Source organism: Plecotus auritus (assembly GCF_963455305.1).
Source record: "Plecotus auritus genome assembly, chromosome: 2".
NCBI lineage: Eukaryota > Metazoa > Chordata > Mammalia > Chiroptera > Vespertilionidae > Plecotus > Plecotus auritus.
In genome coordinates this window covers 65,043,418-65,146,586 of record NC_137771.1, presented here as the reverse complement: position 1 = coordinate 65,146,586, position 103,169 = coordinate 65,043,418, and the positions used below count along the sequence as shown (strand labels likewise).

Below are 103,169 nucleotides of genomic sequence, written 5' to 3'. Positions count from 1 at the left end.
TGATGGGAATTGAACCTGGGACCTTTCAGTCTGCAGGCCGACACTCTATCCACTGAGCCAAACCGGTTAGGGCCTTTCTTTGTCTTTAATACACTGAGATTTTTAAAAAATACTGGTCATTATTTTGCATAGAGCTCCTTAATTTGAATGTGTTGATCTTTCCTCGTGATTAGATTCAGGTTATGCATTTTTTACTTGAACACCACAGAAACATTGCCATGTGCTCTTCAGTCAATATTTGATTGCTCAGTCATGATGTTGTGTGGTTTCTCCATCACTGTGGTGGCCATAAAAGTGCACCGCCCGGGTCTCCTGCAGCGAGAAGCAGGACCGATGGCTGCTGGCTGCCTCAGCTGCTGCAAGGAGACCGCACTTCCCGTTGGCGGCTCATAGCCAGTGGGTGATGCACCAGGCGGGGTCCTGCCAGTAGGAGGACCCCTCTGATGGACTCCCCATCAACCTGGCTGATTCCCTCTTAGAACTGTGCTGTATGTAAGACTCCTATCCAGCGCTTCATCTTTCACTCCCCTCCTCCCAAATTCTCTTGCATTTCCAATCCTGTCTTGTCGTCTGCCTCTTGAAGGGTCTGAACTAACGCAGAGGTCGGAGAACACGAGCGGTAAAACGGAGACTCGGGACTGGTTTACTCGTTGCTGGAGGGTGAAGCGGATGCTGTCCTGGGTGATAGGAACAAATACAAGGTGATGGCCCAGTTGCCAATGATTTTCCTGGTGGCGACCTGGGAAAGAAAGGGTCCTGTGGTAGAGAGTGCCATTACAGCTGCGATGATTCTGGGCGATCCCGGCGTTTAGGAGGTGTGATAAAGGGGTGCATACAAAGACAGTAGAGGTAGCTGATTGCTTGTAAGTTGATTGACACTCTGCAGAGGGATGAGAACTGAGAGCTGAGAACAAGTAGTTAAAGGTGAAGAAGGAGAACCAGCAGCTCAGCGGTAGCTTGCAGGGAGGCCCTGGTCGCCTGCAGTGTAAGAGCAGACCTCCTGAGCAGCAGACTGAAGCTCTGTGAGACTTTCTTGCCCGTGTTTTATAGATGAGAAGATGGAGGCTCCGAGAGATGAAGTAACTTGCCTTATTCATTCCGCTTTTTGACAGGTCTGCCTACCTTCAGAGCCCTTACTCCTTCTGCAGATACGTTTGTGTGGGGCCCTGGCTTCTCCAGGGCAAGAAAGCCATGGCCGTAGGAGAGAACATTGCTGTACCATAGTCACTGTGTATTCTATCTCATCCCCTTCTCACTGCAATTTTGACTCTTTTTTTGTGTGTATCTGATTCATGTTCTCCACCTCAAGAATTCAGGGTTACCTTAAATAGAGTGAAAGGATCAAACTGTGGAAAAGTACAGCAAGACATTCTAGCCATGCTTACAAGAGTTAAGCCCGGCCGGCGTGGCTCAGTGGTTGAGCATCGACCTATAAACCAGGAGGTCATGGTTCGATTCCTGGTCAGGGCACATGCCCGGGTTGCGGGCTCAATCCCCAGTGTGGGGTGTGCGGGAGGCAGCCAATCAATGATTCTCTCTTATCATTGATGTTTCTATCTTTCTTTCTCCATCTCCCTTCCTCTCTGAAAACAAACAAAAAGAAGAAGAATTAGAAAACCCATTGCTAAGAAAATACATTCCTTTAAACTAAACACTGAAATGAGTTCCCTTATCTTTGGGTGTACACATAGCTTTAACTGTGTGTGTGTCCAGTGAAAGGTGAATGGTGAAGCTGTTTTACTGGTCCATGATTTGCTAATATTTGTGTAAATATATAAATGGGAGTAGTTTTACTTTGAAGATTAGATAAAGCACAATAATTAGGTAATTGAGATTTTGCAGGCTTGTTCAAGAAATGGCGGGGAAAGCTTTTTAATACTAACAATCCATCATAGGGTCATGGATGCATAATAGTACCTTACATTTGCATGGTACTAAAAAGTTTGCAAAGGGCTTTCACATGTATTATTTAGTTTTATTCTGACAATAATCCTGCACTGGGGAGGGCAAGTTTTATTAGCCCTATTTTATATACACTATAGTAAAATGATATTCTTTCCCAAAAAGATAAACTAAATAAAGTTCATTGAAATGTCCATGCATTATAAGAAATGTATCTGAAACCTGGCATAAGATGAATGCAATTTCTGAAAAGCAACCTGCTATTCTGCCTGGAAACATCCATTTGTTTTATAATATTTAATATTTAATATAATTGCTAATACACTGGAGTCAGTGTTCCCAACCTGCAAACAACCCTCACTTAAATCTATAATTCCTTTTGCTGCTCTTTGCAGTCAGAATTTAATAAATAAAATAACACTAGCACTCAACATAAATCATTTTCCTTTGATATTATTAACATTTTCAAGTGTCCTTAAACCCTTTAGATTGCCATGGGGTTCATTAAAAAGGAGAGAGAAAAGAGCCAAACCTAGTATTTCTAGATATGATCTATTTGGGAGGTGGGATAGGAAGGTGTTATTATCTTTTTCCCACTTCTCTGAAGGGTCCAATCAAAGTTTTGAGAAAAGTTTTATAGACAAAACTCTGCTTTTTAGCAAGTAGCTTCTTGGAGAATGATTTCTTTTATATATGTGGTGAGTCTCTTTATCCCAAATAGTACTTTTTGCCTTACGGGCTCTTTCATTTGATATTAATAGTTACACAGGCTTTCTATTGGTATTTGCTTACTCTATATTTCTTCTCATTATGACGGAACTGTGTCTCATTCACATGATTTGTAGCTGGATTGGTTGGTTCAATTACAGTACAATATCCCTCTTTGAATAGAATCATTTAGTTTGTTTATATTGTTGTGATAACAGATATTTGGACTTATTTCTATACTCCTAATTTGTGTTTTCCATATATCATGTTTTTTTTCTTGTTTCTTTCCCTCCTTTCTTCTGTTGGATTAATGGAGTTTTTCTTTATTCCCTTTTATTTCTTTTATTTTAGTACTAGGGGCCCAGTGCACGAATTCGTGCACCTTGGAAGGAACTGTGGGCTGAGAGGCTGCAGTAGACACAGGGGCAGGTCTCGGCCCATCCTCTAGGTCCCTGCCCAGCCCCTCCTGCCGTGACTTCTGGTCCCCTGTCTGCCAGCAGCCCCGCTCCCACCGCCACCACTCCCATGTGCTGAAGGTGCCAGCACTCCTTGCACCAGCTGATGGTGCGGAGCGATTGGGGTAGGTGCCAGTAACCGGTGCGAGCAGGGCCAGAGCCAACAGTGGGTGTGAGCAGTGGCTGCTGCCCCAATTGCCCCTCAGGAGCAGGGGCAGGTGGAGAAGCCCTCAGGGGCAATCGGGGCCAGCAGCCACTGATCGCACCTGCTGATGGTGCCGAGCGATTGGGCACCAACAGTGGCTGTGAGTGGCAGCTCTGGCGCGGGCTGTGGGTGCAAGCAGGGCCATTGCTGGCAGTGGTGCGAGTGGCGGCTCCGGTGCCAGCAGCGGGTGTGAGCAGGCCTGACGCTGGCAGCAGGTATGAGCGCCGGGTGGGACCGTGGTGCTCAGGAGCAAAGAATTTTCAGTAACCACCAGAGGCTCGCCCCAATGACAGCAACTGGTGCCCCTCCTTGGTCTGGCATCCCCCACTCACCTGCTCCACCATCCTGCTGCAGACAACGCCCGCCTATTGGTCTATTTGCATATTAGCCTTTTGTTATATAGGATATACTTTTTACATAAATTATAAAAATCTAAAGTTAGTAAAAGCTCAGGGCACCCTCATTCTCCATTTACTCCCTATCTTACATGGTTTTCTTGTGTCATAATTAGTTCCTTTTTCCATCTCCTTTCCCCACAAATTGTTATTTTTACTTATTGTCTGGCCTGGGCAATGCTTATTCAGATTTACTCATGTCTTTACCACTTACCTTAGTCAAAATGCTTTTTGCAAACCACTTCTTCTTTCTGGGTTCAATTTCCTTCTTTCTTTAGTCACTTTTTTATTGAGCCTCAGTCTTCATCTGAAAAATATCTTTATTTCACCCTCAGTTTTCAGTAATTCTTTAGCTGAAAATGAAATCCTGGGTTGCCCACTATTTTCCTTCCACACTTAGGCAATGGTACTGCATTTCTCTTGGTCTCTGTTGTTGCTGGGAAGTGTTATCAGTCCTAGTGATCTGCCTGTTCTTGCTGGTTGCATATAAGAGTTACTCATTTTTAAAACACTTCATTGTGTGTATTTGTGTGCATTTAAAAAATGCAATCATTTGAGGTAACTATAGTTCTTGAATCAAAAAATGCATGTCTTTCTTCAATTCTGAAAAAAAAGTAAGTCATCTGTTTTTAAAACATACTATTTCTTCTGACCATGCTCTTGTCTTAATTTCTGGAACTGATTAAAAACATGTTAAACCATCTTACTCTTTTCCCTATCTCTTACTCTCTTTCCTATTTGCAATCCCTTTTTCCACTCTGCTACAGTTTAATGAATTTCTTTAGATTATATCTTTCAGCTCATTGATTTTCTCTTCAGCTGTTTTTACATTTTTGTTTAAGAGGTTCCTTGGGGGTATTTATTTATTTATTTATTTCCAGGACTCAATTTTTCATTTCTAGAAGTTCTTTTTGGTTCTTTTTTAATGCTCATCTCTTTCCCTTTTAAAGTGTCTTATATTTTCAATATTTTTTTGCATAGGCTGGACTCATTAAATGTAAACAGGATATAAATTTAATTTTTTTCCCCAATTGCCCATTTAAACTTGATATATGATTGGCCTTTTTCCTGACTTTTTCATGAAAGCTTAGCCAAGTCTCATAAATGTTCTAGCTTTTATTAGATAATTAGGTATCTTGTGATTACTTTTAGATAGAGAAACGGTTCTGTTTCTGTCATTATAATTTCCAACCTGGTATATTAATTACATTTCTGAATGTCATTTGAAGTTAAAGTTTTTCTCCTTCCAAGGCTTGTTTTTTTCCAGCTGGAAAATCCGAAGTGGGAGAGGGGAGCCTGGTTGTCATTGGTGCTATTTTTCCTTTCTGCGGCCCTCTTTGTAGTTGTCTTAGGTTCCAGCCTCAGGATCTAGCCCAAGAGGTTGGAGGAATAGGAGAAGGAGCACACTCTCCTATGGCTGGTACTATCTTCATCTTGCTTTGGGACTCTCTGGATAGCAAATGTTTAATAGCAATCTCTTTCACAGGATGCTTTTCTGGGTTTTTCAGAGATTACCCACTCCCCCACCCCCAAACACCTTTAGGAAAATATAGCTGTAGCTACCATGAATGAGCAAAGCCTCACTTGTAGCCAGTTCTTCCTTGTCCAGTCTTGGCCCTGGTTTTCATAACATTTTAGTACTTGTGTGGTTATTCCAACACAAATGGGCCATTATCCTTTCTATTTTTTTTTTTAAATATATTTTATTGATATTTCGCAGAGAGGAAGGGAGAGGGATAGAAAGCCAGAAACGTCGATGAGAGAGAAACATCGATCAGCTGCCTCCTGCACACCTCCCACTGGGGATGTGCCCGCAACCAAGGTACATGCCCTTGACCGGAATCGAACCTGGGACCTTTCAGTCCGCAGGCCGACGCTCTATCCACTGAGCCAAACCGGTTTCGGCTATCCTTTCTATTGATACTCATACCTTTTCCCCCTCATTGTTATTTGCCTCCACAATATCTGTCCCACCAAAACAAAATCAAAGTAAGCTATGTCCCAGTAAACTCATAGATTTGAGTTTCCTAGAAAATCTTCTATTGTAGCAAGATAATTTATTATGACATGTTTTCTTGCTTGTAAGCAAAATATTTATTAACTAGAGGCCTGGTGCATGAATTCGTGCACAGGTGGAACTGCCAGGGGGAGGGGCCTTGGCCAGTTAGCTGGCTTGCCATGCCCCCTGGTCAAACTCCCGGTTGAACTCCCAGTCGAGAGGACAATTTGCATATTAGCCTATTATTATATAGGATGTTTGCAATACATTTAAAATTATGCAATGTGATTACTAAAATATGATTCTCTCATAAAATTATAGAATCCTATTTTATTTTTGTTTCAAATTTTAGTACATTAAAAAACAAGGCTAAAAATTCAACTCTTGATCTTTCATTTCAAATGAATCAACTTTCTCTTTTACATGGACTAAAGATTAATAGCTCAGATTGGTTTTTATACAGCATTTATGTTTTAGTCTATTGTGTTAGTATCCAAAATACAAAACCATTAAATATTAATCTGGCTAGTAGTCATAAAATCCAATTGGAAAAAAATCAATCCAGGAGATGGGATCTTAGTGTCATATTACAGCTTTCTTTCACAAAACAAGGAAAAAAGCTTAGTGCATAGAATGCAGAAAATTCTAACAAGATTTATTTACAGCTATTTTCTTTTTCTTTATCAGGATTACTAGAATAAATATTTGTACAGCTGAAAGTGTTGCTAGTAGCGGGTTGTTGGTGGCTGTCTCAGGCAAGGCAAATATCTGGAGCATCAGGTTTGGGAGAAGGTAACCTTTTTTTTAATTAAAAAAAAATCTTTATTGTTGAAAGTATTACATAGTCCCCTCTCCCCCACCCCCCATTGACCTCTTCCAGCCTGCCCCAGGCCCTCACCACCCTAACGTCTGTGTTCATGGGTCATGCATATATGCATACAAGAACTTTGGTTGATTTCTTCCCATCTATAGAAGTTAACCTATTATATAATGTGTTACTACACGTGGCTTCAGCTTTGCCTGAGGAAACCCTCAGCACCCACATGTTGACTATATGCAACCTTCTTGATGCTCTCTTACTTAAAGTATCTTGGTGTAGTATGTACACATTTCTCAGGCTGCAAACTTTGCTGCCAAACATATAACTATTTATCTAAATATAAACCTAAATTCTATCTTGAACCTCCTTATTTCTATCACTGACCAAAAATTTACTTGTCTTACTTTCCAGGTAAATGGATGCAAATTCAGCAGTCTTGGTCATTTGATGTATATACTATGCTCCTGCCCCTCACGTTTTCTTCGTTGTGAGATACGAGTTCTGAATGGACCTCATAGTGTTCAGGTGTTGGGGTGGGGTTTGTAGGTAATGCACGCCTGGTTCACTACATCTTTTAGAGAAGTGAGTCCCCCTCCTAATCATGCTGGCCTCTGTGCCTGCTGCATCCACAGCCAATGTGTCCCTTTAGGTACTTTTCCACAAGGAACTGACTTTAATGCTGTTTTCATCATGCTGGGGCCCAAAGAAAACTCAGGATTCAGTTCCTCTTATGTCTAGCTATATGTTTTGTCACCACTTCAATATTGCTGTTCCCATATCATCATGGCATGGAGCACTTATGCATGAATGTTTCCTATCCAAGTCTCAGATGGACAGTCAGGTATAGTACATTTTCGTTTGTTTATGTGTTTGTTTTTTGTTAATCCTCACCAGAGGATATGTTTTTCCATTGATTTTTGGAGAGAGTGGAAGGGAGGGTGGGAGAGAGAGAGCTAGAGAGAGAAACATCAATGTGAGAGAGACACATCTATTAGTCTCACCCGTGCACAAATTCATGCACCAGGCCTCTAGTTAATAAATATTTTGCTTACAAGCAAGAAAACATGTCATGATAAATTATCATACTACAGTAGAAGATTTTCTAGGAAACTCAAATCTCTGAGTTTACTGGGACATAGCTTACTTTGATTATATTTTGGTGGGAATATATATTGTAGAGGCAAATAACAACGAGGGGGAAAAGGTATGAGTATCAGTAGAAAGGATAATGGCCCATGTGTGTAGGAATAAACCATACAAGTACTAACCCCAGGTACATGCTCTTGACTGGGAATCAAAACTGACATCCTTTGGTGCATGGGGTGATGCTCTAACTCTGATCAACACCGTCCAGGGCTATAGTACATTTTTGTGTTAGTTAGAATAGGCTAGGTTCTGTTGTGGTGACTAATGCTCCTTAAATCTCAGTGGCTTCAAAAGACAAAGGTCTACTTGCCACTTGTATGTCACTCCTGAGTCAGCCATGGTGCTGCTCCGTGCCCTCTGGATCCAGGCTGCTGGAGCTGCCTCTATCTGGGACACTGCTGATATCAGGGTAGAGGAAAGGAGAACACAGTGAACTCTGAGCTGGCTGATTCAGCTCACACTTTATTGGCCAACGTAAGTCAAACGGACAAGCAGAGAAGTATCACTCTCCCTGAGGGAGGGGCAGCTTGTATTTTCAAATAATACAATCTACCAACTATTTCTGGGTTTCTAGCCTAAGGGAAAATGTATGTTTCTCTAGTAACTTAGCCTGAGGAGTGGTGAGGGGTCAGAAACCTCATGCCCATGTCTTTTGTTGTTTTTCCTCTAGATCAAATTCTTCTCTCTGGTTGGGAAACTTTATCTAGTCTTCAGGAAGGGTGGTCTGGTTCTTCTTCTGTTTTCTTCTGATTGATTGTTTATGGGAAAATAATGTTTGTGTTCAGCTTTTTTTCAGCGCTTAGCCCTTTGAAGCTCCAGAGAACCCACCTTTTGCAAATCACAAAGCTTGCTGTTTAGATAGTTTTATTTTTTTTTTTTTTTACTGCTATGAGCTTCAGAAAATCTATTTAGGAACCCAAGAGCTAAAAACTCTTTTCTTCTTTGGGGCTTTTCTCTTAAAGATTTGTTGTTTGTTTTGTGTCCTCCTTTATTAAATGCTCCCAAAAACAATGGATGCTGAGGGGTCAGAGGGGCAAAATAAGAAAAGGTAGTAAAAGAAAACCTCAATTATTATCTCCAAATGCAGTTTATCACAGTTGTAAGAAAGTGAAACAGTTGCTAAAATGAAGCCTGCTTGCGGGAGGAGAGATTGAGGGCGTTATTATCTTCAGAGAGTATTTCCTTGGTCGTGGGGGATTACCATTTCCCACCCCCTGATCTCCAAGGCTCACTGTAAAGGATGTTTGTAAACAACATCTAGCTTTTGCTTGGGACCATTCTTCTGAGAGGTACAAATGTTTGCCTGTGGTAGGAAGCTAATCCTCTGCACTCGGAATCTGGTTTCTCGGACCATATAAAATTGAACAACCCCTCAAATCTCAATTTGACTGTATACACATTTCTTTATAATTATTTGTTTGAAAAATCATGTGATCCAATATTAAAAGTATTATTTTTAGAAAATTTAGGCTATAAATGTTATACATGTTCACTGCAAAAAAAAATCTTGAAATTATGGAAAAGTATATAAAAATAAAAATATGATAATTCCATCTTCTCATGCTATCTACAGTTAACATATGGGGGTATTTATTTGTGGTAATTTTTCTTTTATAAAAAGACATGTTTGTTTGTTTTTAAAGGGAAACAGATTTAGTTACATAATTTTGTATTCTACTTTATATAAAAATTTAATATGAAATGATGAGTATGTTCCTGTCATTATATATTCTTTGAAGGCATGATTTTTTGTTTGCCTGTTTATTTTTTGTTAATCCTCACCTGAGGATATTTTTCCCATTGATTTTTAGAAAGGGTGGGAGGGGGAGAGACAGAAAGAGAGAAACATCTATGTGAGAGAGACACATCGATTGGCTGCCTCCTGCACGTGCCCCAACCAGGACCAGGGATCAAGCCTGCAACTGAGCTACATGCCCTTGACTGGAATTGAACCTGGGACCCTTTAGTCCAAAGGCCAATAGCTCTACCCACTGAGCAAAACTGGCTAGGGCTGAGGCATGATTTTTAAGGCTGCATAATATTCAATCCTATAGATGCATAATGATTTATTTGATCAATTTCCTATTGGATTTTTAGGTTATACTTATAGGTTGTTTTTAATATGTCAATTGTATAAATAATACTGAAATATTGATATTTGTATTAAAACCTTTGTGTGCCTTCAATGGCATCTTTAGGATAGTGAATTTACTGAGTCAAATGGTATGAACATTTTTAAGGTTCTAGATATATCATTATGCCCAAGATCTCATAAATTGTAAGGTATACCAATATTTTATGTAACACAAAGAAAGAAAATGATGCCAATTAAACATAATGCTATCTTATCACATATACCTTTTATTTTATAATCATTGAAAGAGTTTTTTGGACTTATTTAAACATACAATTAGCTTATATTTTATTTTTGTATACCCATAAAGGAGAAGCAAAATGGATGGCTACGGTATCTGCTCCTAAACTTTCTCATTTTTGTTTTTTTGTTTTTTGTTTTTTGTTTTTAATATATTTTATTGATATTTTACAGAGAGGAAGGGAGAGAGATAGAGAGCTAGAAACATCGATGAGAGAGAAACATCGATCAGCTGCCTCCTGCACACCTCCCACTGGGAATGTGCCCGCAACCATGGTACATGCCCTTGACCGGAACCGAACCTGGGACCCTTGAGTCCGCAGGCCGACGCTCTATCCACCGAGCCAAACCGGTTTTGGCAACTTTCTCATTTTTGGGGGTCACTTTCTGACTCTGTGTAGTCCTTGACCTGAATGCCATCAGAGTATTTGGAGGCAGCTTTTTTAAAAAAATATATGTTTTATTGATTTTTTCCAGAGAGGAAGGGAGAGGGATAGAGAGTTAGAAACATAGATGAGAGAGAAACATCGATCTGCTGCCTCCTGCACACCTCCTACTGGGGATATGCCCATAACCAAGGTACATGCCCTTGACCAGAATCGAACCTCGAACCTGGGACCTTTCAGTCTGCAGGTTGATGCTCTATCCAATGAGCCAAACCGGTTTCAGCTTTTTTTTTTTTTTTTTTTTTTTAAGTGCTCTATTGCTTTGCTCCAGGATTTTCTTCCAAAAGCCGATATCCATTCTTTAAGTATTGGTATGTATGGGCAGGCAATGACAACTAAATCACAACTGCTGCCTGTCTGACAGTGATCGTAAACCTCATCTCAACTTAGAGATATTAGCATGTGAAAAAAAGTACTTCTGAGCATGAATGAAAGCTGCTATACTGCAAATTGCCCACCAGAAAACTTTTACCCATGTGTATGCCCAGCAGCACCACATGAAGTTACCCATTTCATTTAAACTTTAGTCAATTTGGGGAATTTCTATAATCAAAAACCTTTACCAATTTGATAGGTGACAAGTAGTAATTTATACTTGTTTTACTACTTTACACTTGTTGACATTTATTTTTTTTGTCATTTGTATTTCTCCTTTTACTCATTCTTCATACACTTGACTTATTTTTCTGTTTCCACATTAATCTTTTAAATATTAAGAGTTCTCTACATGCCCCTCAGTAAGTAATGTAGGACAGGTATTCACCTTTTACCGATTGTATGCTGCAAATAGTTTTCTCCCCTAGTTTTTAGTTTTATTTTTAAACTTACAGGATTATTTTTATTATGTGCAGAAGTATCTAATTTGCATACAGTCAATAAATTAATATTTACTTCCTTTGCTTAAAAACATTCACCCCAAACTTCAAATCAAATAAATATTAATCTTCATTTTCTTCAAATTGTTTTATGGTTCTTTCTCTTTTTTAAGAAATTAACTCTTTACTGCATATGAAAGTCACTTTAGTAAGAATCTAACCTTATTTCTCCACAAAAGTAAATACATTGGACTGAATAAGCTTCCCTGTCTTATTGATTTAAGATGCCAACTTCTTTAAATATAGACATTTTTATCCTTACTAGGATCTGTATATGGGATAGCTATTCTGGTCAGATGTTTTTCTCTCTAGTTTTTGCACCACCATCATATTGTTTTAATTATTAATTAAATTCACTATATAATTTGTCAACCAAACTAGGATGCTTTTGCAAGTGAATTATGTCTGGGTGACAGGCACAAATCTGGGCCTCGGGGCACCCTAGTCATTATGGCTTTATAATAAATTTTCATATCTCATAGAATAAGAGTTCCACCATGACTTTTATTCTCAACATTGGTCACTCTTTTCTCAAGCACAAAAATTAAGTAGTGATGGGATGAATATCTAAGAAGTATTTTTGAATGATTCATGCATGTCATATGAGATGGTTTGTTCAAATTAAATGAAATTAAGTTGATTTTTATCTTTGATTTTTTTGGTTTTTTTTTTTTTTTTTGGCTCTTTTTGTGACTTCCAGTTGCTTCCCACTTGAAGTTACATGCAATTGAAAGATACTTTACAGGCCATCACCTGGCTTACTGCCATCTCCTTTTCTTTGATTTCTATGGTTAACCTTTTGCTCCGTCTTCCCTCAGAACCTTCTAGCTAAGGGATTTTCAACCTTTTTCATTTCATGGCACACATAAACTAATTACTAAAATTCTGTTGCACACCAAAAAATATATTTTTTTGCCAATCTGACAAAAAAATAGGTATAATTTTGAAATCATTCACACCAGACGGCTATTGTTGTGTTGGCTATTGTCATTTTTTCATTTGACAATCTAAGGAAAAGGGACCAGTGCCCCTGATTAATACTCAGTTATTGCATGTTTTACAAATTTTTGTGGCTCCCGGCCTGCAGGCATGGTTCACCATTACCTATGAACCAGGCGGTCATGGTTCAATTCCTGATCAGGGCACGTGCCTGGGTTTCGGGCTAGATCCCCAGTGTGGGGAGAGCAGGAAGCAGCCAATCAATGATTCTCTATCATCATTGATGTTTCTATCTCTCTCTCCCTTTCCCTTCCTCTCTGAAATCAATAAAAAATATATTTAAAAAAATTCTTGCAGCACACTGGTTGAAAATCGCTGTTCTAGCTAACTGTTATTTCAAGTACCAGTTATATCTCTTGCTTAATAGCTGCCATTCCCTTTCTCATTCTGTAGGCATCCTAATTGCTAATTAGTATAGATTAACAAAATATAACAGTTTTGTTACATTTGAGTTGAGATATTTCAGTTCAGTTATTTCCCAAAGTTAAGAATGCAAAATCTATGAATTCCTGTCCATATGATCAGAGGTCCAAGCCAAATTGGGGGGCAGAGGAACATGGGCCTCTTTCCATAAACCCAGAAAGGAAGAAGTTTGCCTGAGTCCTACACTGCTTCTCACTGGGCAGGAGGCAGTCTTATTTTTAATTTAATTTGTTTATTTATTTTGCAGCATTTGTGCCCTGCCAAGTAAAATGCTGGCCAACACAGGGTCTCCAAGGCTATCACATCTCTTTTCCATCAAGCACTGTGGAACGCCCCTTTTCCCCTTATAGAAACAATGTTATAAATCTCCGTGTCTCCAGGAACACAAAACACGGCCTTATACAGGGAGCTGATCCACAAATGAAAAAGTTTTGAATGACTTTCCAGCCAGTGATGTTTAAGGCAAAGTATACCCTCAGGCTTTGTGTTTGCCATTTTTTATATTGGTTTTAACGCGTTTTACTAAGAAAAACATTCCGGTAGAGACACCACAGACCCTACAAGGATTTAAAGAAGGTTCTGGTGGTTTAATCCTTGAGCTTCTTTCTAAAAACTAGGATTTGGGGCAACACCTTTATTTGTACTATCCTTTGCATCTTGTCCCTTTTCTCCTGTCCTTGTGTGTAGGTCTGTCTATATGTAAGCTGGGTGTTCTTCCCTGCCCTCTTCCTTCGGCTTCTATTCTTTGCCTTCTGCTCAGATTTTAACCACATTTGTTAAAAAAAAAAAAAAAAGTCTAGCTAAAATGGCTGTCTTTTTGCAGCACAGCTCACGGTATTCCCTTCTCCTTTCTCCTCTTTTTAGGATTCATTTGTGAAAGGCAATTCCATCTGGCTTTACCAACCCTCTGTTCTGCTTTGCAATGCTCAGGTTCAGGAATTTCCAAGTTACAATAATGTGTTTCCAAACTGCCTTTGCTAATGAGTTGTTTGGAACTTGGAACAAATTTATCCAGCAAAAGTAGTCTCTAACTGGTGTTTACAGTTCCCAGTTCAGCCTGCAACAACTTACTCGACATGCTGCACATTTGCTGAGTCAAGCGTTTGCTAAGTGCTTGCTGGCGGTGGGGAATTTTTTTGTGTTCACCAGGTTGCCCTTCAGCATTGTGCTATTTGTTGAGCTGTTCACTCCCCTGACCTCGTTCTCATATGTCATCTGCAAGGTTTTTGCTTGTTCTGGTAAACAGATCTTTCTTTAGCACTAGCTTTGCAAGTTGTAGCCCTCTGTACACAGTTCATCTGTAAGACACCACTGTAACTTTCTGAACACTCGGGTGAGGCAACAATAATTTGTACATGTTGATCAAAATTTAGCCACATGGCTGGGAAGGTTTGAGGCACACCAGGCTGTCATGGCCTTTGGGATGAGGTGCACTGCATAAGGAATAAAACATTATTAAGACATGATCCTCAGAGAGAGCAGAATTTCTTTGGTGGTAGGGGACAGGTTGTTTCTTGGAATATGGTTCTTAGTTGGATACAGAAGCGGAATGAAGAATGAATGAATGAATGAATGAATGAATGAATGGCAAAGGGTTACAGGCAGTCCCCTGGGCACATGCACTCAGTGTTGTACATGGTTTTGAAGCATGGATACGAAGGGCCTCACATTACAGTATTTCCCTTCTGTGAGGTCACCAGGAAGGCCCAACTTTTAGCCGGTCTGTGATTTTTATTTTGCTTTTCAGAGTTCAGAAAGAACAAAGGCTTCATGACATTGTTTTACTTTGCATCTTTCTTCTTTAGCAAAGGTAGGTCAGTGGAGGCTTTATATTTCATATTTCAAGAACAAAGTATCCAGGACTATTTACCCCAGGAGGCCAAGAAGCCTCTCTCATAACTTTAAATCTTTTTTATTTCCTGTTTCAATCAAAAGGTGCCTAGGAAAGGCTCCCAAACCAGATATACGGGACCATCCTTGGACTCTGGGGCTGCCTGCACCCTCGGGTTGGAGTTTTAGAACAAGTGTTCCTCTGACAGTGAGCCTGCTTCCCACAGAGGTTGGGGGAGGATGGGTGCGGCTGCACTTGCCCGCAGCCTCTTCAAACAAATCCGAGGGACAAAGCACTTAACACGGAACTCTGTAAGAGGTATGGCTCTGTAAGCCCTGAGGATGGTAGCTGTCCTCTGGCTCCTTCTCCAGTCTGGCCACCCTCCTGGGGACCAGTTCCAGGCAGGAGAGCATCTGCATTAGAACCCGATCCGTGCCTCGCCGGTGGGGGGCGCTCTCCCGTGGGAGCGGTCGGGCTCCTTGGGCAGGGCGAGGCAGGGCGGGGACGCGGCCCCTCCGCCCCCTCGGCGCCACCCCTTGCTCCGCCAAACTTTCCTTGGGCTCGGGACGCGTCGCAGCCGCAGTTGGCAAAGAGGCGCGCCGCCGCCACCACCGAGTCCTCCGCAGCTCCTCGCGCCCGGCGGAAGTCCAGCGCCCGGCCGCCCCGTCGCGCACGGCCCGAGGGCATGCGGCAGCCGCAGGGGCCCCCCGCTCCCGGGCTCGGCGGCGCGGGCGAGCGTGAGCGGTGAGTGGGGCGCCGGGCACGGGAGGGTTCTGGGGCGTGCGTGGGGAGGCCGGCTTGCGGGGGCCTCCGCCGGGCCCAGCTTTTCGGGATTGCCAGCTCGGGACCCAGATCCACTCCAAGCGCCTGGGACAGGACCCTCCTGGCGGTGTGTGGCGCACCTAGCCCTTTCTCACTCCCCCCCCCCCCCCCCCGAGGAGTGAAAAACCATCGGAACGCCGAAGCCGCGTTGCTTCGCTCTGGCTGTGGACTGGTGGGCTGGGCGCACGGCTCCGCTTTGCACAGGTGCTGCTTTTCCAAACTCGGTCTTACCGCCGGAGGTGGGGACGGAGGTTCTCCCGCGGAGCCCGGGGATATAACATTTTTCAGTCTCCAGTTACTCCCCATACGGTGGAACCATGCGAGTCATCTAAACATTCGGGAAGTAATTATTAACTAGTAACACTGTCAGGGGGGTGTGCTTTGTAAGTGAAGGTCCCAGTGGCAGACAAATGGGCTTTGTTCTGTAGCAATGTTACTTTATTGCTTTCCCTCAGCAAGCGGCGAATACCCAAAATTGTTTAGAAATTTCTCAAGCATGTAATTTGAGGAGTGACAGTGAATAATGGAAACAATTTAATCTAATAAGGTAATCATTAAAACGGTTCCCCAAAGCATTTGTAGGTCAACTTTTAAGCGAATAATTTCCACGAAATACCTCCACCCCCCAACACTCCCGTAATTTGTTGTTGTCATTCTAACACGTTTACCTCCTTACTCCTTTGCCACCCAGAGTAATACCTGGTCTTGGAATGTTACTTTAGAAGTCAAGGGCCACCTAGCTTCTCACGGTTCCTACTTGCTTTTATAAATTGGAAAATAAAGTGAATGTTGGCCAGATAGATGATTCCTTTATAAATAGGTTGTTACTCCATGCACGCACCGCATTTCATTAATGCATAAACTTTTGTATTGCTAAGGTTTTGCAGTGAACTGTCTGTAGTTGCTTAGCCTGCTTCCCATGAGACATTGGATCCACTTTTGTGTGGTCCGTCCAGTGAGTAGAATTTTCCTCACCGCCCCTCCTCCACCCCCACAGAAGTGATACAGTTAGAAACATACAACCTTGGCTCTGCTAACACCATGCTTGTCTAAACAAACTGGGTTATTCTTAAACACACACACACACAGCAAGTAAGCCCTGCCAGTGAGGCTGATGTATTTGAGATAAGCTTCCAGAGTTGTCTTTTGTGCCTTGAGTATCATGTCCCAATATCTGGACATCTAACCACCTGGACATAACTTACATTGATTGTCACTACCATATAACTAGAAAAATAGATCCTTTAGGCCAGGGGTGGGCAAACTTTTTGACTCGAGGGCCACAATGGGTTCTTAAACTGGACCGGAGGGCCAGAACAAAAGCATGGATGAAGTGTTGGTGTGAACTAATATAAATTCAAAGTAAAGGAGCGGAGGGGAGAGCAAGAGAACCCTCCGCTCTTTCGGCTCCACGGGCCGGATAGAACAGCCGAACGGGCCGGATCCGGCCCGCGGGCCGTAGTTTGCCCACGGCTGCTTTAGGCACATTTTTTTTCTTGTTTTATTTTTATTTTTTGTCTTTAGAACTTTATAACTTTGATTTAACTACAAATGATACAACTTCTTTTTTAATTCTGACAAATGCATAAATCAACTACCACACGCTATCAGATCAGGTCTCTTTTAGGTATCTGGCTGTTTTACAAGATGTTTGATAGAACAGATCTGTGTATGTTTTCTATGAATGAAGACTGAAATGAGAACACTGAACTACGTGATCGTTTTCCATGTACGTTCATCAGAACCTGTTCGAAAATCTACAACATGTTCATTCTCATTTTTCCAGAACACCCGTGCTCACAGGAACAAGTGCGCACACAGCATTGCGGCCAGGCACAACCAAGGCACACACTCTCAAAGCCATGTCCACATGCCTAGGGCTGGCTGGGTGTCTCCCAGGTTTTCCATGTTCCTGCTGAGGAGCAGAAATCCTCCACAACTTAAGCCCAAGCTCTTATTTCTTTGGGCTGGAGCAAGGGGGAGTCACTCCAACTCCAGTGGGAATTGCAGTGGCTCAAATGACCTATTAGCCATTCTCCTGGGAGTGTACATTAGTTCAGAATGCCTTCTGGCCTGTGATTATATCCATCAGCGTGGTTAAGGCTGATTGCAAGCTTCTACATGGCAGAGCCCAGGCCCAGGGCATGATGCATGTGGTGGAAAGGGAAGAGAAGGGCTTTGCAGCCAGACCAGCCTTGGTTCCAGGCCGGGCTTTGTAACCTGGGATACATGGCTGTGCCTCTCTACGCCTTCATTTCCTCGTTTGGAAAAACGAAGATGACATCCACCTCCCGAGATTCAAAGAGAAAAGCACTCAGCAGGGTACCTGATACACAGGAAGTACTCATTAAATGTCCGAGCCTTCTTTTCCTTCTAGATGAACATTAAAGTATTGATATTTCTGGAAACATGGGTGCAAACCTACCTTTTTTCTGGCTAAGATGGATCCCTGAGATGTTCCGCGTACTTTCCTCACTTGTTTCCCCCCTTCCTGGCTCTGGTCCTTTTGCTCCTTCCCCATCATCCCTCCTGCAGGTACTGGGCCGCTTCCTCTCTGGCCTCGCTGATTCTTTGTCCCTTGTACTGGAGTCTGTATGTATGTGGAGGAGTCTCCTGGAACTTAGTCCTGCTGTGGTTGGGAGAGGTGTCTGCAGAAGCCCTGAGCGTGTGTGCTTTTACGGTGCTGGTTAAAGGGCAGTTGGAGTACAGGAGTCTGGGTTCTCATCCCAGCCTCACTCTTGTGAGTTCTTGGGATCTTGAATTAGTTTTCTCATTTACATAATGGGGATGATAATTCCTTTTTTACCTACCTGCCTGGGTTGTTGTTGGGGCCCAGTAAGTCATATATGTGCAAGAGTTTTGTACCCTGTGAGGATACATTGGAATTGAAGAGGCAGGACCTCCAGATGTGGGACACCCCTGGCAGACTGTAGGGGGTGGTAGGATCTCCATGTGGGTGTGCTAAGTGGGCAGGGCTGCAGTCCCTCTGCGCCCCTCTCTCCTGGCCTCTGTTGTGGAATGAGACATCAAGGATGAAATCGTGCCAAAGGTTGAGAAACTGCTCTGTGGGGAATACAAGAGGAAGATGCATTTTAGGACTGAGAATATCTAATACTGTGCAATCGAAGACACAGGGCAAAGTTCCAAAAAGGCTTTATTTCCCTCTCACAATTCCCTTTACTGTCTGCTCATCTCAGTTCGTAATGAACAAAAACAAAGAGCGACCCAGCCAATGTCAGAGGGAGCGTGATGGCATTCATCAGACATCGACATGGAACGCCACACACTGTCCTCGCTGCCCTGTGCTTTCTTGCTAATTTGGGTCTCTAAGGTTCACCCTGCAAGGCACTGAATTGACTTAAGCATTCTCCTCTCTCAAACAATTAATCTCATTATTCCATTCCATCTGAAAGATATGTGTTGATGTCTGCCTGACCTGCCTGGGAAGCCAGGTGAGCAGTAGCCAGTGAGAGGAAGTTTCTGATTTTCTGAGTCATGCCCACCCCCTCTTCACCCCCCAGGCTGATGTCCTCCTCCTTTTTCCTCTTCATCTCCTGGCCTGGCCTCTGCAGCACCTGGCCCCTAGCCTCCTGTCCTGCCTGCCTCCTGCCTTGAACTCCTTGCCTGTGATCCTGACACTGTCCGGGCCCCATGGACCTTACCTGTTATCAGATGTGAATCATTCCGATACCTCAGGCTGGGCCAGACTGAGTCAGTTTAGTGCTCTGCAGAGTGAGCCTTAGGGCCAGACTGGGTGTCACTCTGGAAAACCCATCCAGTATCCAGTATAGCCTACCTCACCCTTCCAAAAGATATTTATCAGCGCCAACCCACCTCTCAGGCTCCCCCCAGATACTCATCAGCTAGTCCTATGTCTTCATCGTTCCCTGGGACACTAGGGGGCAGTTTTATTGGCCCTGGCCTTCACTAGGCCACGCGCCAATTCCGTGGTATCTTCAAGGGATGGCTTGGCGGGTGGCAGGGCTGGGTTGAAGGGCACTTTAGCCCCTCCATAAGCTATACCCATTTGCCCAAATAAACATGAGATCTAAATAAAAGCAGTGTGCTTGCTTTGTAAATGCAGCTTTAAGGCAGTCTCCTCAGGTCCCCTTTCACCGAGACTGCCCCAACGCCTCTCCCCTACAGAGATTCTGGAGCTGCCCCGAGGCTAGGTGAGTCCAAGGTGGCCTGTGGAGTAGGTCAGAGTCTTTCACTCCCTAAGGAGAGCTAGAAATCCAAACACAAGGTTCAGAGTTCTGGGGAGTAACTAGTAATTGAAGACCAAAGCAAGGGATCAGGTATAGAACATCCTTGTATCATCTGCTTCCTGCCCTGGTTGATTTTTAATAGGTCAGTTCTTTGACGGGTCCCCACCCCCCAACTAAACTGTCATGTGGATCTAGCAAAGAGAATCTTTTTCTATATCCTCATGGCATTTAGATTAGTCAGCATTCTCCAAAGAAACAGAACCATTAGGGTATATACATACTTACACTGAGTGGCCAGATTATTATGATCTCTGAATGCATAATAATCTGGCCACTCAGTGTGTGTGTGTGTGTGTGTGTGTGTGTGTGTGTGTGTGTGTGTGTATATATATATATATATATATATATATATATATATATGTATATGTATATATTAGAGGCCCGGTGCATGAATTCATGCATGGGTGGGTCCGGCCAGCCTGGCCAGGGGGAGGGGACATGGGCGGTTGGCCGGCCTATCTGCTGGTCGAACTCCTGGTCGAGGGGACAATTTGCATATTAGCCTTTTATTATATAGGATATACACTGAGTGGCCAGATTATTATGTGTTCAGACATCATAATAATTGGGCCACTCAGTGTGTGTGTGTGTGTATATACATATAATATATATATATATATATATATATATATATATATATGGAGAGAGAGAGAGAGAGAGAGAGAGAGATTTACTATAGAAATTGATTCCTGAGATCACAGAGGCCAAGAAGTCCCATAATCTGCCATCTACAAGCTGGAGAAGGAAGGCCCGAGGCCAGGAGCACTGATGTCCAAGGGCAGGAGAAGATACAAGCTCCAGCTCAAGCCACAGGGCAAATTTGCCCTTTTTGTTCTATTCAGGCCCTCCTTGTGTCTCCTGAGGCCCACCCACATCGATGAAGTCGATCTTCTTAATTCAGTCTACTAATCTCTTCCAGGCACACCCTCAGACACACCCAGGTAATGTTTTACCAGCTCTCTGGGCATCCCTTAATCCAGTCAAATTGACACATAAAATTAATCATCGTACTAGCAAATCAGGAAATTGAATTGGCACAACACTACCATCCAATCCACAGAGCCCATTCATATTTCAACAGTTGTCCCCCAGATGTCTTTTTTCCCCCGTCTGATCCATGTTCAATTTGCCATGTCTCTTCTGGAATAGTTTCTCAGACTTTCCCTGGGCCTTAAGTCCTTGTAGATCTTATATTCTGCAGGATGACTCAGCCTGCATCTAGCAGGTATTTCTTCTGAACCAGACTCAGGTCTTGTGTTCTTGGCAGGATACATATTCTGCTCTTCTTAGCGCATAAATTAGATGGTATAAAATGTCAACCTGTTTCACCACTGGAATATTGGCCTCCAGTGTCTGGCTATGTGGGTGTCTGCCAGACCTTCTCACCTTAAATTTATCATTTTCCCCTTTGAAATGTATTGGTGTTTGTGAGGAAGTATTCTAAGGTTATGCTAATAGCCTATTCCTCATTAAATCTCCACCTACAGCCTTATCATATTAATGACTCCTGCCTGAGTCAGCCGCCTCTATTAAGGCTGCCAAATAGTGATTATTTATTTCTATCACTCTCATATTTATTAGTTGACATTCTACTGTAAGGGAGAACTTTTTTCCTCTCTCATTTACTTATTAATTTATATTAGGAAGTATTCATAGATTTCCTTTGTAGACAATATGTTGAAATCTCTTACTATTTCTTTTTATGCTCACATGGTCCTCAGTTTGGCCCGTGGGAGTCCCTCTGAGCTGGCCTTTTGACATCCCTATCATTCACTGAGCATTTAAACAGATCCTGGCACTACATGATATTCCAGGCTCATCTTGTACTTTCTCTGAGTTAGTTATTCCTCCCCTTTGGTAGAGAATAGTATTTAGAAACCAAGATTCGGAAGGTTGATATGCCCATTGCTACTGGGGTGTCATTGCTTTAGGTCTTTTAGAGAACAGAGCGAGGAAATATAAACAGACACATTTATAAATTTTTCTACATTAGGCCCTGTATTAAAATCATTCATACTAATACCTCCAAGTCCAGTCCAACACCCAGGGATCTTTCTATTCTTTCCCCTTTATATCTTTTTAAAATATATATATTTATTGATTTTTAGAGAAAGAAGAAGGGATAGGGAGAGAGCGAGAAACATTGATATGAGAGCAAAACAGGGATCAGCTGCTTCCTGCACGCCCACTACCGGTGATCTAGCCTGAACCCCAGGCATGTGCCCTGACTGGGAATCAAAACAGCAACCTTTCAGGGCACAGGATGACACCCAACCAACCGACCCACACTGGCCAGGACTCCCCTTTATATCTTTGTACATATCTTCTCTGGCAGTTAGAAACTTGACCCCATTATCTTTAATATTTGTACTTATTTGCTCAAAGTAGCCCATTCCCCAACCACAGAGGCCATCCTGTCTCCTCTGTGTGCACCTCCCTTCCCACTGCCTCTTGTCCTTGGCTGCCCGGCCTGCCAGCTTCACTATCAGCCTCCAGTCCCTCCAGCTCACTGCTCTGTGTGGCTTCCCAACCAAGTTGCCCAAGCCTGTGTGCAGTTCCCCAAACTCCCTCCCATCGTGTTTCATTCTCAACCACAGGCTTATCCCTCAGTTCTGGGGAAGGAAGGAAAGAGAAGGCAAAGGAAGAGATGGGAATGAAGAGGAAGCAAAGATAGAAATACTATATATATATTTTTCAAGCGTTTGATACACATTGCCCTCCCAAAAAGTTGTATCAATGTACATGCTCACCAACATGTCATTAGAGTGCCATTTTCCCTATTCCCTTTCCAACACTGAATTTTATCCACCTGTCTAAATGTTGTCTATCTGATCACACGTAACTTAGTCTCTGTTAGAGCCCATGCCATACTCAGCTCTGTTTATACTTCATTGTATGTCTCATCTTACCCTTTAGATAAGGGCCTTTCAGCCTTGGCACCACTCACAGTTGGCTGCATAGTTCTTTGTAGTGGGGCTGTCCTGTGCATTGTAGCATGTGCAGCAGCATCTCTGGCCTCTGCTCTCTACATGCCAGTAGCACCCTTCAGTCCTGTCTGCCACAAATATCTCCAGATATTGGGAGATGTCCCTGCGGAGAGTGGAGGATTAGCCCTGACTGAATCTCTGCTGCTCTAGGTTATGAGCTTCCTGAGTGCCTTTTACATCTGTATAAGTGGTTTTGTGTATCTGTCTTCCTCCTGCCTATAGTGAACAGTGGAGAATGTTACCTGGACAGAGATGAGAGGAGCCAGGGGTTGGGTAGAATCTATATCATAAAAGGCCTATATCATAAACAGCATCACGACCAAACAACCTGTCACCAGGAGGTGCATGGAGCACCTCTCGCGGGCCGGGACTCGCAGCTCACGCGGTGAGGGGGGCTCACGTGGGGCTGGCAGGGGGGGCCATGTGACAAGAGGGCACAGCAAGGTAGGTGGCAGGCAGACAGGGCCGCATGGCGAAAAGGGCACGGGGGATGGGCGCCGGGCGGGGACGGGGAATGCAGCAGGGGTCCCCAGGTGACGAGCAGAGGTGCTCCCGCTGCAGGGGGAGGGGTGGGGGCCCACGCAGCTGGTGGCAGGGGGGATGCAGCATGTGGGGGAAGGGCATAAGCTGGGAGCATTGCAGGGCACCAGCAGCATCCACGGAGCATGTGAGGTGTCCAGGGGCGGTGGATGTGGCCCTGATGGCAGGCTAGACCTAGGGAACCCTATACACACATGATTTAATCATGCACTGGGCCTCTAGTACACTATAATAAGACCAATGGCTCTTGCCCATTAAATGTATGCAACTCTCTACATATGCAAAATCCATGAATACCTAACAGAGGGAACGGACAAGGATGCTACCATGTCATTCTCAGTTAATTTCCAGTCCAATATCTTCCAGGCAGGTAATTGGAGTCTGTGGCCTAGTTCAACCGGCGGACTGGTTGATGGGAACGTTATGGGCTTTAGGAGAAGGTGCTTCTTAACTTACATCATCCAAAGTGTTAGAAGTAAACCAGCTGCTTGCTCTTCTGAGCTTTCTCTGAAATAGGCCAGCTGACTAATCATTGCTATTTCCTATCATGCATTTAGAATTTTATTGTCATTTTCATTTGATTATGTGAACTTTTCCCTCATAAACTTCTGTCAAAAATTCTCAGTAGAGATACACTTACAAATTTTTATTGACATTTACCCTAATCATGGTGTACTTCTGGTATCATTGTAAATGTTTTTAAAAGGCATTAATGTTGTTATAGAGGACAAAGCTGCACATCTCTCAGAGGGGCATAGAATTAATCACTGAAAGAAGGCGGCAGTGGTCGGTGTGGTGACAAGCTCCCTGGGCCAGAGCGGTGGCAGCTGGTCAGAGTGAATCGGGGTCTCCAGGTTGTAGAGCAGGAAATGCTGCTCTGCCCACCTCACCATGCAGCAAAGGGGCAAAGAGATGTGCATTCGCTTTGAACTCATTCAGTGGTATGTCAATGACTATATTTGGACAGATTATTCTAAGATCTAGATAAAGCGCATGATCTAGAGGAAGTATAGTAACAGAATCAGAAGGTTAAACATGAGGCGACTAAATGTTCTCCGTGGTAGTGAGAACACCAGCTAATGACTCTAGGCGGGGTGGTATAGGAGAGAGGGCCTTGGCTTTGGGGTGGTTATGCCAAGGACCACCCTCCCCCTTATCCTGCGGGAGGGGTTTCCCCCTTTGCTCTCCCCTCCCTGGTAATCTCTGTTGAGACCCTTTCTCCCTTACCTCTTGGAAACAGGCTTGCCCTGTGGGTTACTGGACTTGTCTGACTTCTCTGGCCCAGAAGTGAGCCGAGGCCTTCCCATTAGCTATATCATTCACTTTGTCCCAATAACACAAGTTAGAGCTTGTCTCCCTCTTGCAACAGAGGAAATTGAGTCTCAAAGAGGTTAAGTAGCTTTCCTCAGGCCCCGCTGATAATTAGTAGTAATGAAATGAATACTATTTGTCAGAAGCTATTCTAAGCACCTTATTTAAATCTGCCAACAGTCTTAGGAAGAAGGTACTATTATTATCCCCATTTTATAGATGAGGGAATTAAGGCACAGAGAGGTTCACTAACTTGCTGGTAGGCAAGGCTTCAAACTCAGGGCAGCTATGTTCAAAGGTTATGCTCTTCTGCGTGTGGATAGCTCATTTCCCCAAAACCATTTGTTGACGAGACTGTCTTTTCCCTATTGTTTATTCCTGGCACCCTTGCTGAAGATCAGTTAACTGTATATGCATGGGTTTATTTCTGGGCTGTCTATTTTGTTTCATTAGTGTTAATATCTCTCTTTATGCCAGTACCATATTGTTGTTGTCATTTTTTTTTTAAGTTTTCATTGATTTTAGAGAGGGAGAGAGAAACCTCTATCAGCTACCTCCTAGTAGGGGGCACGGGTATGTACTGGGAATCAAACCAGCAATCTTTTGGTGCATGTGACGATGCCCAGCCAACTGAGCCACACCATCCAGGGCAGTACCATATTGTTTTGATTACTGTAGCTTTATAATAATATATTTTAAAATTAGGAAGCATGAGGCCTCCAAATTTGTTCTTCTTTCTCAAAACTGTTTTGGCGCTTTGGGATCCTCCGTAGTTCTATATGAATTTTAAGATTGTTTTTTCTTATTTCTGTAAAAATTTGAGTTTTTAACTTTCTTGGGACGTATTATCTACCATTTATTGAGTCCTTTCTAGGTGCTGAGCATCTTGCTGAGCACTTTATAAACATAAATTTAACTTAGTCCTTTCAACAATCCTACACGGTAGGTGTAGCTGTGCTGTTTTTAGAGAGGAAGGAAAGGCTCTGGCTAGACCAGCAATGTGCCAGGTTGGCGTCATTAATGAAAGTGATGAACCTGCATCTGACTCAGGTCCAGCTGATGTAAAGTGTCTGCTCCCTTCCCCTCACTGCTCTGCCCCTCTTAGGGTCACAGGCCACCACGCTTTCCTTGAAAGGAAAACTCCACAGGTCTGGCCTTCTTTCTCTAACATTTAAATACCTATGTTCATTATTTCTTTATTCTGACTGAGAAACATCCTATATAATAAAAGCATAATATGCAAATCAACAGAATGGCCGAACAGCAGAACGACCATCTGGACGACCATTGGACGATCATCTGGGACCACACTATGACGCCCACTGGCACCAGGCCAGCCAAGGCGGGTGCGATGTGATTGGTCGGGTGCCGGGGTTCTTTTCCCAGCCTTACAAAGGGTTCAGCATTCTGGAGAAAGGGGCTGCACGTAGATGATTAAAGAGTTCAAGGACGAAAGATAGTTTTGAAAGGCATTGGGGGTCAGAGGAGCTTCAGCTGAAGGAGCTAGAAGACTCTCCTTGTCTCAGGACCCCGTGCTTTCATTAAACACAATATTCCCAAGGCAAGGTGGAAATGTACACTTCAAAGGGTAAGGTATCAAAGGGTTTACAGAGATAGTCAGTTTCGGGAATAGCCTACAGCTGTTCAGGTGTTTGGCCAACAGGAGGCAATAAAATGCCCTGAGCTGTCTGGCAGTTAACAGTCCCATTCAGGTTTGGGGGAAGTGCCGTTTAGCCTTTTCCAACTAATAAATTACATATGTGACTCACCCTTGTTGAGCCCACCAAGTCCCATCAACCTTTTGATGGAACTCTTGTAATTATTACATGCTGGAATTGGTTCTCGGCAGTCGGGGGCTCGGCCATTGCCCCATGATCGCCCCACAGAGGGAGGCCCAGGCCACCTTCTGTCAGACTGTGGTGGGTGGGTGGGGCCTCCATTTGTGAGGGAAGCCGGAGTCCTGGGTGCCGGTAGCTGGGGGAAGGAAGGCCTACTCTTGCACAAATTTCATGCATCGGGCCTCTAGTCTATTATATAATGGAGAAATAGAAACAAGAAAACCACGAAAACAAAAAAACTCCCATTCAGAAGAATCCGAGACAGGTGTGTAGTAGCTCCAGGTGCCTGAAACCAAGGGAGCCCTGCTGGACAGGAATTCCTCAGCCCCTCCACCCTGGCTGTGGAGGCCCATTGGGGCTGGTCCCTGCTTCTGCCCTCAGGGAGCAGCCTGGCAGGGACCCTGGCTGTGACTGTCCCCTGGGAAGTTCTTCCTTGTCCATTATCCCCTCTGGCCATATCTGAAATTGGTGTTGGGAAGTGTGTGCTTCTTGGGGGGAGAATGAACCTGGGCCTTTGCAAGCTGAGCTGTGGCTTCTGTGGCGATATGATTCCCTATAAAGATCAGAGGCCTCTCTCCGGTCTGTTTGCATCTGTCCATTCTCCTTGCCAGTTACCACACCCAATTCTTAGTGGTCTCTGTTGTGAGGACCTCTCACACATGGACTTGGGTGGGCAGCGGCACCCTTACTGGCTCTTGACCGTAGGCCTGTGTTCCTTTGGACCCGCGGCAGCGCCTCACTGCGGGCCTGCGAGAGACTGCGGCAGCGATGCTGTTTCCTGCGCTTTGGAGTTATACAAGCTTATGTTCGCTCACCTTCCAAGGCGCCCGGTGTCTGGATGCTGTCTATTCTTTTCCACCTTCGCTTACAAAACTTACCAACGGAGTTGGCCTGAGCCCATCTCTTTCCTGAATTGCCTTGCTAACAGCTGCACGGAGCCCCCCAGCTCACGTTCTGTTTCTTTCCAACACCTTCACCTACAGGCTTCTTAGGCAAAGAGGCGCCCAAACATGTGACTTGATGAAAACAAGCGTTTATTTGTCTCTTGTTAACCAGGCTAGCTAAGTGGTTCAGGTTCAGGGTCCCTTCTTATTTCTCCACCATTTGCAAGGGCCGTGCTTCAAAACTCACCGTTGCAAGACTGGCATCTTTAGTTCCACTGTGCCAAAGAGCGATACTTCTGCTTTATACTCCACTGACCATACACTTGTATTTTAGAGTAATGCCAAAGGCAGTCAACACTCGTAAGTGCTTATGCACAGTTCCTGTGCTTATCTCCTCATTGATGGAAATTAGTTCGTGCATTCCTTGGCGTCACGCTTCTGGGCTTGGCCTGGTCTGAGCGATCAAGGCTGGGTCACAGGCCTGTTTGAATCCAACTTGCAGGAGGACGAGAGAGCACGAAGGAGCACACACTCCGTGTCTGAGGGCTCACCAGAAGTGGCGCACTACGTTTATGCTCACCTTCAGTTGGCAAGGACCTAGTCACAGGCCACCCTAGCTACCAAGTCTGGAAAAGGGAGTTTATTACTCTGTAAGAAAAGGAAAACACAGTTTAGCAGTCTGTGCTATAGAACATAAAGCCAAATAATGATACAGAAAATAATTACAAGAAGTTTCAGGGTGATAATACAATTATTAATGACTCAGGAGAACAGCTGAGTTTGGTGTCACACCCAGAGCAGGGTTCCTTAGAAAAGGGAGCCTGAGGTCCGAGGCTGGTGGTGTGGTGAGGTTAACGTGAAAAGAGGCTGAGCACCCTTCTCAGGGGAAGTCCAGAAACCACATACCCGGGTTTGGAACTGAGTTAGAACCGACGAGGTGCTGGGCAGAGCTCTCTGCATGTCTGAGCACTCCCGTGGCCAGGCCCCGGTGGGGCGCCAGGGAAGGGAGCCCCAGGGTCCACCCTGAGCCCAAGCAAAGCACCGGGAGGGGGGAACGAAAGGTCCTGGCCAGTGTGAGTGGGATGAACCCTCTCCGGTTTCAAAGGTCTCTGTCCACCTGTGAATGCTCCTGCAGACACCCGCGAGGCCCAAGGCCTGCATCAGTCACCTCAGTCCCCTGCATTGAAAGCCTGGTGTTTAAACTGGAGACTTGATTCCTCGGTGTGGTCTCATCATGGAGCTGAGGGAGACTGAGAGTTCCAACTTGCATATCTGCTACCCTCTTGGCAACTCGCTTCTTGTTTATTTTGAAGGCAATTTGGGAGCATAGCCTGAGAGAGAGAGGATGTGAGGTAGTTATTAGGGAGTCATCACAGAGAGGACATAGTTGAAGCAATAGTCGTTCAAGTGGAAGGAAGTTTAACGGGACTAAGGGAGGCTGAGGACCGAGTCCAAGATGTGCACACTGCAAGGGGGTGGAAGAACAGGAGGGGAAATGCTGAGCCGAGTGGGGTGAGGTCCAGGAGGGGACAGAGCCACACAGGCTCACAGGGGAGTTTCAAGAAGGGAACAGCTATTCCTCGATTTCCACAGTGAAACAAAAGAAAAAGAGGACTGGACACAGGATTTGGGAATTATTCAGTCAAATTGAACACATTGTTTACTCTGTGCCAATGACAAACAAGTTGGTGCATTTGTGCTTCAAAGAATGGAGATAATGCCAGTTCTGTTCCCAACAGATTCATAAATGAGGTTAAGACCAATAAATATTTAATAAAGTATATTGAGTACTGTAGGAGAGGTTCCAGGAATATTTCAGCCAGATTTCTTGAAAGAATAGCCTATACTTTCTTTCTACTTCCATCTCACCCAAGCGTTACTCAGTACAGTGAGATCAGGTTTCCGTCTCCACTTCCAACCAGCTCACTGCAGCTAACCACCATGTGAGCCAAGCATTGGCTGTGCATCGACTACATGCTCCATGTTGGGCATCGAGGCACAAACATGAGTCAGACTCTTCTAGCCCTTCAGAAGCTCACAGTCCAGTGGTAAAGGCTGACACGGAGGCAGCGAATACTACCACAGTGCACAGTCAGGATTTCCCCTCCCCCAGTGGCTGAGTGAGAGTCTGAATCTAGTAAATAAAGAGCCACTTCAGGAGAATCAGTGGATGCATGCATGAAAGGTCCAGATTTGTATAGGTTCCAGATCTCGGATTGACAGCCTCTGGTGTTTGTATTCCTGTTGGAAGGATCAGGTGGAAGAGCAGAGGTGAAAAATGCTAGGATACAATGAGGCTCAGGATGGAATAGGGACGAACTTATTCCTGAGCCCCCAAGCTTTTTTGACTACTCAGGGACTCTGTCTGGCTTTTGTGTCCCCAGGGACTAAAGACCTGTTGAATTTATAAAATCTCCACCAGGGCTAAAGACTACAGAGCTTCCGGGAGAGCGGCAGGAACCCAGCATCCCCCATGGCTAGTCCCGCCACTGGAAATACCACAGGAGGCCCTCGCTGGTCTGGCTCAGTGGATAGAGCATCGGCCTGTGGGCTGAAGGGTCCTGGGTTTGATTCTGGTCAAGGACACATGCCCAGATTGCAGACTTGATTCCCAGTAGGGGGAGTGCAGGAGGCAGCCGATCAACGATTCTCAGTCATCACTGATGTTTCTCTCTCTCTCTCTCTCTCTCTCTGAAATATGTTAAAAAAAAAAGAAAAGAAAGAAAAGAAAAGAAAGGCCACAGGAGGATGCAGCAGTGGTGCCCATCGAAAGGCAGCCCTTGTAGCTAAGTCGGTGTTGCTTTTGGCTCGCACCGGGCTGCAGTGCCCCCTTGGAAAAATCTACTGCTTCCTTCTCTGCAGTGTCTTGTTTCAAGCCTGGCTAATCCTTAGGCCCAAATTCACCAAATCCACGTCACTTATTTCCGTGGCACACAAGACCAGGAACACAGGGAGGGTTGGAACTGATCCTGGCCTGCACTGGGCCTCGGATGCACTCTGCACTATGCAGGGGTCTGCTGAAATCCAATGCAGTCATCTTTGTGTTATGTAACCCCGTAACTGTAGGTAGGTCACTCATTTATTGAATCACCACATGTAGAGAAATTTACTAGGTTTCTGGTAGGTGCAAGGGGACATGAAGGGCATCCGAATTGTGCCACCGGTCCATGTGAGAAAGAGGATTTCTTCCTCTTTCCTGCTCAAAGAGTTGTTATGTTTACAACTAGGAAAAGTTATGTGTTCTACTGTAGATCTCACTGAAAGATTTAAGAAAATCCATAACATATTAAAACCTTGCAAATAACTTTTGTTGTATTCCAATGTGCTTTAAATGACATCTGTATTACTCAGAGTTCCACAGGAAACAGATGATCCAGCCAAATGGTAACTGGGGAGGGCAGAGTTCATGTAAACCAACAAGAGAAGATACAGCTGCAGGCCCCAGAGCTGGAAACAGCATAGAGCAGTTAACAGCCCTCAACCTGAAACCCTGGGGAGGGAGAAGGAGAGGCTGCCTGACAGGAGCCAACCCAGCCAACCTGCAGCCGCCAGGCAGGGAGGGAGCCGGGGGAATTGTTACCTCAGCCTCCTCCCTTCTCCAGATCTCTCACTGTGCCTCTCACCAGTGCCTCTCATTGGTGGGAGCTGGAAGGGGAGGAAGCCTGTTGATTCGCCCCACAGAGTAGAGCACATGGAGATGGAGAGTGGAGCTGGAGGGGCCAACGATGAGATCAGGCCCAGCATTCAAATGCCCTTTTACATGCATTTCTATGACCTGTCTTTACACAGATGTGCTATTTGACTACCAGCTTGGCCCAGGTGGGAGAGCGAGGAGGGATGATTGGGGGCTTGGGGGTGGGGCTCTGAGCCTCCTGCTTTAGTGATGCACCTGCGTCCTGAGGTACCCTGATTTGTTGTTTAGCAGTAGCTCCATTCTCCTTGCCAGCCTCTGAAACCTGGATTAAAACATTGTTTCCCACTACAGCCACATGCTTTGGGAATATGATTTCCCTTCCTGTACAGAGTTTCAGGATTCTGTCAGGCACTAACCTGGCCTGTTGTGGCATCCAGAGCATGGAGGGATCACTGCAGGTCACCACTGACCTGTCCAGGGGGGTGTTATTTGGAACCAACCATGTAGAGCAAGAGTCACTGGAACATTGTCAGAACTGGAAGCAGGAGATGGGTCACGAAATGGAATAAGCAAGGGAAAGCAGGACGACGGTTAGGTTAGGACAGTGGTCGGTAAACTGCGGGTCGCGAGCCACATGCGGCTCTTTGGCCCCTTGAGTGTGGCTCTTCCACAAAATACCACGTGCGGGCGCGCACGTACAGTGTGATTGAAACTTCGTGGCCCAAGCGCAGAAGTCGGTTTTCGGCTCTCAAAAGAAATTTCAATTGTTGTACTGTTGATATTTGGTTCTGTTGACTAATGAGTTTGCCCACCACTGGGTTAGGACAAACAATTCGGACCAACGTTTTGTCTGTTGTCAGTTTTGCAGCATGAAGAAGTCTAACTTTCTTCTCATGGGAAGTCATTTGCTGTGAGGAAGCACTGAAATTTCTCAAAATACATTTTCCCTGAGTGACACCATTCTTTGTACAAACAGACTGTCTCTTTAAATTTTGGCATTTTCTCCTCCTTCAAAGCTAATGAGGCGATTACACAACAGTCTCAGGGTTGTTCCTGTGTAACAGTACATATACAGTTATGTTATATACATATTAATTTTGAGAATTTTGATTAACATCTTTACTTTTAAGATGGTCAAAGGACAAAATCTGTCATCTTTCTAGACTAATGAATTAGATGAGATTAAAATTATATAATTGGGGTGGCGAGCACATAATACAATATACAGATGATGTCTTGTAGAACAGTATACCTGAAAACTTTATCATTTTATTAACCAATGTCATCCCAATAAATAAATTCAATATAAAAGTTAGAAAAAAAGTTGTATAATAGAGAAAGCTAACACAATGAAATATTTACATTACATTTGGGTAAACTAAGCCAGGAATTTGCTGATACATATAAAATCTGGGTCTCACGTCTTTTATTTGGTGTAGTTCTATATGTTTGCAAGCTCGCTTTCCTGTTTAACCAAGAGGTTTAAGACAGTCTTTAGTCATCAGTGACATCCAGGGAACAATAAAGTTGATTACAGTTGTTTATTAAACAAGTCCTAGGGTAGAAGTGCGTGTGCACCAGGGCCTCCTGTAAATCCACCCACTCAGTGGGAAGAGAAGCAGCAGTGGTTGAACCAGCTGACACATGGCAGGCTGGCCTGCCTACCTGAAGGGCCCACAAACTGTGCTGACACGGGAACCTGTTTATTCATTAGGCTCAGGCAGTTTTCCTGTGTGTCACCACCTCTGAGCTGAAGATGACTTGAGGCACAGAAGTTTCTCGTTTCCTAAGCGCACCCCGTGTATGCCTGCCTCTCTGTGTGGCTGCTGTCTTTACTACCACGCAGAGGCACTGGGTGTGTTGTGGAGAGCTGTTTCTATGTAGAGAACAGGGGTTCTAAATCAGAACAATTTTGTGTTGCCTGAGGCTACCATTGGTTCTTTAAGAAAGTCAACGTTAGCAAGGTTGAGGTTAGCTTTCTTAAGAGAAATGATCTAATATATTAAGATAGGGTAGCAGATTTGTTACAGCCCTACACTTCACAGACCTCCCCAAAGTGAACATACAAGCTTTACCCAATAACAGCAGAGGCTTCCAGTGCTCTGATTACAGACAACATGCTTTCTAATTGAGTCTCAAATTGCTACCCCTCTGTGTATTTTATCATAGCAAAGAGTGAAGAAAGTGCTTACGAAACATATGGGCTTTATTTTTTTTTTTAATGACTGTAGTATAGTAGAGTTGATAATATCCTCTCCTCCTGCACCATCTTTTAAAAAAAGTTTAAAAATTATTTATTTATAGAACAGTTTTATATTCACAGGAAAACTGAGCAAATTGTATAGAGTTTATTACCCCCACTTCTGCACACAATTTCTCTTATTTTTATCATCTTACATTAAGGTACATTTGTAAAATTAATGAACCAATATAGATACATTATTATTAATTTACATCTATACTTTATTCAGATTTCCTTAGTTTTTACCCAATGCCCCTTTTCTGTTCCAGGATCCAGGGTACACATTATATTTAGATGTCGTGTCTCCTTAGGCTCCTCTTAGCTGTGACATTATTTCAGATTTTTGTTTTTGATGACTTTGCTGGTTTTGGGGAGTCCTGCTCAGGACTTTTGTAGACTGTCTCCCAATTGGGATTTGTCTGAGGTTTTTCTCAGAATCAGGCTGGGGTTGCGGGTTTTGGGAGGAAGGTAACACAGTGAAATGCCATTCTTAACATTCTATTAAGATTACAGACCAGCAACATCACTTATCACTGTTGATGTTGACCTCGATCACCTGAGGTCCTGTTTGTCAAGTTTCTCCACTGAAAAGTGAGCACAGACCATACTTAGGGAGTGGGGGTTATGTTTCCCTCCTTTAGGGTGCAATAACTACATCATTTATTTGCAGTTCTTTTGCATGTGAGACTTGCCTCTCCTTTCTCCTTTCTCAATTATTATTTATTATTTTATTCAGTCATTTATTTATATTAGTATGGACTCTTGGATGTTTGTTATATAATTGGGGCTATAATGCTTTGATTTTGTTGCTCGTTTTGGCCACTGGGTCCCCCTCTCTTTTGAAGTTATGTTCCAAGGAGGAGCCCTCGTTTCTGATGCTATACTGACAAGGGAGAGGTCTCGTGGTGGGACTGTTCTTCAGACCACCCTGCCTTGTTTACTCCACTGAAGCCACTGTTCAAGGGTGGCAAACGCCCCTCCTCACACCTCTCAGCCAGCAGGGCTGGAGCCAAGCCTCTAGAGGGAAATGAAAGAGTTCTGAGACCCAAATTAGAAAGTGTGCAGAAGAAGAAAGTAATAGTGCTCAGTGTGGGTAAACGGTTAGGGTGCATGCGGGCACATGTACACAGGATGCTTCGTCTACTTCTACATTTAACAAGTGTTTACTGAGGGCCTATCTGCTGGGCATTGTCCCAGATACAGAGGATGCACCATCACAGCACAGCACCCCTGACGTCCTCAGCGCATGGGGAGATGGACTGTCCTCAGGGAGTGAGAAATGCTGTGAGGACAGTAAAGCACTAAACTGGCAAAAGTGCAGCAGGGTGGGGATCGCTGATGGAGTGACATTTGAGCAGGAATGAGGTGGAGATATGAGCCCTTTGGGTATCTGGAGAGGAGGCTTCTGGGAAGAGCGATCAGCAAATCCAGAGACCCTGAAATTAATGGCTGAAATGAACCTCAGGGGTCATATGTGGGTTTAGATCTCCCAGGCTATCCTGATTTTTCCATTAGTATGAATTATTAAGGAGAATTTAGTTAGCAAACGTGCTTGCCTTTATGGAGGAGTGGTCTCTTTCCTGGCTGTGAACATGCCAGCTAACCTAGCCTCCAACTCCCGTGTGGCTGGGTTTCCAGGACAGAGAGGACTGTTCTACATTTGTGGACAAAAGGGAAAGGAAAGATGCCCAGCGCCAAGCCACCTTGTTTGGACTGCACCCCGACTGTTCCTAGGCGGGAGAGGAGAGTGGTGTTGAAAGCCAGCCGAAAGGCCGGCGGCCACTTGTCTCCTAAGATGTAGCTAGAAATAAAAGCTGCTTGAGTGGTTTTCAGATGTCTTAATTTTCATAATTGTTTCCACATTATGGGCTGGCTGGACATTTTTTTTTTAAAGAATCAAGTTTGGGAGAGTCTAAATGAAAGCTTTGCTCATGAAGTTTTCATTTGGATTCCACATATAGACTTTCTAAACCTTCATTTCATGAAGTCTTAAATTACTGAAGTTCGAAGTTGTGGTAATAGCTCCAGAGTCTAACATCTTTTGTTTCTGGGTCAGAACTATTCAAGCCCTCTATACTTTTAGTATAAAAGAAAAGAAGAAAAAGACAGCTGGGATTTGGCAGAATGAAAGTTTAGCAAGGATAACGTTGTCTTGATATTGACCATATTGTGTGACCTATTAGTCTAAAATTTGAAAATATATTTGCAGCAAAGTGCCTTTTTCGTGCTTCCTAGAGCTATGAAAACAAAACAAATAAAAACCCTAAAGACCATTTAGAATGCCCAATTATTTTTTTTTTAAATAATCCAAGGCAGTCTCTGAATGCCATTTGATCGGGTCATTCTGTTTGGTAATGCTATAGTTACTCTAAGCGTGACGCTTGGTCTGTCTGGTGTGTTTTCTGCCCGCGGAGAGGGAATGTGTAGTGTTGTAGAAAAGCATGTGCACCTGGTAGCACAGCTGCCTGAGTCTTCCACTCACCAGTTGTGTGATCTCGGGGAAAGGCACTTCAGTTTCTTTATCTGCAAAATGGCTACGATAAGAGCGTCTACATAATTGCTGGGAGGACTGAATGAGACCCATGTAAAATGCTTAGTCTAGCACCAGACACAAAGTAATCACTCAAATATTAGCAATTAAACATGCAGTAGTAATAATGAATTAGAGATAGTAACTAACCCAAGAACAAGTAGTTAATAAATAAGGAGTTCCCTAATTGGTATATTTAATGGGTGACGTGTAAGTCAGCAAAGGCATTTACTAGTAATTGACCTTTTCATTTTAGTGAGGGGAAGAGATAGTGTAGGATGGAGATTCATTCATTCACTCCACAAATGTTGTTGTTATCAACAGGAGCATAAAAGGCATGGTGCCCGCATCCCTAGAGCAGACTGGTATAGGGTGGGGGCTGGACTATAAATGCATAAACACATAAGAAAATAGGTAACAGGTGATAGGTGCTCTGGTGAAGATACAACAGGGCTCTCTGGTCATAGGGCTCTCTGGTCATGAGAGCTGTGGGGTTACTCCCCTCCCCACTTTCTTTTGGCCACCATGAGCTTGTTCTCTATATTTATGGGTTTGTTTCTGTTTTGTTTCATTTATTCATTTGTGTGTGGGGGTTTTTAGATTCCACATGTAAGTAACAGCATATGGTATTTGTCTTTTTCTGTCTGACTTATTTTACTTGGCACTATACACTCTGTCCACCCATGTCGTTGCAAATGGTAAGATTTCATTCTTTTTTATTGCTGAATAATACTCTACTTTATATGCAGCATGGGGCAAAAATGGGTTTACAGTTGCTTTATGGAAATTAATATAATAATTAATAATTGAGAATAAATTCTATGTTTCTCATACTCACAACTGTAAACCTACTTTTTCCCCCTCTTGTATATATCACTTCTGTATTCATTCATCTACTGATGGATATCTAGGTTGTGATCATATCTTAGCTATTACTAGCAATGTTGCAATGAACAAAGAGATGCATATATCATTTTGAATTAGTGTTTTTATTTTCTTTGGATAAGTACCCAGAAGTGGAATTGCTAGATTGTGTGGCAGCTCTATTTTTAATTTTTTGAGGAACCTCCATACTGTTTTCCATAGTGGCCATACCAATTGATAACCTCACCAACAGTGTATGAGGGTTCCCTTTTCTCCATTCTCACCAGCACTTGCTATTTGTTGATTTATCCATGGTAGCCATTCTGACAGATGTGAGGTGATATATGATTGTGGTTTTAATTTCCCTGATGATTAGTGATGTTGAACATCTTTTCATATGTCTGTTGGCCATCTGAAATGTCTATTCAGGGCCTCTGCCCAAATTTTTATTTGAATTGTTTGGATCTTTTGGTGTTAAGTTGTATGAGTTCCATATATATTTTGGTTATTAAACCCTTATTATATATATATATCATTTGTGAATATCTCTTCTCATTTTATAGGTTGTCTTTTCATTTTGTTTATGGTTTCCTTTGCTGTACAAAGCCTTTTTAGTTAGATGTAGTCCCATTTATTTAATTTTTCTTTTATTGACCTTGCCCGAGGGGACATATCCAAACAGATATCACTAAGAGAAATGCCAAAGAGTTTGCTGCCTGTGTTTTCTTCTAGGGGTTCTATAGTTTCAGTGTGAAGTTACTTTGGATTGGTCAGTATTTCTGTGAAGGGGGTATTTAGGCGAGGATCACAGAATCATATCTTAAGGTCTGAGAGGGGTCAAGAGATGATAAATCTGATCATTTGTTGTAAGTTCACCAAAGTTTTTGGTAATTTCCAGCTAAGAAAATATGATGATCTGTAGTTGATATGTACTGGGGATGGTCAATAAGCTTGGCAGCATATGGCAGAGAGAAAAAAAATCAAAAGTACTTACTAATTTACGAAACTTCCAGTTAATCATTTTTGGAGCTCTGGGATGATTGCGTTAGGAAATATTTTATAGGAGAGTTGGGAGAAATGATGTCCTGATTTGGTTAGTTATCAGCATATAAGGTTTGATGGTTACATGAAGCTTTAAGTAGAAAACCATTTTATTTTCATTATCACTGAAAAACTCTAAAGTGTGCTTTGCCGATAAATGTAGTAATAATGGACATAGGTGAATCCTTGAGGCTTTTCCTTTGAACATTAATTTTGATGTTTCAGACTGTAGTTGTCAAGAAAGGTAGAATGCATTAAGTAAGAATGTGTGCTTCTCAGACAGAATTTTTAAAGTAGCATTTAAAAGCCTATTTATTACAGAAAATGTGGAACTGAAAAATCTGTAAAGAATTATTTTAATGATCCTAAATTCCACCATCCTTAATATTACACTTTGAGACTTTTTCTTATCTTTTTTCTGTATCTTTAAAAAATAGTCAAGACACCACACATATTTATGTATGTATATATGTATATAAATATATGTATACATATACCTAATATATAATTGTTTGTAATTAAAATAATGGCATATGTTTTTTTCTCATATTACCACGACTTCATGGTAAATGTGATTTTTTAATGGCTGCACAATATTCTATCCTCTGGAATATTTTTAACCAATTCCCTATATATGTTTCAGCCAAAAGTAGAATTCGAGGCTGAGAGATAGGGAGCTGCCTGGCGGAAGTTCTGGCTAATCACGGTTTCTCTACTTTGTAAGACAAAACTGCTTCTCAGTCTCAGGACAGTTTTTGTTAAGATATGTCTAAGAATGTGCCATTTAAGTTTTTATGGAGGAAAGTTGAATTTGAAGATTTTTGAAGTAAAAATCATTGAGGTTTTAAGACATCATATAATTATAAATGCCATCAAATTTATGAACCCAAACTAAAATATTAAGACTCCTTCAAAAGGAAATTGGGAAACCTTAAAGTGTTGTGTGTGTTTTTTTGGTAGTATTATATTTCCAACATCTTTCTGACATTTTAATCTTGACATTGCTAATGAATTAATTAAAGATATATAATTTAAAATTAGAAATGTGTTTCTCTTATGTATCTAGAGCATATAGCAAAACAAAATACATTCTTTTTCATTAGTGAAAGGACACATATTAACTGCACCATTAAAATTTCTCATGTGGGTTTTTTATTGTTTGTCTTGAATTTCTATATACTTTCAACATTGTTGAAAGCTGATTTTTTCCTTGGATATTTAAATTTAATTTTATAGATTAGTATCTTCTACTCAACGCTCAAATGCTGCTAGTAGAATTAGAAACAATCTGTCTCAAGGACAATTCAACAATATGTATCAGAAACCTTTAAATAAATTTATATAAATTACTTCAGCTTGAAATCTATAGGAAGTAATTGGCCAAGTATGTAAAGATTAATGCACAAGAATGTAACCTTGCTTATAACAGCAACCTATTAGAAACAACCTACGTGTCCAGCATTTAGGGATCAGTTAAATAAAGTGTGTTATATTCATAAACTGGAATATTAGGAAGCTATTAAAATGATCAAATATATCTATACTTTTAATTTTAGAAAATTATCACAATAAAGTGTAGATATATTGGCCTGTTGTATGGAGTTATCTGATATTGGCAATTAAATACTGGTGAATCCTGCGAAAGAGAATAATTTTTGTTTTGTCATTATTAAAATTGAGTCCCCTTCCTTGTAATGGAAAGGCACTAGAACTATTTGTCTCTTGAGACCACTTTCAGTTTATTTATTTTAAGCATCTAAAGTCATATTCTTACCTTCCATTTGCTGTGGCAGAGAGGCATGTGTCCAATTCATTTAAAGGTATCACATGTCGACAACAGGGGGGTGAGGGCATGAGTGGGGGGGAGTTGGGGGGTTAATGGGAGGATGAGGACACATATGTAATACCTTAATCAATAAAGAAATTTAAAAAAATAAAGGTATCACATGTCATTAAAATGTAAATAAAAAGAAGAATGCCTAAGATACATTTCTGTTTTGTAGTACTTGAAACTGATATCTGATATGCTTGTCCTGATTCTGTATGTGGTATTGGATTACAGAGTTTATAAGATCCTTAAAAGCTGGGGATTTCCATTAAGCTTTTGCTGTTAGAGCCACTTCATTCCCAGCAGTGAACTGCTCAGGGCCTGAGCCTACTGGATCTCCCACAAACACATTGCAGCCTCATTGCTTGTGAGGGAGCCCATGGTTATTCTCTCCAGGCACTAGATTTCCTGACCTTCAACCCTGGTCTTCTTTGATAGAACCTTACATGGCTATACCCAGACCCTTGTGAGGCAGAACATCCCACCATGGATAGGAGGACGGGCAATCAATCTTAGAGCCTGTGCCCAGCCCGTTCTTGGACAAAAGCCCTCATTTTTGGGGTCCAAGAGATCTTGGAGCTGAGATTAGTATCTTCTGCCTGCCTGATACCCCAATTTGGGGTCTACTTTCAGAAACGTGTCCTGAGGATTTGCCCTTGCTTGGCAGTTATGTTCTCACATCCTTGGACATCTGTCCAAACTCCAGATCTCAGTCTTGCCCATGAAGGCCTGCCCTCCCACCACCTACTGTGTTGAAGAGAGCTCAGGGAAGGAAACTGACTCAAAGCAATTGAGTTGGAAAGTCCAGTAAACAAATTCACATTGGTACAATTTGGACTAGAGAATAAGAAAGAAGTAAACAAAAAGGCAAGGAAGGAATATTGAGACCAGTCTCCAGCCTGTACCACATGCTTGTCAAGTGAGTGTTGTCATTGTACTTGAAACCAAAAGATGGCAAAAGCAAGATCAGGAGTGGAATCAGAGTGGTGGAAAATTGAACTCTTGGGGAAGCCACTTGGTCATGTGAAAAGTAACTCAACACCCGTTATCTTGGCAAGAATGTGCCTGTCATTGCCAACCTGCCTTTGATTAATGAACAGAACCCATAAATAAGAAATGAGCTGGAAACCACCAAGAGAAAGCATTAATATGCTGTACTGCAATCATTACCAGGACAGAGTAGATATTGCAGGGCTCAAAATATTTGACTTACTGCTGCCTCCATGATCATTTATTTTTTGATACATTCAGGCAGCCGGTCAGCCAGCATTCAGCAAAGACCTGTCTTGAGGCAGCCTGGGAATATAAGTTCTGGGGTTATAATGGTGACATTTACACTCCTTCACTGAGCTTGCACCTCGCCTGGGAAACAGACAGTAATTACCCATGTGAGATAAATGCTGTGATAGGAGGTCAGGGTTGGGTCCTGGAGCAAGGGACATTTACTGAGATTGGAAGGATTGAGAGAAACTGGCCAGACAAGGGGCAATGGGTGGTTTATTGATGGATTTTGCAAAGAGTGATATTTGTTTCTTCTTTAAATTTCTTTCTAGGATGTTCAGTTCTTCTCCACAATGAATGAGTGTCACTATGATAAGCAGATGGACTTTTTTTATAATAGAAGCAACACTGACACTGCCGATGACTGGACAGGAACGAAGCTTGTGATTGTTCTATGTGTTGGAACATTTTTCTGCCTGTTTATTTTCTTTTCTAATTCTCTGGTCATCGCAGCGGTGATTAAAAACAGAAAGTTTCATTTCCCCTTCTACTACCTGTTGGCTAACCTAGCTGCTGCAGATTTCTTTGCCGGAATTGCCTATGTATTCCTGATGTTCAACACTGGCCCTGTTTCAAAAACTTTGACCGTCAACCGCTGGTTTCTCCGCCAGGGGCTTCTGGACACTAGCTTGACTGCCTCCCTGACCAATTTGCTGGTGATTGCCGTGGAGAGGCACATGTCAATCATGAGGATGCGGGTCCACAGCAACCTGACCAAAAAGAGGGTGACGTTGCTCATTTTGTTTGTCTGGGCCATTGCCATCTTTATGGGGGCGGTCCCCACACTGGGCTGGAATTGCCTCTGTGACATCTCTACCTGCTCTTCCCTGGCCCCCATTTACAGCAGGAGTTACCTCATTTTTTGGACTGTGTCCAACCTCGTGGCCTTCTTCATCATGGTCGTGGTGTACCTGCGGATCTACATGTACGTCAAGAGGAAAACCAATGTCTTGTCCCCACATACCAGTGGCTCCATCAGCCGCCGGAGGACACCTATGAAGCTAATGAAGACAGTGATGACTGTCTTAGGTAAGAAGAGCCCAGTGAATCATTCTTCCCATTCATTCAGCACATATTTATTGAGTATCTACTGTATGTAAGGCACTTACTAGGTAGTAGGAATGCAGCAGTGAGCAAGGACAGATATAAATCTCCACCTGCCTCCAGTTTATACACTAGTAGGGGGAGACAAAATGAGTATTCTAATAGGGAGAAATAAAGTAATTGTATAAAAATTTTAAAATAACATAAAATAAGAGGTTGATGACTCTTACTGGAAAATTAAAGCAGAGAAGGGAGATAAGGCGTGCTAAGCAGGTTTAGTTTGCAATTTTAAAAAGCACTGTGAGAGCCGGCTCCATCTAGAGGATGACTTTTGAGCAGAGACGTGAAGGTGTTGAGGGAGCCAAGCTCATGGGTGGGGAAGGGCATTCCAAGCAGAAGGGGCCTGAACAGAAGGAGGCCAGCGTGGCTGGAGTGGCGTGAACTGGGGAGAGTAGGAGGAGATTGGGTCAGAGACCTGAGAGTAGAATGGGGCAACTCAGATTATTTAGGACTATGCCATGATCCTACTTAGGTTTTAATGGCCTCTCTCTGGCTGCTGGTTTGAGAAAATACTACAGTGGGGCAAGGGCAAAAGCGAGAGAATGTCTTATGAGGGTACTTCAGTACTCAGGAGGGATGATAGTGCTGGGGACCGGAGAGCACATTGGAGGTGATGAGGTATGGTCAGATTCTGGATGTTTCTAAAGGTAGAGTTGATAGGATTTTCTGACTGGTAAGGTATGAAGGAAGTGAGAAGAGGAGGGGAAGGTGGGGAGTGGCATTTACTGAGGTGGGAAAGACAGAGAGGGGGAGATTGGGGGCAAGGTCAGGAGTTTGGTTTTGGACAAACTAAGTTAAGAATCCTATTAGACATCTCAGTGGAGTCATTGAGTAGGCAGTTGGATGTATGAATCAGGAGTTCAGGATTAGGCATGAGCTAGAGATCTATATTGGAGAGTCACTGAGGGAAGAAATGCTGGATGGAGATGAGAAGAGGACCCAGGAATGAGATTCAGGACACTCCAATGTGAGGAGGAGGGGAGGCAGGGAACAGCCAGTGAAGGAGCCCCAGAGGAGTAGCCAGAAATCCCGGGAGAATGTGGTGGCCCAGAAGCCAAGAGCGGGAAGCCCTGGAGGATAGGCAGAATCAGCAATGGAGTCCTCCTGAGAGACCGAGTCCGATGAGCTTAAGAGGTTTAGCAGAGCGGTTGTATTATAGTGACCTTGAGAAGACTGAATTTAGTGTAGCCAGGAGCCCGATCTGAGCAAAATGAATAAGGAAATGGAGGGGAGGATTTAGGACAACTTGAGAAGTTTGCTTTGACCTGTGAGTCCTATACCATGAAGACACATTCGGTGCAAAGAATGTTCCCTTCATTTTGCTTTTTCTCTGGTAGATGGCTTGTTGTCTCCCAATTCCAGGCCTGGGTTACAGGTAGAATTTGAGATGTGTGGGCAGACACCTTTGTGGTTTCACAGGCCTTGTGTTTGAAGTTAGGAGGCCTTTCCTCACTATGGCTGCAGCAATGGGGACTGTTAGTGAGAGACCCAGGAGTATATTCTGGGCAAGTCCCAAGGTAAAGGAATTAAAAAATGAGTTCTCAGGAAACAATCCACATTAGAGGATATAGAGTGTCTGCAGTGTGGTGTGGGAACCATCATAATGCTTCTGTGTCCTAAAACTGCTAGTAAGATTTGCACATCAGCAGACACACAGCATGATAGTTAAAATAATTTCCAACTCAGGATTTATTTTTGTTAACTAATATTTATTTATTTATATATTTATTATTATTATTATTATTATTATTATTATTATTATTGTTAATCCTCACCCAAGGATATTTTTCCATTGATTTTTAGAGAAAGTGGAAAGGAGAGGGAGAGACAGAGAGAAACATTGATGTGAGAGAGAAACGTTGTTTGGTTGCCTCCTGCACGCACCCCAACCAGGCCGGGGAACCTGCAACCAAGGTATGTGCCTTTGACTGGATTCTAACCTGGGACTTTTCAGTCCAAGGGCTGACACTCTATCCACTGAGCCTAACCAGCTAGGGATTAGTTAACTAATATTTATGTAGTGTTTCATATGTGTCAAACATTGTCCTAAGTATTTTACATGTATGAACTGATTTAATGCTCATGGCAACCCTGTGAGGGAGGTACTACTATTACCCTATTTTCCAGATGAGGAAACTAAGCAGAGAATTCAAGCAGTATGCCCAGGGCCATTTGGCTGTTACTGGTGGAACCAAGATGGCCAGTCGGCCTTTGGAGTCCACATGTTTAACACACACTCTGCAACTACTTTTGGTTGTTTGGACTTTTATGGGTCTCATCTTTGTCCTGTCTTCTGCTTTGACCACCTCCTTCTTCTTTGAGTGCCTTGACAAGAACATAGACAAGAATAAGAAAAGGGGGGGGGCGGGTCTGTTAACCAATGGTTTGCTCTTGAGCGAGAGAGGATGTTTTTGGTAAAGAGTAAAGTTTGTTATTTACTGGTAGTGTGAATGGACTCTGATGCTTTTCCTGCTTAACTTACAAACATAATCGTTTGCTTGGCTATGTGTCTTGAGCAACTACCTGCCTGATTAAGGAGAAAACTAAACTTTTTCAGCATATGATATTCACATGCAGCATGAGATAGAAGAAACTTCTATAATCCTAGGTGGAGAGAGTAGGACTCTTTGTGATGTGGTCAGTCACGAGCTTCGGTTTCGTAGGTAACTTTGTCTGGACCATACGGAAGGATTTAAAATAAAGCAGCCGTGTGGTTTTGGTAGGTGCGGTATTGGATAAGGGAAACACTGGAATAAACAGTGAAATTGCCCAGCAGGATAAGAGAAGTCGTGGCATTAAGATGGAACAACATCAGGGAATTGGTTGATGAGAGGAAGACAGTTTGGTGTTGACTTGGGGAAGTTCGTCCGTGGTCAGACTGAGGGATCTGCTGGAAGATGGGAAGTCTGGGGGACAGGGAAGTGAAACTGAAGAGCTAGGTGGTCTGAGGTTTTGAGCTGATTTCTTTGGATAACAGAAGATTTGTTTGGGGTTTTAACTTCAACTCTCATTTTCTACAAAGGTTATCTGAAGCACATTAGCTCACCGTTTTTGGTTAAATTTCCCCATCTGAGGTGGCACAGATAATCTTTAAGTTCTTTCAATGTTATAAAATTCAATGATCCTGTTATAACCAAGAGTCACCAAAGCTGATGCAGAGTTTTGTGGATTGACTGTGTATCAAGCACAGAGTCTTCTTCCATGAGAGCATCTACCATAGTGTCCGCTCAGGGAGGAAGCCACTCAGTTGCTCTGATACATGGAAAAATTCAGTTGCCTGAGACAAGTGTCTCCCATGTGATAGTATATCAGAAAAATCAACAGTGCTGGCATCTACCATTATTGTTGTCGCTGGTTCTAGGTATGTGGAAATTAATAACTTAATGTTTATTTCTATAATGATTACCTGATTTAAATAGCTTCATAGTAAAATACTAAACCTTGCTATTTACTCCTTGCTATGTATATTGTAAGAAAGGTTAATTTAAGATTAAATTTTCTTATAAACACACCTTTTAAATATTAGAAAGTCAATCAATGCCTATATACTAACTGTTTGTTAAACAGCATCTAAGAGGCAAAAGGTTGCATGAATTCATTTCAGAGAAAGGGGGAGGGATGGAGAGGTCTGAGAATTTGGGGAAGACTTCTCAGAGTGCTTGGGATGTGATCTGGAAAAATAAATGGAGTTTGTATGGGCAGGAAGGGAAAACATTCTAAGTAGGAGAAACAGTATAATCAAAAGTGTGATGGTAGAAACATCTAAAGCTTTTGCAGTACCACTAGGAAAACCCTTAGGAGCACAGATGCATGTTGTGGTACAAGGGGAAATAGTTCAACTGTTAGCTGGAAAAGTTTAGTTGGCCATCCTCTTTGGAAGGAGAGAGGTAGACCAGAAGACTTTTGTGTTTCTCTCCAGCTTTAGGATTCTGGTCGGACACAAAGGCACGCAGAGCTGGATAGGGAGCAGATTCTTTCCTCATTGAGGGAGGTGGAAGCTGTGAGGATGGTGCTGTGAATTTTAAATCTGTGCATGATTGGAAAGGCATCTAGTCATCGTGTTCCCATTTCAGCAGCCCTGGGGCAGAATGCTTGCTCACTCGTGGGTTATGAAGTGTGATGGGCCCTTTACGTGAAAGAAGTTGTTTATTGAATGTTCTTGTCGAAAAGGCATTGGGGACATAGGATCTTACTTTCCACAGGGCACCAAGGCCCTGCCCAAGAGAGAGTCCTGTGTTTTGGAATTCTGCTTGTCAACATGTTAATAATCTGCAGCAACCAAACACACGAGGAACCCCCGTGGAAACCTCTCCTGTACCATCAGCACAGCACCAAGTGAATTGTGCAAACGGGTGGTTTGCTTCCCAGAAAATGGGCTGGACTTGCTTCTATTTTGCAATGACTTGAAATGCAAAAGAAAAGAAAAGTTGAAGGGATTCGTGAATTACACTTTTGAAATCTTCCATGAACCTTCCTGTCTCTTAGGGTGGTGTTTTTCAAACTGTAGGTGTTTTTCAAAGTGTCAAGTAATGAAATCAATTTGGAGATTGTAACTGACACTGTTTTATAACGTGTGTGTGTGTGTGTGTGTGTGTGTGTGTGTGTGTGTGATGGATTATGGTATAAAATGTATTTCTTACTATGGGTTATGGTCAAGAACGTCTAAAATGTCATGGTTTTAGGGTCAAGGTTTCTTTTTTGGCCAATAAAGAACTGAACTCTTTTGTAATATGAGAAACATTACAGGTAAGGGGCTTTCAAAAGGTCTGCGGTAATTGAAAGAAGGAGCTGGACACGTTTCTTCTCATTCCTCCCTCACACCTCTCCACTCAGATCAATACTAACTCCTGTTTGTCTTCTCTCAGGGGAGAGAGAAAGGAGGTAAGGTGGTGGTAACAGAAGAAATAATATCCGGAGTTCTCATGCTGGGAAATGGGTGAAATTAGTACCATAAGGAGCCTTGCTAGAGTACTCCTAACATTCATACATGACATTTCTGTAACATGGTGTCCCTTTCAGTGTTTTAAGGCATTGTTCTCATCAAGTCTCACAGAAATCCTGCAAGGGAAGTGAGGATGATGTTATCCTGTTTGCTGCCACTCCCCTAGATGCACCCTGTACTCAGCCATAATTAATTATTTACAGTTCCTCGTTTTGCATCCCTACGCCTCTGCACTTGCTGGAATACCTTTCCTCTGGTTCTGCCTGGGAAACTCCCATTCATCTGTAAGACTCAGCACGAGGGCCTGTCTTCTCTGAATCTTTCCTTGCCCTGCCTCAGTAAATCTGATGGCTCCCTCCTTGGGGCCACCTGTGTGTTTACTATACCGCAATCAATGCCTTTATCTTTAACTAGAATGTGTGTTCTTTGAAGTCAGGGTCTGTACCTTATCAATCTTTGCATCTCTAACGTGCAGCACGCTGTCTGTAACACACTTGCTGAGATTATAATAGGTTGAATAAATAAGGAAGTCGAGGTTTAGGGGAGGTATGCGGCTTTTTAAAAGCTGGAACTAAAAGTAGGACCCAGGTTACCTCACATGCAGCCGAGCCGTTGGCCTGCTCTGCCTCTGACATGACCTGCCTGTGAGGTCGCTGGGCTGGGGAATGAGGGAGCGTCTCACTTTATAACATGGGAGACAGGTCTCAGAAGACCACGTGAGAGTGCTACACTGGGAAGAGGAAAACGAATGAACATTTCTGAGTGCCTACTGCAAGGAGGTCTGCGTGTGACATGCTTTCAGGATTTTATTTCACTTAATCCTCATAGCAGCTCTGCCCATCTGTTTTATAGACGGGGAAACTCGGGTATAAACCATCTTGCCCGTAGACTCTGACTGGTACAAATAGTTACCACTAATACTCATTGTGGGCTCTATGTGGCTCTGAGCGTTTTACATGTTTTATTTCATTTCATCTTCATGACAGCCCAAAGAGGGAGGTTCTGTTATTATTACCAGATGAGGAAACTGAGGCCCAGAGGGGTTCGGTGTCTTGCCCGAGATTAGAAAGAAAGCTGAGATTAGAGTCCCAGCAGATTGGCCCCAGGACCCCACTCTTCAAGGTTAGTTAGCAGCCTCTTGTAAGTGACGGGGCTAGAGCAGCATCGAGCCAGGTAATGGGGTATAGAGCCTGTATGTCCCTTGATTCCTCGTTAAGGTTATTTCACTAGAGTCACTTGATCTCTCAAGTTTTAGCTCACCCTTGATTGGTTTTAAGATGTTGCAGCATGGTAGTAACAGTCATGACAGTATATCCCAGGACTGACACAGCTCCAGTCTTCAAACCATATGTTCATTGAAGTAAATGGTGAGCGGAGGGGCCCTGGAGTAGGGGGGAACCAGATTTAAATTCTGGCCTTGCCACTTCCAGGTTGTGTGGCGCTGAACAATGTGCCTGCCCACTTCCCTCTCCGTTAGATGGGGATGATAGCAGTACCTCTGGCCTGGCCAGGTTTTGAGGGTACAATGAGATAACACACACAAAGTACCTAGTGTGGTGCTTGGCACACAGTAAGTACTAAGCAACTCACATAATAAGCAGCAAGTGCTAAGGATCGTAAGCTACTCTTCTTAGGCCTTCTTTTGACCCTGAAGAGCCTTGCTCAGTATCCAAGCAGAGTGTCCTTTCCCCCGCATGATGTCACAGGCACTGTAGGGATGGGGACTAGAGACCTGCTGGTGGTGCCATCATGGTGGCAGGTTTTGTAAAGTGGACAGGTAGCCTGGAGGAAGCTAACTGGGTGTGCTTTGCAGAGGCTACCAGACAGCTGGCGAATGGCGCCAGCTTGGTTCCAGGGGACCAGGGCCAATCTGAACATGTGGTCACCACCACCTCTACCCCCAGTGAAATTCTGTTAGTGAATCCACTTTTGCAACATTTATGAAAGAAAAATTATAAGCGAGATCCTGGCTATCAAGTGTTAGCTTAATAAAAATCTCGTAACACAGCACCAACACCTGTGTGTAGATCTCTGAGACAGTCCTCATAAGAAACTGTCCTATTCTTGCTAATGCCTCCTACCAGGATGCCTAGTTAGTCAGGTACTATTACCATCTCTACTAGGATTGGAAATTTAACCTTTGTCAGAATAGAATGGGGTCCAGAACCCAGACCTTTTATACTTAAGTTTCTGTTTCTGACCTTCATCAATGAATTGTCCTTGCTCCATTTAAAAAAGGGAGGGGGGTACACATATATGCACCCACACATGCACATGCGCACACACATGCAGAAACCAGGAGTCCAAAGATGCTAACCAGAGCCCCTGGAAATTCTGAACATTTGCTTTCAGCTTTTGTGGACTTACAATGGCTTCCGTATCACAGAAGCCTGCTTTCAGTGTTTGCTGCCTTGCATGCCTTAGTAATCAGATATCTGTTAAAAAAAAAAAAAAAAAAAAGTGAAAGCTTTGCCTTAAGAAGTGCTGAGTGAGACGATCAGGTTGTTGGCACACAGGAGCTGTCTTGTTGCTGTGCAGTCATGTCAGAATGCTTCATTCTTTTCACAGTCAAGCTGCCCAGGCACCAATCCTGAGCACACTGAGTCCAGGGAGTTCATACTTTTGTCTTGAAACATCGAATCCAAGGAGCACCTTTGTGTGCTTCAGGACATTGCAGCAGGGACAAGGGCCTTGAGGGAGGGAGGCATTTATTCCAGGGCAAACTGTGAATGAGTGAGTGCAAACATAACCTCCTTCTAATTGCTGCTCTTTGCGATTCTACTTGACAGACCCCTCCATTCTGAGGGGGAGGGTAGTGATTGAGAAACCTCATTGTCTCATGTTAGAAGGAATACAGCTTCAAGTTAAAAAAAACTAAAAAAAAACCACTGTTGCCCGCCACTGCATCCCACCTTTTCAGATTGTCTCCACTTGTTGAGATAACACACACAACTTCCACCCCCACAGGTTAAGTTCCGTCCCAGCCTCTCCTCTGCTGTCTGTAGCCCTTTATCTCATGCCTGGCTGTTGGTTCTTCTTTTTCCTGCTTCGTGGTTGCTGATGCCTCCCTGTGAGTCAGAGCAGAAGTCATTTTTCCAAATTGCCATCCTTGTTTCCAGCATAATCACCGCTCTGCTTTCTTCCCTCCATTTCCTCCACACACCTCTTCAGTCCTGCTCCTCTCGGTCCACTCCAATCACACTTCCTCCTTCAGAACTTTCTTTCTAGCTTTTCTTCTTTTTAGAAACTTGAAACCCTCCTCTTCATCTGGGACAATGATTGAATACCATATTGCCTGGGTGCCGGGTAAAGAAACACTTTTCAAATTCTATCTCTCCCTCCCCCCTCCCCCGAAATAATTGATAGGTATAATTGTATATATTTAAAGTGTACAGCATGATGATTTGATATACATGTACATTGTGGAATGATTACCAAGATTAAGATAATCAACACATCCATCACCTCCCATGGTTAATTCTGTTTATTTTGTTGTTGCTTTTGTGGTGAGAATACTTACTATGTACTCTCAGAAACTTGCAGGTAAACAGTACCATATTTTTAACCATGCTCATCATGTCGTACATAAGATCCTCAGAATTTATAACTGAAATGTTGTGCCCTTTGACCTACATCTCCCATTTCCCCTCCCCGCAACCCTGACAACCACCACTGTACTCTGCATTTAGCAACTCCCACCTTCCTCTCAACCTATCAGTATCCTCAAGCTCCTAGAGGAGTTTTCATTCCATTTTTTTGAAATTGGCTTCTTTCTTTGCTTTGAACTCCACATATAAGAGATAGCATACAGTGTTTGTCTTTTTCTGGCTTGTCACTTAGCAGAGAAGTTCCATTACCCAGCGACATCCAACCCTGCTGCCAACACCCAGGCTCCTGGGAGGCTTAGGGTTCCAGAACTCAGGAATGCCTTCTCCTAGGGCCTCCATTTCTGTCAAAGGAGAGTGAGGTTATTACCTGTCACACCTCCAGGCTAACACCTGGTATAGCCTGGTGTGTGCTGACCCTTTGGTAGAATTTTATCAAATCTGTGCTAATATTGTTTGTACTTATAAAATATCCACTGGGGACTGTGCAGCCCAGTGTGTAATAAGCACACAGGTTGGGTGGGAGTAGGGAATAAAGGGTGTCACAGACCCAGGGATCCACAGAGAAGCTGGGAGAAAGGGCAGGCAAACCCGTAGTGTTGGCTGGGGACACCACAGGTGCGCAGCCCTTCTCCCTGTTCTGAGAATTGTCCCTCTGGTCCAGCCACCTGCTCTCCCTCCCCACCAGATGCTTATTATAATTGCAGAGTGTGAGGAGGAAGGATCCCGTTACCTTGAAGAATCAATAGCTGTTGAGAGATTTGCCCAAGGTCACCTTGTAAGTCATTGCTAGTGTGTGGCCAGAGCAAGACTGGTCTTCCTAGTTCTTGCTTCTTCTAGTGGCTGTCCCTTCTAGCCTCAGTGTAATGCACTTGGCCTCGGACGCCTGTGTGACAGCAGTACACAACAAGGGTGGTTTGTTTCCATCAAGTCAGAGTTTACTGCCCACCAGTGGGACTGTTTTAGCCTTGATGTTTTCGGAACAAGAAGAGATTTCCGCTTTTTGTACTTATTTATCATAAACATTTATGGAGTACCTACCAGGTTTTAGGCAGTTATACAAACTAAAGATGCGGCCTCTGCCCCGAAGGCTCTGCATCTGTGCTCATTCTGATGTTTTACAGTTTTCAGGAGATGACCAAGGTCTATGAGTCAGTGGTTGGCTCATGTGCGAGATAGATTACTCAGAGGCAGATCTGCTCCAGGTGGCCTTTCGTATCTACAACTTATAAGGGATCCTTTTTATAAGCTTATCTGAGGAAACAGGCAACTCACCAAAAGAAACGATAACAAAGAAATATACACAAACGTCAAGTTGTAGGCATCGGGGACGGCACCAGGTGTTGGACCCATGGAGTCAGACTGGCAATGGGTTCAGCAACCTTGGTACTTGACTTCCGGCTGGGAAAGAATTCAGAGCCAAGACCCAAACAAGAGAACATTTATTTGGTAAGTCACAGAGGTAGAAAAAGTAATTCCTAGAATAAATGGGCTTAGGAAACAATTTATAGAGGTAAAGGGAGGGCCCTTGGAGCTTGGGAATGAGGAAGCCAATGGTGATGCCCCAGGGCAGGGAGAGAGAAGGGGAAGGGGAAGGGAAAGACACAGGTATACTCCCCGTGGGGAGAGCTACTGAGTCCTTCATCCTAAAGGATTTAAGGGTGGAGATTTTAGGGGCGGTCCCAGGGGAAGATCTCAATAGAATATTCAGCAGTTTTCCAGGTGTGTCCTTTCAGGGTTGTGGTCTCCCCTGATTGATTGGTTGGCCAAGGCAGGGGGTCATTATTCAATGCAGCTGGTCCTGAGGTCAACCATGGATGGGGTCGCTGGTCTGATTTTGCTGCTTTTCTGGGTCTGGAACTGAAATACAACTGAGGCCCAGATGTTATCTCTAGGGAGGAAAAGGTCAGGGGGTCCAAACGTCAAGATCAGTGATATGCTAGGAGAGGAAAAGTCACCCTGGGGTCAAGGTCCCACCCTTCAATTGTCCATTGCTAGACACCTGGGGCTTTCTACCCTGGTGACCTTCTGTGCCTAGCCCATCATCCTTGCTCTGCTATCATCATGTCTGTCTAACTGCCTACCACAAAGTGAGGGGAGTCCAGGCAAAAAATGCTGTGGATGGTCTATAGAGGCCTCCTTGAAGAGGTAGGATTGAGCCAGATCTTAGTATGACAAGTGCAGAGGAGAGGGCATGCAGATAGGAGAGGCAGGGTGGGAGACAGGCATGCACATAGCTAGGGAGACCTGACCAAGGCCAGGAATGCAAAGGGCGGACAGGGCAGACTGATTTCTGGAATAAGGGGTTTGCATAATGCAATATGGTTTGAGAGGCACTCTGGAGTCAGAGAATAGAAGGCCTTAAATCCTAAGATTGTGTGGACTTTATTGTCAAACACTTGCGGAGAGCTGGTGGACACCTTGTGTTTGTGAATTGGGCCTGAGGTGGGTATGATGCAAAAACAACAACATAAACAGAATTAACTATGTGAGGTGATGGATGTGTTAATTATCTTAACACATTCCTTTCTTCTGTGCTACCAGCTGAAGCATCTTCCTGAAAAGGGTGGCACATGTGACTAACTGGATAGATTCAATTTTTGTTAACATGTTATGCGGGCCAAATTTGATAGGTCGGTGGCCAGTCTTCAGCCCACAGCTAAATTGTTGTATCTGGCAATGGAGAGCGCCTGTAGGATCTTGGGGGTACTGGTGGGTTGAGAGGAAGGTGCAAGTTGCTAGATGCAGAACCGAGTTTTAGAAAAATGGGTGAGAGAGAGAGATCATGATGGGGATTGCTGGGATTGGCCCAGGGCTCTGTGGGTTTTAGGTGGCTTAGGTGCCAGAGAGAGGCAGAGCTGGCCGGTCATCGCTGGCACTGCAGGAAGGTACATGTGTCAGCAACAGGCTGAGTCTCCACAGAGAGGGAGGAGCAGCTGGGGAAGCCCAGCAGGAGCTGCAGGGGAGCAGGACAGTGGGTGTGAGCTTGTGGAACTCAGGCAGGAGGCAGAGATGGAATAAACAACTGATCAAGGTCCGGGAAACCTGGAAGCAGGAAGCAGGTCTCCACCTTGGAAACTAAGATGCCTTTTTAAAAAAATAAATGTATTTTTGTTGACTTTGGAGAGGCAGGGAGAGGGAGAAAGAGATGGAAACATCAATGGAGAGAGAGAATCATCGTTAGGCTGCCTACTGCACAGCCCCCATCGGGGACTGAGCCTGCAACCCGGGCATGTGCCCTGATTGGGAATCTAACTGGGACCTCCTGGTTCATAGGTTGACGCTCAATCACTGAGCCATGCCAGCTGGGCCTAAGATTCCTTAAAGCCTTTGAGCTTTGCCCTTTCTCACTTCCCAGCTGATGTCACCTTCCTGCATAGGAGTCATCTGGCATGAATGCCCCTTCACCAGCTTAGCCAGCCTGCACAGGCCCTGTCTCTCCCTTTAGCTTTCAGAGCGCACTGCTTCCCGCCTCCCCAGGAGCCTGTTCTCATCCTTATCTTTGCTGCCATGTATATTTGACCATTAAAAAATATAGCCCATGCCCTAACCAATTTGGCTTAGTGGATAGAGCGTCGGCCTGCGGACTGAAGGGTCCTGTGTTCGATTTTGTCAAGGGCACGTACCTCCATTACAGGCTCCAGGGTGCGTGTAGGAGACAACCAATCGATGTTTCTCTCGAATCGATATTTCTCTCTATCTTTCCCTCTCTCTTCCACTCTCTCTAAAAATCAATGGAAAATACTCTCGGGTGAGGATTAAAAAGATGTTGAAAAACAAACAGATAAACAATAAAATAATTAAAAAATATATAAATACTTATAGCCCCTGACCTTCCCTTCCCTTTCTAACTGCTCTGTCTCTCTCCTTCCCTTTATTATCCTACTAGAGGCCCAGTGCATGAATTCGTGCATGGGTGAGGTCTGGCTGGCCCACCCCAGTTGGGCCGGGCCGGCGTGGGGAAGGGTCGCGGGCAGTTGGCCGGGTCAGCTGGCCAGGTCAGCCCTTCTCCCTAGTCGAACTCCTGGTTGAACTCCTGTTTGAACTCCTGGTCAAGGGGACAATTTGCATATTAGCCTTTTATTAGATAGGATTAGTACCTGAAACCATGGTGGGCAAGCTGCCCCCACCGAGACTGTGCTGAGGAAGCATAGCTTTCCTGGTTGCCGAATGTAGTGACCTGGCTTGATTTCCCTGTGGCGCGGCTACCTGCTTCCTACCACAGTTTGATGGCCTCTTCCCCCTTCTGTTCCTTCTCTATCTGTTGGCCAGTTTCTCGCAAATCTGGCCATCCCTGAGCTGCCCTTTGCTCCTTTGACTCCCCAGGCTCTCTGGAGGTGGTCATACTCACGCCTGTGGTGTGGCCCAGCGCCTCTGTGTGAATGCCTCCCAAAGCAGTGTTTCCATCCTCAGCCTCTCTCTTGAGGTCCAGATCTCTGTTTCCAGCTGCCTGTTGCACATGCAAACACCTGGATGTCCTGCAGGCACTGCAACCTTCATCTTCCCCTATGAACCTGCTCCATGTGTTATATTGAATGTTTGCAGTGCAGTTCCCATCTGCCTCATCTTCCAAGATGGAACGGTTGGCAGGGCCCTCTCTCCTCTCTCTCTTTCTCTCACCACCTATATCCAGTTAGTGAACAAGTCTGCTGGCGTGGTGTCTCAGATGCTACCATATCCCTTAGACCTGTGGTGGGCAAACTGTGGCTCGCGAGCCACATGCGGCTCTTGGGCCCCTTGAGTGTGGCTCTTCCACAAAATACCACGGCCTGGGCGAGTCTATTTTGAAGAAGTGGCATTAGAAGAAGTTTAAGTTTAAAAAAGTTGGCTCTCAAAAGAAATTTCAATCGTACTGTTGATATTTGTCTCTGTTGACTAATGAGTTTGCCGACCACTGCCTTAGACAAAGCCTCGCCATTCTGTTGCTTACCACTGTCTGTCTGCATCCCCTCCTCTGGTTTTACCTGCCCCCGGCCTTCTTCCATACCAGCAGCTGAACCATCTTCCTAAGAAGCACAGTTAACACTGTCTAATCTTTTTTTGGCTCCTCCTGCGTACTAGATAAAGGCCAGATTCCTTAGCTGGTTTTCAAGGCCCTTCTCAGAGTTCTGTTCCCAGCCTTCTTTTCCAAACACTTCCCTTCCCACACAGCCCATGCTTCTGTCGTGACAAGCTCTCACCATTCTGCAGATTACAGGTGTGCAGGGATGGCTTGATGCTCCTCTCAGTTTTTCTTAGCATGGATGGGGATCTCCTATCCATCATTCAGGATCCTTCCCTGAGATGTTTTCTGACTCCCTCAGGCAGCATTGATTATCCAGTGCTTCTATAGCACACTCTATACATACATACAAATACTTAGCTTGTTTTATTATAATTGATACACTAAATCCTCATATCTCTTGTCAGGGACAGGACTGTGTATCTTCGTCTCCACAGTGCCTGACGTACAGCAAGTACTCAAAAGAAGTGTTTACATAGTGAACTAGCAAACACATTCACGGGGTGGGTCCCGGGGCAGGAACAGCGCAGCTGCCCCAGCCTCTGTCCTTGTCCTGATCATGATCACAGGGTTGCTTCCACGGCCACTCAGGACCCTTCTCACTAACCCTGTGGTGTCACAACATGATTCGCTTCCTGGGATGCAGGACCCCTATGTCCTGGTTCTCACCAACGGACTTCTTTGAGCCAGGGTGAGTGTGAAGAGAGTACCAGGTAATCCTGGGACTGGAATTGACTTGGTGAGTGACCCTAAGGCATAAAAGATTTTTATTTTTTTATTTATTTTGGGACTAGAGGTTGAGGGATCACCGGAGAGTTCCTGGTGATTATTATGTCGTTAATTCCCTCTTTCACAGGTTAGCTGGTTACTTGGGAGGTGGTTCCATCAGGGTCGCTGACAGGACCGGGCCGCTTGTAAAAAAAAAAAAAAAAAAAGGCAGGAAAAAAGTACACCTAAGATACAAGTTCTTTACTTTCTTCTGCACATCTTCTCTGCTCATACCCGGGCTCTGTTGTGCCATCAGGTCACACTTACACAAAACAAGTTCAAAGAAAATTACTGAGGGTGTCAATACGGCCACAGCAGAGCTCTAAGCCTAGTGCAGGGCCCTGGGTGACCAGAGAGGCCACACAGAACGAGGCTGGCTGTGCTGCTGATTGTACCCCCTTGGCCTTGCCTAGCCCAGGACCAAGTTACTACGATGCAGGGCACTTTGGGGGACTTAGGTCCCATCCAGTTCACTTCCCCAGGGTGACATGGGCCAGCCGGGTGCATTGTCTCAGGATCGAGCTCCTCGACTGTGAGAGGGATTTTCTTAGGATCTCCTCGTCTTCTCCAGGGCAGGGGCCTGTTTCCAGGGTAAGGCTCCTTATCCCCAGATGAGCACCAGCAGGAAATAGACTGAAGCTGTGCGGCTGAGACAGTCCCGGGCTCCCACTTACAGCCCATACGAACTGGGTTCACCAAGAGTCAGGGAATGGCCCCTGCTCTGGGTCTGTTCTGAGCCTGCTTATCGGGGCCAGGACGAGGCTTACGCAATACAGTGTTATATCCAGACTGGATATAAACTGACTGGGCTCACCTCAAGTGCCCCACAGAGGGGCCTCTGTAGGAAAGAGCAGGACTTTCCATGTGACTTGACCGGCTCCTGCCTTGGGAAGCCAGTGTTTTCCTCCCAGGACATGTCCCAAGCTCCTGGATGCTGGGTTCCGTATGTTGTTTTTTGTTTGTTTTTTAAATTTGTGGCCAGATAGTTTCTTTTTTCTTTTTCTTTTTTTAAAAATATATTTTATTGATATTTCACAGAGAGGAAGGGAGAGGGATAGAGAGCTAGAAATATCGATGAGAGAGAAACATCGATCAGCTGCCTCCCGCACACCTCCCACTGGGGATGTGCCCGCAACGAAGGTACACGCCCTTGACCGGAATCAAACCCGGGACCCTTCAGTCCGCAGGCTGACGCTCTATCCACTGAGCCAAACCGGTTTCGGCAAGGGCTCCGTATGTTTATCCTGAGGCTCTGTTGCAGGCTCTGGGTTCCAGCGAAGTTACACTGAGTTTATTTGTGAGGCTCAGATACTGGAAAAGCAAAGTTCCTGTGATTTGCACAACCCCTTGTATGTCTCGGGGCACACGGCAAACTTAGGGACACATCTCAGGGTGGAGTCAGTGTCCTTTCCCGGGCCTGGGGACCAGGAGGACGCCAAGGTGGCCAGCAGCCTGAGTTGTTCTGGGTGTGCAAACGTAATCCCTATGCAGCTTAGACGCTAAAACTGTGGCTCTTCAGTAGCACAGGATGGACCCTCAGAAGGACATAGAGGTAGGTGGTCCTACAAGAGGTTAGTGTTCATTTCTGGGAGGTAACTGGACTCTTCTCCATCTGTTCTAACTTGGAGGAGAAATGTTTCTGCTTTGAGGCTCCTTGCTGTTCAGGGAGGGGAGCACTTGTGGGACCTGGAGAATCTTCAGGCTTCCTGGTCTTCTTTGCTGGGTTCTGTACAACAAGGGATCGTGCAGACCCGACTTCGGGAGCCTCTCTGAATGTGGTCCCCAGGGACAATGCCGAGAACTGCCTGCTGGATCCTGGACTTCTGTCATATGAGAAGGGACCATGGCTAGCCTGGGGCCTCACAGGAACAGTCTGGAAGTTTTTAAATGGAAGGCTTTCTTGGATTCCCTTCAGCTCAAGAATGAGGTAACAAGGAGAGTTCTCTGCTGGGGTAGAAGGGAGAATCAGGTCTAGGACTGCCCCAGAGGGAAACTCGATGGCGGGCTCAGCCTGAGGGGCCTCACTGATGGTGGGGTGGACGGACCATGGTCTTTATAGGATCTGGCAAAGAAGGATGGAACCTCTAAACTGAGGAGTTCGCTAGGGCCTGCAGCCCCTCTGAAGCCCCTAGGGTTGGGCTCTGGGACCTGGGGGTTTAAGGACAGCCTCAGGAGGCCACAGGGCCTCAGGAGAGAGCAGCCTTCCTGGTTCATATGGAGACTGGCTTCACTAGGCACCGATGTGCAGAGAACACAGCTGAGCGGGGGTCATGGGGCTCATCAGCCACAGGCATCCTTGGACAGTGGGAAAGGGAGTGGACTAGGGCCCGAGGGTTCTGCAAGAGAGGCCTTAAGGTCCCTTAAAGACTTACTGGAGCACTGATGCATGTCTTATATTGATCAGTCAGGGGGCAGTGGGCTGAGAGAGCTTCTCACATGCTGAGCATGAAAGGTTAGATGTAAAGCTCACAGCACTCATGTCTCCATAGGAGGTACATTCTCTACCATCCTGGGCTCCTCCTGAGTTTCCCAGAAATCTCTCTGAGCTTTCCCTAGGCATGTGAGGTCATTCCCTGACCTCTCACAAATGGCCCCTGGGATCCGGTGGCCTCCTTAGGTGGAGTTTCCCTAACACCTCCAGACCAGGAAAGGGTCACAAAGTGATGGCAGGACCTGCATTGAAGCTTAAGGACGTAGTACAGGTGGGGCTGGCCCCATTCGGATGGGAAGCACTTGTCCCCTCGAGCTGCCCCTGTCTGAGCTCTGCAGCAGATGAACGGCTGGGCGGCTGGCGGGCTGGGCCAGGGCTGCTGGAGCGCACACTGCAGGGAAGGAACTGGCTGGATCTGGGCAGCTCACAAAGGCCCCTGCCTGCTGGTTCAGGCAGAGCTGGGGGAGTGCCATGGGCACATCAGTATACAGGGCAGATCCTGGAGGACAGCACAGCAGCATGGGCCCCAGAATAATGCCTAAGGGCCACCCAAGAAGGGTTGGGGTCCAGGCAGGAGATCTGGGGACAACAGATGCCACTTCCTCCAGCAACCAGGTGCCGCAGGCCCCCTTGGGATCAGCAGGAAAGCCAGGGTCAGGGGAGCTGCAGGTGGTGGGAACCTGGGTACTAACCTGGGCCAGGCTGGGGATCAGGATGGGTGGGTACATCCTCCGAAGGACCCGCAGGTGCCTGAGAGAGTGACAGGAGCTGGGGAGAGGCCCAGCCCCAGCAGACCTGAGTATCCGGCAGGTTACCATGGAGACATAATTAGAGGGTGAAGATCTAGTAGACACCAGTGTTAGGGCTAAACTGAGGCTTGGGGTTCCTCAGATTCCTCCTGATCACAGATGGGCTCTTGTTGGCTCCCAGGGCTTGGTCTGGAGGCTGCGGAAAGAAGGCCCAAACAGTTACTTGTAGGAATGCGGTTTCAGGAGGTGGTGTGGTGCTTTGTGTCAGGATCCTCCGGGCAGCATTTTGAACGTGTGCACAAGTTCTCCACCGTCCTGTACACACAGACCAGCTTTTAAATCAGGGGACTGCTGGTCAAACCCTCGAGTGCCTGTTTTGAAGAAACTACTGAGGTATTCCGAATATCCTCATCCATACAGAAACCCTTGAGGGGCAAGAGTTACTGTGAAAACAGTGAGAAAGGGAAAGAAAGATGGATTTAAAAAACATTAAAATGGCCCACCCTGTGTGGTCCCGTGGTTGAGTGTTGACCTATGAACCAGCAGGTCACGGTTCAAATTCCTAGTCAGGGCACATGCCCGGGTTGTGGGCTCAATCCCCATTAGGGGGCATGCTGGAGGCAGTCTATCAATGGTTCTCTTTCATCATTGATGTTTCTCTCCCTCCCTCTCCCTTCCTCTCTGAAATCAATAAAAATATATTAAAAATAATAAAAAATAAAAGACATTAAAATGATAGATGCCTCAGGAGGTGGAGACACATTGGGCAAGAGGGGAGCAGCAAAGGATGAATCCAGCTGGCTTCAGAGTTTTACATTGGAGTAACTGAAAGAAGAAAGAAAATGGTGGTTTAGAAATGAAAGAAGTTCATTGAAATAGAGAGGCCCCAGGTGGAGTCTCTGCTATTCCTAGAGAACACAAGCTGTCATTTCTTTAAAACCTTTGGAAAAGCCTCCCCGATCCTGTCTCTAGGAAAGTAAACCACAGGGTAGTCCCTCAAGACTCTCTGCACATTGAAACTGCATAATTGCATATTTGGGCTCATCTGTTTAGCACATTTGGGCTTTTCTGATTGTCTATCATAAAGAGACTTTAACACATTTTTGCCATTGCTTTGTTCTGCTAGTTATTAGGAATAAACTATTTTGTTAGGTTGGAATGAGCCAGTTTGAATTTGTTTCACATCTCATTTGTGCTGACACCAATAATCCCTTTGTGGGTAATGAAAACAATTTAATGGTGTGGTCCGAAGGAGAAAACAGTATTACTCAAACTATTAACGCCAGGGGACTTCTCACTGACCTCGCACAATGACCCGCAAACTGTGCTTCCAGTATTATTGCACTCTTGAGAAAGCAGGGAATGAAATCTTGCCCCAAAATATGTTAGAGAATGCTTCCTTATGGAAAAGTCATTAAGAGACGAGGCAGAGAAATATAAGTCGCTATAAATGAGAGGGGAGAAGGGACTTCTGAAATTAACCCGATGGCAAGGTTTATAGTTTTGAGCAGCATGTCTGCAGCACCCGTGTGTCTGAATGGGGCCCGGGAGCCTGTGGGTGTAGCATCTGGGAAATAAAAATTGCATGGAGGCTGGAACTTTCAAAGTGCAGGTTAGGCCCATCATTTCTAACTTTAAAGCTCTGTGTTGGGCGAACTTTTTTGAGTTAGGAACTGGAGCATCTCATTTATCTTTAGATTGCACAGAGCGCTGTACGTGGTTGGGCTCAAGAAATGTTTATTGAACTGAATTATCTAAGCAGGGAAGTCTTTAGAAGACAGTCTTTTATTGCTGTGAAACGTCCCTGGATGACACTCCCAAGGAAGAGAGAATAATAATTATTCTTTAAGAAATAACATCAATGGGCAGGGTAATTGGTCGTTGCCTACTGTTTCAACTATATACCTGAAACAGCAGTAAAATGCCTTTTCAACACTTAGGAAAATTTATCTGGGAAGTGTTTTTGATCATCTTTCATGATCAATAAACTTACTAGCTTGTTTATTTTCTTACTAGGCCTCCTGATGCTGGAAAATTAATAGAACTTTGTAACACTGGGCTAAAATGTGCTTGCTTGAAGCTGGGAGAATTGGAGCCCACCTGCCTTATTTCTAAAGGGGCCCTCTTATTCGAAGCCTTGGTAAGAGTAGTAACTTTTAGGATTGTGGCTATGTGGAACAGATAGAACATGTTGTCCGGCCCTCTTGTTTGTACACCTTGTTTGTAGATAACAGTAGCATCTCTGTGACAAGCGAACCCTTAGGAATCCCCGGTGGATAGAGTCTCCCTTTCTGCCTCTGCTTTCCACAAGGCTCATATTTCCTCCAAGTAAAGACTTGTTCGTTTCCTCAAAGCTAATACTTTTTCATATTTAAAAAAAAAACTTGAATATTCTAAAGAGGTTTTCCTAAACTGTTCTGGTTTCTGGTTTTAGATGCATCAAAGCATTTATTTGAGCATAATTAACAGATTAACTGTGATGATGGACCGACACACTTTGCAGGATAAGAAACAGACATATAGTGCCAAGGGCGCTCATTACTGCTCCTGGCTCTATCCAGTCCCTTTCACCCTGCAGGGGTCATAGTTCACAGAGCCTTATCAACTATCTTCTCTCTGGGTGAGGAATGGGATGGCACAAGGGTTTAAAGTCTGAGTATTTGGTTCCTGTCCTGCTGTCCAAGAGAGAAACTTAATTTCTCTCCTCCCAACTTTCCTCACCTGTACAAGTCATAACACAAAGCCTCCAGGAGTGTATTCTTAGGAGTAAATTAAATATAATGCTAACAAGAAACTCAAACAATAACATAACGGCTTCTTGGAATTCATGGTTTTAAAATGTTTTCAAAATGTGCCCTATGAACTTGATTTAGCCACCCAATAACCCTGAGCAGTAAACAGGGCCGGATTTCCTAGCCTCATTTTATGAGTTAGGAATAAAGAAAACCTAGAGAGGTGACAGAATTTGTTCATCTAACTGTTGAGCTCAGAATGTAAATAGTTTTATAAATATAAAGATGCTTTGGCACCTTTTAAAACTTATATCAGCTCAAGCTAGTAAAACCTGTACTTCTATATTGCACCGCCATTAAAAGTAGCATTAGTGCATTTTGTCATTCAGTTCTTCATTGATTCTTTAAGGCGACCTGATTGGGTGGTTTGGTGGGAGATGGGACAGGATCAATAGGGATAAACCTCTTGATTTCTACTATTTTGGGCTTTGGATTCGATGCTTCTGCTGGTTGATTTGGCCTTTCAAGTGCTTGTCATGCTCAGTGGAAGAAGTCCAAACTTCCAAGACAAGGTGAAGGCATTTCAGTAGCATGAACAGGAAGTTAGGGGCCCAGCAGAAGCCTGGTGCAATTGTTACCTGGTCTGACTTGATGCCAGCGGCAGTGTGTTACGGGGTTCTTGCGAGTTGAATGTACTGCTCCTGGCGGTGAACTGATTCTCTGTACCAGTAACCAGTCCAAACAGAACCTGACAGACAAGAAAGGGGGTACAAAAACATGGTGGGTTTATGGGCCAGTTAAAACTGCTTCTGTTAGTAATCTGTCACTTTGTGATCACCATCCTTTTGGGGAACTTTCTTTTCAGTGTGTTAATGCTTAAAAATTACCACCTGTCAGAAAAAAGAAAAAAAAAGCTTTAGCTCCAGCCCTGGCTGGTGTTGTTGAATAGTTAGAGCATTTGACATGCACCAAAGTGTCTCAGGTTCAATTCCTAGTCAAGGGCACATACCTAGGTTGCAGGTTTAATCCCTGGCCCCGGTAGAGGCCTGTGCGGGAGGCAACCAATCCATGAATCTCTCTCACATTGATGCTTTCCTCTCTCTCTCTCTCTCTCTCTCTCTCTCTCTCTCTCTCTCTCTCTCTCTCTCTCCCTCCCTCCCTCCTTCCCTCCCTTCCACTTTCTCTAAAAATCAATAGAAAAAATATCCTCGGGTGAGGGTTAACAACAAAAAAATGCATTAGTTTCAGAATGATGTTTAAAACCTTTACTATTTTTCTTGAATGTAATACTTGCTTCTTGCTAAAATTTACACATTACAGAAATGTATGGTTTAGAAAGAGAAGTCTCCTCAGTCCCCTCTCTGTAGAGAGATCAGAACCACGGTTAACAATTTGATACGCCGTCTTGCAGACGCTTTCCCTGAAAATAATAAAAGCATGTATGTACCACTCGCACACTCTTAGTAATGATTTTTGTACAGATGTGTGTTCTTAATATTCATACTAGTTCTCCAGCATGCTTTTTTCACTTGACGATATATCTTGGATATTTTTTTAAGTCAGTATCAACACGTCTAATTCTCTTCAGTGACTGTATAAGATTACATTGTAGTCCATAACTGAATTGTTGATATTTTATGGGCTACTTCTAATTTTTCACCATTACAAATAATGCTGCAATAGGTATCCTGGCATATAGATCTTTGAGCATTTGTGGGACTTTTTTTATGGACTATATTATTCAAGAATTAGTAGGTCAAGAAAATGCCTGTTTAAAATTTTTGTGAGGTATTTCTAACTTGTTCTCCCACAGAGATTATCAATCCCAATTCCCACACACAATGCAGTAATCTTTTGTTTTCCATCAACCCCAGGTTTTAATTTTAAAATTTATTTTTACTTTTTAAAATATATTCTTATTGATTTCTTAGAGGGAGGGAGAGGGAGAGAGAGACAGAAACGTCAGTGATAAGAGAGAATCGTTGACTGGCTGCCTCCTGTACACAACTCAGGCATGTGCCCTGACCGGGAATCCAACTGTGACCTCCTGGTTCATAGGTTGACGCTCAACCACTGAGTCACGCTGGCCAGGCAACACCAGGTTTTTATAATGCACTTACCTTTAAATGACACGTTTCTGCTTTAGCACAAGATATTTGAAAGCGTGAGATTTATTTACCTATCAATCTATCAACCCCTGTCAGCAAACCAAGAGCAGGAAGCATAGAGGAGCACATTAAAGCTGACGGGGAGATGAGCACATGTTAAGCTAGAAATCAAGATATTTGGCTTCTATTCCTGTTCATTCCTTTAAATAGGATTGACTGCGGGCCAGGCCTTATTGAGGCCCTGGGAATAGGGTGATACGTAGAACAAAGTCCTTGCCTCCAGGAGCTTACATTCTAGTGTGGGTGAACCATAAACAAATGACTTAGAATGTAATGGCAGGTAGTATTAAGATCTCTGGTGAAAAATAAAGCAGGGCAGGGATAAAAAGTGACAGGCAGAGCTGGTAGGAGGGGCAGCTACTTTAAATTGGGTGGCTCTGGGTGGTTCCCTGCTGACGTGATGCCTGAATAGAAACTCAGATGCAGTGAGGGCTGAGCCAGGGATGATCTGGAGGGAACGTTCCTTCCAGAGCAAAAGCCCTGAGAAAGGAGCAACTTGGAGGGTTCCAGAAATAGCCCCAAAGCTTCACTGACTCTTGCTCTGCCAAAAGGGAATAGTTGGGCTGCTTGCTTTCAAGAAGGCCATGTTCAGGTGAATGAACATGTGAAATGCCTTGGTCTCCTTACAAGAGCAATGCTGTCAGAGTAGAGTAGGATTTTGACCAGTAACATCCATCAGGGAGTGTCTGCCCAGGCTCAGCAGACCTGGAGTTCCTCACAGCCTCTCTCCCTAGCAATAGGACTGTCTGCACTGACGCTTATAACAGTGCAGCGTGGACCCACTGGCCCTCAGGCAGGGAGAAGGTGAGACGGCGCACTCATAGCGGATGGGTCCTTCCTCCTGTTCCTTGGCTTCGTGAGAGCCCAGTTCATTATTAAATGTGCTTTAAATCAACTGGAGATGAGAAGTCACAGTTAAAAAGGAGGTGTTAGAGGGTGGTCACAGAGAGAAGCAGGCCTGGGAATTACTCCTGTGTCTAAAGGTGGGTCGCTCCCCCCAACCCCCACCTTCCCCTGACTCCGTGACTCTGGCATGGCCTGAGAACAGCAACCAGGAGATTGAGGGGTGGCCGTGTGGAGGGTGAATGAGGAGATGGTGAAAGAAAAAAGGGCAGTTGTGAATGTGAGGATGAAGGCAGGAGTTAGAATTTTCTGCAGGCACTGGACTTTGGCTGAACCCTGCCACTAAGCCAGGCTTGGCTTCCTGCGAGTCGTGTGAAGACCAGGACAGGAGTTTGCTTTCCCTTCAGCACTTGGTCCCCTCCTTTCAGGCCTCATCTTTTAAAGAAAGGTGAAATGGACTGATATAGAGTTACAGAGGCTTAAGCAATGCTTACTTACTGGGTGGCTTACGATTCCCAAACACCGATTCCTCCATGTCTCAACATGTAGTGAATCTCTTTCCTCTGCTCTCCTGTAAGAGTCTTATGCAAGAGGGCTCCAACAAGAAAAACCTCCTTGTGAACAAAACAGCACCCCTGGAAGACTTTGAAATCCGTGCCAAATGTGATATTGAACTTGAAATTCAAACATAGAACTGTTATTATTATCTTCTGCTTCTAAGAGGAACTCCCAATGCTACCCTCCTTTGCCTACATACAGAAAAAATGTGCTTGCTCATCAGAACGTTAACAGATAATTGTTTAAATGACAATTTTTAAAGAGTGCTATGAATGAACAGGCTGATGGGGTATATAATCTGCTCAAATACTCTTCATTTTATTTTAAAGAACTAATCTACTGAAGTGCACTTCTTTAATACACCTCTTCAAAGCTCTAGCTTATGAAGCTAATGGAAATGTAAGGAAAATGATTTCTGCTAGTTCACTTGCATAGTCATATATTATGGGTTGTTGGTTTTTCATGGTTGCAAACTCTCTGGGAACTTTTTGGCTTTTGACCAGTAACTAAACTTTTTTTGTCTGAGACTCTAAAATTATAGCAAATGTTTGATATGATAGTGGTGGTTATATCCTATTGGGAAAGAACTGTATATATTTCAGGTGTTGACCCTATACTTAAATATAGAGCTTCATTTATGTCTTAACTATCCTTTTGATTGCAAAAACAGAAGCCAGCTTATGATGCTTAAGTGAAAAAGGAGAGAAACAAGAGTGTCTGGGTATGTTCAATAGAACCCAAGAGTGTGTACATCACCCAGCCTAAGGAATAGCCTAGAGATGGGATTGGGAAGCCCCTTGTTATCCAGGAAATTCTATTCACTTTTAATCTGAATGTCCCCCAATTCTTTATTTTATTCATTAGAGGCCCGGTGCATGAAATTCATGCACGGGCGGGGCGGTGGGGGGTTCCCTCAGCCCAGCCTGCACCCTCTCCAATCTGGGACCCATCGAGGGATGTCAGACTGCCCGTTTAGGCCCCATCCCGGTGGCCCTAACTTTCCTCCCTTGCCAGCCTGGTCACCCCTAACTGCCCTCCCCTGCTGGCCTGGTCACTCCCACTGCCCTCCCCTGCAGGCCTGGTCCCCCCCAACTGCCCTCCCCTGCAGGCCTTGTCCCTCCCAACTGCCCTCCCCTGCTGGCCTGGTCACTCCCAACTGCCCTCCCCTGCAGGCCTGGTCCCCCCCAACTGTCCTCCCCTGCAGGCCTGTTTGCACCCAACTGCCCTCCTCTGCCAGCCTGGTCACCCCTAACTGCCCTCCCCTGTTGGCCTGATCACCCATAACTGCCCTCTCTTGTAGGCCTGATCACTCCCAACTGCCCTCCCCTGCAGGCCTGGGTCCCCCCCAACTGCCCTCCCCTACAGGCCTGGGTCCCCCCCAGCTGTCCTCCCCTGCAGGCCTGGTCGCGCCCAACTGCCCTCCTCTGCCAGCCCGGTCACCCCTAACTGCCCTTCCCTGTTGGCCTGATCGCCCACAACTGCCCTCCCTTGTAGGCCTGATCCCTCCCAACTGCCCTCCCCTGCTGGCCTGGTCACCCACATCTGCTCTCCCCTGCCAGCCGTCTTGTGGTGGCCATCTTGTGTCCACATGGGGGCAGCCATCTTGTGTGTTGGAATAATGGTCAATTTGCCTATTACCTCTTTATTATATAGGATAAGATATCTCTCTGCAAACTGCTTTTCCCCTCCCTGGTACTTCTGTGTATATGGCACAATACATGGCAGCCAGTAGTTCCCAAGTGTATCTATCAAACGTCTCTCTCTTTCTCCCATTTACACATTTTCTGGGAAAGGACTCACCTGGCCCAGCCTGGAATTAGATGCCAACCCTTAGACCATTCATATCTGGCCAAAAGCTGAGTTCTAGGAGGGGATTTTGATTGGTCCATTCTGGGTCAGGGGCTTCTCTAAGGAACCATTTATGGTCGGGAGTGGACTCAGGTGTGCCAGGAGCTTCATCTAAGTAACCATGTGACTGGAGGATATGTGTGCACCCATGCAAATGCAAGAGAGACACAGGGAGAGACAGACAAACAAGAAGAAACTGAGCCACAGAGACAAGGGATGCAATACTTAATTACTCCAAATCTGAGACAGGGAGATTAATTGAGAGGGGTGCAGGTAGAAGCAGTCACCAGAAAAAAGGGGATCCTGATTGTAAGTGTCCATTTCAGTCCCCAAACATGAAGCTGTACACACTGATTGACCTGAAAGTGTAGAGGCCTAAGCTTGGAGAATGAATTTTCTAGAATCTCATGGGGGATTTATCCATTTTTTTCTCCCCACTAAAGGAAAACACCACTTCAGTGAAATCCAAGGACTCTCCAGCCTTCTAGTTTTTTCAAAATGTTTTTATTAAGTTAATGAATAAAACATTATTTGACATAAGGCACCATTGTCTTTGCAAACCTCTCAGGCAAATAAAGATTTTTATGATTATGCTTTATTTAAGTAAGATTTTCATCTGTATCACAAAATGAGAAATAGAGTTTTGGCCATTCATTCTTCTTTTTATTTTTTGGTTAATCCTCACTGGAAGATGTTTTTCAATTGATTTTTAGATAGAGTGAAAGGGAAAGGGAGAGAAAGAGAGAGAAGAGAGAGAGAGAGAGAGAGAGAGAGAGAGAGAGAGAGAGAGAGAGAGAGAGAGAGATTTTTCCATTGATTTCTAGAGAGACACATCGATTGGTTGCCTCTTGTACACACCCTGACCATGGCTGGGGATCGAGCCTGCAACCCAAGAACATGCCCTTGACCAGAATCAAACCCTGGACTCTTCAGTCCTCGGGCCAACCCTAAATCCACTGAGCCAAACCAGCTAGGGCAGAACATTCATTTTGACCTGTGATCTAGAAAGAAAGATGAACTTCAATGGATACTCTATTATTTTTGTCACCAAGCATTTCCAAAGTATGGGGTCACTGTTGGGAACTGAGGGATAATGTTTATGGTAAAACTTCCGGTTGCTGTTTCCTCACAAGGAAATTCCAGGGGGTATTTCAAATGGGTCACAGATGTGAGGACGAAGGCTTTGGATTGCTCAATAGAGGGTCAATCTGAATAAAAGCTTTCTATATCTCTGTGTCTCCAGCCACACATTTGCAGCAAATGGGGTCTTCATTTCAATAATCTCTGAGCAAAGATAATGCTCCTAACAAAATCCTGGCATGGTTTTCACTCCTTTGGAGTGGAAAAAAAAAAAAAAAGTTTTAGTAAGACATCTGCTTTGCTTGTAAGAACACACAACTAACTTCTCTGTGGAAGTCTGAGGACACAAGTTTTTTTTTTTCACTCTTAGTGAGTAAATTGTACAGGAAATTTCCCCATAACATGGAACTTCTTTGGTCCTAAAGATTCTCAGAAATCTGAGATTGTACTATTAGTCTTAGGAAGCATTTTTTTTGGTAACTTTCTTATAAATGTGGTTTCATGTGTAGGAGTTCCTTATGTAAGTCAGTGTTATGCCCTGGAACTTCTGGATCATTTCCCCTTTTAGAGTAAGTAGGAGCCTACTCATTCACTTTGTTGTTGTTTGTTAAAAAGTTTACTGCTAGGCTATGTTGTTAGGAATCATTAAGCTATTTCTCCAATGGTTTGTAACAGATCTTTGGGCAATATATATAATTGTAGGATCAGCATATATTTGAAGATTGTCACTTTCTCTTTGTTCCTCTTGCCTGTAAAGTGGAGCTAACGGTATTAATTCCATTTTACAAGTGCTTTTAGTCCCTTCGTTAACACCAGGCTAATAATAGCAAACACACAGTCCTTGTATGTGCCAAGAACTCATCGAAGCACTCTACAGATATTAACTTATTTTGGTCTTACACGAATTAGGTGTTATCGTTATCTCGATTCTAGGCAGAGAAGTTAAATAACTTGGTCAAGGTCACACAGTAATTGGAAGAGCTAAGATTTGATTGTAAGCAGATTAGTTCTAGGATGTGCTCCTAATTCTTAAACCATATTCCTGAGCTTTGTCGTATATCAAGTTAGCAAACACTCACTAGCCTTCCTTCATCTAGGAGACCACCAGAAATCAGACATTCTTTTCCCTTCAAGACCTACGGTCTGTGGTGCAGAAAACTGGGAAAATAGATAATGCTAAGTGTTATGATAAGCACAGGCACTCTGGGGGCACTTGGAAGAGGCACATAACCTAACTTTGGGAGATCATGTGAGCTCATCAATAAAAGGGGAACACAAAACATAGCACAAAGGGTTGATATGAGGATTAAATGACCAAATGCATAAAAATGCTTTGAACAGAACCCCTCACATTAAGTATAAGCTGCTATTTTTATTAAACCAAGCACTGGAAGCTGTGGAGTTGTGTGGGAAACCAGGTTGTGGACCTATAAAGCATGACGAAGGCAGAGGGAGTTATAGGGACAAAGACCCAGAAATGAAAGCTGGCTTGGCCAGTTCAAGGCAATTCAGATAACACAAAAGATGAGAACAAGGTGTCAGAGGAGCAAGGAGGCTGACAGGTCAGTTGTGGTGAGGTCATGAAGTACCTGCCTTTCTGGCTGTGAACTTTGGGATAGTCCTGAAGACCTTTAAGCAAGGAAGTGGCTTTGTCAGACTTGCCTTATATAGAGATCCCTGACCACACTTTGGAGAAGGAATTAGAAGGAGTAAGACTGGAGGCAAGAAGAAGGACCAAAGGTGGAAACTGCATAGAGACTGGTAGGAGGGGTGGAGACACAAAAGGGCTGGCTGGGCACCCACAGATGGCAACTGAAGCCCCAGAGAGATATCTCAGCTGGGGGGAGGGGGAGCGGGGAGAGCCACTGGGAACTCTGGGATCTAATCCCCAAGCTGGGCTCCCCAGTAGAGAGCACCAAATTGAGGAGGGTACCCACATAACATCTAGCTGTGAAATGCAGTAGAGTGCTCTCTGCCGGGCAGTGGAAGCTTGAAAGTTTGGGCACCCTCTTAAAGGGCTAACACACAAAAATTCCCTGTGGAGCCACCCACCTTGTGCTCTGGCAGAGGGAGGGTGAAGTGGACTGGAGCTGTGAGAGCAGAATCCAGGACTGGGGTCTCAGGGGATCAACCTCAGAAGGCAGACAACCTAAGTTTCCTGGGCTGAGTCATTCCCACACATAGCAGAGTACATCTTTCCCACACAGACATTTGCCTTGCCTGGGGAAAGATAGTTGATACACCCTATTGGAAACACCTTGCCCTGAGGCCACTTAAGAGATTAAAAGTAACAATTAGCCTTCAGGCAGAAGCAATTGCCCCACCCTGTTGAAAAAACTCTTGCCACACCTGAGGACCATTGCTTGGAGGCAATTCAACTCGGAATCCTATTAGTCTGTGGACAGAGGCAGTCTCTGGAGGCTTTGAGTCTTTGCCTGATCCAATTAGTCAGAAATAGCCTTTAACACTGTCCTGCAATAGAGATTGAGAGGTGTAGAGGATCTACCTAAAACATAGTCACAAACCCAAACAGACAACCAAATGAGGAAACAAAGAAAGACTGGAGGCAGGCAGGCCATATGGAAGGCTATTAAAAATGAATCCAGCCTACCAGCATGGCTCAGTGGTTGAGCTTTGACCTATGAACCAAGAGGTCACCGTTCAATTCCAGGTCAGGGCACATACCCAGGTTGTAGGCTCGATCCCCAGTGGGGAGAGTGCAGGAGGCAGCTAATCGATGATTCTCTCATCACTGATGTTTCCATCTCTCCCTCTCCCTTCCTCTCTGAAATCAATAAATATATTTATTTTAAAAATTAATCCAGGCTAGAAATTATGGGAGTCTTGTCTAAGGGAGGAATAGGATGGTTGGAAAGAAATGGATGGATTAGAGAGATATTAAGGAGGCAGAATTAATAGTACTGAGCAATTGTTCCCATATGAGGGTAGCAGAGGAAGAAGTCAAGAATGACACCTAAATTTCTGTTCTGGAGAACTGAGTGGGCAATGATCCTGTTCCTGTAACTCAGGGCATGTAATCCATATGTAAAAGTACAGGTTCTGGAATCACTGAGAGATGGTGGCGTATACAGTGAAAGAGGGTGACCTATGAGGCGTTACTACTGGGTAGCACCCATCCCTTCACATTCATGCAGAGAGGCTAATAACCAGCCTGTTGGCAAAGTAATCCTCATCCTCAAATAGCTTTGCTCCAAGGACCCCCAACTTTTCCTCTAGCTCCAATCCTTTTCTTGGAGGAAGGTAAGTACAACTTCTTTCTCCAGGAGTTGCTCGTCCCCAATACATCATAGAGCTCTGGTGTTCAAGAGATTTTTAAAAATCACATTGTATTATACCAGTGGGACCTTAAAGGCTGTCTAGTTCAACCCTCCCAAGAGCGTATTGCACAGATGATAGTACTATTATAAGACGATCATTTCTGAATCACATCATTTTTTTTTCTAGCTACAAATAATATTCCTTTTACTCTAGTTTCTGGGCAAATAAGAATATATATTTCTACTGAGAGGAGGAAACCATATGCCCTTTGGTTTTACTGTGGCCCAGAAAAGAAGGGGTTTGTAAAGGAAAGTGAAATTTTATTACAATCTGCACAATTGCTCCCCAGTCTCTCTACCCTCCAGTTTCTGTATCTCTCTTCTATCGTTAGTATTTCAGCCTTCCTTTTCAGTGGCAGCAAACTGATATGAATATTATTTGTGTGTGTGTATGATACATATAATCAAGATTTTGCTCATGGGCCTCATTTCCATGTCTTACGATGAGTAACTCCTGCCAGAGTTTGGCATTTTATCCACTCTCTGTTGACTCCATAGGAGCTGATGTCACCTTGGTCTCTTTCAGTGGGAAAGGAGCCCACATTCTCCTTGCTGGCCCCAAACTGGCTTCCTGCAGGAAGGCACCTCTGCTGACGATGTGGAATCAGCCTAGAGGAATGTTCTGGTTTTCTTTAAAGAATTAAAGTGCTGTGTGCATATCAAGTGAGGTTTTTTAAATTAATAAGTAATAAAGTAAGTGATTTTCTTTCAGTGATAGAATTCTTTTTAAGAATATAGGGCTTTTAATTTGCAGGAGAGATCAGCTGTAATTGTGTGATTTGCTAATAAGATTCACTTAACACCTCTGTGTCTCAGTTTCTTCATCTAAAAAATGAGGCAATTAGGAAGCACAGAAATGGCTGTTCATTTGGAGACCCGTAGTGTTAAGATTTTGTTCCAATTTTCTAAATTAAATCCCAAATAAGCTATTATGGCTGATTGAAAATAAAATGTTATTATTCTTCCCCAGGACACAATGTATAAGTTAAAAAAAGAATAATAGTTTTGAACTTTAGAACTTGACATTTCATATTCTGAGCATCTTTAGAAAATTTTTGAATATTTTATAATATGAGCAGTTTTGTATAAAGTCAGAATATTTGTCATGAATTTATATTGCTTAACTATTTCAGTGTTTGATGAAGAATCTTATATGTTCAGCAAAATTGTAGAATAGATTCTTAAGTTAAAAAAAAAAAGAAGTGGTGTTCATAATACACCACAAAAATGAAATAACAAGTTAACCACCCAACTTACATTTTGTGGTCAGGTTGCAAGACAAGTAGATACAGAGGATGTTATAAACAGTATAGATGTGGATGCCTTGCAGACCTTTGACAATTGACATAATATTCTGGTGATCAAGAAGAGCTGGGGTCATGCGGATAGATGAGGAGATTCACCAATAACTGAACAATTACACCTGAAGGCTGGTGATTAGCGATAGGGCTAATGTCAACTTAGCAAGACTCAAGCACAGCCAGAGAACTCTGCATTTGGTCTGTATTTCCTCAGCAAAATACAGTGACTTGGAGAAGATGGAAAGAACATTGCTTATCGGTGGCGAAATATGTAGGGGCCAAAATGAGGAAAGAAGAGCTAATATGTTAGGTAGGGGTGTCCAGATTCAAACAGCTGTCCCAAACAAAGAAGCAAGAACAGCATTTTGTAAGAATAGATATGGTCATTAGGTTTAGACAAACCATACATGCGTGCAAACATACGCATGTATATGCACCCAGCAACTACCCAACCACAGAGATAAGGAAGACTTCCTTAAAAATAGTGCGTGTGTGAGGAGAAGAAAAAAGACAGTTTTTACTGACCAGAAATACTACGATGTGGAGGACATCATCATACTGTGCAATAGTCAGAACGTATACTGCAGTCATAGACGTGGTAATAAAACATGAAGAATCCGGAGTTGGAGAGGTCCCACTTTCTTCGGACACAAGTAAGACCCTGATGGCACTGTAAGGCCAGCTCTGGACATCACCTTTTGAGAGGAATATTGTCAGTGCAGTATGTATCGTATCTACAGGAAGGTGACTGGGTTTATTTTATTTTATTTTTATTGATTTAAGAGAGGAAGGAAGAGGGAGAGCGAGATAGAAACAGCAATGATGAGAGAGAATTATTGATCGGCTCCCTCCTGTGCGCCCCTACTGGGGATGGAGCCCACAACCTGGGCATGTGCCCTAACCAGGAATGGAACCATGAACTCCTAGGTTCATAGGTCAACACTCAACCACTGAGCCACACCACTCGGGCAAGAGGTTTTGAAGGATCCAAAACATGAAAGAATTAGGGAACTGTCACCAAAGAAGAGTTTAAATGAGAACCTAACAGTTATCTAAAAACTGTTTAATAATTGTTACCTAGAAGAGGAATTATATTACAGAGGTTTGGAGGGTAAAGCTAGGATCAAGTTGTAGAAATAACAGAAAGGATATTTTAACTTATTATTAGAAAAAATGTTCCAAAAATTAGAGCTGTTCTCCAATGGACCTGGCGTCTAGGACAGTGGAGTGAGCTCTGCCTTGTTGGAGGTGGTAGGTAGATGTTGGATGACCCTCATGGCTAGTGTTACTTAGGGATTCTTTCACAGGGTTGGAGGACAGATAGAGAAACTAAGAGTTCTTGCAAGCCTCAGAGTCTCTGAGTCTACAGAAAATGTTTTATTAGATTTATTGATAAGATTTTTTTATAAGCATGAGAAGATGACTTGATCTCATTTGAACTGGGCACAGCATTAAATATTTTAATTGTATGGGTGTGTATCTGCTACATAAAGCAATTTTGCCCAAGGCCCCATGCAGTACATTAGCTCTGGCTGGGCTCATTGGAATTGCCTAACAAACAAGATGATTCATAATAAAAGCTTCATATGGTAAGAACTAGGCACCGTGAAATTGAGGTCCCAGGTTATGGGAACATCATTCCTGTTCATCTATCTTCTCCTTTGCTATTGGCTCCTACCTGGTGACCCATGAGTCAAATTCTTCTCTTTAGTATTAAAAGGTCTTCTTGCACTTGAACTAATATCTACATGTACCTTTGTTCTTTTACTCCTTCATTTGATCATTTGCTCATGAATAAGTATTGACTAAGTGCCTACTTTATTTATGTCAGGCACTATGCTAAGAACTGGGAATACAAAGCAAGTCAGCTGTGTATAGTCCTGGTCCTTGAGGCACATATGGTCTAGTACAGTGGTCGGCAAACTGCAGCTCTGTTGACTAATGAGTTTGCCGACCACTGGTCTAGTAGAAGAAACAAGCATGAAAATAAAAAATATTTGCAGCCTTTCTAGTGCTGAGATAGAGATAAGCAGAAGGGAGAGGGTCAGCATGCTACTCCTACCACTCAGGTCTTTCTTAGTTCCATCTGTAGAGCTATGTCCTAAAAGGCTAAATTTATTTTAAAAATCATTATCCCTCTGGGATTACTTAGAAAACAACTACCTGTTGTTTTAATCTGCATCTTGAATAATGCTGGTTACTTAGTATTTTTCCACCCCTTGCCAGACTCTTGAGTTTGAACCTGACCATCCTTAAACGTGGCGAGCAGGAATGGCTAACACCCCGAGTCTTGCTCTGTGCCAGACACTGCTCTGGGTACTTCATACATCATCAATCACATACCCCCACAGCAACCCAGGAGGTGGATATTCCTATTATTTCCATGTTACAGATGAGATAACTGAGGTACAGGTGGACTCAACAGGTTAAATAAAAAGTGCCCAAGAGTATCCAAAAGCAAGTAGGTCTGGGATTTGAACCCAACAGCCTGGCCCTTGAGGCCAAGCTGTTCAAATGCTACACCAAACTGCCCCTCTGACCAATGCCAGTGTAGGATTTCCAAATCTCAGAGGCCTTTCCTGGAGCAATAAGAGATCAGGATCATGAAGATGGCCCTAATGCTAAATGCTGCTCTGAAGGACCTCACCAGCCCCAGATGGGGATTTACTGTCTGTGACAGATGGGGAAGAAAGGCTTAGAGAGTTTAAGTAAATTGCCCAAGTTGACCTAACTAGTAAGTCCTTCAGGATACGTGTATCATTGGGTAAATATGCCAAATTAGTCACTATACACAGTAATAAATAAACCCATTTGCTTCAGGAAAATAGAAGTTGTTGTGTTGAAAGAGGAAGTGTTCTATGTTTCTCCTGTGGGTGAGAGGCGAAGGGATAAGAAGGTGAGCATTTTGTTATTTGAGAATCAGGTCTTCTTTCCATGGAGTGAACGGGACAGCACCCTAGACTTCATTTATTTTCCCCTTGTTCAATAGGGTGTCTGATTTGTCTAATACCTGGGCTAAGGTGAATGCATGGTCTCTAGTTCAAAGAAATGGCCCCTTAAACTTTTGAATGATCTTTCTCAGCATTTACACATGTGTGATTTAGATGTTTCCTCTTCACTGATAAACAATTTACAAATTATTTGTTGTTGTTTACACATTTTGACTTACTAATCTCATTTGATTACTAGGACAGTAAAAGTAACTTTTTAAACAGTGGATTCTTTCAAACTATGATATAATTAGAGGCCCAGTGCACAAAATTTGTGCACGGGTAGGGTCCCTAGGCCTGGCCAGCAACCAGGGCCGATCAGGTTCCCCGCCTCCCTACCTCCCTGCCTCCTCCTTCCCTCGCTTCCTCAGTGCCCCGCTGCCACTGGTCACCTGCCATGTTCTGCACCGCCCCCTGGTGGTCAGCACACGTGATAGCGAGTGATTGAACTCCCGTTCTCCAGGTCAAACTCCTGAGGGGACACTTTGCATATTAGCCTTTTATATATATAGATGTGGTTTAAATGTGTTTGATGAACCCAAATGTGGAAACACATGGACTTTAAGGAAAGCCTCAAACTCTTTTGCCCTAAATCCGTGGTCAGCAAACTGCAGCTCGCGAGCCACATGCGGCTCTTTGGCCCCTTGAGTGTGGCTCTTCCACAAAATACCATGGCCTGGTATTTTGAAGAAGTGGCATTAGAAGAAGTTTAAGTTTAAAAATTTGGCTCTCCAAAGAAATTTCAATCGTTGTACTGTTGATACTTGGCTCTGCTGACTAATGTGTTTGCCGACCACTGCCCTAAATGATAATAAACCATCCTTAATCAGACCAGCAGCCTTGGCTTCCCAGGTACCTGTGATAGCACAGTTTGCAGTTCCTGTGGTAAAATGCACGGCGTTATCCCAGCTCACTGTATTACAGCCCTGCAGTGTGGATCCTAAGACGTTTGGTATATTTACATGTTATGTGTTTAGCTAGTGGGTCAGGGGACAAATTGAAAGTGTTCCTCCTACCCAATAACTCAATTCCTGCATTTCTTTCCTGACCCCCCTCAAACCCTGTCTTCTCCGTCAGTTCTTCTCTCACCCCATCCTATAGAAATTTCTCCTCTGAATACTTTATCGTTGGCTCATTCTACGCACTTGATGCATGTCATTTACTACCTAACGATAGTTATTTTTGTGTGTGTGCTCTTTTTGCTGCACTAGAGGGCAAACACGTGGAGGGTAGGAACTGTCCCTTAAAAACATCCTGTTTTCCCAACACTTGTTACGGAGATGAATGATGACCATGGGAAGAAAACGATCCCCCTTGCCCACAGGAGAATGAGGTGGGTAGGCATGCTTACACTTCCTGCTCATTTCTGGGATAAAGTGATGTAAACTAAGTTCAACAGAATTTTCAGTAAAAACAATCTCTTAAAAAGGAATTATGTTCCCACCCAAGGGCCTGGAATGCTCATTCTCTCTCTAAAGGAAATTTTTACCAATACTCTACTTTAACAACTCTGAATAAAAGATTTGTATATAACATAAAGCCTGTGTATGTATTTAAAATGTGCAAGTGTGTATATATGTATATGAATTACACAGGGTAAATAGAGTAAGCAATTGTATGATTTAAGATTTAGTTTATTTTCAAAAACATAGGTGTGAGGGGTACATGGAGCTCTGGGAAAGGGCTGAGGGTCTTGAAGAAATAACCAGAAGAAACAGAGACAGACCTCTCACGCCCTTTGCAGGAAGTAGCAGGGCCTTAGGCAAGGGAAGGCTCACAGTTGGGAGGAGTCTGCTGGAAGTTATTTCAAATATTAGCAAGGGTAGAAAGGGTTTAGCTGGCCAAGAATCAATCAATGAAAAAAATCAACTGCAAATTAAATTGCTGTGAGTCCAGAATCGCCTATAAAGTAATCAACTGTCTGTGGGTGAACAGGCTTTTCTAGGTGACGTAGAGCCCCAGGTATCAGTTGTGCTCATGACAAAGTGTATTTTGAATCCCACCCAACCAACTTGTGAAGTTTGGAAACAGAATAAGCTATTGAGTAAATTCATAAGGCGAGTCTCCTGTGGTGCCGTATCCTTGCGCTCACCTCAATGGCATAGAAAAGTGATCAGGACCCTAGCTGGTTTGGCTCAGTGGCTAGAGCGTCGGCCTGTGGACTGAAGGGTCCCAGGTTCGATTCCAGTCAAGGGCACATGCCTGGGTTGTGGGGCTCGATCCCCAGTAAGGGGCGTGCAGGAGGCACCCGATCGATGATTCTCTCTCATCATTGATGTTTCATCTCTCTCTCCCTCCTCCCTCTCCCTTCCTCTCTGAAATATATATATATATATATATTAATTAGAGGCTTGGTGCATGAAAATTCATGTGCTGGAGGAGGGGGTCCCTCAGCCTGGCCTGCCCCCACTCACACTCAGGGGCAGGAGGTGACCTGACAATCAGGGGAAGGCGACACCCCATCACACCTCTGCTGCTGCCACTACTGGCCCTGGTTACCTGAGCCTCGGACAGCCCTGGGCAGCTCGGGGGCTGAAGGGACTGGAGGACTCCAGAGGCAGGCAGAGCTGAGGGGACTGGGTGCCACCATCTTGTGGCTGTGGGCACCGCCATCTTTGAGGGGGGGCAGTCAATTAGCATATTCCCTCCTTATTGGCTGTGGGCACCACCATCTTTGCGATGGTGTGAGGGTCAATTAGTATATTCCCTCTTTATTAGATAGGATATACACACATGCGCGCTAGGGGCCCAGTGCACAAATTTGTGCACTTTGAAAAGAACTGTGGGCCGAGAGGCTGTGGTGGGCACAGGGGCAGGTCTCGGCACATCCTCCGTGCCCCCGCCTGGTCCCTCCCACCACAGCCCCCAACCCCCTGTCTGCTGGCAGCCCCACTCCCACCACTGTTGTTCTCATGTGCTGACAGCATTGGCCCTGCTTGCACCCACTGATGGCACAGAGCCATTGGGGCTGGCATCAGCAGCGGATGCGAGCAGGGCCGGTGCAGAGTAATGGGGCCGGTGCCAGCAGCGGGTGCGAGCGGGGCGAGCGCTATCAGTGGGTGTGAGTGGTGGCTGCTGCCCCTATCGCACCTCAGGAGCAGGGGGAGGTGGAGAAGTCCTCAGGGGCCGTCGGGGCCAGCAGCCCCTGCTTGCACCCACTGAACCCACTGACAGTGCTGAGCAACTGGGACCAGCACCGGACACAGCAAGTGGGTGCAAGCAGGGCTGGCGAGGCAGCAGGTGTGAGTGCCCGACGGGACCGCAGCGTGAGGGAGCAAAGAATTTTCAGTAACCACCAGAGGCTCGCCCCGATGACAGCGACCAGTGCCCCTCCTTGGTCTGGTGCCCCCGCTCACCTGCTCCACCATTCGGCTGTGGCCCATGCCCTTTATGTTCTGTGCTCTGCCGCCTGCTGCCAATGCCCGCCATGTTCCACATGTGCCCCCTGGTGGTCAGCGCACGTCAGAGTGACCAGTTGTTCAGCCATTTGGTCTATTTGCAGATTAGGGTCATATATATATATATATATATATATATATATATATATATATATATATATATATATGAAGTTATCAGGGCCTGTTGCTTGAGAAATGATCTATCTGAAGCCAGTGGATTGCAATGGATCATTCTAAGTGAAAATCCAGTGAGCAGCGCATCTAATTTTCTGTTGTGTTACCTCTGCGATTCCTGTCTGTGACATTTCAGCTTTCCTACTTCCTTGAAAATGGAGCACCTACTAAGCATACAGACCGATCAGGTGCAGGGACCCAAGGTGAATATGGCAGCATTTCTGCCTTTGGGTGCTCTCAGACTGGCTGCCAGATGGAGGGATATCCACTGATGGTGTCTGATTTGACAATGAGTGTGTAGAGAGTGCCTTGGAAGCATGGAATGGGGAGCAGTTGACTCCACCTGAGAGGTGCAGCCAGGGAAAGCTTCGCAGAGAAGGTAACACATGGGCAGTGAAGGCATGAGAGGGAAGAACATGCATAAAGCATGGGCCTCAGAACTAATTTGCCTCCTTCCTTCCTCTGTTTGCCTGCCCTCTCTCTGGATGGCGTGTGTGTGCATGTGCGTGTGCGCGTGCATGCATGTGTGTGTGTGTGTGTGTGTATAATTAACTAGAATGCCAACATATTTTTGGATACTCAATACATGATAAGGTCACTTACAATCAGAGGCTGCCTTTTGAACAGAATCAGAATAGGCTGATCTTGACCAAGCACTTTTCTCCCTGGGAATTGCATAGGGTCCTTCTAGACATCCTGGCTCTCGTGACATTCATTCTTCTAAGATGTTACTGCTTCAGTCAGATTTCAGTAAAGGTCCTGCAGGTCTGGGGATGAGTAAGATCTCTTTAAGGTGACTTTGGTGTAGAGCTTAACCTTTTTTCTCTCATTTCCAGGTTCCCATGGGAGACCTTAATGTCATCTCCTCTACTGCTCCCAGTGTCTATCTTTCCTTTCATCATCACCTTCCACATGTGTTCTATTTGTGTTTCCCAATCTTGCTTTACCTTCTTCTGTTTTAATCCTTACTATAGATTTCAGCCACCCATTTCCTCGTATTCTATCAAACTTTGAAAGTTTGCTCAAAGCAAACTAAGAATATGTTTCCAAATAGCATGATATTTTTTTTCAGATTGCATAATTTGTTCATTATAGTAAATTATTAACCAGTTCATGTTTTACCAATACTGTTCTTTTTATTGAGTATGAGCCTGACTGATAACATTCAGATGCTTGTGCCCCATTCCAGATCCCTAGAGTCAGAACTTCCGGAAAGGATCTAGAAAGTACTGTGTACATGGAAGATGTATGTAGGTGAATAAAATGGGCAAAGTTCCCATTGGGTGATGTGAATTAGTAAATCAGTCAATCAATTGGTACACCAATAAACTAGTGCAGAGAGTGATACAGGGAAATCAAACAGATGATGTTTGGGGATGGCTGGGCTGGGTGCTACGTTCTATGACACAAAGGAAGACCTCTCCCAAGGGCACTTTGGGGGCTATCAGAAGGAACTGGTGAAATCAGGAATAGGGAAGAGCTTGTGTCTAATTTGTTTACCACCATGTCCTGGGTAATCCTTGGGTAATCAGCACTCTCCTTGACTCCTTATAGAGGCTCTATAAATATTTGTTGGATGATGCATGAAATCCTGGGATAGAATCTGAACAATGGAATCAAATGAGGGCTGTTTACATTTGAAAAGTTTGCTAAGTTAGGTGGGGCTATCATCACAAATAGGATACAAGCAGAATTCCTGGAGAAAATTGGATAACGAAGAGCATTTGAGAATAATAGGACATCAGGGTGGGGTGGCAGCAGGGCAGCTAAGGGGGTGAAAAATAAAGAGAGTAAGAAAACAAATCCATGCCCAGCCTGAATGGCTCTGTGGTTGTGGTCGACCTATGAACCAGGAGGTCACGGTTCGATTCCCTGTCAGGGCACATGCCTGGCTTGCAGGCTCAATCCCCAGTGTGGGGCGTGCAGGAGGCAGCCAATCAATGATTCTCTCTCATCATTAATGTTTCTCTCTCTCTCTCCCTCTCCTTTCCTCTCTGAAATTAATTAAAAAAGAAAACAAATCCATGTTTGCACATCTAACATCAATGTACTGCTGGTTCATAGGTAAATCAGTAAATACTGACATTTTCTTGGGATTTGAGCAGTATGCTCTTATCAGCATTGCTTTGTATATTACAAAGTAATCATATTACATTCCTTTAAAGTAAATTATGGTAAATACCAATTCCAACTAGCTTAGGGAAAAGTTAATGTGATCAGAAATGTTAAGTGGAAGATATTTCTACACAGTTTGAGTGGTGCTCTGATTCATACTCCTGCCGAGTTAAAACTGTAGATGTTTGTCACTGGATCATTTCCCCCCTCTTGGCAGCAGAGAGCATAAACAATGCAAACTGAGTTATTGGAGAAGAAGCTGGCTGTTTAAAAATTACCAGGGTGTACTCACAACAGAATATCTCCACATCTGTGTGTATGTGTCCAAAGCTTGCTTAGCCTGCTTTCACTGCGAGGGCTTGAAATGTAAGAAAAGATGTGAATCTGTTTCCCTGTGCCCTTGTACTGGTTTTCAGATCTCAGATGACACTTTGGAACTGAGCTACAAATGACTTGCTTAATAACCATTTTGTTTGCTTGCTTTAAAAAAAAAAAAATGAATGGTGGTTAGCTAGTTTTCATGTTTCATGCCCCAGCTGGTTTGGCTCAGTGGATAGAGCGTCAGCCTGCAGACTGAAGGGTTCCGGGTTTGGTTCCAGGTCAGGGCACATGCTCGGGTTGCAGGCTCAATCTCCCTCTCCCTTCCTCTCTGAAATCAATAAAAATTATTTTTAAAAATATATATTTATATAGATAGATTTTTTTTTTTTATTTTAGAGAGGGAGAGGGAGAGGGAGTTAGAAACATCAATGATGAGACAGAATCATTGATCACACTACCTCCTGCACGCCCCCTACTGGGGATTGAGCCCACAACCCAGGCATGTGCCCTGACCAGGAATCAAACTGTGACCTCCTGGTTCATAGGTCAACACTCAACCACTGAGCCACACTGGCCAAGCAGGAGTGAATCCTTAAAATTAGCCCATATAGAGATGAATTATGTTTTCTGAGTGTCCCTGCATTTATTTAATCTCTAAAACAATCTCTGGCTCCTACCTCCATAGTGAAAAATGTCCTCTGAGCACAAATAGTTGTCTCAAAGCCTTTTAATGTGCTCTCCCCTCCCCCACCCATGTCATTCTTCAGGGCTCTATTGACTTGATTCAGCTGCCGTTCTTACTGCACCTTCTAAGTCCACAGAACCTTATAAGCAGCAAACTGAAGGGCAGAAGGGCTTGTCGGAGGCACAGGGACTGCTGGCTGTGGGTGGCTGATGGCCTCCACCACGAGGGCACAAGGCAAGGGCAGCTGTCAAGTGATGTCACCCACTATGGGGGTAAGGATGCTCGCAGTGGTGACACAGGTATAAGGGAAAGGCAGAGGTCTGATCCGTGGGCTCCCCTTCCTAAGGAAGGGAGGGAAGGCTCATTTTTAAAAGGTTTTTAAGTTTCATTATCCGGAAAGGGGAGTATGTGGACTCTTGTTCTCTGATAAAAGATCAATGAGGGCATCTAGCCAGCATCACCCACTGATATGTATACTCTCTGGTGGCTTCCAACTCGCTAGCCCCTGCTTACAAGTGGAGACCAGCCTGGTTATGCTCGGTGGGAGAGGGAGTGATTCTTTGGGACCTTTGGCTCAGTGTATAGCACAGTATATTTCCCTTTCTTTACCTTTGTGCTTTTTGTGATTAATGTACAACTAATGGGAAGTAATTGAATGTTGCAGTAACAAACCTTAGATTTTACACAATTGATTTTTATTGATTCCATTTCAAGGGTTATGGCATGGTTTTATGATTTAATGACTTTCTCACACTCTTGCTGTGTATTTTTCTACTTAGTAAACTGCCTGAAGGTAAAAGGGAGTGAAATTGCCTTGAAGAGATTGTTTGGGAAAGGCAGTCTTTACCTCATTTCTCAACTACGTGGGATCAACTTTATGGCACTTTTTTTTTTTACAGTAGAAAGTTAGTGGATGCAAGTAAATTTGTTCCCAAAATAAAAACAGAAATAGCTTTAATGAGAGCTTATTATTATTAAAAAAAAAAAAAAAAGACATGCACAAAGCAAAAAATTAAGACAACGATAAAAGATATAAGGAAGGACAAACCTGTTGGGTCAGTCTGCCTATATCTGCCAGAATATTTGGATATATATTTCGAGATCTTTTCTAAGTGCCCATATGTACATGCACAAATGCATGCTTAATTTATTTTTTTTAATCAGAATGGAATCTTACTATTTATAGTATTTTGTAACCTCTTTTAGTAAACTTAGCAATATATTATGAGCATCTTTTATATATTATTATTGTTTTAATAGCTGTTCAATAAGCAATATTATAATTGTTTTAATAATATTATTAATCAATATTATTGATTTCAATATTGTTAATGTTTTCAATTATTTCAATATTATTTCAAAAATATTGTTTATATTGAAAACAGTGTAATAGTAGCTGCTATTCTTAACATCTCTGTTCCTTTAAAAACTCAACCCATGGTGACCCCGTAGAGGGCAGTAATTCTACCGGTTGTTGAGACCATTAAGCAGTATGGCCTTACGGTATCTTGTGTGTACCCTGCATGGTAATCATCAACTCCTCTGTCTCCTTTGTCTCATTATTCACAGCGCCTGACACTTCACAATTGCTCACTGTTATGTTAGTTGGATAAATACCAAATATCTGAGATAGTCCCATCTCCAGGTGCCAGTTTCAGCTGGAATCATGTGACATACATGCATCTTAAATTTGCTACAAAATTATCTCTCTCACTTGGCACCGTACAGACCATCTATTTTTGCCTTTCTGCTCCATTACTTGGACTATACATTGGCCATGAAGCTACCTATGAGTGAGACCCAGAATCATCAAAAGGAGCCTTGCAGGTCATTCAGTCCAACCTCATTAATACATGGATGAGGACACTGTAAGCAGACAAATAGAATGGACTTGGAAAAAGCATACTCTAGTCCAGTGGTCCGGGTTTGACTCAGGATTTCTCACTTCTTCATATGACAAGCTTTTTTATTAAATACCGTCTGTGTATATGGTACTTGACTAATCCCTGGGTAACCCAAGTTAAATAAGATGTAAAAGGGATTTCTGCTGAGGCTGTCAGTCTAACAGAGCAGCCACATGCACACAGAATAGGGTACAGTGTAATAATTGTGTGTGTGAGTGCATGCAGGTATGGGCACACAGAGCCGCTGGAGCACCCTACCAGATGTGTTTATAAGTTACCTCAGGAAGTGCAGCAGGGGAAGTAGCCACCCTCTCTGGGCAGTCGGAGCTAACATTTTCTGCGTGTTTTTTGAGAGGGCACTCTCCACACATTATCTCATTAAATTCTCAGAAAAATCCAGTTGGGTCAGTATCCACATGCTCATTCCATAGCTAAGAAAATGGTGGGAGGCCCAGGAGGGGGAATTGATTTCCCCGGGGGCAAAAACCAGAATTTCAACTCAGGGTCTGCTTCCTCTCAAGCCCATGCTCTTTTTACTATACAGGGATGGAAGTGGGGTTCATTTCAGGGGCAAATTCCAGCTGATGGCTAAAGGCTCCTCGGAGCACTGTGCTGCGAAGGATCCAGGCACATCGGGGTTCAGAAGCAAGTAGTGTGGTGGATTCATGATGGCAGCCTTGGCAGAGGATGGAAAGTGGTAACCGTATGTCAAGACACTGTAGTTCCTTAGCTATACCATGCTGTCACTTTTCCAGGCCCCACTATCTCTAACTCACCTCCCCCAGCTCCTACTACTTCCTGTTTCCTTCTTCTGAGCTTAGACTGGTGTTTTGTGGCATCTGGGTGTCCAGAATCTTGTCTCCTAGTCAGGTTAGCATGCAGTGTCTTATGCTGTAACCCTTTCAAAAATTTTAACCCTCCCCAAAGGTACCCCTTTTGCATTGCCCCAGGATACTCGGTGCTAATGGCAGTTCATGTGATAGAATAGTACATGCTTACAGCGTAACATGTTAATATTTTTAGATAAGAGGCAGCATAGGCCTTCTAATTCAAAGCAGTGACTCTGGCCAGAAGGATTTCAGATCTTTGGGCAGGCTAATTGGGATCTGTCAGTTGTGAGAGTATACCAGCCAATATAGCAATACACATGGCTCTCCTTACACCTTCTCTTAGATGCCAGAGAGCCCTGGACATAACAGGGAGGTGCTGAGGTCTTGTTGGTCTGGGCCTGCGATGCTTAAAGAGGAATCTGGAGGAGGAGATGGTGTTTTCTTATGCACTTTATGACTTCCAGCTGTTGCCCCGAGTTAAACACTAGAATTAGGTCTAGGCTGTGGTCCTAGCTGGTATGCCTCTGCTTTAAATTTTATTTCATAACCACTTGGCACCAAGATTATCAATTTTCCAAAGCTGGCCATAAATTTAAAACAAGTGTCTAAAACCAGTTGTCAGAGTCAAAAGATCCAGCCATGGTAACAATAGTGTTAAATGAATCATTTGTGGAACGCTTAACGGCTCATCATCTATTTGAAGTGTCTTGGTGTTTTCTTGTTTTCTGCAATAAAAATAAATCAGGTTTACCAAAGGTGTTTATTTTCATTCCTTTCACATACGTGACAATCTATTTTCTGAGTTATTGAACTTCTAAAACACTGTGGGTAAGTGAGTATGCATCTGAATGCAAACCACATGTGCAAGTGTTATTTTTAAATTATCAAATAAATTCTTAGTATGGACAGAGCATTTCATTTGAATATTCTGTTAGTGTGTAACTTACACGTTGTAATGCTTCTGACCAAGAGCCATTTACTTTTCAATTTTAGCTTTAAAATTCTTTTCAAATAAGAAGAGAGCTTCCCTGAGAAGAGGTTCCCAACCTGATTTTTATGGAGAGTTGTCATTTTCTATTTCAGTAAATCAGACAGTCCTGTGGCTGACGAGGTTGGCATCATTGCATGTGCCCGGCCACTTTTTTCTGGACTAAACACAAAGAATAACAGAGTGAACATGTTTAAAATATATCCTCCTCTTTGATGAAATGAGCAGTCCATGTGCCAAAGCGAAACTATTCAGTGTGAGTGATTGCTTTTGTTACGGATGCTTTATTTGTGGGCCACTCTCATGTCAAGGTTTCATTTTAATTGCATGTGTGAATTTTTAAACAGATGAAAATATGGGCAACTAGCTGGATTAGAAAAGTCTGAGTCTGGAAGAACAGGCTTCATGCAACTTAAGGCCTCAGTCTTCTTCGTATCCTGTCACTAAAATCCCAAGAATGCTGAACTATCTCAACTACATTCCAGTGAGGGGCCCTTCTCCCAGAGAAGGTAGTCTTCTTTCTTATGTCCTATAATGTGGATGAGGTATTAACCAGAGTATTGTCTGAGATATTTTGAAAACTTTCAAAAAAGAGGGGTGGCAGTTATAGATTATTTAAACATACTATAGACTGGGGACTTGGAAAGATCTTTTATTTCACTTGTCACCAATAATTTCATTGTAATTGTATCTTCCACAGTGTTAGACATTCCTTAAATTGATGTTTCTGACTGTCTTAAATTGCAGTCATTAAATATCATTTCAGTACTTAATTGGATAGTCTAGTATAAGATTCACTATACTTTAAAAATTAACTTTGAACTTATATTGGTTTTTGAATATGGCACTGACGCTAGTTTATTTAATTACTAGAGGAAAGCTCATTTATAGTCTATTTGGATGATGGGTGAGTCTCTTAAACGGGCACTGAAAGAACATAGAACATCATTAAAATGAAAAATAAATGCTTCTTATCAATATAACTGACCCGTCACTCGGCAATAGAAGGAAATGAGAATTGTTACCCAAAAGCAATCATCATGAAGACATTCACTCTGAGTAGCTGGCACATGGTAGGTGGTTGCTTAGTAAATATTTATTAATGGAAGAACATATGGCTTCAGTGCCTGCCCCCTGCGGATGACTCCCAAGTCAACATTTCCATTTGGAGCTCACAGAGTTCTCACACACATCTGGCTGCCTTCCCCATGTCTCTGCCGGGAGGAGCCACAGACCCTCTAAGTGCCCAGTGCCTAGAACCGAACCGCTTTCTCCTTCCAAACCTGCCCCTTCTCTCTCTCCCCCACTTGGTGTCAGAACCACAAGCTACCCCGTCACCCTGGATTTTTCCTCTCCCTCACTTCCTAGATCCAGTTCTTCATCAAGGGTTAACGTTTTTCCTCCTTACTGACTCTAACCCATCGCGTCTCTCCTCCACCACACTACTTTTGCAAACCTTGTCATTTCTCCTGAGTTTTAACCAGTCTTTGGATGGGTCTCCCTGCCTAGGCCGGTGGTTCTTACACTTAATGACACTAAAGCATTTCCCAAGGAGCTGATTAAAAATGGAGATGTGCCCGGCTGGCATGGCTCAGTGGTTGAGCATCCACCAATGAACCAGGAGATCGCAGTTCGATTCCTGGTCAGGACATATGCCTGGGTTTCAGGCTCGATCTCCAGTGCGGGAGACAGCTAATTAATGATTCTCTCTCATCATTGATGTTTCTATCTCTCTCCCCCTCTCCCTTGCTCTCTGAAATCAATGACACACACACACACACACACACACGCACACGCACACACACACACACACACACACACACTGGAGATACCCGGGTCATACCTTCATCAGTTCCTCATTTGGTAGGTCTAGGTTGGGCCCAGAAATGTGAATTTCGAGCAGGCACCCAAGGGATTCTGATGCAGGTGGGAACAGGCTGTGAGCTTCACCTACCTCCAGTCCATCCTGAGCACTCAGACAACGCTTCACTCTGAAATATCAGACTTCACTATGCCCTGATCAGCAATCTTCAAAGAACTGCTGTTCTATAGCAGCAATTTTCAAATTATGCTCCGTGGGGTTCCCAAGGGTTCCTCAGAGGTGTGTGTGAGTATGGGGGTGAGGATGGGGTATATAGTATGAAGATGAGACTGAATTTTGCTGCAAAGGGCTTTAGTCAAACTCCCCCTCCCCCCCCTTTTTTTTCTTTAGTCAGAGCAGCTCTGATTTTGAAGTTTAACAAGAGATTTCCTTTGGGAAGTATTCCTCTACTTTTTTAAAGAATTATTTGAAAAACCACTTATCTATAGAAGTGGATTTCCAACTCTTTTTTTTTTTTTTAACTTGGTACTCACAATAAGAAATAATGTATATTCTGTATCATGGTTTAATACACACACATATTTTTGTGTATAACTGAAACAAGTTTCATGAAAAGTGCCTTTACTATACTTGTACACTCATGTTTTCTGTTCTGTTCTATTTTGTTTTTTAAAAAATTGCTGGTTGCAATTCTGCAAAAATTGAAAATTTGCAAATTTGATTTCTAGTGAGTTGCAACTGAGCCTGAGAAACCTGATCTAGCCTTTTTCAGTGGGATTCCTTTATGAACCATGGACCTTAGAAATGTTTTCTTAATCCTCCCAAATATGGTATATGACTCATACCAGACCCTTCTAGATGCTTGGGAGATAGGTTAACCCATTACATACAACGGGTACCTGAGGGCATTCAAGCTTAATTCTCTTGATAAACTCCTGGTTTAAAAAAAAGGCTTATGGGGTCAGATCTATACAACGAATCTATACTCCTGACTACTGCCCACAGCGTCCTTCCAAATCTAACCTAGGTTCATCTCTTAGACGTCATCTCACTTCCTCAGTTACCTACCTGGATTAAAATCATCCTAAACTAGAATTCCCCAAATACATCATGCTGTTTCTCATTTCTGCACAGTCATCATTGACTTCAGCACTCAGCTCAGCTGAGTGTCAGTTCACCGAGACCTTCCTTGACCGTAGTCAGAGTCATCACATCTAGGTTCCGTGCCTGTCAGTGCCTGGGCAGGACTTACACTGTTTGCATTAGCAGGTGCTACAGCTACTGAAGTACCTGGCCCCGTGTGGGCACCTAATAAACTTGAGTTACGTTCACTGTTCCAAGTGTGGGGCTCCAGACTTAGTTCTAAAGATACAGCCAGGTATGAAGCACAGCCTACATGCTTAGGGAGCTTAGCCTATGAGGGCCAGGACATATGTATTTTAAAACTACCTCCAGCATAGCACAATGTTCAAGAGGTTGTCTGGGGGAGTCAGGCCTGGGTTCAAATTATGACTCTTCTGTTTGTTGGCTTCTGGACCGAGACAAACTTGAGCCGCTCTAACCTCCCAATCCGTCATGTGGAAGACTGGAATAATAACAAGAGGAACCATCTCATCGGGCTGGGGTTTTAAAAGACGGGTACGTGGGATGCCCTACGCACACTGGCCCGGAGCTCTCGGGGAGTGTTAGAGGGAATCAGGCTGATAGCGTGCCCAGTGCCACGTGCAGGTTGTAGGTGGAAAGTGGCGCAGGAGTTGAAAGGAGGTGATGGCTACCGTGGGCTGGGCAGATGGGCGAGGTCCGGTGGAGGAGGCGGGATGTGAGCTAAGCTTAGAAAGAAAAGTAGATCTTAGATTAGGAGGCGGGAAGGCATCCTGGTAGGGTGAACCAGCGAACCAGCAAAGGCCAGAGGAGGACTGTGTATGCCTTGTCTGTAGACGGGCATTAGTGTTTGTGCATTTATTTATGGGTATGATGTGCTCAGACATATGTCCGGATAGAAGATGAAGGTATTTATCGTGAGAGATGCTTGTATTTTTATTTTAAAGAATTCTGCTTCCTTTCTCTTTCCCATGACTTTTTGGTGCGTTGATAGAGTCTGTATTTTGCTGATAGGATTAGTTTGAATAAACTATTTTGGGTCCGCATAGAGAAGTGGTTTATAAAACTGGCTTACGCATCATAATCACCCAAGGAACTTTTGAGTCCTACAAATTTCTATGCACCACCCAGCACCTGCGACTTTTGGGTCTGACTGGGAGCAGGGAACCTGCATGATTAAAAAGCTCCCCTCGTAGTTTTGATGGCCAGCCAGGTTTGAGAACTGTCAGCTCAGAGAATTCACCTTGATCAGTGGTTAGCTATACAGTCTTATGTTTGGGAAACAAGTCACCTATGTTTTAATTTTATGGGAAGTGGAAACGCATAGTTTTACAGAATTTAGCAATTTTCTACCTGGAATAGAGTTCAGAAGCCGCTTCCTTCCTCTCATTTAGGAAAAATCGCTACCCTTTGAAAATCTCAGGATAATCCAGGCAAGGAAGCACTCTGCTCAGGGAGGCTGTCTGGCCTCTGAGCCGCCAGTTCCCTCCTAAACAGCTTCATTTACCCAAATGCTGCCTCTCTGTGCTGTTCCATTTCTTTCAGGTGACCTTCTGGACCAGGACAAGTCTGCACTTCCACTTTCTATGTGATGGCCCTTTAGGTTTTGGAGACAGTTAACAACACATCCCGTCTTTCCTTAGCCTTTTCCTCTCCAAGGGAAACATACCTGATTTCCACTCCTATTTGTTAATGCCTGATTTTTTAAAAAATATGTGGCTTGAGCCTGGCATGCTCTCTTTGAAAACTGTTTGTTCCCAGTTGTTACGGTCTGAGCATTGCGTCTACTAAAAAAAACCAAAATATATTAGCTTTTTCTTCCAAAATTTATTGGAATTGAAGGGGTACTGACTGAAATATACTTCCCAGGACCCATCATCTGCTGCTCTTTTAAGAAATAGCCCAGCCAAAACCGGTTTGGCTCAGTGGATAGAGCGTCGGCCTGCGGACTGAGGGGTCCCGGGTTCGATTCCGGTCAAGGGCATGTACCTGGGTTGCGGGCACATCCCCAGTGGGGGGTGTGCAGGAGGCAGCTGATCGATGTTTCTCTCTCATCGATGTTTCTAGCTCTCTATCCCTCTCCCTTCCTCTCTGTAAAATATCAATAAAATATGTTTAAAAAAAAAAAAAAAGAAAAGAAATAGCCCTGGCCCAGTGGCTCAGTTGGTTAGAGCAGTGGTCGGCAAACTGCTGCTCGCGAGCCACATGCGGCTCTTTGGCTCCTTGAGTGTGGCTCTTCCACAAAATACCACGGCCTGGGTGAGTCTATTTTGAAGAAGTGGCATTAGAAGAAGCTTAAGTTTAAAAAATTTGGCTCTCAAAAGAAATTTCAATCGTTGTACTGTTGATACTTGGCTCTGTTGCCTAATGAGTTTGCCGACCACTGGGTTAGAGCATCATCCTGACACACCAAGGTAGTGAGTTCATTCTCTAGTCAGGGCACATACAAGAAGCAACCATGAATGCATAAATAAGTGGAGCAACAAATCAACCTCTCTCTCTCTCTCTCTCTCTCTCTCTCTCTCTCTCTCTCTCTCTCTCTCTCCTCTCCCTCAAAATCAATAAATAAAAAGGATAGAAAGAAACGGCCCATTTGTATATTTCTGACATCTCACACATTCTCCAAGGATCCTCCAAGATTATAGTTTCCAAGGCCAAACCATTCCTGACATGTTCTCCTTTGAAATTCTTTGGGCAGCCTCATATCTAGCTGCTGACATACAGTAAAAACCCAGAAGAACGAGCTGTTAGATAAACTGTGCACCTGCTCTGAGATGTGCCGGGTGGAGGGGTCATGGAGCCAAGTGGTGTTTCCCAGGGTCACTGCCCGAGTGTAACCATGATCTCAGACAACACCGCTGAAGCGCCCTCTCTCTAGCTTAGCAGCGTGTTGGGGCTGTTCTGTCAAAGACTTGCCTCTTGTTACTCTTGGAAACAGCATAAAGGAAAAGTCAGATTTGTGTTTCTCTTCTTACTCCCATGATCAGTTTATATTTTTGTTGGAATTCTTCTTTCCTTCCTTCCTCCTCTTCTCTTTCCTTTCTTTTCCACTACCTTCCCTTTCCCCTTCCCACTTCCCCTCACTCCCTCCCTCCTTCCTTCCATGACCAGAAAATCTTTCTGTTAGCAATCCAGAGAATGACTTAATTGTGAAATATGCAGCCTCATAGTCAGATATGTCACACTATGAAGGGGACTTTAAAGGCCAGAAGTAGCTTCCCTTTCCCCCTCTTCCATCACTCACTTCAGTAATAAGATCCTTTATGGCCCCCTGCCGAGCAGCCTAGCATGTGGACAGGAGCACAGGCTCTGGTGCCAGGTACGTAGGTTCAAATCCTGGCTCTTCCTCTTATCAGCTGTGTGGCTTTGAGCATATTACCTCACTTCTCTGTGCTTCCGTTTCCTCGGGTTTAAAATGAGGATAGCGTTAGTACCTATTTCCAAGAGTTGCTATGAAGATTTAATGGTTAATTTATATAAAATGCTTGTAACAGTGCCCGGCATATAAGCATTGCTCAATGAAAAGTTTGTCTGGTGTTGATTGAATGAATTATGTAATTCAACACAAAGGGAAAATTTGTATGAATTACCACATATAACAAACAGAGCATAGATTTGAAAATTTATTTAGAGCATTTCAGTTCTCTGACTAATCCCAATTAGAGTTTCATGCTGAAGGGGGAAAAAGCTTTTATGATTTTTTTTTTTAAAAATCCCATTTAATAAAACAGTTTTTAGGAAAGCATATTGTCAGTTTACTTTTATCTTTTTTTAATGTGTATATGTGTGTGTGTGAAATATAGCAAACAAAATTATAGAAGATATAGCTACAGTTTAAATAAAAAATTGTTTAAATACCTGTGTACTTGCCACCCAATTTCATAGAACATTACCATTATCTCTAGAACCTGCTCTGTGCCCCATCCCAGTGGCCCTCTGTCTCCTGCAGAAGTAACCAGATTGTAAATTGTGTATTAATCATCTTGCTTTTTCCTCATGGTTTTACCACATATGGATGCACTGTTAGACATCATATTGTTTAGATTCACATGCTTTAAAAAAAAATTTTTTTTTCTGGTTAATCCTCACCTGAGGATATTTTTTCCCATTGATTTTTAAAGAGAGTAAAAGGGAGGGGAAGAGATAGAGAGAAACATCAATGAGAGACACACATTGATTGGTTGCCTCCTGCACACACCCCTACCAGGCTGGGGATCGAGCCTGCAACCAAGGTACCTGCCCTTGACCCTAATTGAACCCAAGACTCTTCAGTCTGTCTGTCGACGCTCTGACCATTGAGCCAGACCGCCAGGGCCAGATTCACCTGCTTTTAAAAACTATACCACAATTGCCCTGGCTGGTTTGGCTCAGTGGATAGAGCGTCGGCCTGAGGACTGAAAGGTCTTGGGATCGATTCCGGTTAAGGGCACATGCTGGGTTTGTGGGCTCAATCCCCAGTAGGGGGCGTGCGGGAGACAGCTGATCAATGATTCTCTCTCATTGATGTTTCTATCTCTTTCTCTCCCTCTCCCTTCCTCTCTGAAATCAATAAAAATAAACAAAAAAAACTATACCACAATTAACACTGAGTTTGGTGTTCAGTATATTTGGACTCATTTCCAGCATCTTATTTTGTTCTTTATTTGTTCCACTTTTCTGTGTTTTGCTCCCCACCCTCCTTCTTTTATTTTTATTTTATTTGAGGTCTGTTTTCCTTTTATTTAGTTCCATTCTTCCCCTCCCATTGGTTTGGAAGACATGTATTTAACAAAGAGTAAAGTTAATATTTTACTCATTAACACAACAACCTTAAACACTCCTAAAGGAATTTCTTTGGAAATATGCAATTTACACGGAAAGGATTCTTGACATCAAAGTTAGTAGCTACAGCTTTTGATGCCTGGCTCTTACTAGTTCTTCCCTCTTGACAAGTAACCCTTTCTTGGGAAGAGCAGACAGAACAAAAGTGATACTGTTATGGGAAATACAAACCAGTGTAGCTGATTGGAGCCTTAAATATTACCTAAACTAGTATTTTTAAAACTTTTTTAGTCTAACAGTAAGAAATAATGTTTTACTTAATACCCAATACACACATAAATACAGTTTGTAAAATTGAAACAGGAGTTTCATGAAAGAGTACTTCCGTAATCTATTAGTATGTAGTACAATATGAGCCTTTCCATTCCATTCCTTTCTTTCATTAAAAAACAAACAAACAAACAAACAAAAACTTGTCCAAGCCCATAAAATTGATTGCACACCACTAAGGGTGTACAATCCTTAAACAATGTAAAAAACCCAGAACTAGCCTGAAGTCCCAATTTTACAGCGTAAGAAGCCAAAGCCCCGACTTAGGGCGTGGGTCTCCTCGAGTTGTACAGTAAGTGAAGAGTTGGGATCCAAATCTCTGAACTCAGCCAGACCAAAAGTCATACAGGATGGAGAAAATAGAAGCTGTTGGTGAGCTTTAATTATGACATGGGAAATTAAGTCTTCTGATACCTCTTAGATATCTACCTTAGGCATTGCAGGGTAACCACTGCTTGCTGAACCCAACTCATTGGTGGGACCACTTTCTATTACCTCTGACCCTCACAACCACCCTGCACAATTGATATTATTATCCTTACTAGATGCCCGGTGCATGAAAATTAATGCACTGGAGTGGGGGAGTCCCTCAACCTGGCCTGCCCCCTCTCACATTCCGGGAGCCCTCAGGGGTGGGAGGCAACCCGGTAATCAGCGGAAGGCGACGCCCCATCACACCTCTGCTGCTGCCACTGCCAGCAGCGCAAGCCTCAGCCGGCCCTGGCTACCTGAGCCTCAGGCGCCCCTGGGTGGCTGGGGGGCTGAGGGAACTGAGCACCGCCATCTTGTGGCTGTGGGTGCCGCCATCTTTGCGACGGCATGAGGGTCAATTAGCATATTCCCTCTTTATTAGATTTTATCAGCAAGGGAATGATGGCTCTGATAAACAATGTGCCTCCATCATGTAGCTCATACAATGAGGACCTGGGCATAGCTGTCTGACCCCAAAGGTCATGGAGTTTCATGGCCTCACACTGACTCTTTAGAATTCTCGACTTGACTTGCTTATTACTATTCCTCTCTGAAAGAAGACAAAGCAACAAGAGGAATGTTGTCCAGGATGAATTTTAACCAATAAGAGGAACTAGTTGGTGATGTGTTTGTAGACTTGCGTGCTTATTCTCTCCCCCGATAGCCCGTTAGCTCCCAGAGCTCATGGGCACATTGTAGACTCACAGTGAGTATTTATGGAATAGATAAGCAAGGGCATTTAGTATGGAGGCAGGTCACATAGTGGCTGGGAGCACAGCCTATGGGGAAAGACTGCCTGGGTTCAAAATTAGATGTCCCTTACAAGCTATTTGATGATGAGCAAGTCACTTCTCTGACGCCTCAGTTTCCTGGGGATGCTAATGGTGCCTACCTCATGGTGCGGCTCTATGAGTTACTAAAGGAAAGCACTTATACCAGCGCCTGGCTCATAGGAAGTACTGTATGAGCACTGTGGTCTGAGGTTATGATGACAGAGCACGGGAATATTGGATTTTAGGAAAAACATGTCAGAATGTTTAGAGGTAAGCTGAGTATAATCAGATGGCTAGAGACTCAGAGATACTGCCTTTCATGTGCAATTGGTGCTAAAATTGTGCTAAATAAATAAATGTGCTAAAAAGCACATCTCTGTTTCATCATGAAAGAAATTTCTGACTCAAAAGAAAAAAATCTTAGTCTAAAACAGATTTTAAGCAGATGGCCTATGAATATGTTAGTGCTTACTAAGCACCGACATGGATTCTTAAAGAATAAAATTTTTAGGAGACTGCCATAGATGCACTGAGTCTTGTTTTTCAGGGAGATGTTTAGAAATTCTGGTTTAGAGAACAGCAGAGTGTTTGGGTAAGTGTCTGCGGCCTTCCTGCAGATGCCCCTAGATCCGGGCCTCCGTTTTCTCATTGGCACAACGTGCTTAATGACTGCAGCGGCCTCCTCGTGAGGGTCTGAGAACTAACAGATAAGGTGTGTGTAAGCAGGAGGCAGGTGTAAGCCCTGATGACCAGACCTGAATAAGCAGGTAAGAAGGTACAATAGAACGTGGAACAGTCAGAGGGTTCTCGGCTGTTTGCCGCTCACAAGCTCAGTCTCACATGCTCAGGTGAAAGGTGGGCATTTGCATTGCAGTTGTCAAAACAGATTCCTAAGGTCCCTTGACCATTGACAGGAGGCTGGGCCAGAAGACCCCTACAGAGGCAACCTGAGGTCTGAGCGCCTGTTGCTTGCTTCTCTCTCCCTCCAGGGGCCTTCGTGGTGTGCTGGACGCCGGGCCTGGTGGTGCTGCTGCTGGATGGCCTGAACTGCAAGGAGTGCGGCCTGCAGCATGTGAAAAGGTGGTTCCTGCTGCTGGCCTTGCTCAACTCCCTCATGAACCCTGTCATCTACTCCTACAAGGACGAGGACATGTACAACACCATGAAGAAGATGATCTGCTGCTTCTCTCAGGAGAAGAACCCGGAGAGGCGGCCCTCCCGCATCACCTCCACGGTCCTCAGCAGGAGCGACACGGGCAGCCAGTACATGGAAGATGGTATCAGCCAAAGCACCGTCTGCAACAAGAGCAGCTCCTAAACCCGGTGCCCTCCGCCCACCCAGCCTGCACTGGGAGGAGAGCTGTTGAGCATGGTTGCCTGTCTCTAACAAAGCCCGTGTACAGTGTTATTTGAGGTCTCAATTAATCATTGCTAGATTTTTTTTTTTAAAGGAATTGTTTTACGTAGTTTAAGAGCCTGGGCAGTAAAGGGAGGACACCATGCATTTAGAGAAAATGCACAGAAAGAGGGGGGATCACACAGTGGATTCCTGCTTGCCGTCCTGTGAGCCGCTCGGAGCCCTGCTGGCCTGGACTCGCATTCTGGGCTCTGCCACCACCTTGTAGCAATTCTCGTTGTGTTTAAAAGATGTTGGGAAAGGGCGTAGGCCACAATAAATAATACTGTTACTTGAGCCAGTTTATGTAGCTGCTTGGAAAGCCTAGGTAGTTCTTTGTGCATGCATTTACAATTTTTAAAAATGCTTCAGCAATGATATTCTTTTTGTTCCAAGAAACCATGGCCAGTAGCTAGGTATTTAGTAGGAATCTTAGAATAACACAATGGTAAGGGCTTCAGATAAAACTTGATTTTTAACTTAAAGAACATTCTGAGGAAAGGGATTTACTGTAAAGTTAATAACAAAAAAAAAGGTCAACATTAAAAACTTCTCTTGAAGAAAAAAAAAAAAAAAAAAAAAAAAAAAGTCCCGTTGTGGTCCTTTAATTATGCATGAGTGTGTAAATGCATCTGTATATTCATACATTTCAAATTTGTATTTGAAGACATCAAGAACAGTGATGATGACATAAGTTCACTGGCCACCTAGACTTCCCAGTCTAGGATTATAGCTGAAGAAATTACCTGTTGTGTTTGTTCTCAAAGAAAAGAGAAAGAGGTGAGTCATTTGAAACAGGCTGAAGGTATATTAGCAAGCGGGCTGAAGTCCTTCCATGTGGGATCAAATAGGAGATTGACTCAAGTCCTCATTTTCAGCTACCTCCATACCGTTGGTGGCTTGTCAGAGTTAGCAGGTGGAATGATTTTCACATCTCATATTTTGCCCACGGTTATGGACATGCATCTGGTTCTTGTCTTACTTGTGGACTGAATTTTGATGTGGGTCATATTTAAAATGCTTCTTCTTCAAAGACCTCACTTAAGTAGGCAACATGAAAGGCAAGTCAGTAAGAAAAAGAAACTGTTTCATACACATAAGCTACTGACCAGAGTTTTCTATGTAAAGCATTTAGAGTATATTCTGATTTTAAAGTAACAGTAACTTCAAGGCAGATATATAGTATTTATGTAGTTTGCAAAAGAAGTTTACATTTTTTTGCTATTGTGATGTAACATTTATGTGCAAGAACTACTTGTAATAAAAGTATTTGAATAAAAGGGTTTGTCATGCTTTTAGATATAATGGCCTAAAATAGAGAGTGTTATGATTTGAAGGTATAGATTTCACAAACTCTGTGTAGTATGTGGGCCTATCTGAAGCTTATATCAAAGCTATCTATGAAATAAAATTTAAGAAAGAATCTCTTCTTCCTTTTTGAGGTGCATTATTGCTTTGTGTATTTTCTTTTTTTAAAAAAAATACGTTTTTATAGATTTTCATGAGAGAGGAAGGGAGGGATAGGGAAGGGAGGGAGAGAGAGAAACATCAGTTGGTTGCCTCCTGCACGTGCCCCTACTGGGAATCAAATCCATAACCTGGGTATGTGCCCTGACCGGGAATCGAACAATTGACCCCTCAATGCACAGGACAACACCCAACCAACTGAGCCACACCGGGCAGGGCTGCTTTGTGTATTTTCTAGGAAAATATAGTTTGTGGTAACTGTAGCACACATTCTATTGCAGAGGACAAATCACATTTGCCATGAAGTACATACCCTTTTTGTTTTGTGTAAGCATTTTGAATCTACAGCTGGCCAAAGGGTGGGGAATTGAAATTGAATTTCAGTCCCTAAATAGCTACTAAGGGATCTTTAAAGGTTTTATTTTGAGGAAAACACCATTTTTAGTGCCCTGCAACAGAGTGTCATATTCAGAATGGTGTCTGGAGGGGATCCAAGTGTGAAAACTCGTGGTGGAAATATATAGCTTTTGTTTCTATGCATACACATGTCTCAGATGGTGCAAGAGTAGAGAAGTCATGTATATTTGGAAATGACAAATGGCATTGGTCACAGGGCTCACCAAGAACACAGCAAACCCCTCTCTTGGGGGAAAAAATAGAAAAAGAAGGTTTCTCCTCAAATTCTAGGACCCCAAGCTTATCTGCAAGTCGTTGATCAGATGGTTCTAAAAATTTGATTTAAACCTTGCAGACCAGTTCTTTTTTTTAAAATATTTTTATTGATTTAAGAGAGGAAAGGAGAGGGAGAGATAGAAACATCAATGATGAGAGAGAATCATTGATCAGCTGCTTCCTGCATGCCCCACACGGGGAATCAAACCTGCAGCCCGAGCATATACCCTGACTGGGAATCGAACCATGACTTCCTGGTTCGTAGGTCAATGCTCAACCACTGAGCCTCACCCGCCGGGCTCAGATCAATTCTTGACTCAAAGCCTGGGCTATTCCCTAGCCAAACGAGCTTTAATGTTCTTCAATTTTGTAGCACTGTGCAAGGTGTTCTGATAAGTCCGTATTAGAGGAGAATTAAGTCCACTGTGAAGGCTGCCTGCTAGGAAAGACTGGTTTTTGTAGGGGTTTCTTTGGAAGTGAATTGTTGAAATTTCTTGGGGAAATTGTTTTAAAAGTGGGTGGTAGACTTGGAGCCCTAATAGAACCTTTAGAAGCTCTAAGCACTGGAACAATTAAGGCACCACCCTGCCCTAGTAACTCCAAATAAGAACGACACTAAATGTATGCCTCCATCAAAGCTCCAATCTCCCTCACAGTCAGCACTTGGATGCGTTTGATAAATACTAAAAATCAAAATTTAGAAATGACAATGACCCTGCTTCACAGGTACTGAGCATGTGCACAGCCCATTGGTGGATGGCCCAGGACCAAGGACTGGGGGGAATCAGCAGCACCTGCTTCAGGCTGTGGGTGGGGGTTGGGGGTCAGCTCTGTTTGTCTGCTGATGGCAACCCACATAGACTACATACAGGGCATGCCCTGCCCCATGACTGTAGGCTAGTTTCCTCATGAGGTTGAAAGTATTATGAGCTTATTAGCTCATTAATCCTCTAATTATTCAGGAGGGGGCAATAAAAATGCTTGGCCCTCTTTTTTAATTGAATGAACAAGCATAATGAAAGTAAGCCCTGTAGACATGGGTGAAGGTGACTTAGCAACAAACTCAAGCCCTGTTAGTGCCCAGAGTAAAAGTAACCAAAGCAGCATTCTACACACTGAAGCCTCTCACCATCTACTAAAAAGAATGAAGGAGAGAAAAAAAAAATACCCAGAAACAGATCTGACTTCTGGAATGCTTAGCGGAGAATTCTATCCCCATGGTGGATCACTAAATGTGATACTAAATTGAAAACTTCAGGGCTCCTTCCAGTTTTACACATTATCTTTCAGGCTTAGGCATTGGGGTTAGAATCACTTAAAGACAAGAATTTTTAAAGGGAAGCTGCATTTTGTGTGAGGGGCGCTCTCCTGAGCACACCATATAATTTGAAATACTTATCATTTAAGACCGGTTATCACAGAGGAATAATGTTAGGATAGAGAGCCTGTTACTATATGTGTGTGTGTGGGGGGGGGGGAGCTTGGAGGGGGTGCTAAGTCGACATTTAATTTTCATAGCATCCTCTCCAGTGCTGTGTAGAGTGTGCTGTTTCCCAAATCAGCAGATGGCAAATGACTAAAGGCAGTGGTTAGGGATTTAGAGAGCTTTTTTATGTGTAACTTCTGAGCTAAAGGCTCATAGTACAAACAATAACACAATGGTCACTGAAGATGCACGTGAAGGCGCCATCCAGTACACACCGGTGAGCATGTGCTTCACATCATGCTGTATAATGTGGCACCTCTGTGTGCCAGTCCATGAACATGGTTTGCAACCCACTGGGCCAGCCAGTTTTGGAATTTGCAGTTCTGGGAAGTTTTTTAGAGAGCTTTATGCAGCAAAACTTGGTAAAATTTTTCTATAGCAGCAACTTCAAGTTTGCATAATTTAAGTTTCCATAAACTGCATCTGTACTGTATTATTTGTTATTAAAATTACACATTCTATGCACATTCTTTGTTAACCATAAGGTTGCATTGAAGATAAAGTGGGGGGAAGAGGGGGGCTGCCTATCACAAGCCCAGGTCACATCTTTGTGCATATTAGAAAATGGTATCTCTCCCTTAAGACACTCTACTTGCATCTAGTGGAAATCATCTAATACACTAATTGTGTTAGAACTTTACTGCTTCATTTCAGAAGATGGTGGTAATACATATGCATGTCCTCGGTATGACTGGCACACATAGACTTGTTCAGTTCACTCACACAAATGAGCATGACAACCATCTTAAAGCAAGTACAAGATTAAGCCCTGGCTGGGTAGCTCAGTTGGTTAGAGCATCATCCAGTGTGCTAGGGTTTCAGGTTCAATCCCCAGGACACATATAAGAAGAACCAACCAATGAATACATAAATAACTGGAACAACAAATCAATGTCTCTCTCTCTCTCTCTCTCTCTCTCTCTCTCTCTCTCTCTCTCTCTCTCTCTCTCTCTCCCTCCCTCCCTCCCTTCCCCTTTTCTCTCTAAAAACATCAATAAAAACATATCCTCAGGTAAGGATTAAAAGAAAATAATAATAATAATAAATAAAAAACATATATACAAATAATCCAAGGGAAATAAAGTGAAAGGGAACTGAAACATGTATGGGTGTAGCCAACCTCAAGGTATCACCATGGAAGATGGGTGGTACTGGTGTTACATTTTTTAGAGCTGGTCTCTGTAGTATGTGGAGTTCTCCATCCTAGGGGAAGAAAAGGAAGTCACATAAACGTGTGACCTTTTGGGTTAAAATCAGTTTACAATCTATCGGTTGGGGGTCTGCAACTACTTATCTAAATCAGGGTTGTGTTTTTCTTAGTTAAATGGATGCCTGACCACCCATTTGTATAAATTAGGAGATGGGACATATCAGTCAGTCATCTGTTAGAAAAACAGAAAGCATGCTGGGTACCTGCAGCAAGAGGTATCTATAATAATAAAAGCATAATATGCTAATTAGACTGGATGACCTTCCAGGGCTGTGAGGAAAGCCCGGGTCCCGGGTGCCAGAGGGAAGCTTGAGTCAGTCCTGGGTGCCAGAGGGAAGCCGGTGCCGGCAGCTGGGGCCTTCTCTTGCACAAATTTTGTGCATTAGGCCTCTAGTTTAAAATAAGCAGTTAGGGGCTTGTTAAACAGTTGAAGAGGCTGAAAGAGAAAAGGTAAGAGGAGCTCATAGCTAACTCTCATATTTGCAGTTAACTTTCAGGGAAATATTGCTACACAGGTCAGGAACATCTGGAAACTGCCTCCTGAGACAGATGATTTGTGGAGGGACCCCCAGAGGCCACTGTAAAATCTCTAATCTGCTGCTTCAGGAAGAATATGACAGCTTCGCCTTAGCTGATTTGGCTCTCAGTGGATAAAGTGTTGGCCTGTGGACTGAAGGGTCCTGAGTTCGATTCTAGTCAAGGGCACATGCTGGGGTTGCAGGCTCAAACCCCAGTGGGTAAGTGCAGGAGGCAGCCAATCAGTGATTCTCTTATCATTGATGTTTCTATCTCTCTTCTCTTCCTCTGATATCAATAAAAATATATTTTAAAAAAAGAATATGACAGCTTTTGCTTTCCTTCTGCCTTCCTCATCTCTCATAATCATCTGCCGCTGGGATATTCTAGGACTTTGTAGTCTAGGAAATATAGGGTGGGGCAAAAGTAGGTTTACAGTTGTTTGTATGGAAAATAATACAATCATTAATAAGAAATAATACAAGAATAAACTGTGTTTTGCATACTCACAACTATAATCCAACTATTTTTGCTCAACCCTGTATAGTTCCCAGTCACCCAACCTTTTAGATTCAGGGGAGAGCATAGAAAGGACCAGCAGATAGCTGACTGCCAGTAGCTAACCCAGCACATGGAAGGGAA

General features: G+C 43.8%; 1 protein-coding gene across 1 annotated transcript; it reads left to right on the top strand.

The window, feature by feature from the left end:
- Nucleotides 1-15,135: 15,135 nt before the first annotated feature.
- Nucleotides 15,136-98,600, top strand: LPAR3 (lysophosphatidic acid receptor 3). The gene is made up of 3 exons (XM_080655502.1): nt 15,136-15,322; nt 40,921-41,677; nt 96,770-98,600. Exons 2-3 carry the CDS (start codon nt 40,942-40,944, stop codon nt 97,096-97,098), a joined length of 1,065 nt encoding a protein of 354 aa, XP_080511628.1. The 5' UTR covers nt 15,136-15,322; nt 40,921-40,941; the 3' UTR covers nt 97,099-98,600.
- The last annotated feature ends 4,569 nt before the right edge of the window (nt 98,601-103,169 follow it).

What these genes read in the sequence shown, in the direction of transcription:
- LPAR3 (XM_080655502.1), top strand. Translation starts at nt 40,942, where the DNA reads ATGAATGAGTGTCACTATGATAAGCAGATGGACTTTTTTTATAATAGA. An exon ending in GACAGTGATGACTGTCTTAG is followed by an intron (nt 41,678 to 96,769) that starts GTAAGAAGAGCC and finishes CTCTCCCTCCAG; the next exon opens with GGGCCTTCGTGGTGTGCTGG.